Source organism: Cupressus sempervirens, chromosome 3 (assembly GCF_028749045.1).
Source record: "Cupressus sempervirens isolate cs-2001-9-10 chromosome 3, ASM2874904v1, whole genome shotgun sequence".
Classification (NCBI taxonomy): domain Eukaryota; kingdom Viridiplantae; phylum Streptophyta; class Pinopsida; order Cupressales; family Cupressaceae; genus Cupressus; species Cupressus sempervirens.
Genome location: NC_143120.1, coordinates 774,183,282 through 774,327,460, shown reverse-complemented (window position 1 = coordinate 774,327,460; position 144,179 = coordinate 774,183,282). Strand labels below are relative to the sequence as shown.

Sequence of the window (144,179 nt, the reverse complement as noted above, 5' to 3'; positions counted from 1 at the left end):
AATGCCTCTTGCAACTTTTTTTGTGTAAGCAAAAGTGAAAGCAACTGAGCTTGTTCAAGTGTTTCAGTATTATCAAATTGAGTCATAATTTCTCTTATCTTCTTCTTCATTGACGTTCTCTTAGACAAACTTAATGGTTGAACACTAGCTACAAGTTTTCTCAATTTATCTACATCCATTTTAAGTAAATGATCTAAATTCTTATGAGAAATACCATACTTTATAGATTGGACAATATTTAAGAGTTCATCCATACCAGTTCCTGCACCTAATCTTGACCCTTCTCTGATTTTTGTTACTAGAATTTTTACAAGGGCTGATCTTGAGCCTTCTCCAACATCCATTGTTTGAGATTCACCAGGGAAAGATTTTGACCCTTCTCCGACTTCTGTTATTTGAACCTCTATAGGAACTGATCTTGAACCTTCTTCAACATTCATTGTTTGAGATTCTGTAGGGAGTGTTCCTGACCTCTATACCATATGCACTACTTCTACTTTTGTTGAGCCTTCTTCAAAATTTCCTTCACCTTGTTTAATTCGATGATAACGTGCCATAGTCTTTTGAATATTTCTTTGTTTTGCTTCATCAGATATTTTTCTTGCATATTTGTTTTGCCTTCCTTTCTTGTTTCCCATTATAAAATTAATAATAATAATAATTTATCCCTTGCCTCAAGATAAATTTTGTGCAATAACTAGATAAAAAAACCACTATATAGATTTGTCTATCATTGTTGGTACTTTTAAATTATTTGACAGAAATCAATAGAATGCAGTCATCTGCAACAAAGCATAAATATTCTTCATTATAATATGATTAAAATCTGTGAGTCACAAACATTCTTAAAGAATAAACATTATAATAAATATTCTTCAAGAATAAATTGCTACATAATGTTAGAAATCCCCTCTTTCATTTGTTGCTCTCATGTCCTTCTTTCTTCTCCAAATGATGTGAGTCCTAAAATCAAGTCTTCACGTCCTTTTGGGATATTTAGGAATTGGTGGTATCTCATCAAACAAGGGATTAATATTGATGTGTTCAAATGCAACTTAGATGATTTTGATGGTTGATTCTTGATGAGAACTTATAGGTGCCATTATTGCATTTGATAACTCCAAAGGTTGTGTCCTAGTGAGTGCTGGCATGAATCCTCAGAATGTAGATGCAGTGGAGGGAAACTTAAATGAAATTTATACCTCTCAAGTGTATACCTAGACTACCAACTGCACACTTGAAGTGTGCAGTTGATAAAAAAAGGTTGCAGTTGGTAAAATAGAGTTGTAGGGTGCCTAAAATGCAAATTTTGAGTGTTTTGAATAATTTAGAGTGGTTCCTAAGGTCTTGGGATGCAATGCAAGGTGTGGAAGTGCATATTAGGGTTCTTGAACTTAGAATGAAACACCTAATTACCAAGTGTGTCCTAAAACTATTAACTACGCCCTGAAACTACCAACTTCACCCATGAAGTGTGCAGTTGGTAAAATAGGGCTGCAGTTGGTAAAAGAGGTCAAAACTTGATAATTAAGATGTGAGTATGAAAAATATGAGTGTTTTTGAGATTTTTAAGTTTTTAGAGATGTTATGAAATGTGAGGAAATGCTAAATGACATAGGGTTTTGATATGTAAAGTGAAAATGTCCTAGGGATGTTATGCAAGTGCAAATGCAAGGTGTTGTTTTGAACGTATGCAAGATGAAGAATAGAATATGAAAAATGAAAGTTAGAGATATGTTTTTAACTTCGTAAAGATGCTAAAGGTAGGTGTACGCAAAGTGGACTATGCAAAGGATGGTTTCCTAGGGTTGATAATGACAATTAGTCAATGTAAAATGAGGATAGGTGATCAAGAAGACAAGTTGGTTGATGGACAATTTGATAGGGTTTGATAGTGAAAATGATGCTAGGGTTTGCACAATGCAATATGAGGGAGAAAATACCACTAGGGTAAGTCAAAAATGACATTTAGGAATATGATTATGCTAATGATAGAGGTATACATAAGGTTTTTTAAACTTAGGTGAAATCTTGACAAGGTTTTGACAATGTTTGATGTTTTGACAAGGTTTTGCAAGTTTCCAAGGTGTAAATTTCAATGTTAGCTTTTATCTTGATTATGTTTGACACACATGCAAGACACATTAAGACAAGAATAGCTATTGTTAAAAGTGAACAATCACACCACAATCTAGGCGTTAGGACTGTATCCACTAAATTCTTACTTGAACTAAGGTTCAACTGCGCTTATCTAGAGTGGACAACTTAGGACCTTGGCACCATAGGCTCCCCCTTACAGTGCACTCACTTCTCAAGGCTACCAAGATCTATGTCTCAAGGGGCATGACTTCCCAATGGACTGTTGTCTCTACTAAGGATCGTGAGAATGTAGGATGTCTTCATGGGCATGCGTGACCCCTTGAGCCAGTGGATAGAAAAGATTTTGGCCACTAAAACATGGTTTTTAGTAAGGGAATTCCATTCAGCAAGTGAGTGATAAACTTCCTCAGAAGGTCTCCCAGCCTCGAGAACTGGGGTTTGATGCACCATAAGGGTACTGGAGGAGAGCTATCACTCAGCAATACCGCCAACATGACTTTCACCATAATTGAGTTTTATATAGCGGCTGGAACGTTGACCTGGCCTTTGGCTCGTTACCACTTTGAGGTCATCCCCTGGCATACCCAATATCGAGTATCTTGGTCCAAGGAAGGCCTCCTATAAAAGTTATATGGATTTCTCTTACACCCAAGATCCACAAATGGCGAGGGGACAGGATACATCCAATGCAACTCTTAGGGATTTAAACAATGTAGACACACCAGACAAAAAATAAAAAGTTCATTTTAAGCACCAAATGAACTATTATTTAATCTAATAAATCCACACACATGGTTTTGACAAACACACAATGGTCTTCGACAATGTCCTACAAAATAAGCATTAGTTGTTTGTTACGATCATGTCTTTATTCCACGATTGCCACATGCTGCAAGGAGACCATTAGTAACACAATAAGAATATACATTTTTTAACACTATTAATATGTTACTAATTTTTAATTTAACTTCAATGCATCTGTCAAACAACTTCACTAATGAAAGAAATAAATAAATAATTTAAATGTACAATATTTTTACCAAATTGATGCTTTTGATTTTGCAAATAAAATTCATGGCAAAGACAAACAATGCATGTAGGTCAGGTTGATGGCAAATAGTTATACAAATTGCAAATAAAAAGAAAAATGGCAACTTTTTCTATTTTTTTTGGGTGTTCGCACGAACACGTTGAATTACATATGTTTGGGCAAACATGTGTCCAAACTTTTTCGATGGCCACAAATTTTTATGGCGCACATTCACGCGAACATGCAAAATCACAAAAATTTTCACCTATTTTTCAAATATATATATATATATATATATATATATATTCTCTTTTGACTTCCATAATTGTAGGAGAATGATCTCCTGTAGTAATATAAAAAATGTCAAAACATGCTACTCGGAGCAAGCTTTCCAATGACTATAATTTTAATACATAATTTAATCATTAAGACTTTCAAATATGAGTTTAACTCATTATAGGTTCATTGCCGATTGAACATCAACCGACTTTGACACCTAGGGAAAATTAGTAAACTAGGTCAAAAAAATTTGAAAAATGTGGAGGAATTGGTTTATTGAGATACCTTTCTATTAAAAAAAAAAAGGTTTATGATAAATTGACTTCAAATTATCTGTGTCAAATGGAATGTATGTCTGAATTACGGTTCATGTCAATTCAAAACTTCATAAACTATAAAATATTCAACCAAAACAAATCAAACCAAATGCATCCTCTGGATATTGATGTTACAAATCTAACATCGAAATAATTACTTCATTATCATTTCTAGAAAAAAAGTCATGTGTGTCAAACGGACTGTCACTTTTTAAAATATTGAATTTTATTATGTACCACTTTTTGGAGGAGATAAAAAAATTGACATAAATTTTTCTTTTTAGATTAAAAAATATGGTTACAAAGTAGGAACAAAGTACTCAAAATCACTAGTTTATGTCATCTTGAAATTATTTATAGTTTTGGAGATATAGTCACTTGAACGTGACGTTTGTTGTAAAAATATTGATTTCAGTGTCAAAATTGGTCAAAAAGTGGAACCCATTATTGTGGGTTCACCCATACATATACATAAAGAGAAGTTTCTATATATATGCACACACACACACACACCTGTGTGTGCGTATGTATATATACACATATATATAAATAAAGAGAAGCTTCTCTAACCACCTACTAGGGGAAATATAAAGACATACATGTTTAGGAGGAAAAGAAAAGAAGATTTACATAGGTGCCTCTTCTTCACTTGAAGAAAATCACAAAGCAAGCGCACAAAGATCAAAAGGGAACAAAACAACAACAAAATCATAGATCAAGGGCACATAGATCAAAAAGGAACAAAAAAATAATGAAATCACATAGCAAGGGCATAGAGATTATGAGGGCATGGCAAGAAAATGCAAATATCGCAAGGGAACAACAATGAAATGCAACAATCACAAGGGCACTGCAATGAAATCCTAGATCTCCACTGATCTCCACCAAGGGCATGAAAATGAAATGTAGAGATCATAAGGGCACAGAAACAAAATTCAGCAATTACAAGGGAACGCAGTGAAATCTCCACCAACATTTAGAGCTCAAATCTATCCATCAACATTCAAAGCTCCCCACCCTCATTTGGAGCTCTCAATCCTCTTTCACGCATAACTATCCATAATTGATCAAAACAAATGGGGAATGATTTATGTCATTTTTTTATATACTCACGTGGGCATCACAATTATGACACAAACATCGATATTGTGAAGACGTCTAGGATAATTACAAAAAAATGAAAATAACCCACAAATTGTACTACCATTGCAAATTTCCATCACAATTTGACCCCAAAATGTTGTAGTGATCAGCTAACTAGCTCTTTTTACACATTCAATGCCATCAAAAACCTTTATATTTTTATCACCTTATTGCAATCAAATTCATGTGATTTTTGTTGCCAATAGACTTCCCCTCAAAGGAACAATTCCTCACACTGAGATTGTAAATCATCTTTCTTCGAATATGAATGTTAAGCCAAACCAAATTTGAAAATCTATACTTTAATCTTCTTTAAATCCCTCTCAACTTTAGCTTTCACTTCAAAAATATTTTTTAAAATAGTCTTATTCTAGTAAACAATATTATTTTTAAGATATCTCAATTTCATATGTAATTGATATATCCTAGAACCTTCAAAAAAGGTGTAGTCAACCACCATTATTTAAGCAATTGTAAAATTAAACCACATTTCTTCAAACTTAAAAGAAAAATATTTCACTTGAACAATAGGGTTATCAACAATATAATGTGATATGGTTTAAGATGAGCTAAGGCTAATAGCATTAAAAAAATTTAAGATATTGAATAATCTGAAAGAAATAAATCATGGGAAAGAAAAAACCAATCAAGCCTCACTACAATCCACATAAAATCCATGTAAAGTTCCCATTTAATGGAAGTAAATCAATTAGAGCATTTCTATCAAAAAAATTAATGAATTTTTCAATTGATTTTTTTGAAGGAGAAATGCCTTCTATTTTTAAAGAAGTATAGTTCAAATTAAAATCCCTAGCAAGAATGAATTTGTTGGTTTGAAGAGAAGAAACTATTTTTGATAGGGAATTACCTTAGAAAACATTATCATTTGTAGCCATGGGACCATATGTATTAGATAAATTAAATTTCAAACTGAATCTAGAAATGATCAATTGTTACTAATTTGGTTGATATTGAATTGGGCTAATTGAACAACATTTAGGATTTCATAAAATACATAAGTCACATGAAGCCCCATGTGCTTGAACATGAAAATATTGTCACCGATTCCATTTAGCTATTGAATTATGATATGATAGATTATATAGTTTCATTTCTTGTAATAAAACCACATCAACTCCACTTGTATCAACTTATATTTTGATATGAGTTATTTTATTAGAGGGATTTAGGCCTCTGACATTCCATCAAGTGATATTCATTGACCCCAAGGAGTACATGTCGCACTCCTCATCCTTTCTATTACAATGATGGTTTATGAAAAGTGGGTTGGATACCCTGATCAACATGGTCATTAATTTTCACTAAATTGGTTTGTCCACCACTTTTCTTTGGAGTCTTGACTTGATCCTTGTGATACATAGGGAATTTTTTCATAGAGTATACCTTGGAATAGTCAATTTTTTTTTTTAATCCTCTAATGTCAATTGACACCCATTCTCATTAACCTCTGCACCTTCTAGAATTAAAGGTTAAAACCCATTATCCTTACCATTTTCATTAACCAAAACATCTATAATAAAATATGGAACTTCATTCTATTTATCATCTGACTCAACCATAGCCATGTTACCATCTAAATTATAAATAACCTCATTATGAATTATTTTAAGTTTATTCATGGTCATTTTTAGAAATTCATCATCATCATTTGACTCTAAAAGATTGGATACCATTATGTTTTGACCATTGTTAGGGTAGTAATGTGGCCCCCCCAATAACTCCTCATGAAAATCACCAAACTAAGTAGTTAGCAACACAAAAGAAGTACAAATATTTTTCCATAGCTTGAAAAGATCCTTTGTTTGGAATTAGACTTGTAGCCAGAAATTATGTGTTCTAAGATGACATGGGATATAGTTGGAACTATATGAAAATATGAGATTTTCTAAAAAAATATTCCTCTTTCATAACAATTATAGTTTTTTTTTTACTAATTCAACTCTCATATTACCCTCTTGCATAGGCACAAGAGGAACTATCAACGGACTTTCTTCAAGGAATTTTATATATGAAAAAGTAGAGTTCATAGTCTTAATGATGGGCTTAAGAAATAGATTTAATTTTGAATTGTGTTCATAAATTCCCTTTTCAACATTCTTGTTATATTAAAATGGATACTAGCCATACACCCATGTCCAAATTTATTGAAGATAATATCCTAATTAAAATCCAAGTTTAAGGTTTGGCACCATTAATCTACTTAAATTCTATTATATTCTTTTCAAAATATTATAATTTAAATGTAATATATTGATTTAGGCATAAATAATTTAAATTTATACAAGTTCAATTTATATGAAATTTTACAACGCATTAATTAGTTAATTTAATATTTTAAATATTTTTCTAAATATTATAATTAACATATCCAAATTAGTATTTGAGTAAAACTATAAATGTTTTTTGCTGAATTTATTAATAGTTCTATTTCACAATTAAAATTACTTGTTATTTATATTAATAGCCTCCAAAAAAATGGGTTCAACCCTTAGTACATAATGATGGTTAAAATATTACCATGACAATTACAACAACCTACCTAGCCAATAACATTAAAATAAAATAAAAAGTATTACTACTACAGTACTAGTATGCCTAGCCAATCGATAGGCATACATATTCACATAACCATTGGTAGCAGTACCAAAACCACCAATGGAGGAAAGAGTCATCACATAAAAAAATTCTAACTATGCATCTACCAAAAAATATATTGTAGAGTTATAAATTTTAAAATAAATAGCCTTTAAGGCGCATCGAAATAAAAATAAAGGTAAAAGTAGGGCAAAAAAAGAAATAGAGTTTCATGAGTAGAAAAAAGAAAAAACACAAGGTCAAAACATTCACCTTGTTCTTCTCTTTCTTAGCCAACAAAACTTTGGCCTACTCATCTACCCTTAGGTTGTTCTCCTCATTCTCCTACTTTGACAAATTATGAGTGACAAGGAAGTATGGTTCACCTTGTAAGAAAATTTGGATAGAGTAGTGAAACCAGGGTATAATATAGTGGAAAATTTTCATATTTTGGCGAATTTGACATTTTTGCAATGTTATTTTTGGCGATTTCTGAGCCCTTCCATGGTTTCTTGGTCGCCAAGCTTTGTTGGGTTTACTTGGTTGCCTAGCATTGTAATCACCAAGGCAAATGTTACGTTTGAGTTTTTCCCTAGCAGTATCGCCTTTCACGTAGCCGACCAGGTAATGCTTATCATGGAATTTTTGTTGGGTTTCAAGTTTCTATTTCATGTAGTATGGGAGAATTTTCCATCCCTGTTTCATTTTACCATGGAGGAGTCAGCTCGTTTCACATTATGGGAAGTCAAGGAGTCGGCTTGTTTTGACAACACTCTTTCATTTTGTCATGGAGGAGTCGGCTCGTTTGGCATGGTAAATTGGTAATTGTATTGATTTGTAATATGTATAAATTCAAATTCACCCAAGCAATGAGACATTCACTAAATACTGCTGGTACTCCATCAAATTTTTGGCAGCGCAGGACACATCACGGGTACGACTCAGACTCCAAAGATTGCTTCCACAAGTGGTGGTACACTGGTATGTGCAGCTATGCTATAAAATACTCTCCTTGAGCTTATGTAGTTTAATTTAATCAGAGGCTTATCTACAGTTTCCTTTCTTATCTCATTTTCATTAGAATTTTTTTAAAAAGTGGATGCAATGTTGAAAGTTGCTGGTGACGTTAATGGTTTTCAAAGCTTGCATGCATGGATTTGTAAAAATGTGAAGTCTATTTCCGACCAACTTTCAAGTGAGATTCATGAAAGATTCCCTTGAAGTCTTTTCCCTTTAACCGCTGTGAACATGTGAAATCCTTGCCATCGCGATCTTGCGCCTGCTAGAAGTCTTTTCCCTTTAACCGTTGCGAACATGTGAAATCCTTGCCATCACAGTCTCATGGTTGTTGGAAGTCTTTCCTTTAAACTGCTATGAACATGCAAAATCCTTGCCATTGCAGTCTCGTGGTTGTTGGAAGTCTTTCCCTTTAACCACTATGAACATGCAAAATCTTTGCCATTGCAATCTCATGACTGCTGAAAGTCTTTTCCCTTTAACCACTGTGAACATGCAAAATCATTGTTGTCATGGTCTCACGGCTTCTGGAAGTCTTTTCCCTTTAACCGCTACGAAGTGTGAACATTCGATGGTGTGATCTCCCTTTTTCGTGACTTTACGACATAAAAGTTCACCATCATTTAAACCAGCGATGATGTGATCTCTACCCTCCTCGTAGTTTCACAACACACAAACTATTAACTTTCACTTTGACAGAAACATTGCGATAGACCTGTTAAAGCCTTTCTCATGGTTTTGCAACTGCCAAGTTGCCAACTTCAAACTGATAAAACTATCATACCACTCCTTTGTACCAATTCCCTAGCCCTTCCATGGTATGTTTTCTTTAACCTTGAATACAATGAAATGATTCACCCAAAAAATTAAAATTTTACTATGATTATTATTTTTTATTTGCCAATGTATAAATATTTTGTGGTTTTAAATGGATATTGAAAGTAATACTACTTATTCTTAGGGAAGTAAAGTTTAAACGGATTATCAGTGGATTGAGATGTCAAGGGAAGGTGAGTCTGTAACTAATATTGCTCAGTCTTAGGGAAGTGACAAGGGTAAGACGCCCAAGGGCAGTGAAGGGATTAATCTTACATCAAAATGCTGAAAACTTAGAGATACTACCATAAAGGCTTTCTTTGGAATTGACAATGTTTCTGGTCCACCAACTTTGGAAAGTACAAGTGCAGAAGGAAATCACAATACCTCACCACCACTAGAAGAGCAGGTTGTTATTCAATTAAATCAAAATGCATCAAACGAGGCTAACAATTTTCGAACAATAAAAGATGTTGTAATAGAAGATAATATTGATGTTAGTAGGAAGAAAAGAAAAAGGAATGTAAAAATGGGGCAGGAATGGGAAATGAAAAGGACTTTATAGGTTGATTGGGTAGCAAAGTATTGGTTTATTGAACCAGTCACAAACAATGATGAACCACCAATAGAAAGCAAGTGTACGATTTGTACCTGAAAAACTAAAAGAGAGAAAAATTTGCAGTTAAAGCTTGACACTATAGAAAAACATATTGGTAAGGTTTATGAAAAACAAATCATAGATGGAAAGAAAGTAGTGGCAATGAGATGGAAATTGAAGGAAGAATGCCTTCATTAAAGTATGCCATAGAATATGAAGAGCATTTCAAGAAAATAGCAGTAATTGGTAGTGGTAGTAGTGGCAATCCAATCAAGGATGGGCTTCAACATGCAGCCAATGATGCAAACTTGGCAAAGACTGTTCAGATGAGTGTTATTTTTCATATTCTGTCTAGAGGGCATCCTATGAGAGACTTTTCATAATATGGTAATTTATTATCTTTTTTGAGAGTTCCTCTCTATCCTATGTCACATTGGTCAATATACACTGGATGGGAAATGGCAAGCTATCTTGCTGAGGTGGAAAAGAAAAATGTACAGGAGAGAGTAAAAGAATCCAAGTTCATTTCATTATCCTTAGATGAAGTCACTGAGGTAGATAACACTGCTTGGGTCTGTATGCATGTATATACTATAAAAGATCATGTCTGTCAAGCTAATCTAATTTGTGTTCGTAAAATGAGGGCCAATTCAACTGCAGAAAATTTATATTTAGAAGTTAAGATAGCTTTCAATGAAATTGATAGTATGGATGACTTGACAATTACAAAGAAGTTAGTGTGTGTCGAAGCTGATGGAGCTGCAGTAGTGCAAGGGCAAAGGACTGGTCTTTGTGTAAGATTACAAACTAGTATTGCACCCTATATGCTTTGCATACACTGCATGGCCCATCAAATGAATTTAGCATATAAGATTGTAAGTACTTTTCCTACAGTGTCAAAAGTTGAAGATCCAATCCGTGAGCTCCACTCATACTTTTGCAGAAGTCCTAAACACTTTGCAAAATTTAAGATTTATTCTAAGGGAGGAACAACAGGAAATAAGATTCTCAAGGATCTTGAGACCAAATGGATATCTTTGCATGGACCACCAGAATGAGTTCTAGTAGAATATCAATCCTTGATTGGAGTTCTATATGAGCAACGCCTTACAGTGGACAGAGCTCCTGATTTGTTAAATAAGTTAAGTGATATAGAGAACCTATTAACTTTAGCCAGTCTTCTCCCCATGTTGGATTTAATGAACAAATTTTTTTTAAGAAAGCCCAAGACAGAACTATGTATACTCATGAGTATTCTGATTTACGTAAAATGACATGCATGGCTCTAGATTCTTTGCATTCAGATCTCTCAGGTCATGTAACACCCCGCCAAGGGACCCAAAAGAATTAACCTAAAGTTTTACTAAGTTTACTAAACATTTTTTTTTTAAAAGTAAGAATGTATAACATACACATCAAACACATAGTAGCGAAAGCAATAACATGTAATCATCAACAAACATACATCACAAGTTACATTCCTTAAGGATCCCAAGACGTGGAGTCATATTTACATTTAATTAATTCTAAGTCTAACAACTACCACATACATATGAAAGAATAATCAGAAAGTCCAATGTCCATAATATACATTTGTTCTGAATGCCTCTTGGCAAATTAATTCGGAATGCTCAATCATCCACTGTACATGTCACAGGGTATGAAAGGCTTAAAAGAATATTCATATATAAAGATAAAGATACATCATCCTCAATTCCATGATACAAAGTACAGTAAAATAAATGAAATTATATACCATACATGATACATCCATCCATCATAAAAAGATAAAACATCCACCATAAAATCTAACCATTCATCATAATAATCCATGAACAGAATGAAGGTATAAGCCAATAGTAATACTCCAACCACAGTGTCTCGGATGGATCTCAATGGTAAGAGTAAAAGCACTACCACCCGACCACATGGAACCTAGATGGTCCACTCCCACCACGCTGAGGAGATAGTCTCAAGTCCCAAACAAGGTATCAAAACACAAAACACAAGTACTCTCTAAGTATGGAAAATCCTAAAAGTATACTAACTCAAAGGTTCAACATAGATAGACATCTAGACCCAGAGGCACCACAAAGACACGTAGGAAACCTGCTATGCAAGCGGGAAAGTGTCATCACATGAATCACATTGGAAGTTACCCGAGCAATCCCTCAGGAATCTCGGGTACCCAGTAATCCTGTGGCCATTAGTATCCTCTCCTACTGACGAGGCATACTATGGAATGCAAGGTCACAACCAAGCGTTCTCTCTACCCCATCCTAGTCTGTAGTAGCACTCAAGGCATGAGAGAGAACATACAGTTATCTTATTAGGTTCATTTAAGTCAGTATTTAGGTGAGATGTTTTCACTTATTAAAACAAACAAATTACAATGAGTCATGCCCAGAGCCACTTTGGGTCTCTCGTCCCTCATTGCAAGCCACTTCCCGACACTACACATAGATAACCTACCCTAGGCTCATGAAATCAAAGAATCGTAATAAAATCACCTCAGTCCTATACAAGCAACTAAAAAACATCATAAATATAATTCACAATAATCACATCAGTTCTCCATGAGCAACTGATAAGCATCAAATAATAATCATGATGATCACAACGGTTCTCTATCAGCAACTGAAGGCATCAATGATAAATCACAATATCCCATGGTTCTCCAATGAGCAACCAGAAAGAATCCCAATGATAGAACACAAAACTGATCGAAGACTCCAAAATGGTTAAGTCAGGTAACTCAAATACATACACCATCAGCTTCACACAAGGAAACTAGAAGCAATAACAAACAGTAAACAAAACATCCATCAGAGAGCATATCATCACATCACGTTGGTTGGGTTTAGAAAGATTGAGAACAAATAATCATAACGTCACAATCGCATAACGGCCCAGCCTCTGGTAATGTCCTAAACTGGTCAACACTCTAGGACCATCCAAAACCCCACAAGCATTGACAGTATAACAAAACAATATAGTTCATATTCTCACTGCTAGATTGATCTGAACATATGTAATCAGGTTAAGTGTAATATTTTTGTTTCTAGTTTAATGTATGTTTTTACGAAAATAAGTTCACAGTTTAACCTACACGCTAACCCATTCATCTCATAATTAACATATAAATATAACCCATATAGATATTCGAATAAAATTGTACAATTACTTTACTTTTGATTCTAAGTCAATTAATCAATATGATTAGAAAGTAATTATTTATTTAATTATTGAAATAATGACCTATTATTTTAAATAAGAGATTTCAATTTAACTAAAAATCAATCCTATATAAATCTACAGTTCTATTAACAATTTTTATTATTAATTAAATTTAATTAAACTAATTTTAATTAAGTTAATCAATAATTACTGTTCTAATTACTTATTTTAATATCTTCATTAATTTACTAATTTATTAATATTTATCCAAAATTTATTAATAAATTAATACTTACCAAAAAAAATTATATTAAATGCATTAATATTTGATTATTAAATATTAATAAAGATTATTATTAAAACATTATTAAATAAAAACATATTAAAATTTATTAATAAAAATTTTAAATATTAATAAAACCTTTTTAAGAATAACCAAAATTTAATTAAAATTTGAATATATAAAAAAAAATGCGTATTTTTTTATAAGCCCGTCGGCTTAATGCAAAAAGGGCCGCCTGCGGCCGCCGGCAGTACTCTGTACTACCGCTGTCGCAGTACTCTGCGGGCAGGGACGAAAGAGCTACCGGAATGGTACAGGGGGGGGTGTGGGTATTCCCACCCCCTCCCATTAATATTAATTTTTTTTTTTTATATATATATATATATTTTTTTTTTTATATATATAGAAACTTATGAAATAAAATGCCCTTTCCCATTTTTAAAATAGTTTAGTTTATAAAAGAAAAACAACCCCCTCTCATTTTTAAGTTTAATAATGTATGTTAATTATTATATATATATATATATATATATATATATATATATATATATATATATATATATATATATATATATATATATATTATACATAATTAATTTTTAATTAATTAATTTTATTTTTATATAAACATTCACATGTGTAATCTAATAGAGAAAACAACATTAACCATTCGAATTTTCAATCTATAATTTTAATTTTTAAATTTAAAATTCAACCCTTCCCCGTTTAAATCTAGATTTCTTTAATCTATCGAACGAGGATTCCTGATCACTTTTTTAATCTCTACGTATGTCGAATATATTGACAAGCATTTAATAATTTACAATATTGAAATATTAAAGCTTTCATCATAGAGAATTCAAATGTACAATCCACAAACACGAAGAAGACAGGAAAGAGAAATTACGTATTTAATCAACAATCAAAGCACAAGACCCTACCTTGTCCTGATGCTAACATGAAATCCCCGAAAAACTGTGAGAGAATTTGCTCCTCTTCAATTACTTTCCTCTGGAAATCTTTCCTAGAATTCCTCTTCTGAAATTCGCTTCCAAAAGTTGTCTCTCCAAAATTCTCTGTCTCCCAAAATTTCCGGTCCAAATTCGTGTCCCCCCAAAAATGACCTCCCAAGTTGTGATAAGAAGTCTTCTCCTCAAATCGGGGCACTAATTGTGCGTTCACCCGAGAAGACTCTTTTCACAACTAAGTTAACTCTTATTATCTTTTATTTTATTTTGCATTCATCTTTTCATGCACATTAAGTTGAATTATTAAATAACTTTATTTAATATTCCACTTGACTTCTATTTTAAATTAATTAATTACTTTAATCTCATGTGCACTTTATGAAATTAAAATAACATTATAATTTTCTCTTATTTTATCTTTTTAATTTATTTCTTATATTTAATCTTATGCACAAGTCATGCGAACTAGAATCTTTTATTAAATAATTATATTTTCACTTTTTAAATTATTTTAGAAACTTAATTGATAAAATATTTATTAACTCAAATAATAATAATATTTAGCATTTATTTAAAAATGAACTCTAAATATATTATTATTAAATTAACTAAATATTATCACGTTCTAAATTTAGACTTAAAGCTTTTATCTCCAAATTTAATTCCTTATTATTTAATTAATTTCTCAATTAATTAAATGCCATTAAATATTAAAGTTTCATAATAATTCACATTAAATTAAATCATTAATTTAATCTTTTTAATTAAACTTAATTAATAGAAACTACACCAAGGACTCATAAAACAACATACTAAAACCCATCATAGAAAAACACATACTAAATCAAACAAAAGGGTTATAATCATGAAATTACATCATTTGATGCATTCAGAGGGTACTTAACTCAGATACTTGTCCTAATTATCAATTAGGACAATCGGCTAAAGGGTTTAGGATTTGGAGTTAAGAGTTTATCTCCACTCTCTTACCATTGAGATAATGCGATAGGGTACGCTCATCCTAGCAATTCAGGGAAGTCGATACCCGATACCTGCAACTTGCATAAAATTCACGCATGTACAAACACAATATTCTAAGCTAAACAGACAATGGCAGGAAGTGGTGCATCGTGTAGATCCCGACTAGCAGGTGACTACAACTCCCTTCCTTAACCACATCAGAAACACCATACATAAAGGAAAAAAACACGCACACCATACACATGTAGTATGGGGTAAGTATCCATAAGAAAGCACATGTGATAATAAACCATCTAACTAATCATCATCGATAATTAAAAACATTGAATAATCATCATACATGCATGAAATATAGAATACCAAGTAATCTCATCATATAATAAACTGAGTGTAAAACAACATCTAATAATCTCTAAAATAATAATACTAATCATCAAACATAAAATTGGCCTAAAAGAGTTTGGCAAGGATGACTGAAATGCGACTTAGGGGCAGACACTATAGGTCATAGCCCAATTTTTTCAAGGTGGGAGATAATTATAGATTTGAATCATGCTGAGAATTTTTTACAATTCAATGGGAAAAATGAGCTATGTGCGTTTGTGAAAGGATTTCAAATACCAATGCACCAATCTAAAATAACCAAGAGAGGCAGAGTATTACCAGTTAGAAAGGATGATTTTGACAAGATTGTTAAATCTATTAGTGAAAATGTGAAGTCTATTTCCTACCAACTTTCAAGTGAGATTTGTGAAAGATTCCCTCGAGAAGAAATTCTTGAAGCCATGAGTTGTGTTTCCTCAATTTTGGAAACACTTTGGACATAATCCAATTGATGCAAAGTTGTTTCATAATAAACTTAACGAATTGATAACACAGTTTTCAAAACATACAGATTGTAATGTACAACTAAAACAAGGAATCTTAGATTCAAATAATCTTAAAAATCAATGTAAACTTTTTGCATTGTGTATGAAAAACTAGATGGAAAACTTTTAGAATCCATTCGATCCTGGTGCAATAACAAGGCTTTGGAAAAGGATAAGTCAGAGTGAAGTATTACATACTTCAATATCAAAATATTTCAAACTTGCTGATTTATGTCAAACAATGATATTAGGGTCGGTGGAAGATGAGAGAATTTTCAGTGCATTGGGGTTTTTGAAATCAAATGTCAAAAACAAACTAGACAAAAATTTGGAAACTTGTTTGAGGTTGTTTGTTACTCAATACAATGTTAGAGATTTTCCTTATGATAGGTCATTGGCCATTTGGAATTCCACACATGAAAGACGAGGCCTTTGCAACACTTTAAAAGATGGTGGTTTGTATTGCTGACTCCAACATAAATGATGAATTTAGGTCTCAAAGTCAAAATGAAGATGAAGATTTTATGGATTTTGAATACCCGATTCAAAATGAAGAGGAACCTATTAGTACTAGTCAGAGTTCAGTTTCACATTTGAGATTGAGTCAATGAAGTGAATTGTGATTTAGTAATGCAGCATTTAGTTCTAAGGAATTTATAGGTCTACTTCAGTTCTTCCATATTCATTATTCAGTCATATTGCAATTACAATTTACAAAAATTGAGTTCAAGATTTTTGTTACTCTATTGTTGACATAATGTTATTTTTGTACCTTTCTCTTGATTGGAGTTCAAGATTTTTGTTACTTGTTACTCTATTCATATTGTTGACACAATGTTATTTTTGTATCTTTCTCTTGATTTAGTTGTTTGATAATAAAAAGAGAGAGATAATAGAGATATGTGCAAAGTCCATAACATCATAGAGAACTACTGACTACAAAACATAATGGAAAACTGAAATACATAGAATTGGAACAATATCTGCTCTTAAAGAAAAGTATACTTAAGTCTTAATCTGAAAAATAACAATAGATCAGACCATTTCTAAGCCTTGGGAACTCATATTTATATCACTTGAGTTGCAACAAGCTTCAGGCTTACAAAGGTTACATAATGATTCATTACAAAAGACAAAAGATAACAACAATTAAGATAATCATTACAATTTGTTGAAACCTTTTGTGATATATTTTAATAGAAAAAGGGGAAACAATTACAAAATGTGACAAGTGGGAAGTGATCATTAAGCCTATCTTCCAGTTCTAACCACAGCATTACCCACAGCGGATGTACCACAAAGGTAAGGTAATCTGTTATGATGAAAAACTTCTCTTTGATATTCTACTACAACACTTGTCCTCCAATTGATTCCCCGGGGCCACCATCTTTTGTGCTAATCATCTTCTACTGAAGGGATTGCTTTGATATCAGCTATAATGTTGAAACCTTTTGTGACATATTTTAACAGAAAAAGGGGAAACAATTACAAAATGTGACAAGTGGCAAGTGATCATTAAGCCTGTCTTCCAGTTCTAACTGCAACATTACCCACATCAGATGTACGACAAAGGTAATGTAATCTGTTATGATGAACAACTTCTCTTTGATATTCTTCTGCAACACTTGTCCTCCAATTGATTTCCTGGGGCCACCATCTTTTGTGCTAATCATCTTCTACTGAAGGGATTGCTTTGATATTTGCTATAACCTCCCAGATGGCAATATCCGTATCCACAATAGGCCATGCTATATTTCTAACTGCCTCTAATTCACTAATGTTTTTAGTCCATTTTGCATCTGTGATGACTTTACCCTCTCCAGTAATTTTTTTCATATCTACTTCAATTTTGTATGTCATATCAATCATATCATATACAACTTGTTCACTTGGTTCACCTCTTGAAAATGCTATAAATCTTGGATGGTCTAATATTAGATCAAAAGATTTAGACCACTCTTGCCAAGATTTGACATACCCTTCATTGTTCAAAATTGTTGGAATGAAATCTGGGGTACCTAATGCTATGCTTTTCAATTTTCCCCTTACTGCTTTGATCTTACCAATGAATAATGAATTCAATTCTTTAACTTGATGTATCATTTTCCTTATAGGAACAATGATCTCCTTAGGTAGTTCCTTTTTCTGTGTGAGTAAAGGAACTAACTTATCAAAGAATTGAATGTATGGCCCCCACTAGGAAAACAATGGAGATAATAGTGATAAAGCCTCAGAGCATTGGTATTCATTACTCTGTAGAGTAATGTACATACTATGTACATTTATAGAGGCTCTCTTTAAAGCAGTGATTCTATGAATCAAAAACTATTTCATTGTCTTGATCTTTGCATCATTGCTAATCTCAAACTCATCCACATCCATATGTGTTACTGGATGTGGTTCTTCTGCTATCTGGTCAGTTTGAATATTCTAGTCTTGTACCTCCCTTACTCTTAGTGACCTTTCTTCTCTTTTCAAATTTCCATTCTTCTTTTTTGATTCCTCCAAAGCGTATTGTAGAACATATGTTTTTCTCATTTCCTCTTCATACTTCTTCCTGGTGTCAAGGTACTTTTCATATGTCTGCACCAGTGGTTCTTGAAGAATATCAATCTTGTTCTTGCCTAGCATAGCATCCATGTTTTGGAGGTTGTAAATTTGATTTGAAGAAGTTGAATGTGCATTCTAGAAAATTGCATTACTTGTCGATGTCTCTTTAATTTCCATCAGGGTAGGCTTCTGTGATTCTGGAGCTACACTCCAAATAGCCATTGTCTTAGTATCTATATTAAATCCTACCCCCTGCAATTCACCAAATGGATTAATCTCCTCATAAGAGATTGATTTTTCTTGTCTCTTCATTTGATCAAGCAGGAATGATGAACTAATATCTCATACTAGGAAAACTATCATACCACTCCTTTGTACCAATTCCCTAGCCTCCTCTATAGTGAGGCTTTTACTGTTAGGATCATAGGCTTGGAGCTTCTGCACCATTTCAGTCACTTTTTCATCTGTGTCTCTAGGTTTTACATGCAAAGAAAGTTCATTCTTTTTGAGTTTATATAGAAAACTTTTGAATTCTTCACTCTTGATAAAATCATCATCCTTCATGAATTCTTGAGCCTGTATAATTCTGTCATCCAACATCATGGACTGCAGTTCTAAACTATTGGGTCTCCTCTCCTCTTCAGTAGCTTGATCAATTAAGAACTTTTTTCTAGCATCATCAAAATACCTAGTTCCTTTTGGAAGCACTTGTAAGGCTTTCTCTCTAGCCTTTTTTGGAACCTCAATCAATTTTTGTTTCTTCTTGCCCCCTTTATCAGAGTTTGAAGGGCCAGGCTGATCTTCTTCGTCACTAATTTCCAATACAACATCTGCCTCTGGAGAAGAAGGGTTTACCCTATCTCTAGAATTTTGAGGAACTTGAGCCATAATGTTATCAAACATCTCAATACACTTATCAATTTGTTTAAAATAGGGTAAATCAGAATAGAAGCCCTAGAAATTAGGATCTACTTTCTTCATTTCTTCCTCTACTGAGAGGATTTCTCTCCACTTCTGCATCCTATCAGTGCAGACATCTTCATACAATACATCCCTAATGACATCCTCTTCCCAAATTTTCCTTCCAATGATGACATTATAACCCCTCATTTGTTTAAGAGCACTTGTAACAATGTTATATGGGTCATAAACCCTAGTGGAGGCAGTGGGGAAATTTAACTCTCTTAGGAAGGCATCAACTTCCTCAATGGCCTCTTTACCAATTTCAAAATCCCCTACTTTGAAATTTCTACACACAAAAGACCCCTTTTTAATGGTTGGCCATAGATATTCTCTATTCATGGATAACAACTGCCAAAAAATTTCCACTACACCCACCCTCTCTGGTACATATCTTGGCAAGAAATGAGGGGGTTGGGAACAACCAAAAATTCTAATCACTGTATAGTTTTCTAACTAAAAGGCACTACCCCAATCATGATCAATTGGTCCCTCATCATCAAAACACAAAGTTGGTCTAACAATCTTCCTGATTAACCTAGGTAATCTTTCCAATTTTGAACAAAACATCCTATGAATAGTTGCAACAAAATCATTATAAAAAGAGAGGGAACTAGAAAAAGAGTAGAATCTCTACCATAATCTTGTCCATCTTTGAACAGGCAATGCCTCTCTGAAATTGTCCAAACCTTCAATGAAACTGGAATCCACATGGCCCACGTTGTAGAAGAGGATGAGATGCATAAGCACCAAGTAATGTAGAAATTTGAAATTGTCAAGATCACCTTGCTGAGCTGTCACCATCTGTTGATGAATACTATCAGCAATGAATGTTCCAAAATCATACCCCAGATTAGTATGTGGGTCCTGAATGTCTAGAGCTATCACATACAATGCTGGGGAGGCATCCATGGATCCATCTACTCCCAATAGTTTGTTCAATCTAAAAACTATTTTTTGAAAGTATGCACACAAATATGACGAGGGTATAAAATTAGTAACCATTTTCTAGAATTCTCCTTTCATCTTGTTTTGATTTTCCCTCGGGATATGTCACAACATTGCATGTGTTGTATAGAAATCTCTCTTTTTTTCAAATGTTGCTTCCAATTTTTCCAGGTTAATAGGAACTGACATGGGACACTACAAATCAAATGCTTCAACAAAAGCATCCTTACTTAACATACAAAGAATGCTCATATCCATTCTATGAAAGGATCGAGTGGTTGGATTATATGCATACAAGGTCGACATCCACGTATACCTCCAGCATTATCAACTTTCCCAAGTTCCTCATCCATGGATTTGAGACGGGAACCTTCTGCACCCTATTCTTGTAAAAGTACCAGAACAATTCAGTTCCATTGGTGTACGGTAATTAAGCATCTCTACAAAAGCTGTAAGCATCTCTAAATGCGTGGACATTAGCACTTTGAGCATTGGAAGATTTAGGGAGAATCTTCAACCATTCTTCTGCAAATTTGGCAAACAATGAAACGTTGCTGCCCTCTCTAGTGCCCTTCTTTACTGATGATTCTGCTTCTGTCATTTTGATCTTACTGCAAATTCTTGAATCTTTTTTCTCTGTTAGCTATAGATACTTGAGAATTCTAGTTTTCTACAACTTCATGATGGGCCACGACATTAAATTGTTAAATTTTAATGGCTTTAAAGTTTAAAAGCTTGCATGTGCATGGATATCTATTATCAATCACTACCAGTAGTAACTACTGCCTTTATTTAATTTGCCTTAGAATGTCAACTCATTAGCTGTCTAGAATCAGATAATAGATTTGAAAACCTGTTCTTTTGTACTTTCAAAGTTTCAAGCTTTAAAAATACATTATCATTGTACAATCTTATGAGTTGCGAAATGTTGTAAATAATCCAGACTAACAAGGTTATTGAGAGGGGAGGGGTGAATCAGTAACCCTAAAACTTTAATTCAATTCTATATAAAAACACATTCACCATTCATCCATCTAATCTACTGTATGCATGAAAACATTTATAACACATGAACATACTAATTTGGTGACCCAAAAACCTTCCAATTAGAAAGTAAAACTGGGGTGGGGATAATGTAGTATAAAGTTGGCCGATTAAGGCTTACAATGATCACTTCTGATGATCTGCCCTATTAGGAGCAAGTAGGATTGCTAGATCCACCTTGTTAGAGGATTTACAAACATACAATTAAGTATGCACTCTGTTAGGAGAATTTACAAAAGACTACTAAGTCTACCCTGTTAAAGGATTTACAAACTGCTTCACCTATTAGGATGAAGCAGTGGATCTGGTTACAACTGATTGTTGATAAGATCCCTTGTGCTCTGATCACCTGATGTGATGGATATAGCTTTTCTGCATCAATTATTGACCTTACTATATTCCTCTGTTCTGTTGGTGACTCACTTTTCCTCTTTTCAAATATTATAATATAACACCAACGATGATCAATATTTCATTATTTCAAATGATATATATCATTCCAATATTTACACTGGCAAGGTCGACCAATCACAAGTGAGCAAACATTATTGAGTCGGCCAGATAGTAGAAAACTCAAGTTCCTCAAATTGACTCGGTGACCTTCTGATACTCAGCATCCACTACAATACACTGCATTGTCATGCACTCGGTAAGATTAGAGGCACGGTCCATACTAATCATTCTAAGTAGCTTGAAACTCGGTAACCATTGGTGACTTGGTGAATATTGTGTCACTTGGTAAAAACTAAATCCATTGATAACCTTCTTCACTTGGTAAACACTAATTCCTTCATTTACCTTATTTACTCGATAAACACTGATTCCTTCATTTACCTTGTTTACACAGTAAACATTGATTCCTTTGATTGCCTTGATCACTCGGTAAACACTAAGTTCTTTGTTTAACTTGATCACTTAGTAAACACTAAGTTCTTTGTTTACCTTGATCACTCGGTAAACACTAAGTTCTACTAATGACTCGGTGAGCACTGACTGCTTGGTAAACACTGTGAAGCTTAGTAACCACTAACTACTTGGAGAACACTGTTCTACTCGATAACCATTATGAACTTGGTAAATACTGTTGAATTTCCCATATGCTCGATTTACAAAGGAATGCTCAGTATCAACTGTAGATTGAGTGATGAGCTCAGTAATCATTCAGAATCGAATAAGTGTTGTAACTAATGACAAATATATCATAATTCCAACAATCTCCCAATTTGGCATTAGTGACAAAAACACTTATGAGCCAAAACTTATATACAATATCTGACATACTGATGACTGATTCTACTGAATATACATGACTTCCTTACATATAACTCCCCCATACAATATACACAAGGTATTTACATGAGTTATATGACTTTTATTCATAGTATCTCTTTGTCCCTTTATACATTTATCTCATCAATATTTCTTCCTGAGTATCTCTTTCTCTCCCTTTTTGACAATAATGCCAAAGAATAAAATAATGTATTTACATAGAGACTCGAAAATGTGAGATAAACTCTGAATGTACCTGGAGAATGAGTTGCAAAGTCTTATCCCAGTTCTCTTGCAAGATTTTACATGTGGATAGAGCTATTTGAACTTATGTAGAGAGTTCAATCACATGGTCTGCAACGGAGAAATTGTTGTCATGGATCAATGTTTTTGAATGGGCAATGTGCTTCTACATTGTGTCCATGATGGGAAGGATCATATTTTGAATATCTAATAATGTAGATCGGATCCTTGACTCTTCTCTCAGCAATTCTGCTTACTTCTCTGACAAAAATTTGATCCTAAGGTGATGAGATGAGGTTGAACTGGGGTCAAGCTTCAGGTGTTGTGCGCTTGCCTTCAGATCCTCATCTATCTTATTCAATTTCTCTCTTATTTCCTTAGTATACTCAGTAACATTACAAAGCTTAGCCAAAAGAGATGTTACATTATTAAAAGAATTTTCAATGTTGGCCAAAACTGTGGTTAATTCAACCTGTTTTATTGCTATATGCTGAGCAATGTGCTCAAGCACCTTATTATCACTTTTCTGCCTTCTCTATCAACTTTTCTTGACCAGAGGTATCCTCATTGAATTTATTGATTGCCTCTTCTAATTGTAGAAAAATGTGTTGAGAAGTATCAACATCAACACCTATAGCCTCAGTAATTATATTTTTTGCTTCATCAATAATTTTAAACTCTCTATCTCTCTCATTCCTTAGTTGTTTCTGCTTTTCCTTCAGTTCTATGCGCTAACTAAGCAGTCTTAGTTCATCAACTGAAGCAGTATCTGTATCTATCTTGGGAATGACAATTTCAGTATCCAGGTCTACATCCTTTTCAATTATCTTGCCTATAAGCAGAAGTTTTAATGGAGTCTTTGGTTTTTCTGCTGTACTAACATCTTTGTCTTTGAAAACATAGACAATGGTTGATGAGGTTGGATTGGCTGTCAAAACTAGAATAGGACCAACTAAAGGAAGACTGAGAGAGGGGCTAAATGTATCCAAAATTGATATACTTCCCAGAATTGATGTGCATACCAGAATATTTACAATTGAAGAGCTTTCTAGTGCAAAAAATGGTGCTAATGTAGCTAAAGTTGACAAAATTGGAGAGAAAACTAGAAAACTTACTTTACATACTGTAGGAGGAATTGATACTTCTGATGTAGTGACTGCTGCAGTGGATGACTTGGTAACTAAAGGAGTTGCCTATAGCTCGGTAGATGAAGTACTTGGCACTTGCATTGGGAATACCTAGAGCTGGGAGGAGATTGGTGAAGATTGAGCAATTGATGTGGCAGTAGTGCTCACAATCTCACTAGTGGAAGCTGTCTCTATAGTAACAGATTTTGGTGGAGAGTGAGGAAGGGATGCAATAACTGTTGCTGCAATTTTCACCAGATCATCTTCCTCCTTATCTGCCTCTTCAGCTTCTTCCTCCTTGTCTTCTTCCTCTTTATTTTCCATCAGTGCATGCATTTCTCCTGGTGAGACTGTGATGGATGGAGTGCTATTAGGCTCATCATCATTGCTGCTGTCATCATCTTTAATTTCTACTAGGTCTTCACTGGGCTTATGTAGATGATAGATATTTTTCCACATGTTTGTAGCATCATTTACAACATCTTTAATGTCTTTAATCAAAATCAAATAGGTGTGGAATCTGATCATCATTTTACCTTCATGGCTTTTCATTTCAGTTTTTACTTCTGCTCCAGTGAGACTTGGTCGGAGATTATTTAGGGATTGCTCATGAATATCTTTTACCATTTGGGTGGCTAACTCCCATCTTGGTTGCAATCTCTCCAATAGTTCTTTTGAGATTTGAGGGGCAATCTGGTCTGGGGAGTATTTCCATTTACCCATTTTATTGAGTACCAGCTCCTCAATCTGCATTTTCTCAGCATTAGTTCTAGTTTCAAATTTCAATGCTTTGAAATTTGTAATGCCAGCTCCTTCCTCCAATTGTTTGAGCCTTTGCTCAAATGAGGATGCAAGCCTGACTAGTATAGGTTCCTGCTTACCTTTCTTGGTTCTTCTGGAAAACACTACAGTAGGATTCTTCTTAAGTTTGGTAATGATTACCTTACCTTTCTTCTTTGTTTGTTCTTCTGCAGATTCTTCTACTCCTTCTTCTCCTCCTTCTTCTTCTCCTCCTCCTTCTTCTTCACCTTCTTCATCTTCACCTTTTCCCTCGATGAGCATAAGAGGACCGGTAGAAGTTTTTAATTTGGCTATTTTCCTCTTGCCCTTGCTTATGGTCTGTGGTAGCTTGATTTCAAGCTCAATTTTGGCCTTAGCTTCATCATAGGTTCCAAAAAAATTTTGCCTTGGGTCTACTGGCTCATTTACTAGTTCTTCTATGATATCTCTGGTTTCATCAATATTTACCTCATAGGGAAGAGGTTTCATCCATGCAACTCGGGGTCTGACTACCTGAATGTATACCTTATCACAGTCAACCATGAAGCATACACCATCCTTATAATATTCAACAAGCTTTGGAGGAATTCTGAATCTATTATTCATTCTTTCCTTGAAGTCTTCAAAATAATTATCCATAATACTATCAAAATTTTCACCCATTTCTGCTACAAATTCATTTATTTGATACAAAACCAAAATATATTTTCTCCATACAACTGTACCTTTTGAAGGGAAAAAATTTTGTACATAAAAAAATAAACAAACTAACAAAGAACCAAATTTACAAGAGTTGGTTTTTGAGGTCCTTATACTGTCCATGTTCTTACTAAGTTGTTTCAACAACACATCTGCTAGGTCAAATTCCATGTTTTTCTTCACGACCTTATAGGCTAAGTCTACAGCCTCACAAGGCATGCTATTCAATCTGTTGGAACTATACATCTTATATGCAATTAAATAAATTCCAAATCTTAGCTCTACATTAGATACATTGTTAGGTTTCAATCCTCTACCATCCCATTCAGCTAGGGTTAACTTCTGAAGTTCATCTCGACTTAGGGTTTTAGTGGTTTTGGATTTGCTTAACATAGGTAAACCCGTGATCTTATGAGTCATCTTCTTTGTTATTAGGATGGGTTTCTCTAACCACATTTGACCATTATGCACACGACTTAAAATGTATCATATCCATTTCATTTGAAAGTTCCTTGGCAAGTGCAAGATATGGGTCAAACCTTTGCTTTCCAGATGTTTGAACTCGAGTTTGAGGGTTCAATCCATGCATAACTGGGCTAGGGCATTATCCATATCTAGTGTCCCTATTTATTGAACAGTGCATTTGAAATGAGTACGAATGTCATTTATAAGTAGTACCTTTGGTGGAATTTGCGATTGGGCTCCATGCGGGTCGAGCGATTCAACTATGGCAGGAATGAGCTTGAAGCTAGGTGCTTTCCATTCTACTCCCTTCACAAGCATTTCAGAGCCTCTCTTTGCCTTGCTCTTGCTGGTGCTTGCAAATGCCATTGCTGCTCAGTGAGTGAATGATTTGGTTAAACAAATTCTTCGCTGGAAAATCACTTCATATCGCTTGAACTCACTTTCATTCCCTTGGAGATCTCTTTGCTCTGTATATTCTAAATTCATGGTGAAAAATGAGATCAAATTCTGCCTTTTTGAAAAAAATAAAATCTTCCATTAATGCTTAGGTACGAAGGTAGATGAGATGACCTAGGGTTTGTCAAATAGTCACCGACTTACTCGGTAAACCTTGCAACTCGATGAACAAACAAAACTTTTCATATTCTTGACCTAGCTCGGTTAAGTCTAAAACCAACCTTGCTTGGTAGATGCACCACAGTGAACTATGTCATATATCTGAAATATTGATTTGTCTTTTGCACTCCTTTATTCTGGAACTACTTAGGATATTGCTTAAAGATGCAGTCCCTGATCCCTTTTGATGAGTCTAATTAGAAGTGGAGTCACCCACTTCTTGAGTGACATAGCCATTATTTGAATTTTTTGGATCAGTAGATTTTAGAATCCACTATTGTCTCATCTATTTTCGAACATTGTCAGCTCTGGCTTTCTTTTCATCTTCAATTCTTCCTATATTCATGTAATTCTTGGATATATGACCAAGTTCGGTACATGTATAACATCTTATAGTAGTATCCTTTTTTCTTAGGTGATGCCTTGCATAGTTTATTCCAATGTGTCCATATTCTCCACAATAGTGACGTCTGCACTAAGTATTGTAGTCCCAACCAAATATTGCTTTGATAACCTATTCTATTGGATTGAATGCTTTGGATCTACATTCAGATGCCTTGTGACCTTGTTTCTTGCATTTGTGACATTTTCCCTCAAACTTTGGTTTCTCTTTGCATTCATTTTCTTTGTGACCATGTTGATTGCAATTGTAGCATTTACCATTGAATTTTATTTTACCATTGCTCCAACATCTATTAGATGTATGACCTAACTTACCACAGTGATTGCAAGTAGGTCTTTGATTCTTTTGGGTACCCTGTTTGGAAGATTCACCTTCTTCATTGTATCCAAGGCCTGCTTTACCTTTTTGTCTATGAAAATTTTGCTCATTTTCCAAATTCAGTTGATCCATATCTGCTTGAGATTTTATCATCCTTTCATTGACTTGTTTTTCAACATTTAAGTCATTTTTCAAACTTTCATTGATTTGTCTTTCAGATCTCAGATCACTTTCTAAGCTTGCATTGATTTGTCTTTCAGTGATTAAATCATTTTTCAAACTTTCATTCTCAGATCTTAGATTCATAATTTCTTCATTTGCATTAGATAGTTTCCCTACAAGATCTTCATGCTGAAGGGATTGATTATTTCTTACCTCTAAGTCTTCATTTTCCTTGTTTCTCTATTCCAAAACTTCACATAGCCTAATGGATTGGATTTCTTGTTCTCTTTTGAGCTTTCTTACTTCTTCCTGCAGAGAACCATTCTTTGTTAGGAGTTCCTTGATTGCTTCATTAGCTTCATTTGTACTGCTTGATGGTAAAAGGTCTTCAATACTTTCTTCAATATACTAATGATCATTCATTTGTCTTGCAAGTTCCTTCCTTCTTTTCAGAGATTGAGAAAGATGTTCCTTTGCTTCATTGAGTTGAGTCATGGCCATTTCTAGATCTAGCCTTTCATTCTCAATAGATTTGTCAAGTTTGAATATCTCCATTGTCCTTGATCTTTGCTCAAGTTGTCAAACTTTATCCTAAGAACCACAAGGCTCTGATACCAATTGTTGGAAATAATCCAGACTAACAAGGTTACTGAGAGGGGAGGGGTGAATCAGTAACCCTAAAACTTTAATTCAATTCTATATAAAAACACATTCACCATTCATCCATCTAATCTACTGTATGCATGAAAACATTTATAACACATGAACACACTGATTTGGTGACCCAAAAACCTTCCAATTAGAAAGTAAAACTAGGGTGGGGATGATGCCCACAAAACTTCAATACTGTAGTATAAAGTTGGCCAATTAAGGCTTACAATGATCACTTCTGATGATCTGCCCTGTTAGGAGCAAGTAGGATTTCTAGATCCACCTTGTTAGAGGATTTACAAACATACAATGAAGTATGCACTCTGTTAGGAGAATTTACAAAAGACTGCTAAGTCTACCCTGTTAAAGGATTTACAAACTGGTTCACTTGTTAGGATGAAGCAATGGATCTAGTTACAACTGAATGCTAATAAGATCCCTTGTGCTCTAATCACCTGATGTGATGGATATAGCTTTTCTACATCAATTGTTGACCTTACTGTATTCCTCTATTCTGCTGGTGACTCTCTTTTTCTCTTTTCAAATATTGTAATATAACACCAACGATGATCAATATTTCATTATCTCAAATGATATATCATTCCAATATTTACACTAGCAAGGTCGACCAATCACAAGTGAGCAAACATTACTGAGTCGGCCAGATAGTAGAAAACTCGGGTTCCTCAAATTGACTCGGTGACCTTCCGATACTCAACATCCACTACAATACATTGCATTGTCATGCACTCGGTAAGAGTAGAGGCACAATCCATACTAATCATTCTAAGTAGCTTGGAACTCGGTAACCATTGGTGACTCGGTGAATATTGTGTCACTTGGTAAAAACTAAATCCATTGATAACCTTCTTCACTTGGTAAACATTGATTCCTTCATTTACCTTGTTTACTCGGTAAACACCGATTCCTTCATTTACCTTGTTTACATGGTAAACACTGATTCCTTTGATTTCCTTGATCACTCGGTAAACACTAAGTTCTTTGTTTACCTTGATCACTCGGTAAACACTAAGTTCTTTGTTTACCTTGATCACTCGATAAACACTAAGTTCTACTAATTACTTAGTGAGCACTGACTGCTTGGTAAACACTGCGAATCTTGGTAACCACTAACTGCTAGGAGAACATTGTTCTACTCGGTAACCATTATGAACTCGATAAATACTGTTGAACTGCCCATATGCTCGATTTCCAAAGGAATGCTCGGTATCAACTGTAGACTGAGTGATGAGCTCGGTAATCATTCAAAATTGAATAAGTGTTGTAACTAATGACAAATATATCATAATTCCAACAACGAAACCCTTCATTCTATGGTCTGTCACAATCAGTTCAACTTAACCTTGAAATCTTTTCACGAAATTGCAAAACCCTTATTTTTCTTTTCTCGGGCTATCGCAACTATTAAATCAAATATTTGCTTTATCCTTGCAAATCTGCGATAAGCCTTATATCCTCTTCTAATGAGATTCCCCTTCTATCGCAGCTTCAGAACTTAAACATTTCACATCACTTTGTCACAGTTGTGAAAAATTATTTCCTTCTAACTGGTGCGAAGTTGCGAACACTGCTTCATCTTAACCTTTTGCGACTTCGCAGGATGACATATCTTTCCCCTTTCACCACTGCGAATATGCGAAAAATACCCGAATTAACATTTTGCGATCTCACAACCAAAAGATTAACTGCCTGCATAAAACTTTCGATGATTCGATCTCCCTTTTTGCGACTTCTAGAAGTCCTTTCCCTTTAACCACTGCGAACATGCAAAAACTATCTGAATTAACATGCGAAAAATACCCGAATGAAATGATTCGCCCAAAAAATTAAAATTTTATTGTGATTATTATTTTTTGTTCGCCAATGTGTAAATTTTTTGTGGTTTTAAAATAACACAATTCACCTAGATTTTACACATTGTTTGAAAGACTATGAATGATTCACCAATGGAGATTATTATTTTTTCTTTGTAAACTATTTTTTTCACCACAAAAAAAATAAAATTTGTCAGGTGTTTTACACCTTTTACCAATTTTTTACACCTTTTCTAAAGGAGGGATTTCTTAAAGTATACCCTAAGTGAAACTCTCTTCCAAGGAGTGAAAGTATTAATGGAGGGTCATCAACTCTTGTTAAATGACCTTGATATTGGCAAACAACTTCTAGCAACTAGAAGAGTTACCATCACTAACCTCCTCACCCTTGACCTATAGCAACATGGGGTAAAAAGAAACCATTTTCTTAATGTTTAAATATTGTCACATGCAAAGGAAATCACTATCATTGGTGAGTCATCTTTATGCTTTTCTAGGACCATGCTAAAAGTGAAACCTATAGTATTTATTCTCAAGTTAGGAGACACATGGATTGTGTCTTGGTTAACCTTTTTCTTCTATTTCATAGTTCTTATCTCCTTTGATGCTGAACTAGCCTCTTCAGTTCTCAACCCTCCAATTCATTTTCAAAAATTTCTCTCACCTTTTGAACTAGTTTCAAACTCCCTTTTTTCATTATTCTCGAAGTCCCTACATGCTCTTTGTTTCATCCTTTCATCCTTACTTTACTTTAAGAAAGTCTCCCAAACTTCCTTTGACTTCCCTCATTATCTTCTTCTAAATCAACTAGGTCAATTTCCTATTTCTTTTCAACTTTCATCTTTTTCAAATTTCCTTACTCTTTGGGATTTCTTGAGGGTGCGGATGAGGGGGAAGGATTTGGTGTGTAGGTCATAGAACAAACCCCAACACTACCAGGTAGAAAATGTGAGCCCTAATTGTTAATTCTTTGTAGGGATGAGCTAGGGAAAGGTGGAAATTGTAAAGTTGAATTAAACCTTCGTGTAAAATAGTATAACTTTTTCCCTTCTTTTATGTATCCCAAACATTAGCTATAGTGACTTCAAGATAATACAAAAGCAATAAAAATTTCATCATGGTTCCTAAAGTGATTCAACAATGAGAAGTGATAAAAAATAGTAAACCCCTAACCTTTCCTCTATGGTATGATATTTCATGAGGAAAAAGTAAACCTCATTTAATGGGGAAGGGAGACTTTCTTCATTGAAACCACCACAAAATCTCATCAACTTCTCATTCTTCTTGAAAATTTTATTCATGTTGGTCTCATCTATTACCTTTGTAAACATTTTCCATTTTTACCCATTCATTAAAAGACCAATAGCCATGGCAATTAACTTTTCATTCAAATGAAAAGATACATTGTTAATCATAACTTTCCTTTCAATCAAACTATTTACATGTTGAGAAAAAATGTTGTCATCATACCCTATCCTTGCTTCCATGAATGGAACATAGTTTCCTGACATAATCTTAAATCCTAGAGGGATCAACATGAACCATATCCCCTCACATTTTTAATCATTTATAAGAGTTTTGTAAAACCTCAAGATTGCTAAGCATTCAAATACCCTAGTTGTTTCTTAAAATTATTTGGAAAAAAAAATGATCTTCAATTGCTTCAAAAGAAATTTGGAATCCCAACTATAGTAATAATTGCAAGGCATTCCTTTAAAACATCAATCCCTTTTAAAATTATTGACCATGCATGTACTTTCATCCTTCCATTTCTCTAATAGGCACCCAAGCCTCTAGAAATCGTACTTTGTAAGGCTATTTGAACAATTCATATTTAAGTAATAAATATCATAATTATACCATTGTACCATTTTTGGTAACCAAAAGTAAACATAAAATAAAAACATTGCCCATCCTTGTGTTTTGAAATAAAATTTGAAACCATGTCCCACCTTAGTAAAGTTTCCACCATAAAAACCAATAAAATTATATTATATTAATCACACTTATCTACTACTTTGTATAAAATTGTGTTCCTTCTCAATTAGAGTCCAAACATCAATAACAATAGCTTCTATTTTCCTCTAGCATCATAAGCTCTTGAATTGCAGCCCTAGCCTTGCCATAGAATCTACCACAACATTACCTTCCTTGTAATCATATTGTAGGTCATAATTATAAAGTTTTTTAAAGCCAAATTTCCTCCAAGACACCTCTCAATGACCACTCAATAGAATAATTGTTAGAAACTAAAGTTTGCGTAAATAATGAAGAGGGTGGCGGGTGAATTGGTTATCCAACTATAAAAACATTTATCAACCTTATTAATCCTTAAGAATTTGATCAATATAATCAAAGACAAAAAGACTTGAAGATAATTGTATATAAAAACACCAGATATGTTAACTAGGGAAATCCTTGATTAGAAGGAAAACCCCAGTGGAGATGATGTACTAATTTATAAAAGTTTCTTGTTAGAGGAAGGACCCTATTAAGAACCAATGAACTACATTTTTCCAAATTAATTATAATAGAACCTCTTTATGATATTATAATTATTTTGTAATTACACAACACTTTCATCTCATAGTATTTACATCTTCTCATATGTATGATTACTCACCTTGCACACTCATTGGCATCATCATCAGGTTATCTACTATTAGTGTCTAACCGAACATATCACCATTCTATCTTTGTTATGATATACAATCCAAACATTAGAAAATTATTCTTAGATAATCTATTTGAATATTGTTCACTATAAATCAGGAATATCTTCTACATGTTTTCGACTTTATTCATGTGCACTTAACCATGTCATCATCGCCCAAAGTAGAACACATCCTTAACTACACTTGACCTAATCATCTATACTTCATTTGTACGTCATTTTCATTGTCTTCTACTCTATTAGTTTTCACATAAAAAATGTTATGTTGACATCAATGAAAAATACAATCATGAATGCAACATGTCAATCATGCTAACAATCTCCCCAAGTGTTCTAGCAATTCTTACAATACTCCAAAGGATTATCATCAATATTCATACTAGCAATTTCCTCCTTTGGCATGGATGGAAACATAGATGAAAATCATCTAAGTTCCAAGATTGCCAAAACAAATTCTGTCATTTTTATTGTTCTCTTCTTTTCAAATCCTCTTCATCAAAAACTCTAAAATCCTTTGGAACATTGCTATATAAGAGTTTTCTCATTCTAATTAGGATCAGATTCAGTTGTTCACACTCCAACTCTTAGAAACAACTCTCATTTTTCCATGGATGGCCATCAATTTTCACAACTTCTACCTCATTTAGTAATACTTTTCCCCATCAACAATATTTCTCCCCTATACATAGGAGATTTTTGCAATACAATCTCGCCCCCATTCACCCATAGGAGATGTCTTTCGTGTACATGCTCTCTCCCCCATTAGAGGATGTTTTGATGTATACTTCTCCCCCATTAACATCAATGACAAAGGCTTCATTATGTCAATCATATGCTCAATTCTTCAATCAGCTCAAGTTTCCAAATACACTATTCTATACTAACTACCAAGAGTCCTTGATGACTCTACTCATCTAAAGTACTCCCTCAAACAAGAAAAATCAACATTTAGTCCAGTTAAATGATAGTGCTTTATACCACTAGACTAATTTAATCTCCGCATCATCTATTTAGACATAGGAAGGGGAATAATCCCAAGCATGGCTCCTAAATACTCAAACATATCTTTAGGCAAGGACTTTGAAAAGTTATATGCAATTTTCTCTTTTGTACTTACATACTCGATTCTGATCTCTTTCACTATAACTTTCTCTCTCAAAACATGATAATTAATATATGCTTAGTCTTAGAATGCAATACATGATTCGTAGACATACTTACTATACTTGTGTTATCACAATATATGATAAAAGGGTTCTAAAAACTATATTCCAATGTCCTTTACCATCTACTTCACCCACATGATCTGATTGCAATTATTTTTTGCTTCTACATACTCTTCTTCTGCTATAATATGTGAAATACCGTCTTGTTTCTTGCTTAGCCAAAAACCAATCTTTTTCTAAGGAAAAATGCTTCACTACTAGATTCTTTTTGGTTATCCATACTACTGCCCAATCTGCATCAATATAAGGATAAAAGGTGAAATCACTTGATCTATCATACCATAGTTCATAATCAAGTTTACCCTTTAGATATGCAAATATCCTCTTTACTATTGCATAATGTGGTTCCTTGGGATCAGCATGGAATCTTGTTACTATCCCAACTACACTTGTTATATCTAGTCTAGTGTGAGTAAAATATTAGAAACCTCTAATCATAGATCTATACTTCTTCTTCACAATCATAGGTGTCTCATCTTTGCTAGATAACTTGTGACTAGTTATCGTAGGTGTGGCAATAGGCGTACAATTTTGCAAGTCAATTTTTTTGAACAAGTCTTTCAAAAACTTATCTTGTGATATTAAAATACCATCAATTTTTTCCACAATCTATAAAAAAATTCATCTCTTCAATCATACTCATCTCAAATTCATTCTTCATTTCATTAGCAAACTTATCACTTGCTTCATCATTACCTCTAAAGATTAGGTCATCAACAAATATTACAACGATCAATAATCCATTGTAAATTTCTTTCAATTATAAGTTATTGTTTATCCTACCATTAGAAAATCCCAAATTTTTCAAATATTTGTCTAATCTGGCATACTCGATTCTAGATGATTTCTTTAGACCATATAATTTTTTTTTCAATTTTCATACCATGTCCTTTTCTCCTATCAAGGAAAATCCTTCAGGTTTCTCAATGTAGACCTCTTCTTCGAGTTCTCCATTCAAAAATGTTGAGTTTTCATCCATCTAATAGACTTAAAACTTCATATTTGTTGCATAAGCCACAAACATTCTTACTACGTCTATTTTGGCAATAGGGGAAAATGTCTCTTCATAATATATATATCTTCTTACTTTAAATATCTTTTGCATACCAATCTAACTTTATTCCTCACAAATTCACCGTGTTCATTCATCTTATTTCTAAATATCCATTTAGTTCCTATAAATATTCTTGTCTTTAGGCCAAGGAACCAATTCCCATGTCTCATTGTTCACAATCAGATCTAGTTCTTCCTTCATTTCTTGAATCCAATGATCATCCTTCATTGCCTTGTCTGCACTCTTTGGTTCAACTTGAGAAGTCAAACATAATTCCTCATGTACCATGTTTCTTTTCATTATTTCTTTGTCTTTAATGCCAATGATTTGTTCAGTGAGGTGATTCTTTGTCAAATTCCTATTTGGTGTGTGAGTATCTACCTCAACTCTTATCTCTTCTCTTGGTTTTGATCTATGTTCATCTCTTTGTCAAACAATTTAAACATCATTCTACAAATCATTGTTAGTCTCAAAGAAAACTTTAACATTTTCTTTATTACTCTTTCGATTAGCCTCTTCATTTTAATCATGAATAATAGTTACTAAAGTTGTTTATTCCATTACTACCTCTTTCTCAACCAATTGAAGCTCATTATCTTTATCATCACTTTCATTCAAGCATACTTGTTTTAAATTCTTCATCATCATTAGAAAGTGGATTATTTCTAGTTTTCCTTACCCTCTTAGGACACTTGGATGGAAAATGACCAAATTCATTACATGTAAGACACAATTTTTTTCACCTTTTGGCTCTTTTTTTACTAAGCAGATCAATTCCTCTTTGACCCTATTGTCTACTTCAGGTCTAGATTTGTCATTAAATGTGTTCCTATTCTTTTGTATGCAAACAAAATATTCTATGTCTAGAAACTCAACTGTCTAGTTGAGGCATAACTCTAATATCTCACCATGGAACTCTATTTTTTGAATATCAAAATTATATTCATAAGACTTTGGACTCTCTTTTCTAAACTGACCCATCATTGATCTCCCAAAGTTGTTAAGATTTATCATCAAGAACCTAATGCTTTGATCCCAATTGTTAGAAAGTAAAATCCACTAAGATAATAGACAGTGGGGTGGGCGGGGTGGGGCCAGGGGGAATCAGTTATCCAACTATTAAAACATTTATCAACCTTATAAATCCTTAAGTGTGTGATCAATAATCAACAACCATAAGAAGACACTCATACACAATAACACTAGATATGCTAACTAGGGAAGCCCTTGATCAGAGAGAAAACTCAGGTGGGGATGGTACCCACAAAATGATATAATAATATAAAATTTCCTTGTTTGAGGATGGACTCCATTAGGAGCCAATGAAATACATTCAGTAAATATCGGTCCCTATTAGGAGACTTTGAATCCTTGTTAGGATTTCCCAACCCTTTTAAAAATTGAGTCAATCTTGTTAGGAGATATAGAAGGAAGATAGATCCACTGTCCAAACACCTTTAGGGGCACAACCACTAGACTCATTATCAAAATTGGTCTCCATATTATTCCTTGCAGAATAATAGAAATATATAAATCCTTCTCTATCGTCTAAGTACAATTATCCTCTTGTGATCTTGTTACCAGATCACCAACCTCAAATCCAATAATCCCTTGAATGGCTTACTCATAATTACCAAATATTGCACATATCACACTTCAATACCATATAATTGCACACTTCACAAAAACAAAAGCAACCTTCCTATATAACATATCCTCAAAATTATCATTTGAGTTAGCCTTAATGCTTTCCTAATTAATTACAATAGGACCCCTTTAGGATCTTACAATTATTTTATAATTACACAAAAATTTTAGCTCACAATATTTACAACATCTCACATGTGTGACTACTAACCTTGTGCACTCATTGGCATCATGATTAGGTTGTCTAGTACTATTGTCTAACTTCACATATCATGATTCTATCTCTTTTGGGAGACACAATCAAAACATCAAAAATTGCTTCTCAGATACTTTGTTTGAATATTGTCCTCTATAAATCAGACATATCTTTTACATGTCTTCGACTTTCTTCATGTGCACTTAACCATGTTGTCAGGATATAGTTTAGAGAACATCTTTATCTTCACTTGACCTGATCATCAATACTTAGTTTGTACAACCTCATTCTCTATTTGCTACTGTGTTAGTCTTTATAGAATCAATCCTATGTTGAGATCAATAACAAACACAATCATGAATACAATATGTCAATCATGCTATCAATCTCCCCAAGTGTTCTAGAAATTCTTCGAAAACTCCCCCAAAGAAATATCATAAGCATTCATGCTAATAATGGTTTCCTTTCAGTGCCTCCACCCCCAGGATAGACTCACCCTTAATGTTGATATGCCTCTAACTTAAATTGATAACCAGCCTCGGGCCCCAAAAAGTGGCCATCACCTCAGAGACGTTGTTGGTTTTCTTTACCTAGGTTTCATTTTTATGCAAAAAGTTGTTGACTAGCAGAGTCACTGATAATTACTCTCCGAGCAGCTCCTCCACTCTTGGCAACTCAATCAAAGTTGAGCTTCACCTTTGGGATGTCTCAATGTTTCCATTTAGTGTTATTCCTTTTTAGTTTCTTAGTGTTATCAAACTTACTACCTCTAGGAGGTTCCTATTTGCATCAATCTTTTTCTCAGATAATTATGGGTGGTCCTGCGGATTTTTTCACTTTCTCATTTCCAGATTCTCTATAAGCAATGTAAGAATAATATTACTTACAATCTCCTCATTCCCCATGTCCCTAAAGATCCTATCATTCCTCCTTTTCCAAATTCCCTAGTAGATATTAGAAGGTACAATATTCTACATAAGCCTAAGTAAGAGATGTTAAAAGGGGCAATCATAGTTTACAATGAACTATTGTAAGTTGAGTAGAAAAACACATTCAACCTGAAACATCCCCATAATGCATTGCCAAATTCTTATAGAAAACATAAAGTGGATAAAAATTATTTGAATTCTATCCTCATTGGCCTTACATAGGTACCATCTATTAGGGATTTGAAATCCTCTTTTTATGAGATTGTCAATGATGATAATTTTCCCATGCAAGGTTGTCTACCAAAAGATATTGAACTTAGGAATAAGTTGATTATTCTAAACTTCTTTTGAATATGATTGGGTGATACCATATCAAACAACATACAATAGGAAAACTTCATAGAGAATGAACCATGTGAGTTTTTTCCTAAGGCAAACCTGTCATCCCTTGAGAAAAGAGTCACCTTGTAGGACTCAAATTGATCTTTGAGTTTACTAGCTAAAAGTCTTAAATTAATAGGCAAGTCTTCCATAATATTTTTTCCACCTCTTGTGTTCAAACAAGCAATCACTAGCCCTTTCCCCAATATTCCATATTAACAACCCCTCCAATTGAACAAATCTTGTTATAACTATACAATTTTATGAGTTTTCACTACTTATCTTGTTTTGTTAAGCGTTGAATGACTACAATGTTGCTCTCCAAACCTATATTTAATCTCTTCTTTGACATCAAAATCAAGTTAAAACACTTATCTCAATATAACATATTTAAAATCAAGTTAAAACACTTATCTCAATATAACATATTTATTATAATCCAAACCAAAATTAAAACTTGAATGAGATTAATTACAATTTCTGATAACTTATATAATTTTTTAAATTGAATAACTTTTGTAATTTTAATTAATCAATTATATATTTTTAATGATCTTGCCAAGAGGGTCTATGGGGTTGTAATTATTTTTATGATGTAATGATGTATCTATAACCTCTATAATAATTGTTCAAGAAGGTAGTTTAGATGATGTTGTTAGAATAAAGGTTTGAAGTTAAATGTTTTTTAAAGATAGTATAATTTCTTTATAAAATTGATGTAAAAAAGAAGATAATTGATATTTATTTAAAATCAGTAATAAATTATGTTTTTTGTTTTGTGTATTTCAAAGTAATACTAGTGTATATAGAAAAAGGCATGCGGAAGAAGATAGAGGATAGATGAATACAGCTCAAAATTGGGAATACACAAGTAGAATTGATTAGAGATAAGGTTTAAGGGACCCTAGAGATTATCTCACCACTCACCATGCTGGAACTCAAAATCGTTGTTGAATATCAAACAGGCTGGAAAAATCTTAGTGGCCCTCCACACTGAAAATTATGTTTCCTTCTCTCCGTTATGATGTTATTACTGTGCTCAGTAAGGTTTACTATCTCCCCTTTGAGATACATGGAAAAAGAATCTTCAATTAACTCCCTCTCTCTATTGTGAATGTCGAATGTGGTCATTAATTTCCACATATACCGGGCTTGCTTGATTTGGTTACACTATATTTCAGACCAAAAACCTGGGTTTAAGTAATTGCACTCTGACTCTAGTGGAGGGGAAGTTAAAATCCATTGTTCTTTGGCAAGAGTGAGGAGGATATATTGTTGAGAAGAGGACATAGAAAAATTAGAATTTGGCAGATGAGTTCCGAGAAAGGGAAGATGAAGAAGATGCTTTGGACTGTTGAGGAGGATATTCGTCTCTTACGGTACATGAATTACTGGAGCAATTTAGTCATGGTATCTGGTATGTGCTTTTTTGTTGTCATTTATCACTTTTGTTGTTGTAAGCTTTTAAGATTTTTTTTGATGGAAGGTTCAAATCTGTGAAACAGCCCAACAAAGCACAGCCTGCCAGATTTAAATTATTATTACTGCAACATTTTCATTCATTGTTCCCTTCTGAGACTAGACAGGTGAGTTTCACAGTGTCCCCATGAATGGACTCACTATCGTCTCTAATTATAGATCTTGATCTGGTCATTCACTGAGATTCTATTATCGAATTCTAGTACTTTTGAAATGTCTCGAAACTCCCCCAGATTAAGAGAATCCTAGAAGAGAAAGACTGTGTTCATCACATGTCAACTTTCTGTTAGGACAAAACTGGCTTGAATAATAATCATGGAATCACCTTCAATAATAATCATATGTAAGTTTAAAACCTTTGTGAAGAGCAGCTTTAAGACCTAACAGCAAAGTCATAGATTTAGAGTGGTTGTTTGTTGAAGATGGTAATGGAATCGAAGATCCTAGCAATAAATTAACTATGTGATATGTAAATTTAATCTTGAAAGAATGTAATTGTATCTAGAATTTTCATTTCTAAAATTAGAATTCAAATTATTGTTCTCATAGTTTTTGTTTTTATTTTTGACATATTATGATGTTTTCTAAATTTGAAAATATATATGTAAATCTTTAATATAATATTTAGAAAAAATAAATTATAAAATATTTATTTCAGTCATGATTATTTTGGTATAAGTACTTTTGAAGAATAGTTAAATGATTTGTTATTTTCTAAAGACGTGATTGCATTTATAAATTGCACTTAGGCACATCAAATGAGTGGGAAGTGTTTCATTTGTGAATCACTATTCATGAGATATGGGTCATAACAATATCAGAACTTGACTTGCTGTGGAAAATATCTCCTACTTATTATAATACAAAAATGAATAGCACTCTTAATAAATATAAGAAAATTAGGGAGAGAGACTAATATAAATAATAAATTATAATAAAAAGAGACAGTGCAAGCACAAGTCGATGCTTCTTTATTTGAAACCAGGCAAGCAGGAGGCGGCATGCAGAATGAATGGGTATGTTGGAATCTGACGCAGTTGAACTTTCTAGCATCATGTCCTCCTTAGTTGAGGGAATCCCAATAGAAAATTACCCACAACAGGTAATTGAGGCTCGCTGCTCTGTTTTTCCTGAGTTAATGGCTTCCACATGTGATTATGAATCTGATTTGGCCTCAGATGTAAACATTTGGAACGTCTGGTTTGGCCTCAGATGTAAACCTTTGGAACGTCTAGATAAACTATGTGGATGGAATGAAATTGTCTGAATTAAAAAACATGCACCACCAATCTGCCGGTGGTATGGTTTTATTCAGTACTCTTAAATGAGATTTTTAAATTTATTAATTGAATAACTTTAAAGTTTACAATGAATGTAGAAATCCATAACCGAGTTTTAATCCTGAGTTAATCAGCTTTCTATAGGTAGTACTATAGTAAAAAACTAAACAAAGAATCAATAGAAGCATTGTATATGATTTTTTTTTTTACCTATTTGTTGTAATTTTATTTTTTTTAATATGAAAATTTATTTAACTAAAAATAAAAGTCAGAAGGAGAGTATTAAGTTTTTTTTTTCAGTTTAGCTTATATCATAAAATAAACTTAATGAGAGCAAATGAAAGGTTTAAACAAATAATTAATTACAAAAAAATAATGCAAATCTGGACACAAAGATTTGGTCTTATGGAAAACCAACTTGAGTGAGAACCATGGTTGTTATAAGTACTCTCAAATTGTGCTCTCTTTTGATGTATGTCATGTTAGGAGCTTAACCCTATTATGAGTATACAAAGACATTGTTATGTGCCACAAGATTGTGTGATTTACCACTCGTCCTAGTAGGACCTTTATCCTGTTAAGAGTGCCCTTTTTAGAAGATGTAGAAAACTAATTAAAGTTTTACTTTATTAAATGATGTACAATAAATGATCCTTTAAAGTCCACTCAACTAAAAAAACTTAATTGTGCAACTATTGGGGAAAAATAAGTGGAATGATATGATAAAATAACAACTATTTTTCCTAATCAAATCCATTGTAGCACACACAATCACTTCACTCCATACTCAACCATCTCTTTGATTGATCACACCTCCACAATTTGATAAAGAGCAACCAGGGTTGTATGGTTACTAGGCCAAAACTTGTCAAATGTTCACAATGTTTCTTAAGGTAACTAATGATTCAAAGTGACAGAATGACAAACCCTACTTCCCCAAAAACTTTCAAGGTTTCTAGGAACCTTTCCACAATAAATGCAATGAGATAAACAAATTCTAATATTTCAAGTCTATTTCTCATAGGCAAATTCTATTTGCCCTACCTCTTAGGCATTGTAGTCAATGAGGCCTCCAATGGCAGTTTTTGACACTTTTCTCCAAAAACTTACAAATCTCCCTTAAAAATATTGCATATTATAGTACCCTTTTGGCAGTACTTCAACATATACAAGATCCAATATTAAAAAATTTGTTAAAGCCTATTTTTAGGAACAATTTAGCCCACTTTTACAAAGGAACCCCAAGAAAAATATTAGACTTGACTTCGTAACATTTTATATAATGGTCTTTTTACTCCAATTAAAGGATTATGCAATCAATTTGAATCTATGAGTTGGTCTCATATAAAAACCCCAAATCCCTATTCAAAACCCTCGAAAGACTAGGGTGTTGTCAATAATCATCTTTCAAACCCAATTTCAATAATAATAAAAAAGTTAATTCAGCATCTCCCTAACATATACCAAGAAATCAATCTTAAATAGGTACCATTATTAAGTAAGATTTCATATTGCAATACTCTAGCCATGGATCTAGTGTTCCATTAACCAACCTTGCATGATAATCACCAAACTTTAAGTTAGATCTCTACAAATATAGGTTAGCCTCATATACTCCTAGTAATTTCATACTCATTCCATGAGAATGAGATCATTACAACCAAGCAATGATCATGAATCCATGAATGAACTCAAAAATGTAAATGAACATGCAATATCCTTAACTTTGACATAAATAACCAAAGAAATATAATGACAATAATACATTGGATCCATTCACAGGGTTTTCACAGTGTCAAATCCTTATATTCAAACCATATCAATATGATTACTCAAACATGAAAACACACAAGGAAGTTCCAAAAAAGTATTATTTTATTGATCTGAGTATCTACAAATGATGTCACATTTTTACTCCTCGAAATCTTCTCAAAAAAACTTTTATCCATTCAATTTTGATTTTTTTTGAGAATTCTAGGGCACTTGTTAACCCTTTCCTCTCAACAATTTGAAATTTGATCTTCAAAATTCCTTCATTGCAGAGCTTCTCATAAGCTTCTCAGATTTCATAATCTCCCACTTCTCTAATTTTGCACATATAATAGCTTCTAACATCAGAGATCATAATAAATTTAGGTGGTATTGAAGATAGTGTATCAATAGAGTCTCCTTTCATAAAGATCTTTGGAATATCACAAAACTTAGGTTGATGGCAAGCATCTCTCTTCACTAGTTGGATACTACTTACATCTTGACTTATACCAATGGTTGTTGAAGCTGCCATGATCATAGTTAGGGTTCGAAGTTCTTTCTTCTTTGGATACTCGACATAGTTCATATCTTCACTCTTTCAAACTTCTTCATCCAAATTGTTCTGTGCTCTTAAAAATCTATGTGCAAGGTGTGTTATAATGTCTTCAAAATTTGTTATATACCTTATTTTGATCAATTTAGGGTCTTCATTAATGTTTTGTACTTGGGTGAGTGGAAGCCAGTTGTCTTAATCAATATGGATGTCTTTCAACTAGGTCTTTGTACTACATCTCAATCTCTTCAATGTCATTTTTAAAGTGCTTGCTCTATGCTACAGTGCTCGATCAACACAGAGAATTTTACTTACACTTGAAAACCTTTTACAAATTTGTTCTTATGCATCTTGTATTTGATGATATGAAATTTTGGCACAATTTCATGTAAGGAACTAATGTATGATATATCAATTAAGTAAATAGTTCCATACATAACTCTCTTGCTTAGTTTGAGATGCAATGATCACCTTCTCTATGTTGGAAATATTGAAGACTATGCTAAGTTATTATGAGGAGAGGGGTGAATCAATAACTTCTAAAACTTCTACCAATTCAATTTTAATCCAATAAACCAATTAGCACTTAATTCATCACATCTAATTTAATTCCATGCATGAGAAATTGAAAACATGAAACCATCCACAACACTTGAACACAACAATTTGGTGACCCAGAAACCTTCCAAATAGAAATTAAAAATGGGGTGGGGATGATACCCACAAACTTTATTTCTACAGCATAAAGTTGGCCTGTTAAGGCTTACATTGATCACTTCTGATGATTTGCCCTATTAGGAGCAAATAGGACTGCTAGGTCCATCTTGTGAGAAGATTTACAAACATATAATGAAGTATGCACTTGGTAAAGAGATTTAGAAAATACTGTTAGGTCTACCTTGTTAGAGGATTTTGACTGGTTCACCTATTAGGACGAAGCAATAGATCTTTGGTATGCAACTGAGTTTTTTGATAGAGAATCCTTAGTGTATTGATCACCTTGTTGTGCTAGATTTGTCATTCCTGCTCCTTGTACTGATATGGCCTTTACAATTCTTTATATGTTGTAGGGTAAAAGCAAAAACATGTGTCATCTTTTATAAAGAAACGAGATATCAAAATGCAACAGTTCAACATTAATAACAAAAAAAATGGTATTTGTGTTTAGAATATGAAGATGATGTAAACTAATGAAATGTGTAGAATTGGATGAATTTTATGCCTATAATTTTCATAATTTTTTTGAGAAAGAATTTATTCAATTTATTTTATTTTGAAGTCCCTTTTTTAACTATAAAAAATATAGGGTGTAGTTCCCATCAAGCAAGTATATGAAAATCATATTTTTTTGTTTTGATTTGAAAATATCTTATAGATGTCAATGTATAGCTAGGGAACAAGAAAATAAATAAGTATTTTTGATATATATTTTCTTTGTTATAAGTACTCAAGTTCGACCTTATCAGAATCCAACAATTTTTTTCCTCCGTCAAAACATTCCTATCAAATCTATACCTTCTTGAAAAAAATTACATATTCATGAAGAAGATTCTCTCCTCTATAGATAAATATGATTTTTTAATTTTTTTGATATGATTTACTATTTTTTTTCCTTTTTTTGAGGGAGCATCTTTAAAATGTTAAAATATCAACTTATACTATTTTGAGATTATAACATATTATAACTAAACAAAACACTCAAAAATTTATATAATGATGATATTGAATCTAAGATCTATAAAAGGTTATTTTTAGTTTTTGAAAAAAAATGAGTTTTGATACAAAAATGAGATTTGACCAAAACAGGTTTTGGTATCATAAATGGTGGCACAGATTTGTGCTTTTACCCTACATTCATAATACATATGCTTTCACATTTACATTCTTGCACTTGTATTACACATTCATTACATATTACATTGGATATGATACAATACATCACATATATATACCAATCCATTGACAAAATTACAAAGTTGGCCCACAGGAAGATACTAAGGTTCTGAAGACTGACTCGATGAGGTTCTAGTACTCGGCATCCACTATCACTGCTTGGCATCATCATGCTCTTAGTACATGTAGAAGCTCGGTCCACACTGATCACTTTCAAGTAGTCTTGAACTCAGTCGGCACTAGTGACTCAGTAGATATTGTGCAACTTGGCAAACACTGAATCACTTGGTTACCATGAAGTAGCTCAATTAACACTGGCTTCACATCACTTGAACTATGAACTCAGTAGATATTGTAAAGCTTGGTAAACATAGGCTTCATATCACATGAACTATGAACTCAGTAATCACTGATAAGCTTGGTATACACTGAAACACTTAATTTGAATTGCTAAACTTCACACTAACTGAATTTTCTTGGTAACCACTGGAATTAGTCCAAAGGACTTGGTAGCAATTGTAGAAGCTCGATAGTTACTGAATTACATGGAAAACACTGTAAACTATTCAATGAGCTTGATAGTTGTACAGAATCTGAATAAGTGTGTATCACTAATAAAAAACTTGATTGATATGTCAACAATCTCCCCATTTGGCATTAGTGACAAAAACACTTATTAGCCCAAAAATGAATACATTGTATTCATCACCATATTATACTAGCTTGGTCTTTTTTTTTGAGATTTTTCAAAATTGATCTTTGTAAGATATATATAGAGTATATCTACACCATAGCATATATCTCCCCCATACTATGTGATCTACTATGTATGTGTAACTTTTCTCTTATATACATAGTTCCCCCTATAAATTTTCTCTTCTCATATCTCATCTCTTCTCTATAACTCTTCCCTTCTCCCCCTTTTTGACACTAATGCCAAAGATTTATTCAATATATTTACATGGAGACACAAAAATGAGATAAGAATTTAGAGTGTACCTTGAGGGTAATTTCCAAAGTTTTGTCCCAATTTCTTGTAATACCTTGCATGTATGAATGGAAATTTACACTTCAGCTAATAGTTTAATCATGTGGTCAGCAAAAGAGAAGTTGTTATCTTGAATCAGGGTCTTTGAATATACAATGCATTTCTGCATAGAATCCATGGCATGAATGATCATGTTTTGTATACCAACTAATGTTGAGCATATCCTTGCTTCTTCTCTTAACAACTCTGCTTGCAAGTCTAAGAAAAATTTAATCTTCTTAAAATGTGCAAAGCTTGAACTAGGGTCAAGTTGCAACTATTGAGCACTTTCCTTAAGATCAGTATCAATTTTGGACAATTTGTCCTTAACTTACTTGGTATATTCAGTGATATCACATAGCTTTGCAAAACGTGATGACACATTTGAATAGGATGCATCAAGATTGACAGAAATTGTGGAAAGCTCAACTTGATGAATAGCTATTTGTTGAGCAATGTGCTCCAACACTTTATTATTGAACTTCTTTTCAGCCTTTTCAACCAATTTCTCTTGTCCTTCTATGTCCTCTTTGAACTTTTGGACTGCCTCTCCAAGCTGAAACAAAATAGGTTGAGAAGGATCAACCTCAATTCCAATAGCCTCAATCAAAATGTTCTTGGCATCATCTATAATTTTATATTCTCTATCCCTTTCCTCTTTCAATCTTTGCTGCTTGGCCTTTTTCTAGAAGAGTTCACCAAATATGTGCATTTGGTCTACAGAAAAATTGTAGATATCCCATTTGGGAATTTCTATTTTCTCATCCAAATCTATATTGTTTTCTATCTCCTTTCCATTCAATTTTTTTTTACTCAATTGAACCTTAGGTTCAACTGTCTTTGTACTTATTTCTTTACTACCCAGAATGGAAATAATAGTAGGCATACTCAGGCTTGAAGTAAAAACTCTTATAGCACTAACTAGTGGAATACTTATAGAGATGCTAGAAGAATCCAAAATTGTTGAAGCCAAAATTGTAGAATCTAGAACTAAAGTAGGAAAATTGGAGAGCTTACCATGGATTCACTCAAAACTAAAGAAGTCAAAATTGGAGAGGTGATGATTGAAGAACTTAACTCGGTAGATGAAGAGAGAGTCTATAGCTCAGTTGATGAAGTGGAAGTCACTTATGTCAATGATATGTTGAGTTGTGTTGGTGCAAAGAATGATTGGACATTTGATGCATCTGTATTAGTCACAACCAAACTTGTTGAAGTTGTCTCCATACTTAATGTTGTCAAAGGTTTTCTCAGGGACTAAGGAAATGAGGGAACGACTGTAGCTACTATCTCTACTGGGTCAGTCTCCTCATCATCTTGGTTGCCTTCCTTGGTAGCTTCTTTACCTTGATCTTCTTCATCTTCCTCATTGTCAAAATGAGTCACTTCTTCAAAAAATTATTCCTCATCTTTCTTCTTATCCTCTTCTTCATCAACATCCTTTACTTCAATTGGATATTCACTTGGTTTATGAAGACGATAAATATTTTTCCAAGTGTGTGTAGCATTCTTAACTACATGCTCTATATCCTTAATCAAAATTAAACAAGTATTAAACCTTAGAGTCATTTTATCGTCATTTTTCTTTAAAGACTCTTTTACCTCAACATTTGTTATGCTTGGTAGTAACTGCCTCAAGGTTTGTGGATATATGTCTTTTGCTGTTTGCATTGCAAAATCTCATCTTGGCTTTATTTTCTCCAGTAATTCATTAGAGATTTGAGAGGCAATTTGGTCTAGTGAGTACTTCCATTTTCCCATTTTACTCAGCACCAGTTCTTCAACTTGTTTCTACTCTACCTCTGTCCTTGTCTCATATTTCAAAGAATTGAAATTTTTTATTCCAACACCTTCTTCCATTTGCTTTAACTTTTCTTGAAAGGTAGGAGGAGGTCTACTAAGTACAATGTCACTTCCTTTCTTCTGAGACCTCCTTGTGAAGATTGTAGCGGATGCTTTTATAGGCTTGGTGATGATCACCTTGCCATTTTTCTTCAAAGGTTCTTCTTCTTCATCATCCTCTACCTACTCTTCATCTTCACCTTTACCCTCAGTTAACATGAGAGGTGCACTAGATTTCAGTTTGGCTTTCCTCCTCTTTCCTTTGTTAACCACTTGTGTGAGCTTTATTTTTAGCTCTATTCCTACCTTTGCCTCTTCATAAGTACTAAAATAAGGGGCCTTGGGATCCATAGGTTCATTTAAAATGGCTTCAATGATATCCTTGGTCTCATCAATGTTTACCTCATAACTAAGAGGCTCGACCCATGCATAATTCTAGGCTTGACTACCTAGATGTATACCTTGTCACAATCAACCATGAAGCACACATCATCCTTGTAGTCCTCAACTAATTTCTTAAGTATACTAAACCTATTATTCATTTTATCCTTGAACACATCAAAGTAGTTGTCCATGATGCTGCCATAATTATCTCCCATTTCCATAATATTTTCATTTATTTGGTATAGAATAGGCACATCTTTTCTCTATACTATAGTGCCTTTGGAAGGTAAGAAATTCTAAACATAGAAGAATAAACAGGTTAATAGAGAACCAAATTTGCATAGGTTATTCTTGGAGATTCTAATTCTTTCCATATTCTTATTGAATTGCCTCAATAATAACTCAGTAAGGTCATAAGATAAGTTATTCTTCACAACTTTATACGCCAAATCCATAGCTTCACATGATACATCATTAAGATGGCTTGAACTATATATCTTATGAGCTATAGTTACATGAATACCAAACTTCAATTTTGCATGTGTAACACTGCTTATTTTCATGCCTCTACCATCCCACTCTTTTAAGGTTTTCTTTTCCAATTCCACTCAACCTAGGGTTTTGGTTGTTTTTGCTTTGGCAGGCATGGGAAGGCTAGTGATTCGATGAATCATCTTCTTGGTTATCAATATTGGCTGCTCCAACCATAGTTGTCCATTGTGCACCTGGCTAAGAATATACCTAATCCATTTTATTTGAAACTCTCAGGGCATATAAGGAATTTGAATTAGTCCTTTTGTTTCCAAATATTGATGCTCAGGTTTTAGAGTTCTGTCATCACACAATTGAGCTTGGGCATCATCCATCTCAAGAGTACCAATTTCTTGAATTGCACATTTAAAATGAGTTCAAATGTCATTAACAAGAAGTATCTTGGGAGGGATTTTTGATTGAGCTCTGATGGGGTCTAGGGTTTCTGCAACCACAGGCACGAGCTTGAAGTCTGGTGCCTTCCATTCAACACCTCAAACCAACATGTAGGAACCTTTCTTCACCTTTCTATTATTGTTGGATGCTATTTTCACTCGGTAGCTTGAGAAAAAATTGAAAATGATTGTAGGAAATTCAGTCAAGTCACTTGATCACACAAAAAATAGCTTTTTTGCAATAGCACTTCAAAAATTCATGGTGAAAAATGAATTTGTTTCCATGCCTTTTGTTAAAATTTCACCATTAATGCTTGGTATAGTGGTAGATGAGTTACCATAATGCTTAACAGGCTGTCATCCACTACTCTATATTGATCACTTAGCGAAGTCTTTGTGACTCAGTAACCATAAGTGCCTTTGTTACTCTCAACCTTTCTTGGTAGGGTCTATGACCCAACCTCACTCAGTAGAGAAGGTAAATCAATAATAACTAATATATATCTTGCTTAGTGATCCCTTTGTATCTTGCATATGGATTTGGATCTTTGTTTTCTTTTCAATTGGAACTAATTTTGATGTTTTCTTTGATAGCCTAGTTCTAGTTCTTCCTTAAGAACTTAATTAGAAATGGTAGAGTCACCCAATTCTTGAGTGACTTGACCATCATTACTCATACTAGTATCCTTGGTAGACTTAGGAATCCATTGCTGTCTCATCTGCTTTCAAATTTTATCAGCCTTTTCCTTCTTCTCATCTTCAATCTTACCAGTATTCATACAATTCTTGGCAAGATGACCAAGTTTTGTACAAATGAAACATCTTATAGTGGTATCTCTTTTCCTCATATGATTTTTAACACAATTCATTCCAGTTTGTCCAAATTCTCCACAGTAATGACATCTACACTAGGTATTGTAATCCCAACCAAATATAGCTTTCGCAATTTGTTCTGTAGGATTCAATGTCTTTTTTTTGAATTCTGATGCCTTGTGTCCATGTTTCATACATTTATGATAGTTGCCTTCAAATTTTGGTTCCTCTTTGCATTCATTAGCCCTATGACCATGCTGATTGTAATTGTAGTATTTTCCATTGAATTTTGCTTCTCCATTACTTGAACATTTTTTTGATGTATGACCTATCTTACCACAATGATTGCAAGTAGGTATTTGATTCCTTTGAGTACCTTGTTTGGAGGATTCACCTTCTTCTTTGTATCCAATTCCTACTTTTCCTTTTTGCCTATAGAGGTTTTTGTCATTCAGTTGATTCATGTCCGCTTGAGATTTCATCATTCTTTCATTAATTTTCTTCTTAGTGTTTAGGTCATTTCTCAATCTTTCATTGATTTATCTTTGGGTCATGATTTCCTCATTTGCATTCGAGATTTGATCCATAAGGTCTGCATGCTAAAGGGATTGGTTCTGGATCTCATTGTTTCTTCCATCCATCTCTTTTTTAATCTTGTTTCTCTATTCTAAAACTTCACATAACCTTACTAACTGAATTTCTTGTTCTCTTTTTAGCTTTCTCAATTCTTCTTGTAGGGAACCATTCTTTTCTAGGAGTTCTTTGATTGCATGATTTGCTTCATTTAAAATACTTGAAGGGTGAATGTCTTCAATTCTTTCTTCAATGTAGAGATAATCATTCATTTGATTTGCAAGTTCTATTCTTCTTTTCAGAGATTGGGAATGTTGCTCCTTAGCTTTCTTGAGTTGGGCAATGGTCATTTCCAAATCTAGCTTTTCATTGTCAATAGCTTTCTCAAGTTTGAAAATCTCCATATCTTTGATCTTTGCTCAAGCTGTTAGACTTTCTCTTGAGAACCGCAAAGCTTTGATACCAATTGTTGGAAATATTCAAGACTATGCTAAGTTACTAAGAGGAGAGGGGCGAATCAGTAACTTCTAAAACTTCTACCAATTCAATCCTAAATTCAATAAACCAATTAGCACTTAATCATCACATTTGATCTAATTGCATGCATGTGAGACTAAGAACATGAAACCATCCACAACACTTGAACACAAAGTTTTGGTGACCCAGAAACCTTCCAAATAGAAAGTAAAATTGGGGTGGGAATGATACCCACAAGCTTTAGTACTACAGCATAAAGTTGGCCTGTTAAGGCTTACATTGATCACTTTTGATGATATGCCCTGTTAGGAGAAAATAGGATTTTAATGTCCACCTTGTGAGAGGATTTACAAATATACAATGAAGTATGCACTCGGTAAAGAAATTTAGAAAAGATTTTTAGGTCTACCTTGTTAGAGGATTTTGACTGGTTCACCTATTAGGGTGAAGCAATAGATCTCTGGGATGCAATTGAGTTTTCTAATAGAGAATCCTTAGTGTACTGATCACCTTGCTGTGATAGATTTGTCATTTTTTCTCCTTGTATTGATATGGCCTTTATAATTCTTTATCTATTGCACTCATAATACATATGCTTTCACATTCGCATTCTTGCACTTGTATTACATATTACATTAGATATGATACAATAAATCACATATATATACCAATCCAATTTACAAAATTACAAAGTCATCCATGACACTTGAGTTAACACAAAAATTACAAAGTTAGCCACATGAAGATACTCGGATTCTGAAGACTGGCTCGGTGAGGTTCTAATACTCGACATCCACTATCACTACTTGGCATGATCATGCTCTTGGTAGATGTAGAAGCTCAGTTCATATTGATCACTTTCAAGTATTCTTAAACTTAGTCTACACTAGTGACTCGATAGATATTGTGCAACTTGGAAAATACTGAATTACTTGGTTACCATGAAGTAGGTCATTTAACATTGGCTTCGCATCACCTGAACTGTGAACTCGGTAGATACTGTAAAGCTCAGTAAACATATGCTTCACATCACATGAACTATGAACTCGATAACCACTAATAAGCTTGGTATACACTGAAATACTTAGTTTGAACTACTTAACTTCACACTAACTGAATTTGCTCAGTAACCACTAGAATTATTCCAAAGGACTTGGTAGCAACTTTAGAAGCTCAGTGGCTACTGAATTACATGGAAAACACTGTAAATTGTTCAATGAGCTTGGTAGCTATACAAAATCTGAATAAGTGTGTGTCACTAATAATAAACTTGACTGATATGTCAACACTCTATTAGACCCAATGACCTTAGCTCCATTAGCTCCACTATTTCCATCTTATCTTTTCATTTTCCATTTCTAGTTAATTTCATTCATAATTTTCTCAATCTCTACTTTTCATTTTCCTTTGTCTTTTATTTGGTTTTTTGAATGTACTTGAGTCTTTTAATTCTTGCTTTGATATCAAAACTTGTGACATTTGGAACATAGATTGTTGGGTGCATAATTCTTTCTCTGATTTGTCTAGTAGGTTTTTTTCTTTGATCTTTTTTAGCCATAGTTTTTTCTTCTTCAACTTTTTTCTTTTGTTGAGGGTAAAAACACAAACCTTTGTCACCCTTTTGTAAAGGAAAAGGCTAACAAAAGTATAATTGTTCATCTTCAATGATATAAAACTGGTATTATTATTTGGAATTTGAAAATAAATTAAACTAATGAAATGTGTAAAAATGGTTGAAGTTTAAGATTATAATTAATAATAATTATTTGGAATAAGAAATGACATATTTTCCTAATTTTTATAGACAATTTTTAAGTTGTTGAAAAATGTTGAAAATAAGGATTTAGTTCCCACCACAAAACTATATGGAAATAAACTTATTTCCATTTGAACTCAAACTATGTTATAGATAACACATATATCTAGAACAATCAAAAATAAAAATTGACTTTAGACCTATATTTTCTCTTTTATAGTGATCCAAATTTCAACTCACCTAAAATTGATAGTTTTCATCGCCCACCACATTTTTTTAAAACAAATATATTCTAACCAGAAGAAAAAGTATACATTCCGAAAAAGGACTCTCTCCTCTAGAATGCAATACAATTTTTAAAAAAATTTGATATGATTTAATATTCTTTTGTTTCTCAAAATTCACATGTTTTTTAGTGTTAAAATATGAGCTTTTAGAAATTTTTAATTACAATATACTATATCTAATTAAAACAATATAAACTCTATATGAAAATATTTTTGACTTTGAGATCTCTAAAATGGTGTTTATATTTTACTAAACAATATCATATAAAATAGTAAGAGTTATTGAAATGCCAATTTTCAGAAATAATTTTATTTCTTTAGTAATTGGATACAAACTAGTATAAAACATGCATTTAATAGATATTTCCAATTAGAAAAGTGTGAGAACATATATAACTTAGATAGAATGAATTTATCTAGATCATATGTTTGAGAAAAATTGATTTTTAGATATAAATACTCAAATTTAGTCATTTTGATAAGTCATCCTGAAAGGTGGCATCGCTTTGTACTTTTACCCTTGAGTCATTTCACATAGTCTTACTAATTGGATTTCATGTTCACTTTTTAGTTCTCTTATTTCTTCATTCAAGAGTTTGTTCTTGTCAAGTAGATTAGCAGATGCTTTGTCATTTGGATTGATTGATTCAAAAACTCCTTTAGTCTTAACTTCTTCATATGAAAACTATTTTATTTGGAGGCAATTTCCTTTCTCCTTTTTAGCAAATCCTTCAAATCTTGTCTTACCTTCTCAAGTTTCTACACTATGATTTAGATGTCAATCACCTAATTGTCAATAACCTTATCCAGTTTGATTGCCTCCATCTCCAAGATCTTATCTCCATGGATTTAAGATTTTCTCAGAGAACCAATTCTTTGATACCAATTGTTGATTTATGGAGGAAAAAATAGGGTAAACTACATACTGATAGAGGGGAGAATCATAATCTATAACACTTTAAGCTTTTCACCAATTCATTTACACCTATAATTAACTTGTGCATTTAAAACTTGTAATGTAAATCTATTGTAACATATAAATATGATCAATCATATGCATGAAAGTAAAACACATAACACAATATTTGTTACCCAGAAACCCTCCAAGACATAGGTAAAAATAAAGTGGGTATGGCACCCATAAATCTTCACTACTGTAGTAATAAAGTTAGCCATTTAAGCTTACAATGTTTGAGCATAAAATAACATCTACCGTATGATGATTTTCCCCAATAAAGGCTTAAGAGATTGCTAGGTCTCACCTTGTTAGAGGATTTAACACTTACAACAAAGTAAGGACTTTATTAGGAGATTTAAAAAGATCTATTAAGACCACTTTGTTAAGATATATACCTTGATTCAAGTTGATTAAAACTAATTTAGTACCTAACTCCCGATTTTCTCTATAAGCTAAATTTGAGTCCTCCCCTTGCTAAATGTTCCTCTCCTTTGGTATGATATTCTTATCTTTCTCTTTCACTTCACTACCATGACTAGGTGACTTGCTCTATTAGATAATAGCAGCACCCTTTACTAATTATTTCTAATCTACTCTAAATCCTTCTCTTGCATAATACTTCTAGTTTGCATGCATCGACCTCTCTTTCTTTGCTCTTACTCTACATGCTTGTGAACTAGGTTAAGATCATCAACTTTTAAAGATTTTTGTAAAGGATTTTCTAGATGATTCCATGTTTTTCCTCTTCATCTTTTTCATTGAACACATAACATAGGGATCTATGATCCATGTCATGTAAATGTTCTATAACAACCTTGAAAAAGTTTAAATATTCCTTCCAAGTTGGCTTGATAATCATTTTTCCTCAAATTTTTTTCCATTCCTAACTTTTATGTAAACTCTACATTGCTCGATCTTTACTATTTCCTAATGCTTGACATTGTTATTGCTCATTTTGTATTACCCTGTTGATGCTCACCATGTGTTGTGCTCAACACACACTATATAACTTGACACTTGTATACATGGAATATTCTTAGTTGCTAATGAACTCAGATCATATAGAAAATTACTCTATGAACAAAAACTTATTTGGCTTCTATAGAGCTTGGTACATACTTTCTTGTGTACATGACTTAGCCTATATAGAGTAGTTCGGTCACAATGATGGCTGTCTAACTCTACCTTGTAAATGAATAAGTGCTTGACACTAATAGACAGAAATGGATAGAGATACCAACAATACTAAAGGATGAGGTTGAATCTAAAATTGAAGAAGCCATGGTGGACATTATAGAAAGTTAGAAATTGATTGCTTTTGAATTGGAGAACTAAATTCAAATGGATCTATATAGAAGACTTGATAGAAGGTGGTAGCATGCAACTCAAGTAGAGAAAGACATTAAAGGTGGTGCATTAGAAAAATGTTATGGTTGATCTATCACATGAATAGGAGGAGATATTTTTTGAGAAATACAGGAACCAATTTGTTCCTAAGTTTAGAATTTTTATGATTTTGCAAAATAAGATTGAAGTTGTAATTTAGCACAATAAGTTTCTTTGGAAAAGAATTTTTGACCTCGTAACTAAAGAAGCGATAGAAGAAAAATACATTGAGACAATGACCATACAGAAAAATGAGAGTGATGAAATTAGATGAGGTGTATTGAGTTGGCAATGAACAATCTCACCCATTCATGCTAACATCCCTAACACTACAGTTACTCAACAAGAGAAGCCCTCAGATGTAGATAAGGAGGATCATGAGACAAAGGAAATAAATAAAGACAATAGTGTAGACATTTCTACCAAAGGTCAATAAGGACCAAATATGTCAAGACCTCACATTGAGGAGAATAAAGATGAAAATAAAATAGCTATGATACACATTCACCATCCTATAAATTAGTATTCAGTAGCAACACTTCATCCCTAAGTAAAGGAAAATAAATAAAAGATTATTCTCCAAATATTCAAGTTAGTCTAAATGAATTTATTGAGATGCCAAATGGGGTTCGGCAAATCTCACTCTTGAAAAAAGTATCATGTTGCAAGAGATTTTGGTGAAAAAGAAGAAACAAGAAGAGCTAAGAAGAGAACATCAATAGAGGCAAGTACTACATGATGTAAATGAATTTTTTATAGAAGCATTTGATATACAATGTTTTGATGGGAAAGCCCCAATAATTTCCCAACTTGTACATGTTATTGAATAAATAAATGGTGGAGATATTGAAGCAAATAAGAAATTGATGGCTTGGTCAGCCAAGAAATTCTAGAATAAGGTTGTGGAGAAACTATCAACAACCATTGCCAAGTCAAAGGTTCAATTACAAGAACATGTATAGAATACCACGAAACTTATAAAGAAAGCACAACATTTATACAATAATTTTTTATGTGCCAAGATTTACTAGCAATCTTTAGGAAAACATCCAGAATATTCAAGGTGATATGCAGAGAACAAGTAACATCATTTCAGAGTCAATTGAATCCAACTCGATCCATTATAATTTAAAGTTATTAAATTCTTAAGAAAAATTGGCCAAGCTTTAGATAGCTGATAGAAACATGAGGTCAAAATTGATCTCCATCTAATCCATGTTGATACCTCATTCAATGGTTATGCAATAAGAAGCAAAGTCAACACAAGATCTTATTCATGTAGATCACAATCTTTTAGTTGCTGATAGTTTGATTGATTTGGCAACTAGATTGGAGTTACAAAATCATATTTTGGAATCCAAAAGAACCACTTGGGATCATGCACTTGCTATCATCAACCAAATTCACAAACCATTCATTGAAAAATATGGTTTGATTCCACCCATTCCACCTCAATTGAAGATATAAGTGACAAAACGAAGGGGGAAATATGAAAAGAGATGATGGAAAGAGGGAATGTAATGATGATTACATATTTTTAATGAAATAATGATCACAAAGGGAATGCTAGATCAGAAGATTCAGAGTCAAAGAATCTAGAGATTAGAGTTCAAAAGGAAAACATGGTATGACACTAAAACAATCAGACTAGTTAGAGTCATGTACATATTATATTGTTTACTTTTCATTTTTTATTTCACATAAGTCAAAATTTTTGTAGTTCTCTATGAACTAAGTAATAGGCTTAGGGGGAGTACTCATATTATCATTGTAACAATATAATCACAAAAAATTGTTTCTGCCAGTAATGTTAAAGGAGAAAATTGTTGTTATCTCTAACTATTATTGTCTATTAGTGTCAAATACTAAGTCATATACTAGGAAGAGTTAGAAGGTCATCACTACAACTAAACTACTCTATATAGGTTGAGTAATGTAAAGACTTATGTATAAAAGATGTAAATACCAAGCTTGATAGGAGTCGAGAAAGTGTTTGATCACCAAGTATTTTCAATGTACACTAAGTCTAATGATTACTATGTAGTTTGAGTATATTGATGTCATGTTACACAAAAGGTGTCAAGCATAATAAAGATTGAGATTCAGTAGAATGTATAGTGAATGTCAATTATTAGAGAGAGTAAGTGTCCAGGAATGTAGAATTGACATTCAAGTTAGCAACAATATAAACTTTGAGGTAAATCATTTCATGCTAACATGGAAAAGATATTTAATACTTTTATAGGCTTTTAAAATGCTTATTATGCATTTTATAATGTGCATCACAAATCTCTATGTTATGTGATGAACCAATCAAATGAAGAGGTTAAATAAGAAAGCATCTAGAAAACTCTTTACAAAATCTTTAAATAGAGATACTAACCTAGTTTTGTGTATGATGATGAGCATCAACATAATGTGATGTGAAGGAGTGAAAAAGTTATTTGTGTGGTCATAGAGAAACTCAAGTGTGAATGTATAAACATTGCAAAGAAGGAAAAAGATTTTAAGTTTCTTTATTGTAGAGAAAGCAACCTTGTCTATGTAGTGAAGGATAGCAAAGCTATATCTGATAAGAGATCAAATTAGATTGAAGAGAGGAGGTCAAAAATCATCTTATCAAAGCAAACCAAGGATCGGGTATTGAATCTATTTTAATAGATCAAGAGTCATGGATAATCTCTTAACAGAGTGGTCTTAATAGATGTTTGTAAATATTTTAACCAAGTCCTTACTTTTTTGTAAGTGTAAAATCCTTTCAAAAAGTAAGACCAAACAATCTCAAACACCTTTAACATGGTAGACCACTCATAGAGCATATCATTAGATATGATCAAATACTGTAACCCTAATAGGTTTACTTTATTACTGTAGTAGTGAATATTTGTGGGTGTCAACCCACCCTATTTTACCTTCACTTTGGAGGGTTTCTAGGGAACCAAATCTTTGTGTTATGTGATTACATTTCATGCATATGATAGACTAGATCTACAATAGTTTGATTTTATAAGTTATGCATGCATTAGATATGTGATGTTAAATGCGGTGAATACATTATAGTACTATGAAAAGAAAAAGTGTTAAAGATCTTGATTCACCCTCCCCCTCTTAGTATCTTGGTTTCCAATTAAGAGTTCAAACAATAAGTAGTATCCAGTCAAACTTGGATGAGGCTTTTTCATTGTCTTCTATTGGACAAAGTAAATCACACCCCTTGAAGTTCTAGGTCCATCAAACCAATAACCATAAAGCATTCACCTAGGTCCACAATACTATTTGAGAAATCTTCATTACCCCATTATTTCCCCAAAGGATGGAGAGGGTATTGAAATGTCTAGCTAAGATCCATCTAACATTCGAGGAATTACCCATAATATTCTCTAGGCAGTCTTGTTTTTGTTTCCTTTTCCATCTAGAGTTCAAAGCATAAACATTCACCACATTCCAGTACCATCCAATAATAATATCATGATAAGCTAAAATTAGAGTTCTTATTATAAAATACAAGAGTACCTATTATTTTATTCACATTCCACACAATGGCTAGCTATCAAGAAGCACCATGGAACCCCTATGAAACCCATGAGGAACCCAGCCAAATGTGGGTCATTGCCTTGTCAAAAATTTCTTTACTCATCTTGGTTTCTTGAATGAGTTCCATATTAAGTTTAGATTGAAGTAATTTATATTTTAGCATATGTTTCTTGAGGAGAATATTAAGGCTTCTAACATTCCAAGAGAGGATTCTAACCATAATAAAAGGAAGGGAAACTTCTCTAGTTTTAGTCAATACTATGAACCTTAGTGAGGGGAACCAGCCTACTATCGTAGTCATCCACTGACACTTTCCAAAATCTTTTGAGGGCCCCCCTTTTCCTTATATCCTCATGAAACCCCTAAGGGTTTTGCCACTTTTATGTCCCTCCTAGAGTCTATTTTATTCTTTTTCTTAATTTTCTTGTCTACTACCATCCATTCAACCTCTTTGAACAAATTAAAATCAGAATCCCCCACTAACCGCAAGCCTAAATAAGGGGGAGGAAACCTACTAGCACATGGTTTCAATAGACCAGGTCCCTTAGTGGGTCCACCAAGAGAAGAAGTTAGCTTAGGAATAACCACATAAATACACAAGTTTTCTCCAAGTATTTGATTTAGGGATGAGAGGATAATAACCCCTACACATCTATAAGAGGACGAATAGGAAGCACCAACTGACTCATCAAGAATTTTTTGTTGAGTAAGGGTCAACAAAGATTCACTACCTCCATTTGGAGGACTTGTAAATATCTTGGGATTTCCCTAAATCTTAGTAACCCTTGTCTCACTATTAGAGTGACTTGGTGACTTTAAGGAGGGAAGGAAAATCGCCTAACCCTTGGAAGCCAAGGCCTTAGAAATTTCAATCTATTCTTCCACCAAAGGACTATCACTTGGGGACTTTGCCTATTTCATAGAGATCGGATCTTGATTCCCATCCATGTTCTCTAGGACATTATTGAGAGCCAATTTCTTAATCAAAGGGAGAGAACAAGGAAACTCCACATGCCCAAACTTTTTATGTCTAATATAGAATAGGTCTTATTTTTCATAGTACAAAGGTTGAACATATGACCCCAGTTTAGGATCTAGAGTAACCTCCATTGAGATAAATTTATTCACTATCACAGTGACACAAATCCTTCCAAACAAGGGGAGGTATTTTGTTTGGGTGACCTTATCAATAGCCAATAGAGAGCCAAAAGAGTCAGCAATACCCTTCAATGTTTCATTATTCCTAAACTCAAAAGGTAACTTAGGTAGCCTAACCTAGGTAGGAGTTTGACAACCCAATTAAACTACTAGATCAAAATTAGGCTTGCACTTACGAATGTTAAGGATATTTCTTCAGTTTCATCCCAATGAGCAAGGTCCATTAATCAGAAAATTTGAGAGGACATCTTTGTAGACAAAGAAGAACACAAAAAAATTATTTATTATGGCATTAATTTTAAAGCTACCTTTTAAAGAACATTAAGATGTTTCCCAACTCCTTATCTCTTCAACATAAAGTCTAAACAGGTGGAATATTCTCACAAGTTGGAGCTCTATATTATTAACCATTTCATCAATAATCTCATCTTAGATAGAGATATGATGACATAAAGAGCACAAGTGGTGGAGCTTTCTTTCTAGAAAAGAGAATAGTTTCATGGATAAGAAAGAAGAAAAATTGCATTTCCCAATCTATGGATGAAACTGAATATGTAGCTGTAATAATTAATTGTTCTAAGATAGTACTGTGCATAAAGAAATTTTTGAAAGGAATGAAGGAATAGATCACTAATGTTGTTGTTATATTCTATGATACCACAATTTCTATAAACATATTTAAAAAACTTGTGATGTATACTAAGACAAAGTATACATCTATCAAGTATCATTACTTGAGAGAGTTGGTGCAAGAGAAAGAAGCTAAATTAGAGTATATGAGTACAAAGGAATAGATATATGATATATTCACAAAAAAAAATTAGCTAAGGATGCACATTATTATATATAGCTACTAAAGCTGAGATGGTGCTTTACATCAAATATTTGATTAGAATATCTTACAAGTTGATGCAGAAGGTCATAATTTAGTACTTTCTAAAGCTATGAAATGATAAGTACAACATGTTGAAGTATATTGTTGATACTTCAGTATGGAAGGTTTTTTGGCATTATTTCAAAGAGGGAGATATGAGAACAACTACCATCAAAATAGCTATAGTGGAAACAAGAGTAAAGAGGGATAAGTTTATGTAGAGTACCATCCATATAGTGCAAAGAAGGAGATCATGCAATAGTTGTGTAGGAAGTTATAAGAAAAGATAGAGCAATCGTTAAGAGGTGTTTCCATTTAGAGATAGTGGAAAAGTTCAAAAGATATCTATTTATATTCTAATATTAGAGGGAGTCTTTAAGCTATTATAACTAGAGGTTTTGCATATCAGAGATGCATAGATGAGAATCAAAATGAAACTAGAAAAGGAGATAGTTGGACACAGCGATGAGAATAAGAATGAAACTAAGAATATTAATGAATATCTAATACTAAACATAAAGGAGTTGTCTTGAAGAAAGTACATATCTTTGGATTGCATAGAAATTAGAGGTGTTGCTATCAATTTCAAAGAGGGAGATTATTGGAAGTATAATTGGAACAATTGTTATGTTGTCATTAATATCAAATCTTATCGATGAGATGGTTTCTACCTAAGTAGTGTGTCATATCAAGACGAATGATGAAGAGGATTTGATAAGAAGAGATAAAAAAAGAACCAAATGAAAAGGTCGAGTTATGTGGAATTACAATGGGCACTTGGTTAGTTAGACTTTGGCAAGATAATGTGATTTTTAATCATAATACTAAGTGGAGAAGATAGTTGTGTTAAAGCTTAGATGAGATGATTAATTAAGAAAAAATGCTTAGGCTTAATCGAGCTTCAAAGAAGGATATTAAGGAAATTATAGTAGAATTTGAGCTATGCTAGTGTTGATAGAGTGAACAGTAGAAGACAAGAAAATTTAGTGTCCATTGAGTGTCAATAAAAGATAGAGTAACAAAGAAGTGGGACTAAGCACGAGTAAAATGGGTTGAGTGAGAGAAGATAGTATTGACTGAGTTATCTAGTGACGACTGAGGCCAATGAACACAATGTTGGTCAAGTGATAATATTTTGCAATTTGTGAAGGAATCTCAATTCTTGGCCAGCATATTTGAATTCTTGAAATATGGAAATCATGTTGAAGATAAGAATTGATGATCTAGAAATATTCATTCAAGGGAAACCTTGTTTGAATATTTCTATACATGGACTCAAAGAGAAGTTTTGAGAAGTTTCTATAACAAGGTGGAAATGAAAAGATGGAAAGAGTTGATGACTCTAACCTAATCCTACAATCAACAATGATGTTTAAGTGGAAAAATATCAAGCTATATATTTAAGGAGATATAAGGGCTGATCTAAAGGGTTGGCAAAAGTTGATAGACCTAAAAAGGATGGAGCAATTGTTGATTCTACTAATTGGAAAACTTTAGTAGAAGGTTGAATGCTGAAGTGTTGAGGTGGAGATTGAATTCTTGAAGGGTTGCCAAGTGAATTGGTGATGGATATGATAATGGAGGTCATTCAACAAGTTAGTTGTTGAACCTATTTGTGATTTGTATTTTAATTATTGGGATAGTGGAGTGCAAGTTTTGTGTTGTTGATATATAGCTATAGAGATCAAGCTACTTAATGATTAGATCTAAGTTGGTTAAAATGTTTAAAAGTTGGATTGGTACATCTAGACCTTAGGACAATTGATCCACCCCCCACACCCCTCTCAATTATTCAAAATCATGATTACCTTGGAGATGACCATGAATACATAATGCATAATCAAAAGTAACCTTGAGAAACCTCAACATTCATTTAATTGGTCCTCAACGAAGCTATCTAGGATTTCCAATGAACCTACTCACAACTCCCACCACATGCACAATATTACAAAGAGTGAAAACCATGACATATATTATGCTAGCAACTATAGATTTATAAGGAATTATATACATAAATTCAATTTCCTCTTTTGTTTTAGGACACAAATCAAAAGTTCAACAAAAATGAGAAGCAAGAGGAATGGAGACAAGTTTTTCATTAGCTATAGCAAACCTCTCTAGAACTTGTTCAATGTATAATTTTTTCGATATTGTAAGCACCTTATTTTTTCTATCTTTATTGATAGTCATTGCAAGAATCTTCTTGCATCCCCCTAAATTTTTCATATCAAATTGAGCAACTAGTTCTTTCTCCAACCTGCCAACTATTCGTGGAGAAGAAATATCAACCAATGTATCATTGACATAAAGTGTAAGAATAGAAAACTTGCTACTGGGAAGCTTCTTGTAATAGATGCAAGGGTCTGATTCACATAAAGTGAAGTTACGTTTAGCCATGAAATTATCTAATTAAATGTACCATGGTCTTGGGACTTTCTTAAATCCATACACTCAATGCTTCAACTGATCATAGAGACATTCCTTTATTTTGTTAAGAAATCATTCAAGTTGTTCCATGTATAATTCTTAATTGATGTCACTATGTTGAAAGATTATAGTGCAATCAAGTTGGTCTAATTCTAGTTCCCACATGTATATTAATCCCAATACAACTTCGATTGTTGTAGTTCACATAACTAGTGATAAAATTTAAAATCAAAATCTAGTCCCATTTGTTGAGAATATCCTTTTACAACCAAAGGAGCACAATGCCTCTTCCTACCTCCATCCACCCCATTTCAATTTGTACACATAATAGTTTTTATGAGCTCAACAATTGGGTTGAAGTGATACCAAATACAAAGTTTCATCTCTTCTTTTCTATTTCAATCATCCATTGATTCTTGTCAACACTTCTACAAGTGTCTTTAAAACTAATAGGTTCAATTTGATCAGAGATTAGAATCTAAGGCTCTACCTCCTTAGAATAAAATAATTCATAATTGGAATATTTTTTCAAAAGTCGTCTTTCCCTAGTAGACCTCTTCGATCCCTAAATATTAGCTATTTGGTCCCCTCATTCATTAGTTGAAAAATACATTTTATCACATATTTTAATAGACTTAGTGACATAATATAATTCATGTGCACTTCCTTCTAAGAGAATTCCTTGATTCTTCAATAAAATAACTATGTTAACATTATGGTTTTCTTAATTGATTAGAGGTACATTAGTACTTGTACAAATAGAACGGTTTTTTTTTGTTATAGGTTCCTTCTTTCAAAGTGGTCAGTAGCCAACTAGTCGTATTGCTCAATTTCATGGTATGTGATGTTATTTTTCTATGTATCAAATTAGTTTGTGTATAGTTCAACACCCACATGGTTCTATTTGGATCCCATTCATGAATTACATAGGAAGGGAAGAGAGATTTGTCAATGACAGTACTTGGTATGTAGGGTGTATTCATACCCTTTTTGCACATGTAAAGACTGCCCCTGCAAAACCAATGCCACATTATGAATCTCCATTAAATACAAATATTCAACAAGGGTCAAAGTCATTTTAATGTTGACCAGTTAACATTAGTTGATTAACTATCATTAACTTTAACAAAAAGTATATATGTATATAAATATATGCTCAAATATAAAAGAAATTATATTTCTGTTACCAAGATACCAAGATGTACCAATTATGTCAGCCATTTTGGCAAAAGCTCCAGAAATTGTCTAAGAACAAAAGGGTGGGATATTGTAGGAGTTTTTTACCACCCTACCAAGAAGTTGTTAAGCTTCCCCAAAATCTTTCCTGGCATAAAAGATACCCATCCTGACATGAAGGAAGTCTAAAAAAGTAAAACTTTTAGGAGTAATGGAATTGTGTACATATTTTATATAATATAATCAAAAAATTTCCATTAAGAGATTAGCACGACAACTAACACAACCTTTTAAAACCAATGCAAGTTAACAAAATCAATCGTTTACATAAGCAAAGAATTTTTTACTCAATAATTTCCTTCTCCTATGTCCATCAAGAAACATACCACAGGATTAGAAAAACTCATTCCAATATAAGAACTTCATCAAGTAGTTCATTCACTCTCACAATGACTCATAGTTCAAATATATCTAATTATGTCACAATAGAGCTAAATGATGACCACACTATCAAGAAGCTTTACAAGACTAAATTTTGTATGCAATATGTTCATCATTTACATAAAGAAGGTCTTATATCTATGAAAGAGAATCTACATCTCCTTTTACAATTTCTTATCTAGTTGTTTCCAATAAATACCACTATGAATCATTGCATCATATCCAAGAGTTCAATACCATTCATCTATATAGGAAAGAAAAGCCTTCAACATAGCTTAGCTTATACTACTATTTCACTCATGGCCTTAAGTAATAAATACATTCAATTATCATTGTATAACCACTTCCATCAGAGTATGTACACAAGAATTAGTCATTATCATTCGATTAAAAGAAGAGAAAATAATGAGTATTTTAATACATTCTGGTCATATTCAGGTTCTAAGCAAAAATCTAAAGGGACCCTAGGTAATAGGGTAAATGTACAAAGTTGGGATGCAATTCCACGAAAGTCAATTCTATAGAATGAGACCTCTTTAGAAATGGGTACCCAATTTTTAAAAATGGGCATCTGTATTCAGCTTTGGTACCCAATCGTAAATTTAAAAAATGGGCACCTATTTTTTTAAAAATTGGGTACCCATTTTTTTTTTTTTTCAAAAAATAGGTACCCATGTTTGAAAAAAAAAAAAATCTGAATATTTTAAAATTAAAAAATTGGTACTCATTTCTAAAAAATTTCAATTTTAAAATTTTTTGGAGAGATTTTTAATTCCGCTTTTAATTTTTCAAAATGGTTACCAATTTTTTAAATTTCAAATAATAGGTGCTTGTTTCTTAAAACATGGAGGAAGATTTATTTTTTCCTACCACGGATTTTGGTTTAGGATAGGCTTGGTGAGACCAAACCTATGCCTTGACCTCTCAAGATTCTGCTAAGGCATTGAACTGATAAATTGATGCCTTGTCATAATGTTTAGAGGGTCTTCTTAATCAATTTTTTTTATCAAATAAAAACCCATTAGAACTCTCACTATCCTTATTTCATAAATAAATATTTTATAGTGTTATGATTTTACTTTCTATTTTTCTATTATTATTTTAATCAAAATTGGTACCTAATGTAAAATAGTAATATTCACTAAAACTTTAATAACTTTTTTATTTTATGATTTTTCTTAAATTAATTTATATGTCATCAATCTACATTCAATTTTTTTGAAGTTTAAAATTTTTTTATTTTTTTTTTAAAAGTGAAATCTTGATCAAATTATGGTGTTCGTACACGAGAGGGTTTTAAATTTTGCTTTATAGCCAGTTAAAAATTAATAATAAAAAATTATTTAATAAAAAATTAAAGAAAAATATTATCATCAATCTTTGGTATATTAGGTAACTTTGTTTCAAATGATTTACAAAAAATCATTTATTTGTGTCAAATTGTGGTGTTCGTACATGACTATGGTATGGTCTTGAAACAAGCATTTTGAAAAAGTGGTTTTTAAAGATACATACCAAAACAAAATATCATATGGGTACACAAATAAATTACATATTCAAAAATTATATTATGAACACTACAACTTTTATTCTTGAAGTTTTTGAATATTCAATCTTTAAATGAATCAAATTTTGACATCAATTGACAAGAAATTTCAAAAATAGGAAAAACACTTCCACTTTTTGCCCAAAAGAGAGATCCAACTTCTTGCACTTATGCAATACATTTAGTCATACCCACTCATAATATTATGACTTTATTAAAAGTACATCACTCCTATGTTTCAAATGTAGCGTTGCATTTCTATGTTGACGAACAGTCATTTATTGCTATATAATTTTGCATCATTCATTCTAATGGTCATGGCTCAACTAAATTATTTAAGCTTTCAAGGCTTATTTATTTCAAGAAATCATACACATCTTTAGCTTAATTCAATGACTTCCTATTCCCACCACTATCATTTTAGAGAACAAAGATGTCATGATAGGATAAAGGTTTCAATAAGATGGATGATTGTTTTCTAGGATTGTTTAGATCACTCAAATAATTACTAAGAGGTGGTTAAAGAAGATGTAATGAAATCATAATATGGGAATTGATGCACACTCCACAAGTTACATCAATGATTTTAGAGATTTGACATACAATAATTATAATAGTGAATCTACAATAAGAATACTAATCTAGTGTATTTATGAACATCGAGTAAATATAAGGAATCTACAACTTCTATACAAGCAGTTAAGAACTATGTATAGTAATATTAACTACAACCACATGAAAAAATACATTATCCTTTAATATAACAAGAACAAATACATTCTTTGTGAACTAATTGAAAAAATACATTCTCCTTTAATATAACAAGAACAAATACATTCATTGCAAACTAATTGATTCGCACAAGCTAGTTGTTAGTGAGATAAACATGCCAAGTCTATGTTTATAAAGGGAACATTCTAGTGATGTTATGCACTACTAATGTCATTAAGATGAGATTCTTGCCTTAACTACCATATCTACATTGGTTAATACTAGCTACAGGCGTGATTCCTTAAGTATTTTTTCCTTTAAAAAAGAAAAAAGTAACTCGTCTTATTCATAAACCATCTTAACCTTTTAATATCAGAATTACATTTGTAGAATGATACCATTCTTTTCTCTAGTAAGGAGTGCAGTTTGACTAGAAAATAACACAGAAAAGCAATCATATTGGGAGATTAGCATGCATATCAGGAACTATGTTCTTGAATGCCAAGTTTGGCAATGAATCATCACTATTCTTGCATTAATATAGGAGGGATTTATTGTTTACGAGTTTACCACCACAAGAAAAGGCATGTCACTAGCCCATAAGCCAAGATTTATTACATGAATCTAGTCGCCCACATAGCAAGGTGAGGATTAAGGTGTCACTATTGAAGACAAACAGTTGATTAATAATACCATATCTGATAACTAAGGGATTCTTCTTATCATCTTTAGTTTAGAGCCATTTCCCATGATATTTATAAACTGTGGAATGATAAACCATCATATCATTCACATAGTAATAGGTGAATAGTTTTTGTTGATGTAAATTTTTTAGCTCAACAAGTTCTTCTTAATACGTAGATGTACATATGCTTTTATAGTATCCTAAGTATTCAACCAAGACCACAAGAAAACAAAAGTAAACAAATGGTTTCATGTTTTTGAGTTCAAGAATTCATCTAGAAGGAATTAATGCTATCAAAATTGAGGAACCTAATATGATGTTGTGGTTACTAAACCTTTCTCCGCTCACCCTTCCAGAAGCTTCCTCCTTTCAGCCATTATTTTTCAACTTTTCCCTCCCTCACTATACTGGCAACATTCAGGTAGAAATAAATCAGTCTTGCATTCATCCATGGTGTGAGTAAGTGTTAACAGAATGGAGAACCATCTATGATAATCATGTAGAGAAGCGTAATGAGCATAACGAAGCCTAGTGTTGCTACCACCATTCTCATCATCACAACTGCGAATACCCATGATTCCATTTTCTTCCCTTGCAATTCTGCCTAGATTCTCCTCACCACTACAATGAGAGACAAAAACTACCAAACCCATGTCACTACATCTCCTCCCTCTTTAGTGCGAAGACCAATAGATATGTTAGTTTTAGAGTTCCTTCCAACAAAATTTGTAACTATTTTCATTTTAAAACTCTCATAATCGCTTATAATGAATTCATTATTAATGTTGTTCCATTATAATATAAGAAATCAATTTATTACCTTAATCTACGAAATATTTTAATACCAAACTATTCAGTGTCTCATTAAGTGGGTTGTGACATCCTCCCCACTAAATAATGCATCGTCCTTATGCATAAATGTTTAAACTTACAATTATATCCATAACATTCAATAAAATTACAAGATCAAAATATAACTTTTGTTTCTCACAATAAGACATGATTATGTTAAATTCTATCAACAATATTGACTTCCATCTACATAACAAGGTCAATGTAGTTTCTTAAATAAGGCCAAATCTCAAAGTGTAGTCCATTTAAGAGGATATTTGCACACTCTCATGGAACCAATCTTCTTAATGATAAGACATATTTGAAGTAAACACATTCCAAAGAAATAACATACATCAAGTATATAAACACATATATGTACATAATAATTTCAAAAACATATTCTATGTGTGAGTGTGTGAATTCCATTACCATCCTTCAATTTTACAAGGGTAGACTTACCTCTCTTTGACAATATTCCCCCATTCTTATGTGTGGTTACCTTTGTTACATTACAAAAACAACACCAAATGTCAATCTACCATATATCATAGATCAAATCAATTTTCCTATGAAATATCAAATAAAATACTTTATTATTTGAATCATTCTCAAAATTAAGTAACATGTTACCTTAAAATCACATGATATCAGACACATACCTGTGCTTACTTATCATATCTTGGCATTACATTGGTTTGACCCCACTAGGAAGTACTTCATATCCATATCCTTCCATACATATACACATACACTTATAATACTTTTTAGCTCATTTCTAATGTCAATAGCTCAAAAAGATAATTATTCAATATAAATATCGATAGTAAATGTTTTCCTTTAAACTCATCACTAATCACATCTTGATTATCAATAACAAAAATAATCAACCATACGTACCATCTAACATGTGGTTCTCACTATGTGAGTAAGTGTCCACATCAATAGGTTAATATCCAAAAAGAACTTATTTCATCATCCTTTGATTCATCATGAGATATAATGGCACATGCATATAACATCATCAATATACTCATTAACATATAATCCTCATTATGGATCTACATGCTTGCAAAATTTACAATTTTACATCAAATTACATCATTTAGTTCAAAATTAATAGCATATATTTCACCAATATAATAGAAAGTCATAGAACCAAATGTGTCAAGTAACATCAATGCAAGTTCTACATCAATAGATAATTCAGCCAAATCCCAAACACACATGTTGACCAAAGAGTCTAAGTTGGGTGCATAATAGCTAAGTCTATGTCAAACAACATATCAACTAGGAGCCAAACAAAATCGTTGATTGCAATTCATATACCAAGTTGACTAAATAAAATGAGTCAACAAATTTCTATAAAGTAGAAACTTCACATGCATTGTGGATCATCACATATACATAACACCAATGCAAAAATATTATCAAAAGTAGATAAAAGAGGGATTTATACATACCCTTTTACATTCTTATATGAAGATTGAATTTTCAAACACTTGCCACATAGGCCAAAAAATCAAGTCAAGTTAGTCAAAAGTCAACTAAACATAGTTGAATCAACAAGTAGATAATATATCTTCCAATTAATTATGCAACTTCATTCTAGTTTTCAACTTACATGTTGAAATGATAGATACATTAAAAATTGCATTTCATAAGCCAATTATTGAACAAATTGTTGAACAAAACATATCATCACATGAATATGCCATAAATGAATATACTCAAGAAGTTGACTAACATGTCAAACTTTATTTCATTGTATGTAAGAACCATGCCCTACTAAGCAATTTCTACATCATCAATTGCAAGAATACATAAATGTGCAAGCAAAATCCAATGGAATAGTCAACAACTATTTCATTCTCCATAATCAAAGAGTAGAAAATGATTATCTATTTAAGTAGGTAACACATGAAATTATCTAGGGATGTTGACCTACATGTCATTCATCCATCAAAATTCATGTTTTAAGAAATACATGAAGTATAATTAAAGCTATCATACCTCAGTGGGAATCATAGAAAATTTTGACCTACACATCAGACATGGAACAACAAGCACATCATATAAGTGCAATGTCATCTACCATATGGTCTTCACCATTAAGTAAATCATCTAGGTATGCTAACCAATCATCTACAAGGATCAATAAATCCAATTTTTATCCATTTAATGACCTTAGGCCCTCAAGCCCATCTCATCACCTTTGTGTGCTTAACCAACATATAAGCACAATTGTGATGTATGGTCTTCACAACATTCAATCATCACATAAAATATGGTTGAGGTGCTTTCCTACCCAACCATGAAGCCTTACACTTCCTTGGGATCCTACCTAACTCATAGAATACCCAAACCTGTAATGCCCAAATATTACCAATAAGAATTTCCTTGGGATCCTACCTAACTCATAGAATTACCCAACCCAAAAATTCCCTAGTAATGAAAAAGGGTACTTTCTTCGAATCCTACTTAAAATGTAGAATTCCCAACTATGGAATGCCCATTCAATACCAAAGACGAGAGGTATCTAGTGCAACCATGAAACATACTACCTCACACATATGTCTAACCCCACATATGCCCATATAGTCATAAACATGGATGTGGTAGGGAGATGAAACAAGGGCAACATAGTTTTGGCTAAATAATTTTGTACTGCCAGTATTACACTGGTAGGTAGAGTGGAAAATGAAAGCATCACTTCTACCCCTCCCTATCTACATGTATTTGGAACCCACATCAGAAGGTAAGCTTTCTAGAATAAAATAAATAAAATAATAATAGAAAAGGAAGAATGGCATATTCTTCACAATCTACTCCCTTATACATCCTACCATTGCCCCATATTGAACATGATAGATGACATTACATCAAAATACAAGATTAACATCATAAAACTACACACCCTAGCCACCTCATGATCAAAGAAATCTTGAAATCAAGATTCCCAATTCTCAAATCAAAGTCCAAGAAGGAAGAATAAAACTAATAAAATAAAAGTGAATAAGAGTCGTAGAAGATAGGTCACATAAAAAATTAGTGGCTAGGTGGTCACAAGAAAAGAATTTCAAGCTAGCTCCTCATCACATCAAAGTTCATGAAAACTGAACATAATAAAATGAAAACCCAATTCACATAAAGCACAATGACTCTCACTAGTCACCAAGAGGGAGTAGATGTTTAATGACACCTTGTATCCAAGATTCATTAAGAACATAACCAAAATTCACATGCATCACATGGAATTTATCTTGATAATCAAATATTTCTAAATGCACAAAAGAAACATGCAATACTTTTTCAAATGAAATCCATGTTCTTCCTATTTATCATACCAGGTTACTCAATGAATAGCATAAATCAGGCATAAACATAATTCTTGCACCACATGTGCATCACATGCTATTTATAGAATTAAAGGCATTGTTCTTCTCTATCACAAGCCATGTCTTCATTTGGTAGGCTCTCATAGCCTAGTGCAAAAGTCAACCATCCTTTGACTATCTCAATAGTTCAAGTTTAGTATACCAATATGCAAATTATACCATCAAATAATTTAAATCAAATATAATCATAAACATATGAGGTACTCAATTTACCAATCATTCCAAAAACTTTTCATTTTGACAATCTTTAAAGGAATGCAATTTAAACTCAAAATCGTGACATGCATAATGAGAGTCATATCCTTCTATGTCAAAACTAATCATAGTTGAGAGACATAACATGCAACCCATATCATCAACTCATAAAACATAAACTAAACCAGTTGACTTACAATTGTGTGTCTAGCATAGTAAACTCAAGGCTCGAGTATGGAACCAAGAGCTCTGATACCGTATGTAAAGAGTGCCCCTACAAAACCAATGCCACATCAGCAATCTCCATAATATATGGAAACTTCAATCAAGGTTAAAGTCATTTGAATATTGACCAGTCAAAATTAGTTGATTAACTATCATTAACTTTATCAAAAATGATAAATATACATATATGCTCAAATCTAAAACACACCATAATTCTGTTACCAGGATACCAAGATGTACCAATTATGTCAAACATTTTGGTAGAAGCTCTTGACCTTATCTAATAACACAAGGGTGAGAATATTGTAGGATTGTTTTACCACCCTACTACGAAGTTTTTAAGCTTCCCCAAAATATTTCCTAACATGAAAGATACCTAGCCCAACATCAAGGAAGTCTAAACAAGTAAAACTTAGATGAGTAATGGAATTGTGTACACATTTTCTATAATATAATAGGAAAATTATATTCATAGATTTAGAAAAAAGCATTCAAATATCCAAACTTCATCAAGTAGTTCATTCACTCTCACAATGACTCATAGTTCAAATCAATGTAATTATGTCACAATAGACCTAAATGATGACCACAATATCAAGAATCTTTACAAGACTAAATTTTGTGTGTAGTATGTTCATCATTTACATAAAGAAATTCTTATATCTATGAAAGAGAATCTACATCTCCTTTTAAGATTTCTTATCTAGTTGTTTCCAATAAATACCACTGTGAATCATTACATCATATCCAAGAGTTCAATACCATTCATCTATATAGGAAAGAAAATCCTTCAACATAGCTTAGCTTATACTACTCTTTCACTCATGGCCTTAAGTAATAAATACATTCAATTATCATTGTACAACCACTTCCATTGAAGTATATACACAAGAATTAGTCATTGTCATTCAATTCAAAGAAGAGGAAAGAATGAGTATTTAAATACATTCTATTCATATTTAGGTTCTAAGCAAAAATATAAAGGGATCCCATGTAATATATCCAATCATAGCCACTCATAATCTTATGACTTTATTAAAAGTACATCATCCCTATGTTGGATAAGGAGAGTTCCATTTCTATGTTGATGAACAATCCTTTATTGGTATCTAGTTTTGCATCATTCATTCTATTGGTCATGGTTCAACTAAGTTATTTAATCTTTCAAGGATTATTTATTTCAATAAATCATACACATCTTTAGCTTAATTCGATGACTTCTTATTCCCACCACTTCCATTTTAAGAGCACAAAGGCACCACGATAGGATAAAGGTTTCAATAAGATGGATGATTGTTAGGTAGGATTGTATAGACCACCCAAATATTTACTAAGATGTGGTTAAAGAAGATGTAATAAAATCACAATGTAGTGTATTTATGAACACTAATCTAGTGTAAGAACACTAATCTAGTGTATTTATGGACATCTAGTAAATATAGGGAATCTACAACTTCTATATAGGAAGTTGAGAACTCTGTACAATAATATTCACTACAACCACATAAAAAAATACATTATCCTTTAATATAACAAGAATAAATACATTCTCTTTGACCTAATTTATTTGCACAAGCTATTCATTGGTGAGAGAAAAATGCCAAGTCTATGTTTAAAAAGGGAACATTATAGTGATGTTATGCTCTACTAGCATCTTCAAGATGAGATTCTTGCATTAACTACCATATCTATCTTGGGTAATACTACTACAGGCATGATTACTCAAGTTCTTTTGCCTAAAAAAAAAGAAAAGTGTAACTCATCTTATTCATAACCCATCTTGACCTTTTAATATTAGAATTACATTTGTAGAATGATTCCATTATTTTCTCTAGTAAGGAGTGCATTTTGATTGGAAAATGACACAAAAAATAATAGATATTAGGAGACTAGCATGTATATCAGGAACTATGTTTTCGAGTGACAAGTTTGTTAATGAATCATTCACTATTTATGCATTAATATAGAAGGGATTGAAAGTGTTTAAGACATTATCATCACAAGAAATGGCATGTAACTAGCCCATAAGCCAAGATTTATTACATGAATCCAACCACCCACATAGAAAGGTGAGGATTAAGGCATAATTATTGAAGACAATATAGTTGATTGATAATACCATGTATGATAACTTAGGGTTTCTTCTTATCATCATTAGTTTAGACCCATTCAGAAAGATAGTATGATAAACCCTTGTATCATTTTCATAGTAATAGGTAAAGAGTTTTTGTTGATGTAAATTGTTTAGCTCGGTAAGTTCTTAATATGTAGATGTACATATGCTTTTATAGTATCTGAAGTATTCAACCAAGCTCACAAGGAAACAAGAGTAAACAACTGGTTTTATGTTTTTGAGTTCAAGAATTCATCTGAAAGAAAATAATGCTATGAAAATAGAGGAACCTAAGAAGATGTGGTTGCTAAACCTTTCTTTTCTTTCCCTTCCAAAAGCTTCCTCAGTCTAGCCATCATTCTTCATATTTTCCCTCCCTTGCTATAGTGGAAACATTTAGGTAGAAATAAATTAGCGTTGCATTCATCCATGGTGTGAGGAGGTCTTTACAAAATGGAGAATCATCTATGATAATCATGTAGAGAAGGGTGATGAGTATAATGAAGCCCAATGTCATTAATGCCACTCTCACCATCACAACTGTGGATACCCATGATTCCATTTTCTTTCCTTCCAATTTTTTGTAGATTCTCCTCACCAACCTTCTACAATGAGAGAGAAAAACTACCAAGCTCATGTTGCTACATCTCCTCCCTCTCAAACTGTGTGAAGACCAATAGATATATTAGTTTTAGAGTTCTTTCCAACAAAATTTGCAACTATTTTCTTTTCAAAACTCTTATCATAGCTTATAACGAATTCATTATTAATGTTTTGATTAAGTAAAAATAGGTTTTAAAGGACCTGAAACCTTTACAAAATAACAAAAGTCTAGAGATAACCAAGAGAAGTAAACATCAAAGAAAAGAAACACAAGACAACATGAAACAAACCTCGAAAAAGAATAGCCATGAACTCACCCAAGACAAAGCTAGAAAAGACAGAAAAAGAATAGTAAAAGAATAGCAACCAACCAGCTAAGAATTCTTTATCTAGTCAACAGCCTGATCTGCTAGAATATGCATATTTTCAGCAATGGCCTTCACCTCATCCTTTTTAGTCACATCCTCATTCTTCTTAGAATGAGTTTGGGTGTATATGTTTGGTCCCTGAGTCTCTGCCACTGAAGGGGAGTCCTGCCCTTTGTCATTCTCAATCTGTTTGAAGAGGTTACCCACATTATCAACCATCTGTTTAAACAACTTTTCCAAATTTCCCAACTTAGCATCCATTTTAGACACCTTCAGCTAAATACCACTAATCTTTTTATCCATCACCCTTTGTTTGGCCTCGAACAATGGTATCTTATGCATGAGGTTTTTAACTTCTTCTGTATTCCCAATAACCTTCGAAAGTTTTTCTATGTGTTGGCCCAATGCACACTCACCTCTAGCAGTTTTGCTTCCTTGCTCCATTTCCTTGCCCAGCAATTGCATTTATTGCTTAAGGAAACCAATCTCCTTCAAGATTGTACTAGGGTTACCAAAAAGACCCTTGGATGACTCGATCCCACCATCAATATTATCACCCAAATCTGGAAGATGCCCCTATTCCCCAATATCCTCATTATCTAAATCCACATTCTTCATAGACTGTAACCTCTCCTCCTGCCACCTTAAAGATTTTATTTTCCTTTCCAGCCGGTGAGCCAGAGGCTCATCATCAGAAGGGGGAGAGGCTTAGTCATCATGAAAGCCCTTAATACCCTTTCATTTACCTCCACTCCTCTTATTATATTGATCTCTCACTAATTCCTCCAATGAAATCGCTTTCCAGGTCAAAATCACCTTCAACAACTATCTTTTTCTTCTTTTTAGAACTACAACCAGAGCCCTTTTTGAAACTCCCCATACCCCCTTCAACTTCATCTTAGGTATCTAAATCATAACCCTTATCTGGGAGACTCCCTTCCATATCCTAGTCTGCCCCTTTCAAACTGCCCCTAGGTTTCACAATCTTCTTGGATTTTAACACATTCATTATCAGGACCATAAGATCATCATGGAAAATATGCTCACCATTCGAGTCTTTTTGAACATCTTGAGTGGAAATACCAAGAGACTGCATTAAATAAAATGGGAAATTGATCCTAACATCATGCTTGAATTGATTTGCCAACATGAAATGGTACCCATATAGCTTAGTGAATCTCCCATCTAAAGTTAGATATTCCATAATCATAAAAAGCACAAATCACCATGGTCGAGAAATAGAGGTTGGGTTGAAATATGAATTACCTATTTTTACCAAGTGACTTTTCTCCTGCTCTGTCTCCATAAAATCATCGATGACCCTATTCGAGAGCTTCCTCTCCTAATAAAAATCAATCTTGTCCATGTCCAACCTTGTGGCCTCCACAATTACTTCTTCGGTAACATCCATTTTCTAGTTACCAACCATAATAGAGCCATCCTTCCAAGATTAGATAAATTGGTGCATAATAGCAAGATTGTTACCTCTAAGCCTTTCCATGTACCCTGTGAAATTTTTAAACCATGAAGAGGATGTTCGAATATGGAAAACTGAACCTCGTGATATGCACTCTATTGCCTCTGCCTATGCTAATTCAAAGTGTTCCCTATTATTTTTATCAACCCAAATATTCTTCCATTCCCCCTCTTCCTTATGCCATCTCCATAATAATTTGGCCAATAAGAATTCATTCGTTGTAGTAATCCTTTGCATGCCAAGCTCTCCCTTCCCCCAGGGCATAAAAACATTTTCCCAAGCAACCAGAGGGAGTCTTTTTTTTATCTTCATTCTAGTCCAAGAGAATGTCTTTTGAATTTTCTCAATAGAAAGAGAAAACTTTCTTAGAATTTTAAAACACTCAAAGCATAAAGAAAGACACTTTGTAGGATGGACTTCAAAACAATAACCTAACTAGCCTGATTGAGGAGAGAACCTTTCCAACCAGCAAGTTTTGAGTGGATTTTATCAATCAACAAGTTCCAAAAGTTATCGGGAGGGGCTAAACCCAAAGGTAAACCCAGATAGGTTCCAAGCAGAGTACCAATCTCATAGCCAATTATCTTTTTGATCTTATTTTGTCTTGCCTCACTAACATTAATAAAATAGATCAAACTTTTTCTCTAGTTAATGATTTGACCAGTGGCCATCCCATAGTCAACCAAAGCCTTCTTAATATTCCTAGCATTTCTCACCAAAGCCTCCCCCATAACAATAGAATCATCAAAAAATTATTGATGAGAGAAAACTAATGCAAAAGATGAGGGATTAAGGCCCACAAAGTCCCCTTTCACCACCATATTATTGACAAATCTCCCCAAACATTCAGCCAAAATAATAAAAAGAATAGGAGAGATCAATTCCCCTTGTCTAAGACCCCTAGAAGCCTTAAAGAAGGAGGTAGGGGAACCATTAACAAGCACCAAGAAGGAGGTTGACAAAATTAACATGAAGATAAGATCCTAAAATCTCTTATTAAAGCCAAATGCTTCCAAACCATGGAGAAGGAAATTCCATTCCACTCTGTCATAAGCTTTAGATAGATCAAGATTAAGAAGAAACCCTTCCTTCTTAGACACCAAAAGAGAATGAATATTTTCATGAACTGAAATAATGGAATCCAAGATCTATCTACTAGGAACAAACCCATTTTGCTACCTTGAGATGATAGCCAGAAGAAGGGATAAAATTCTGAGAGTATGAACCTTAAGGATAATCTTATAAAAAGAATTACACAAGCTAATAGGCCTAAATTGATCCAATCTATTTGTGCTTGACTTCTTTGAAATAAGGGCAATGAAGATGCCATTTAACTCTTTAAGGATGTTTTTGGTACAAAAAAATTTCTTCACACCATTGCAAATATCAGTACCAATGATATTCCAATACTTATGAAAGAACAAAAAAGGAAACCCATCAGGACTAGGGGCTTTGTCACCCCCAAAAGAGAACACAGCCTTAGAAATCTCATTCGTGTAAGGAATAGAAGTGAGGGACAGATGCTGAACCTTAGAGAACAAGTTAGAATGCATTCCAAAAACATATTCTTCTTATCTAAATCCAAATTAGGTTCACCTTGAAGTAGTCTGCTAAAAACTCCATAGCCTCCCTTTTGATAATCTCTTCATTATCAGTCAAACCTTCATCCATATTAAGTATGGAAATTCTATTAGCCATCCTATGCTTTAAAGTAGTCAAATGAAAGAACTAAGTATTTTAGTCAGCTTCCTTCAAAAAGACCTTTCTAGAACGTTGTCTCTAGAACATCTCCTCCTTGGTAATAAGGTCATGTAGTTCAACCAATTTGCTACTTTCCTCCTCCCTTGAGACCACCTCATAACCATTATTCTAAATCCTATCTTCTATATGTTTAAATTCCTCTAGAATCTTTTTATTGTTCTCAAAGATGTTGCCAAAGGTATGTTTATTCCATTTCTTAATATTCTTCTTGACAGTTTTCAATTTAGCTACCACTCTAAACATTGTTGTACCTTCCACTTTGATACCCCACTACTCCTTGATGAGAGTCTCCAAGTCCGGATGAAGAGTCCACATTTTCTCAAATCTGAAGGGGAAATTCTTATGAAATTTGAGCTTATCGGCAACAAGGAAAGTAGGGTAATGATCCGATCCCACATGAACTTGAGCATTAAGTGCATACTTATAATTCAAGAACCAATCATTACTGATAAGAGCACAATCCAACCTGGCCTGAATAAGAGCATTTCCAAATCTTCTATTAGTCCAGGTGTACTCAATCCCATAAATGATGATCAATAAAGTTCATTAAATCTAATCTATTATCTAGATTGGTCTGGCTGCCTCCCCATTTTTTAGATTCTTTTAAAGGGGTATTGAAGTCCCCCATCACCATCTAGTTCTCCTCAGCAAACAACTTTCTCTAATTAGAATTTTTTTCCCACAAGGCCTTCCTTCCCCATTTGGAGTTGGAGGCATAGACAAATTTATTATTAATGTTGTTCTGTTCTAATTAAGAAATTAATTTATTACTTTAATAAATACAATAGTTGAATACCAAATTATTTGGTGTCTCATTAACTAGGTTGTAATAGCATGTCTCCCCTTGACTATCCATTAATAAGTCTTGTATCCCATGCTCTTCCTTCATATCATGGAGTCAATTGAGATTTTAATTGGAACTACCCAACTCAGTATTGCACTACCCAATGTATGTAAAGTTTCTAATGTTTGTCATTATTGTTGGAGAATAATAGCAAACTGCAATCTAGGACATGATCCAAATCAGTGATATTGTGTCTATTATATGCTAACATAAGAGTCATTTTCATATCATGTAGCATGTTTTTTCTTCCCACATAATGATATCCCTCTATATTTCAAAACTTCTCACTATCTGTTGAGCGATTAGTATGAGAAATAGGCTACATTTGTGGTGACGACAAAAGTATGGGAAGAATGTTAAACATTAACATTTCCTTATCTTTAACTAGGAATTCCATGCATTATAGACTATGTATAATTGGGATTTCTCTCTCTATGTAGAGAGAAATCTAAACATCTACAAGAAAATGGATTTTGACAATCCTTATCATAATTATAAGGCTTTGTGTTATTTTTCAATGAATCACTTCTCATACTATATAATGATAGAGTAGGAAATAGAGCTAAAACTATGAGAGGAGTAGAAAGTGTAGGTTGAGGGCGAGGATTGGTTGACAAACCATTTTTATTATTTGTAAAAATGGATAAAGGAATTAACTCTTTGGTGCATTTTTCCTCTGAAAATTTTGAAACTTCATTTCATTAAAGAGTACATCTCGACTCCTCACAATTTTCTTTGCAGTGGGATTCTGTAATCAAAAACCAAATTCATGATCACAATATCTCATAAAGATACATTGTTGTGATTTGATATCGATTTTACCCCTTTTCTCTTTAGGAATATGTACAAATTCTTGACAACCAAAAAATATGAAGATATGAATAGGAAGTCCTTTTTTCCCCAACATCTATCTTTTGAAATTCTAAAGTCCTGATGAGATGAAGCATTGTGACTAGACAAATATATTATTGTATTACAAGATTGTGCCCAAAATTCTTTGCCTAAACCAACATTAGAAATCATGCACCAAGATTTCTAAAGAATGGTCTGATTGAGTCTTCCACCCCATTTTTTAGAGAGGTGAATGCAACAATTTTAACCCTTTGAATACAATGATCTTCACAAAATTTATCAAACTCCAACAAAAACAATTCACATTTGTTATTATTTTCTTAACATTTAATTTTGTGACCACTCTGATTTTCATAAAAGATTTTTGAAAAATTTAAAATTTTGAGAAAACTTTGGATTTTCTAGAAATTATATAAATCCAAACTTTTCTTTTACAATCATCAAGTAAAGAAAGAAATAGTTTTCTCCTCCATAAGAGGTTACCTTTGTTGGACACAAGACATTTGAGTGCACTAACTCCAACGGTGTTGTCTTCTATTCATGACAATTCTTCAACAAATAGACCCACATTTGCTTTCCATGTAGGCAATACTCACAGAATTTTAAATTTTCTAGTAAAGACCCAGAAGATGATCTTAATTGAGCATAACTTCTAGCCTTTTTTTTTCTCATTGGCCTAGCATTTGGTGACACATTGATGCCTATAATAGTCATAGAAAGCTCTCACCTCATTATTACTTCAAGCAATGTATAGAGTACCAACTTTATTTCCCTTGGCAATAACCAAGGAACCTTTACTAACTTTCCATGTGTTCGTGAGAGTTGTAAGAAAACCTTGAGTGTACAACACGCATGGGCAAATTATATTCCTTTATAATTTGGGAATATGGAAAATATATTTAAGAAACCATATAAGACCCATTTTTAATGATAATAGAATATCATAGTTCCCAATAATTTTACAAGCATTGTTGTCACTAAGATATACATTCAAAAGCTTACCTTCTTGATAATTTTTGAATGCATTTATGCAATTAGACACATGAAAAGAGGCCCTAGAATCGATTACCCATGACCTTGAGCTTGTGTCACTTTTCGAAAGAATAAAAATATTATTATCCTTATCATGAATGATGTTTTATTTTTTGTCCAAAAGATTTTCTTGTGCCTTCTTTTTCTTTTTTTAGTCCTTGTTGATGTGGCCATCCTTTCCAGAAAACCAACAAGTTCCTTGTCAACCCCAAAACTAGAATCTTCTAGCTTATTGTGATCTACAACCTCTTATTATTTATGACTTTACAATGGCTTCTACCTCTATTTCTTATGTCAAACATCACTAGAGAATCGCCAAATGAATGCTCTTGTTGTTTCCTTCTAATATCTTCACCAAGAAGAATATTTTCTACATTAAAATTTACCTTTAATTTGGGTGTTACTTATGTGCTTATCACCTTCAAAACTCCACCCAACTATTTGGTAATGAACAAAACAAATGAGTAGTCTTTATTTTATCATCCAATGGGACTCCAACCAAATTTGATTGAGTAGAAAGCTTGTTGAATTCATTTAATTGGTTTGATACCATTCCACCTTCTCTACTTTTTTAGATTACATAATCTTTTCATGAGAAAAGCCTTCTTAAATTCCTAGACTATTTCATACATGTAAGATAATTTGACCCATAAATCTTTTGAAATTTTTTCAGATTGAACATTGAAGACTACATTGTTCCACAACAATAGAACGATAAATGATTATGAATTCCTATCATTCTTTTCCCAATCTTTATATATCAATATAGCTGGCTTCTTCAATCTTCCTTCTAATGAAATAAAAAAAGACTTTCTTAACTAGAAAAGCTTCCATTTTCACCTTCCATGTACTAATATTCTTCCCTAAAATATTATTTACCTAAGCTTCCTCCATCTTCAAGGAATTTTAATTACCAAATTCCAACTAAAAATTCTAACTTGCTCCTAAACCAATTGTAAATGCAAAAATAAAATAGAGGAAACCAAATGAACAACATACACTAATAGAGAGGGAAAAGAATCTATCATTGTTCACCACAACTCATGGCTACATCAACTTTGAGAGTATAGGAATAATATTAATGATCAAAAGATTTTTTTTGAGGCAATGTTGGAGGGGAACAAAGCTCACCTCCCTGCTAAGAGTTACACCTGAAATTCACCAAATTGGAGAAAGCATAAGAAATTATATAGAGAACAATGCAACAATGATGAAATAATACTAATAAAATATGTTTTCCATAAGGCGTACATTTTAACAGCTATATACATTAAATTAATAGTATTCAAGCTCAAGTTCTTGGTCTTATAGAGCTAAAATTTAGTGTTTTTTGTTCTATCTAACTTCATTCTACTTTCCCTACTACTATACCTCTTCATTTATAGTCAACACATCGAAAAGGTTGGTTTTCAAGTAATTTATTACAAATTATAGGTCCATCCCCAAAGGAGAAATTAGTGAGCTTTCAAACAATAAAATAAAATACCATTGGGGCAATGATAGGTCCATACTATTGATATAAGATTGTTTTGAAGTGAGGAACTTGTACTAGAATAATCATTATTTTGTCAATGATGTCAAACTTGCTACCTGCTAGTGAGACAATTGCTTTCTAATCTGAAAGCTATCCTTTAGTTGATTGATGAAGAGGATTTGAAAAGAGGAGATAACAATAGCACCTAGAAATAGGTTGAGTTATTTGGTATGTAAAAGAGGCACTAAGACCATGTAACACATTGATATTATAGTCTATTGTTTATCTACTTAAAGTCTAAAATGAAAAAATAATCAAGTTGAGACTAGAAGGAGATCAAGTAAGAAAATTTTTTGTCAAGCCTTGCTGAGAAGTCTATGCAAGTTGAGCAAAAATTAGTTGAAGTTGAGTAAAAAATAAGAGGTGCCAAGAAAAGATAAAAAATAGTGTAAGTCGAGTGATTATTAGAATATACTGAGTAAACTATAGTTGGTTCCGAGCATAATTAAACTTTAACATTTGCAGAGTGAACTAGTGTTGGCCAAATGACATAATAGTATAGATGTCAAGTGATAGAAAATAGTGTTAAATCAAATATTTGATGAGTCTAAGAAAACAATTTTGATTTCTTGAATTATGTGAAGTGTGTAGAAGATAACTATGATGAGCTGGTGGTACAGAATTCAAGGTAAACCATTTTGAGGCAATTCAAGGAAGATTGTAGAAGAATTTTTGAGAGGAACCAAATGGAAAATGGTTAGATTCATTATATCCTACCTAATCCTAAAATGGATGATTGTGATTAAGCAACAAAAGATCTAAATTCTCTATTTATGGAGATAGATGGTTAGAAGCAAAGGTTTCTGTGTGTGAGAACCTAAGGAAGATAAGGAGTCTAGGGTGTTGCTTCATTCAGTGGTTGAACAAAGGTGACTATAGTTGGCATGCAAATAAAGAAGGCTTAAGAGTATGAATTCTTGAAAGGTGAAAAAGATATCAAAGTTGAAGTGTGTCAAAGCCAAACAAAATGGAGTACTGAAAAAGAGATTTGTAATCTATGAGTTGTAATTTTTTATCAAATCAAGCCTTACTATTACTTTCTAATCATTGTATCAGTCTAGGGTAAATCGTATTGATTAAAGTTAAACTAATAGTCATTTTTAAATTCTTTAAATGCATAATATTCTAATAGACTGGTCTAAAGTTCTCTAACAAGGCTCACTCCTAATAGGGTTATTAAAATCCTTTAACCAGGTCACATTTAACAGTGTGTATTGTAACCTTTAATAGGGTTGGCCTTTCATAGGACATCACTTGGAGATCATCCATAATCTACCATCACCACTAAGCATGTTGAGCCTATTGGAGCCCTAATAGCCAAGGATCTAAAAAATAAAAAAGAACACAATGTTGATAATAGATTGAAAAGATCATTGTTGAGAGAGATTGTTGAACTAGATTGAAAGAGGGAGATTGTTGAAGAAGACTATGTGTTTCAATCATTGTTTTGTTGCCAATGTCAAACCTGCTATTTGGTGGTAAGATAACTACTTATAGGATTGAAGTACTATCACTTATTTGATTGATAAAGAGGATTTAATCAAAAGATGTAACAATAGCACAGGTTAGAGGAAAGGTTGAGTTATGATTATGTAATTAAGTACAAGAATCAGTTAAGACAGTGATGACATGATGTATTGATAATCTACTTAAGGTTACAAAGATTGGTTACACTAAGAAAGATTAGAAGAACAAGTTACACAAAGTTTGTCTGCCAAGCTTGACTGAGTGGATAGTAGGTGCTATGAAAAGTTAGTACAAGCCAAGCAAAATATTAGTTAGAGCCAAGTAAAAGTTCATTCTAGTGTATGTCGAGCAAAAAAGTGGATGCCGACTAAAGTTTAGTTGATGTCGAGCACTAGTAAACTTTAGTTCATGTTGAGTGATTTCAAAGAGGATGCCGAGCAACGCAATATGTGCCAAGCATTAAAAGGTTGATATTGCTGAGCTACTACATTATTTAGATGATCGTAGATTTGATGAATTCGAGCCAACAAGTTTGTTTCCTTAGATTATGTGAACTAGATGGAAGATAAGGTTGATGAGCTGGTGGCACAGAATTCAAGGTAAACCATTTTTAGGAAAATTTAAAGTGGATTCTAGGAGAAGTTTCTAGAAGAAATATGAGATATGGGGTAGATACATTGTATCCTACCTAATGAATCCAAACCCTAAATTGGCCAATGGAGAATGAGCAGTAAAAGATCTTAATTTCCTATTTGTAGGAATAGCTAGTCATGAAGCAAGTTTTTCATGCACGAGAATCTAAGGGAGACAAGGATTCAAGGGTTTTGCTTCATCAAGTGACCTAAGAGAAGAGTTTGCAATGGCATGTTAAGCAAGAAGGCTTAAGGAGATGAATGCTTGAAGGGTGAACAAGCTATCGGAGCTACAAAGTATGAAGGCCAAGTAGAATTGAAGCCTAAAAAGAGCTCTGTAATTTGTAAATGATGTTGTAAGTTGTATCAGATAAAAGCCTTATAGTATTCCAACACACAACGAAGCTATGTTAGAGATTGTTTTTTCCCTAAGGGTATGTGCAAGATCATGTTGGGCCAGAAAATGACAACCATAAAATTATGTAGTTCTAAAACGCCTCAACACATTTCAAAAACTATTCCAACACTTTTCCCACCCATCTTGATACCAAACCCAAAAACTAATACCTTTATAAGGCCTTTTATATTTTTTGATAGAAACCCTATATGGTCAACTTAAAAAATTTCCCAAAAATATGTTTTTTGCCTATTCTTCTATATTTTTTTTGCCTATTCTTCTATAGTTTTTTATTTCAAACATGTAGCTGACAACTTTTTTTTCACCCAAATTTGATGAAATGAAAAGGATTTATTAAGAATGTCCTTAGCTTTCCATAAATGTAATGTTTGTCAAATTACGAGTTTAGTAAGTAATTATTACTTATTTTCTAATGGAGTTACATATAAAGTGTTAATTGAGACACTTATTTAAAACAACTATAACTTTAAAATGGTACAACATTTTTAAAATCCAAAAGTTGTACCACATTCCATACTTCCTCTACTGTAAGGAAAAAGGAAAAGAAAAATTAAATTTTGCAGAGTTCTGAATCAATTAAGGTGGTTAGACACAAGAGTTCTTTTATTCAAAAAATACTATAGCAGAAAATTAATAATTATTTATTTATTTAGAGTAAAAATTACCAAAAAATATGTGTCCAATCTATGAATGGGCCTAATTCTTATATCTAGAATTTTATTAAAAGATATTATCATTTGATTTTTCTTAAGGTGGTCAAACATACACCCGCTTCTTATTTTTGTCCTAAAATTTTTGTACTACTGCATTAAAATTAAAAATTTAACCAATCATTTTTTTTTCTTTTTCCAGATAAGGCCTAATAGTTTATTAACTAATTTCAATTTCCTAAAGATTCTTTTCAATTAACTTTTTCATAGAAAGTTCATAACATGTTGAAAATTTCTCATCAAGTTGACATAACCCTGATTTGTTGTTTTTCCATTGCCACTTAAGGGTATAGTTTGGTTGACCATGATCTTGCACATACCCCTAAGCTACACTAAGTTTGATGACATCAAGGAAAGTGATATTGGTAAGAATATGTGGGATGCTATAAAAAAAGATCTATGGAGGAGACAAAAATGTGCTAAGAGCCAAATCCAAAAGACTCAGAGGTAAGTTGGATGATATGAGAATGAAAGAAGGTGAGCATATAGTTCAATATTGTGCCAGAGAAAAAGAAGTAGTTAATGCTATTAGAGGAGCAACTAGTAAGATTGAAGATGAGATTGTGATCAACAAAGTACTCAAAATGATGTTGCCTATCTTTGCTATTAAAGTCTCTACCATACAAGACCTAAGGTGCACACCTGGTAATGATCTATCCCTTAAAGGATTGATAGGTAGACTCATTACCCTTGAACTCTCTAATTTTGATAACTTCAAATCTGGGAATTTTTTATCTTCTTTCAAAGCTAAATTGTCATCAAAAGAACCTAAAGAGAAGAAGAAAAAGGTCAGATATATTTCTAGTGATAGTGATACAGTTCAGGAGGTTGTAGAATAGCTTAAAGCATTGGTGGCAAGGAGATTTCATAGAAACAAAGGATAATTCAAAGGTAAGTTACCCATCACATGCTTTAATTGCAATCAGGTTGGTTATATTGCCACTAAATGTCCTGAGAAGAAAAATGATAGAAGTAGAGACAAATACAAAAGTAAAAGAGATGAGGACATAAAAGATTGCAAATATAAAGGAAATAAGTCTTGCTACATTGTTGAGGAGGAAACCAAAGATGGATCTGACAACCATGATAATGAAGTGATGTATGTTACAATGAAGGATGATTCTAATAAGGATGAGGCAACTGCACTAGCATCTTATGTGAACAACAATGGTAGATGGATCATTGATAGTGGTTGTTCACATCACATGACTTGAGATAAAAGTGAGTTCATTACCCTTGATTATTATGACAGAAATAGTGTAAGGTTTGGTAATGATGCACGCTATCTAATAAAAGGAAAATGATCAATCAAACTCATAAAAAAGATCATGTTTTACAATGCTTATTATGTAGAAGGACTTAACTATAACTTGTTGAGTGTGTCACAACTGAATAGTTCCAGTTACAAAGTTGAGTTTGAGAACAAGATAGAAAAGATTTATGACACTAATGGGAAACTAATTAGGAAAGGTGATCAGACTAGAGGTAATCTATTTTATCTTGATATTAATGATTCTACTTGTCTTATTGTAGAATTTGATGATTTGTGGCTATGCCACAAGAGGTTAGGTCAAGTTAACTTTGACAACTTAGTGAGTATCAATAGCATGAAAAGAGTTAGAGGTTTGCCTAAATTGAAGAAACATGACAATATGATTTGCAAAAAACTATCAATTAGGAAAGATGACAACACATAGTTTTAAAATTAAGACTCACACCTCTAAAGAAATTTTGGAACTAGTTCATGTTGATTTGTGTGGACCAATTAATGTGAAAAGCTACAAAGGTGACAAGTACATTATCATATTCATTGATACTTAGCTAGAGTTGAAAAGGAAACAGGAAAAAGCTTGAAATGTCTGAGATCTGACAATGGTCGTGAATTTACATCAAATGAGTTTGAGATGTTCTATAATGATTGAGGAATCAATAGAGAGACTTCTACACCCAGGAACCCTTCACAAAATGGGATTGTTGAAAAGAGGAATAGATATTTAATGGACTGTGCTAGAACACTCACGATGGAGAAGAATGTTGCTTTGAAATAATGGAGAGAATTTTTAAGTACAATTGTTTATATCTTGAACCGTGTACAAGTCAAGAAAGGTACTCATTCAACACCTTTTGAATTATGGTACGGAGACTCACCCAATGTAAAATATTTTAAGGTATTTGGAAGCAAGTGCTACATTCTTAAGGATTTCAGGAATGGTAGATTAGATGCTAAAGGTGAGGAAGGTATATTCCTTGGCTATTCCACAAGAAGTAAAGCTTATAAGTTTTTTTATACTAGCACTAACAAAGTTGTGAAAAGTGGAAATGTGAAGTTTGATTAATATAGAGAAACACATGAAGCTAAACCTATGAAGGAACATGAAGAATAAAAATCCTTTGTATACTTTTATGAAGGTATTCCTACTAATGAAGATGTTGTAAACCAAGTTGAAAATCAATAGCAAGTTTTAGTGACTACCAAGTCACATACACTAAATGTCGAGTTGCATTCAGAAGCTGAGTTATAGTCAGGGGTTGAGTTATAGATAGAAGCTAAGGAAGATTTTGATTCTAAGACAAATGTACATATGAAAGGAATGTTAATCTACTGATAGAAAAGTACATAGTGATTTTAAAGTTAACAAATCCATTCAAGAAAGAAGAGAAGAACCAAGATTGTCAAAGTATGTCAAAAGAAATCACCCTACTAAACAAAATATTGGAGACAAAGATGCTAGACCAATGATGAGGAACATGTTGAAAAGTGATAAATGTTTTTTGAGCATGTGAGTCTAAGATAGTTAAAGATACCTTAGAGAATGAGGACTAGAGTAAATCCATTAGAGTAGAGATTTCTCAAATTGAGAAGAACAAGACATGGAATCTAGTTCCTAGACAACTTTTTCTATTTTACCCTTCCATTCCATATGTAACACCCCTCTAGAACAATCTTTTCATATGAAATATAAAGAGAAACACAAACCATTTCAATAAGCTACTATTCTAATGCTTAGCATTTCCTAAACTTCCAAATCTTATCCATTTAGTTTCATAAAATGGAGAATTAAGATAGTATGCAATTCTCTAATAATTATCAGTAATTTGGTAGTTCTTCCTTAATTCTTAACATAGAAAACACAATAAAGATGCATGCTATATTTTCTTCCTACCTCAGCACAATAATTAATTTATTTTCACATCATTTATATTTTACAAATTGTGGATTTAGATTTCCTACAATATTGCTTATAGTTTTTAATAATTTATCTCTAATATTTTCTAGTTAGTTAACAAGATAATTATGTGCAGTTTTATATTCAATGTATGAAGTCCAAACAATGAAATTAGATATTCTTTTTAGGGAAATATTTACACAAATTGTATCTATAGATTATATAATATGTTAGGAGAAGACATTATTTGAAATCCAAATTATCAAACATGTTAAAGGAAGGAATAGGAGATTGGCATGAATAGCTTTTAATGAAGATCTATAATTCAACAGTGTAAGTCTCTAGTCACAAGATCATGTTACAATATCCACAGTTGAATAAGAATGAGAGGCTCAACTACATCTTCTTGAATTTCAAAACAATTAAAAATGAAAGTAATTTTGATGTTTTATAACAATAAGCATAGTATACGAATATAAAAGAGATGGGTGTAGGATGCCTAGTGTTAATTATTACCAAAATAAAATGTTTAGAAAGCATCTATTGCTCATGACATGAAAATATGGAAACCTTTTCAAACTAAAATTTAAAAATAGGCTCATTACAAGACAACATTAGCACACTTAAACCAAATTTCAAATGGCATAAAAATCTTGCATCTTTGTTGGATTTTACTAATTTCATAAATAAGATTTTTCCCAGATCTTTCAGAGGCTTTCTGCACCAGCTAATGGATGTCAACAGTATGGTAAAAGTAAAAAATTTGTGTCACCTGTTGGCATTATGTTATATTTATCATTAGTGACAACAGTTACTTGATTCTAAATGCTTACCGAGCTCATCACTTAGTCTACAGTTTATACCGAGCATTCAGTGGTTACCTTGTAAGCTTAGCAGTTAAGCAGTTTACATCGAGCATTCCTAAAGCTGCCAAGTAAATATAGGCAATGTGAAGAACAGTAGTGTTTATCGAGCTTCTCAATATGTACCGTACTTCACATTATCTACCGAGCAGTAAGTTTGTGTCATGAAGTTCAATGTAAACCAAGCATTGGAAGAAGTAGTGTTTACTGAGTGAAGCAAGGTAAACTCGGTATGTAGTATCTACTAAGTGACACTACATCTACCAAGTCACCAGTGGTTACTGAGTTCATAACTACATTAAGCGATTAGTATGGACCGAGCTTTCACTTCTATCGAGTGCATGATGATGTCGAGTAATGCAATGGATGTCGTGTATCAAAAGGTAACTGAGTTAGTTCAGTGAAGCCGAGTTATTTACTATTGGGATGAATTTGTAATGTATTTGTTCACTTGTATTTTGGCCGACCTTGTAGTTTTGAAAATTTGAAAGGTATATATGTAAGGTGTATTGCAAGATATCATCTGTATGAAGAAATAGCAAAGTAATGAAAAGGATATGCCAAAGTTTTTCAGTAGCAGTTCAAGGAATACATCATGGTCAATATAGAGGCAAAAAAGTTATATCCATCACATAAGGTGATCAGTGCATAAAGGATCTCATCAACAATCAATTGTAAGTAGATCCACTACTTCATCTTAACAGGTGAATCAATTTTCTAAATCTCCTAATAGGGCAGATCACCAGAAGTGGTCAATGTAAGCCTTAATAGGCCAACTTTATGCTGCAATATTGAAGTTTTGTGAGTATCATCCCCACCCCAATTTTACTTTCTATTTGGAAGGTTTCTGGGTCACCAAAATATTGTGTTCTTTTGTGTGATGAATGATTTACCTTTCAATACTAATGTATATAGTAGTATAGATGGATGTGTGGTAAATTTAAAAGAAAGTTTTAAAGTTACTGATTCACCCCTCCCCTTACAGTAACTTGCAATATCTTGAATATTTCCAACATCACCTTCCAAGATGACTATCAGAAAGACTGAATTTGAGTATTCTTGCCTAAAAATCAATTTTGTTTAAACATATGATCTAGAAAAAATCATTCTAGCTAAGTTATATACATTCTTAGACTTTTTCTAATTGCAAATGTCTATTAAATGCATGTTTTATACTAGTGTCCAATTACTAAAGAAATAAAATTATTTTAGAAAATTGACTTTCCAATAACTCTTACTCTTTTTTTGTGATATTTTTTTAATCACATATAAACATGATTTTATATAGTTGAAAGTCAAGAATATACTTGTATAGATTTTATAGTGTTTAAATTAGATATAGTATATTGTATTAAAAATAAAGCAAGTGCATATTTTAACACTAGAGAAGATGTTGATTTTGAGAAAAAAAAAATCATTTAAGAAATATTAAAAAGTATGACATTATAGAGGAGAGAGTACTCTTCAAAAACGTATAATATTTCTTTTGGTTAGAATAGATTTGTTTTGAAAAATGTGGTGGGAGATGAAAATTAGCGATTTTAGGTGATTTAAAATTTGAATTGTTATAAAGCCAAAAGCATAGTTCAAAAGATTATTTTTTATTTTTTATTGATCTAGCTATACATTTAATCTATAAAATAATCCAAGATCAAAGTGAAACGGGTTTATTTTTGTGTAGTTTTGTGGTGGGAACTAGACACATAATTTTAAGCATTTTTAGCAACTAGAAAATGAACCTTAAAAATTAAGAAAATACATCAATTCTTATTATAAATAATCATTAGAAATGATAATCCTAATTTCATCTATTTCTACACAGTTCATTAGGCTACTTCAATTTCAAATTCTAAATAATAACACCTATTTTATGTCATTGAAGTTGAATAGTTATACTTTAGTCAGCCTTTTTCTTTATAAAAGGGTGACATGGGTTTCTACTTTTACCCTTACATGGTTGTTGAGAAATCATATTTTTTGGCTCCTTCATAACTAAGCCATGAAGTTTTTTGAAGCAAGTCAAGTTTACTTAGCTACCAAGTTTCCTAACTTATAAATAAGAAGGTATATTTTCAATTGGTAGTGAGAGAAGGTGCAAGAATACACTTCTAAGACAAAGCTCATAACTTAATATAATCTTTTGCATACTCAAGAACTTTAATTATCTCCATTTCATTTGTGTTCCACTACATGGTTGGATACAGAGCAACCATCTTTGTGCATCCACCACTTTGCCCTATTTGGGTGAAAATATATTTGGTTTTGGAAGCATTATTTTTGGTATTTTTTGTTTGGTTTTTTCTTCTAAAAGCTCCACATGAAATCATAGCTATTGAGCCCTTCATCATTGTGAATATGGGCATTTGAGTTCATTTGGTTTTGGAAGCATAATTTTTGGTATTTTTTGTTTGGTTTTTTCTTCTAAAAGCTCCACATGAAATCATAGTTATTGAGCCCTTCATCATTGTGAGTTTGACAACAAGCACCATCCTTTAATGTTAGAGTAAATAATTAATAATTATTTATTTATTCTATTTACTTAAGCTTACTTAGGTTAATGCATTTATTTAATATTTAGCAGTTGTTAGTTGTAATGATGAGTTGTTGACAACACGCGCGTTTGTTCCCTTCTAGCATGTTCCACCTTTTTATGGATGCTTAGTTGTCAACCTTATTTTCTACCACTTTCCAGCTTGTTCTATAAGCTTCTATGAGGGCCTTTTATTCGGGTTCTCTGATTGTATTTTCTTATCGTATTTTCATTGTAAATACATTTTTATTATTTTGCAATATATTCTTTCGCATATTTGTTTAGAGTTTTTCCAAGCTCCACCTCTTCCTTCTTGGTTTCCTTTCGACAGGTTATTTGCATGCAGGCGATCTTGGTGAGCTATGGAGCTCGATTTCATCAACTCCTACATGGTATCAGAGCCTCCCTGTTGTTGCTTTGTTGAAGGTTTTTTGAAGCCGTGATTTGGAGACACAAACCCTAGTTTGTTTGTGCTTCTTTCTTCAATCTAGGGGAATAATATTTTTTTGGAGCACTTTAGGCCTAAACAGACGCTACCATTGAATCTAGAAGGTCATTTGTAGTCAAGATTCATATAAAAAAAAATGATTTTGGAGACAGAGCTCTGGGAGGCAAAAACTTTTTGTTTCAGGCCCTATTGTATGGACTATACAGATGATTTGGCATTTAAAAAATTTATTTAAAAAAAAAAAAAGCATAAAGCGCACCACCGCAGGGCCACTCACATCCCACCATAGTTTAGTAGTGCCACACTTTCACCTCTTGGCCACTGCCTTAGCCCACCCAATGGCACCCAGGTTTCTTCGTTGGCGGCACAACCTGCTATCGCTGCTCTACCTGCAGTTCTTTGCCTGCTCTTTTCTCTAGGTCTACCTACCTGGTCATGTGCCTATGTCAATGTTTTGAGCATAATGAACACTAGTTCATAGGTGCCATGTGGCACTGGTGCCATGTTAGCACTGCCACATGGCCCTGCCACATCACTTGCAGACATGTCAACATGTGTCATGTGGCTACCACGTGGACTACCATGTGGAGTGCCATGTGGCACCTTTTTTTATGGTGACAACCTCTAGGCTGTAAATTTTTTTCCAATAAAATACTGACATCAACATGATGTCAGTACTGCATCAACAAACCTCTTGCACCTCTCTAGGGTCATTTTGGACCTACTTGCATTTTTTGGCCATATCTTGAGCATACAGAGGTATTTTTTTGATTTGAAATAAATGTTGAAAAGCTAGTTCCAAGATGGAGACATTGGTGCATGTATTTTAAGGTTTTGATGTAGTTTTGTTACTCATTTTTGTAGTTCAATTCTAAAGTTCTATTTTTGACTCTGGTATGCATATCTTTTGTGTCCCATGTCAATTTTTTGAAAATGTTATATTTTTGGAAAGCTCGTTTTGTCATCTTTTTAGAAATGTTGTCTTTTTCTTTAAATTATGGCATATGCTCTTTCTATCATATTTTTGGCATTTTTTCTCTATGGTGGATATCTTGGGTGTTTCAGGTTTGAGGATCATTTTCTTGACATGGTTTCTTTTGTTTTGGGTTGCACTATCTTTTATGTCATCCTTTTTCCTATTCTAATCATTGTAGACATCATTTGTAAGAACTTTTATGTATACGCATTGAGATAAAGTGCCACTTTTGCATTTCAGGTTCATGAATGTCGTTTTGAGATAGTTGTACTTATACTATTTTTATAAAATAGCATGGGGGGATAGTTGTTTGCTATTTTTGGCCTTCTTCCTTTTGTTTTCCCATGCAGCATCGGTGTGACCTTGTCTTTATAGGGGTTTGTACCTCTTCCTCTCTTGTCATTCTTTATTTTTTCTGCAGAGGGTTTCGGCCCACCTTCCTAGTTGCCTATCATCTCACCCCATCTACATTAAGGGCAGGTTATGTTGTTATTCTAATGTATCCTTGGTTCAATGGTTTGATAGTGTGAGCTATGTATTCAATTGTTGATCTTATATATGAGGTGATTGTAGTGGCTAGCTATCTATGCATTTAATTGAGATGGATCATCTACCATATAGACACGCTTGATTCGTGCCCTCTTCTTCCATGGAGGTTCTTCATATCAGTAGTTTCTTTTAGATTGTAGATTTTGTGGCTTCTTCATGCTTCAGTGATGCTCTTCATGATCACTCTTTGTTCTTGTTTTAGGGGACATTCCCTTAGTTGGAGGCTTCTTTAGTTCTTCACTAGGTTCTTACCTCTTTTGAGGGGAGGGTTTTTCCCATGTGGTTTTCTCTCTTTCCCTGTTTACAGAGGTTGTAGTTTCTTGCATTGTACATGGGTACCTAACATGGCTTCGTTGTCGGGACCCATTCTACATTTCATCTTAGTTTTGTGAGCTTAAGGCATTCCCCTAAGTTTCACTTAACAGGGGGTGTTAGAGTAAATAATTAATAATTATTTATTATTCTATTTACTTAAGCTTACTTAGGTTAATGCATTTATTTAGCATTTAGTAGTTATTAGTTGTAGTGATGAGTTGTTGACAACACGGGAGTTTGGTCCCCTCTACCATGTTCCATGTTTTTGTGGATGCTTAGTTGTCAACCTTATCTTCTACCACTTTCCAGCTTGTTCTACAAGTTCCATGAGGCCTTTATATTCAGGCTCTTTCATTGTATTTTCTCATCGCATTTTCATTGTTTTGCAATATATTCTCTCTCATGTTCGTTTAAGGTTTTTCCAAGCTCCACCTCTTCCTTCTTGGTTTCCCTTTGATAGGTTATTTGCATGCATGTGGTCTTGGTGAGTTGTGGAGTTGGATTTCATACATTTAATGGATAGAACTATCATGATTGGGTAAGAAATATGAAGACCATCACAATAGAAAATGACTTATGGGATCTTGTGAAGAATGGCTTCATAGACACTACATACCCTTCTTTTTGTTGCCCTCACAAACAACCAGAAGGATTAGTTGAAAGACACAACAAGCAAAGATGTTAAGGCAATGAGCATGATTGAAGTAGGCTTGACAATGGCTTTATTTCCAAGAATAGTAGCATCTAGTTATTCCAAAGAAGCTTAGGATATTTTTGAGACTACATTCAAAGGGGCTGATCAAGTCCATGTTGTGAAGTTGCAAATGCTTCAAAGAGAGATTGAGCCCCTTCTTATGAAATAGAATAAATTTATTTCAAAGTCAAGACCTCGAGTCATAAATCAATTAAAAGCTAATGGAGAAGAGAATGAAGTAAAAAGAGTTATGGAGAAAATCTTGAGGAGCTTACCTTAAAAATTTGATACACTTGTGATTCCCATTGAAGAGTCAAAAGACTTATCTAAGTTTATTGTTCATGAGTTGATGAGATCTATCCATACTCATGAGCATTGTATTAATAGATCATAAAATTCTTCTCAAGATCTCACTTTTAGAGCTTAAGCCAATGCAAGAGGTAGGGGGAGAGGAAGAAACAACTCTAGACATGGTTCTAGAGAGGAAGACGATGTGGCAGCTCTAGTCAAAGAAATCTTGAAGGAGAAATCTCAACAAGTAGCTCTCATAAAAGCCCTCAAGGAGGAAGAAACATAACAACTCTAATAAGAGAAATATTGAATGTTGTTACTGCCAGAAGTTTGGGCATTATGCAAATAAATGTTGGAAAAAATAGAGTGACCATCCACAACAACATCGACAACACTATGTAACTGTTGGAGAAAGAAATGATTATCCAGCCTTCATCATGTACAATATTGGTGAAGAAGGAAGCCTTGTAGTTTTGTATTTTGATGGTGGCTTTAGTAACCACATGACTAGTAACAAAAATCCTTTTAATTTCTTTGATAAGATTTATAAATCTGAATTAGGATGGGAACAATGGAACTATTTCTATTGTGGGAAAATGATCTGATATAATCCGTACCAAGCAAGGAGAAAAAAAAGAAATTCATAATGTTTACTTTGCCCCTAGTATTAAATACAATCTAATGAGTGTTGGAAAACTCATTTAGAATGGATACAAAGTACTATTAGGAAATGACAAGTGTGTCAATCATGAGAAGAATGGGAGCAAGAAAGTTGTTGTGGAAATTCAAATGACAAAGAAACATATATTTCCATTAAAGAATGGGACATCTTGAACACCTCTCAATCTGGTGCTACACTTCTCCAGAAAGTATGTATAATAGTACAAAAGAAATCAAATTTTATAAGAGTGCCTAAATAACCATCCAAGTTAAAGCATTTTAGGTATGGACATATTGGTTATGATTGTTTGAATTTATTATTAAAGAAAAGAATGTTGGATGGTTTGCCAAGTGTTGTAGAGTCAAGTAGCGAGTGTGAGGCTTGCATTTTGGGTAAGAAATGTAGGCTTTCATTTTATTTTTATAATCCCACAAGGACTAGAGCACAATTAAAGTTGGTGCATACTGATTTCATAGGCCCTATGCAAGTTAAATAAATAGAAGAGTACTTTTTTTAATGACCTTTATTGATGATTTTAGCTATAGAATATGGGTATATTTTCTGAAAAATAAATCTGAAGCTTTCATAAGTTGTAAGAGTTTAAAGACCATGATGAAAAAGAAAGTGGACATTATATAGAACTCATAAGGTCCAATAGATGAGGATAGTATACTTGTAAGATGAAAAAATATGGATGAATAGGGTTTCAAATAATGATCATGAAAGAAACCCTAAACCCATATTTTACACATACATTTGAATTGAAAGGGGAGGAAATGTAAATTTGGAAATGCTTGAAATTAGATAAGATAAGATACATACCTCATGATGGAATTAATTTGGAAATACCTGATTTCTTATTGCTTGTGTATATTTTCGAGAGATTCTATAATCTATTCCACAATGGAAATGTTGAGATAGAGAAAACCAAGAAATCTTTTTCTTTTATGAGGGTAGGTCAACCTTGACCTAGATAGCAAGGCATAATATTACCCTAGGGTAAAATCATACCCATCATTGAAGGTTGTCTATGACCCAAAAGGTTGACCTTGACCTGCACTATTCTAACAAAAATTCTATTCACAAATCCTGAAAGTTCAGCCAAAAGGGTATCCAAATCTGCATTGATAATCATTGTCTTGTACTTGTACCTACAAGAAAAAGGTGTTGTTCTTTAGATGAGGAGTTTTCCTTGGTCAAACACTGGTTTGGAATCAACCTTAATAATAAAATTGAAATAAAGAATGCTAGCAAGTGGTAGAAGTATATCTAGTTCAATGATGCTATAAAATTTAATAGATGTGCATTTGCATTTGAAATGTAAACAAGTATGTTGATATGGAAGCTTGGAATTAATAATGTAAATCAAAACCATAAATGTAAATTAGAACTATAAATGTAAATCAAAACCTCCATGATTGTATCCAACTCCACAATTGCCAAGATCACCTACATGCAAATAGCTTGCTGAAGAGAAACTGAAGGAACAAGAGCTTGAAGAAAATAAAGCAAGAGAAAATATTTCACAACAGGAAAAATGAAATTGCTATGTGAATTGATGAATTTACAATGAGAGAGAGACCGCTTATAAAGCCCTCAAGGAAGCTTGTAGAACAAGCTGGAAGGAGGTAGAAGATAAGGTTGACAACCAAGCATCCACAAAAAAGTGGAACATGCTAGAAGGGAACAAACTCCCGTGTTGTCAAAAACTAACCACTACAACTATTAAATACTAAATATTAAATAAATGCATTAACCTAAGTAAGCTTAAGTAGATTGAATAAATAATTAATAATTAATTATTTACTCTAACACCCCCCTTAAGTGCAACTTAGGGAAATGCCTTAAGCTCACAAAACTAAGATGAAATGCAGAATGGGTCCCAGCAACAATTCCATGTTAGGTACCCATGTACAATGCAAGAAGACGCAACCTCTATAAATGGGCAAAGAGAGAAAACCACATGGGAAAAACCCTCCCCCAAAAAGAGGTAAGAACAAACATGCTAAAAAATAAAGGAAGGAAGGAAGGAAGGAAGGCCTCAACAAGACCCCCCAAGGACAACTTCCATCTGAAATGTTTCAAGAGACTCTCTCAAAACCATAAGTACAACCAGCACCCCCATGAGAGATACTAAAGCCTCCCCAAAATAAAGGAGCCCCTAAAGGAGGGATCGAACCAATGCAACTCCAATGTGGAAGAAACAAGGGTACATAACAAGGGAATCCCTGAATGAGAGGCAAAAATGGAAAGCTTAGTTGATGCCCAAAGGAGAATGTATGAGGATCTGGAAATGGAATCCCCAAGGCAGGTGTGATGATACTGTCATGAATGTCCACTGTAGTATCTGCAAAAAGTGTACTTGGAGTCTCAATAAATGAAGCTTGAAGATTAGGTAGAGCAGAAGGACAATCTTGCAGAGAAGAAAAGCCCTCAACTAGATGTGGTGTGGCAGTCAAAATAGGGATCTCAGGAACAATACAAAGGTTCAAGTATCTTGACTGCACCACATGATGCTCCTGTGAAAGAGAAGTAGTGTGCTCCAACAATGGAGATGGTGGACCAAAGTGTGAGAAGGTGTAGAGATGAGTGGAAGGATCAACTACCCCTGTAGCAATAAGACCTCCTATTACACGATCCCGAATGAAGACTAAATCAGTAGTGAACTCAACTGTCTTCCCTGATCCACTGCGTGTAATATGAGAAATCAAGAGAAGGTTGGTAGACAAAGATGGAACATACAATACATCATTGAATATACCATCTTGGATGTGAACTGAACCTTTCCCGCAAACTGGTAGTTCAGTGTTATTCCCTATGAGAATATGAGGAATAGGAGAAGCCTCAAAAGTAGAGAAGACACCTTGAGAAGATGTCATATGGTGAGAAGCACCAGAATCCAGTATCCAAGGAACCTATGAAGAAGATGCAATGGTAGCCTATAATGCATGACCCTTTCCAAGATCCAATGTAGATGGAAAAGATGTGGAAGAAGACTGAAAGGTAGATCCTTGTGAGGTAGAAGAGGATGGAGAAGAAATGGTGTTCTTCTGAAGAAGAGCTTGCAAATCTGCAATTTGTTTCTCATAGCCATCAAATCTCTTCTGAAAACAATGTGCCTCATCATGAGATCATTTTCCACAATAGGAACAGGTAGGAGTCTCAATCTTCTTTTTCTCCTTCTTCTTAGAAGATGATGAACCAGTAGAAGAGGGATATAATATCTGCTTCAAATTTTGCTCCTATGTAAGCAATGCCTGTGATTGTGAACCTGAAAGTGAATCCATCTTGGACTATTCACGAGTTAACCAATCACAAAATGTCTCAAACGAAGGCATCCTATGTCTATCACCCAAGGCATCCATAATGGAGTAGAAAGTTGAAGAGAAGATATGATACTTTCCTCTCAACTTTGAGAGTATCAAAAGGATACACTCATCATCTATCTTGGTTTTCCCACATCCCTACAAAAGTGTACGTAGAGATTTGAACTTCACCAAGAAGTCCTCAATGGTGGGAAAGTTGTTAGGTTTCAAAGAAGTCAACTCTACATCTAGCTAAAGTGCCCGGAACTCATTCACTTGGCCAAACAAAGTTTGAAATTTGAGCCAATAAGCCCATGGAGTAGTCAAACCATCCAAGTGAAATAGTAGATTGTCTGAAATGTTCAGTGCAATCAATCCCATGGCCTCATCCATTTTGTTCCTATGCTGAAGAACCTAAAAAGATCATGTAAGAAAAGGTTGATTCTCATCCAAACATGACCATAAACCCCTTGACATGAGAAGTCGTGTCAGTTGTGCCTTCCAAGTGTGATAGTTGTGTGGTGTGAGACAAGTCACAGATGGATCCGCCATTGAGAGAAAGAAGAAGATAGAAGTAAAAGGGTCTTATTCTAAATTAAATTACAAAAAAGAAAATGCTCCCCGCCACAATGTATAAATTGGGTACTCTTTACTTAGTGCAATTATAATAGCCAATTTAGGGCCTATTTCTAAAAGTAATATTTCTGTCCATAGAACTTATAATCTAATTGTAGATCTGAAAAGTAGACAAAAAAAAATACACTTTCAAAAAAAATAGAACCTGATTATGTGTCCAGAAGAGCCCATACTAAGCATTTGAAGTGGTAAAAAATGAGAATTGCGAGTTACAGAAAAAAATAGGAACAGAGATCTCAAACCACCTGCACCAATGTGTAGATCACGAAATCCTACCCCAAAACCAAAAAAATTGCTCAAAAAAATGAGTCTGTATGAGGGAGATATTGATGTTTGAAAATCACCGCTGTAGTTATTTTTTCTGAATCGCCACAGTCGCACCTCAAAAAAATAAAGAAAAAAGCCCAAAAAATGTCAAATCTGTTATGCCAAACCCTCTTTCTCCTTTTTTTCTAAATACTGAAAAAATGCTCTTCCTCCCGATTGAAGAAAAAATCACAAACAAACTAGGGTTTGTATCTCTGAATTGTGGCTTCAAAAAATCCCTTCAAACAAGAAGCAACAGGGAGGCTCTGATACCATGTAGGATTTGATGAAATCCAACTCCACAGTTGCCAAGATCACCTAGATGCAAATAGCTTGCTGAAGAGAAACCGAAGGAACAAGAGCTTGAAGAAAATAAAGCAAGAGAAAAAATTTCATAATAGGAAAAATGAAATTGCTATGTGAATTGATGAATTTACAATGAGAGAGACACAACTTATAAAGACCTCAAGGAAGCTTGTAGAACAAGCTAGAAGGAGGTAGAAGATAAGGTTGACAACCAAGCATCCACAAAAAAGTGGAACATGCTAGAAGGGAACAAACTCCCGTGTTGTCAACAACTAACCACTACAACTATTAAATACTAAATATTAAATAAATGCATTAACCTAAGTAAGCTTAAGTAAATAGAATAAATAATTAATAATTAATTATTTACTCTAACAAAGTCCACCTTGAGGGAAGAATGAATAGATCTTGAAGATGAACAAAGGATCTTGAAGGAAGATCATACCACAATGGTGGTTAGATCTAGGGTTTTGAATGATGAATCTTGAATGCTTCAACCAAATCCCTTCAAAGGCTTGAATTCTTATGTCCTTGATCTTCAATAGAGAATTTGAATGGAGAAAATGACTTGGATACTTCCTTAAAAAATCTTGATGGAATGCTTGCTCGATTTTTCTTGATTGTGGAAATAATAGATCACCTAATATATCATTTTGTAGAAAATGAGAGAGGCTTCCTGATATAGTGATCTAGGGCACAAACTTCTAGAGAGGCTAACATTGGAGAATTAAATACCAATTAATCTTAACCCCTAGAAATGGACCTAGATTAAATGTAATTAAAGAGTTTACCATTTTAGAGACCAAAATAGCTGACTTGGAAGTGGGAAAAAAATTCTTTCTGAAACCCAACATTTGAAAATCATGGAACCTTGAAATTTAGAACTTGGGTCAAGGTCAAGGTTGACCTTGACCTAGGTTAGGGATGAGGTCATCCTTGACCTAGGTCAAGGTTGAGGTCGACCTTGACCTAAAGGGCCAACCTTGACCTTGAGGTCACACATCTCAAGATCTTAGTCTAGAATGCTAGAAAAATGCAAAAAAAAGTGGAAAAGGAGCTGGAAACAAGGCAAGAAAAGATTAATAGGGAGAAATAGCCAGATCCATGCAAATACCTAATCAAGGTTCTTGACATGACCCCAGACCACTTACTCAAAGGGTTAAATACTCTTAACATGGAAGTGCTTCCATTTTAAGATGATACATTAAGCCCCCACTTTAGCAAGAGTATGAATTTAATGCAAAATCTTGGTAAAGAAGAAGAAAAAGAGATCCAAGTGGATTCGCAACAAGATAAAATAATAATTAGATAAGAACATAAGCCCCTAGGCTAAGGATGTTGAGAGATTGTTGGAAGCATGAATGTTGATGATATTCCTATCGGGGAGTATCGTAGATATGTTACTATGATGATATGTTACATTCATGACTGAGTTTGTCATTGATGTCAACATAACAGTTTTTTTGTGGTATCTGATAGAAGAACAATGGAAAGATCAAGTTGGTATGGATGGCTAGTTGATTATTCTCACTATCCCAAGTTATGGGAGATGCTTTGAAGAATCTAGTATATGTAGTCAATGTGGGATGAAGAAATGATAAGTTTGGAAGAAGTTATGTAAGTTTTGATGATGTATACTCTGAGAGTTTATAGAGGCACATTCTGGTAAACTTGTTATATCTCTTTGCAGAATTGTTATCCTAGGAATTGATGTTGAGGATATGTAGAAGACATGTTGGTGATGACGTGACTAAGGATGCTCATCATAATATTTTATGTAGAAAAAATTATTCAAGTTGCAAGACAAAAGATTGATATTGTCGCTAAGTGTAACATGTTTTTAATGTGGTCCTATAATGATCAATTCAAAAGGTCTAATAGTCAAATTAGGGAATTGTTTTATGGACTCAGTATAAAGGAAGGAAATTTTCCTTTATCATGACATGGATATGGATGGATGTAGATGATATTTGTAAGCAACACAAGATGGAATGAGAAGTTGAGTAGAGAAAAGTAGAAGTGAAGGAAGCTTCATTGCCAAGGTTTTGCTGAGTAATCTGAGGTTTGATATTTGGATCTGAGGGTTGTGACCTAGTCTATAAGGTCTGACAATGTTTGGTTTGCTTGAAAGATTAAAGGAATGAAGAACATAATAGTAAATTGCATGTTTGAGTAGTAAAATCTTCTTGTAGTTGAAATTGTATGTTTGGGCAGTGGGCTCTTCTTGCATACATTGTGCTACAACTCCTAATAGGGTTGGAATCTCCTAATAGGAATTCAAAGTCTCCTAATAGGGACTGTATGTACTAAATGTTGTAATAGGCTCCTAATAGGGTCCATCCTCTAACAAGGAATATTTATATTAGTACATCATCTTGTGGGCATCATTCCCATGAGGGTTTTCCCTCTGATCAAGGGTTTGCCTAGTTAACATATCTAGTGTAATTGTCTTTGTGCATCTTATTATCATTTCTTTTTACTTTGGTTGAATAGTTAAGTTTGTTTAAGAAAGATAAATGTATTAATTGTTAGAAATTTATTCCCCCCCAGTTATCTTGGTGGACTATTGTTTCTAACAAAGTATTATAACTCAACATACATGCACAAGGGTCCAAAAACAAATCAAAAACACACAAAAAGAGGGGTCAGTACTAAAACAAACCCAAATCAATTAGCACAAGAAACCTTGCTAAGAAATGCTTCATATAAGTGGACAATATTGTTGGAAATACAAATGAGAAATGTATACTTCTGAGAGGCGAGGGTGAATCAGAAGTACTAAACTCTAACCAATAAAACTTTCAACTTTAAAAAATTGCATGCATAAACATATAGAAGTAACATGAAAAGCAAAAGCATCCACATAAACACTTGACACCAGATATGATTACCTAAAAACGCTCCAATGAGAAGGTAAAATTGGGGTAGGGATGACACCCACAATTCTTCACTGCAGCAATAAAGTTCAACTATTAAGGTTACATATTTTGACCATTCTCATAGTCTACCCTATGAAAGGTCTGCCCTATTATAGGCTTACAAAGGATTGGTAGATCCTAAGCTATTAAAGGATTTTAAAAACCTATTAGAAGTGTGCCTGGCTAAAGGACTTTAGAAAACTCATTTGGAATGTCACCCTGTTAAAGGCTTTATACAATGGTTGTTAAACCAACTTAAGTCCATAGGATTTCATTCTGCTATAACAATTGTTAGTGCAATACAATGTTTGATTTGATACGCTTACAATATGATATTGTTGATTTCAGATCCCTATTCAGTCCTTTTTGCTTCTTGATCCTTCTAATATGGTATGAAATTATTGTAACCTCAATCCTCTATTTTATTAATTGATTATGCAATTTTATTCTTCTTCTAAGTCACCTTCAACTTGATCAATTCACCACTTTCACTTCCCTCAAATCTTTGCTAGCATTACCTCCTCGTGTGCATTCTCTCTTACACTTTGTCTATGAAATATGGGGCTTCATCTCTCTTTAAAAAGACTTTGGTAGCTTAGGGCTAGGTATGAATCTACAATGACGATTCATCCAACTTTCCCACTCAATTCCCTCCATTTTTCTAATTGATTGCATGTAAATTGAAAAGGGAACCCAAATATATTCGATCTTATCTTCAAAGCTTTGAGATCTATCTACAGGTTGGCTCAAAAATGGTTTACATAGTTTTTTGTGCCATCACAAACAACTACGTCAATTATGTGTTACTCGGCACTTTTTTGATACTGATGGTCGGCACATACTATAATTTTGCCTGGCTCAACACTTGAACTTGCTTGACATCTACTATTCACTCGGCACTTGAAACTTGCTTGGCTTTGTCTATCTGCTTGGCACTTACTATTTACTTGGCACATGAGTGACTCGGCACTCATTGCAACTCGGCATCTATATTATACTCGGCATGAACTTAGGAAATTTCTTATGTGTGTTGATGCTCAATTGTCAAAACCAATCTAAGATCAACAAATATCATATTTGGAAAGCTATCATAAAAGCATAAATCATTACATAAGAAAGACAAGAGAAACACTATAAATCACAAGATAAAAAGAGAAAGTGATTGCCTCACCCAATAATATGACCACCTTACTATAAATCATAAAGGGAGGGAAAGCCAAACAAGTGGCCAAACCTAATAGTTCACCCATAAATTGTGCTTGCAATTGTAATGGATCACCTGAAGGCTTCTGGAATACCCATAGATCCACCTTCTTGTATCACTATAAATATGAAATGTGTGTCTCTTTGGGATTTAGCAACTTATGTGTGTTACCTTTGGAAAATTTGGCATGTTGAAAATTGAAAACTGTGTGTCTCTTTAGGATTTAACAACATATGTGTGTTACCTTCAGAGGGTTTAGCATATTGAAAATTTGAAAAATGTGTCTCTTTAGGATTTAGCAACTTATGTGTGTTACCTTCCAAGATTTAGCATGTAAACTAGGAAAAAATCAATACAAGGGAGATGCTATTTATGCCCCCCTCCTTATTGTGGCCATCTACTAGACATGATAAGGAAGAGAAAGAGGATACCTACTTGACAATATAAGGAGATATCCTATTAACAATAATGTATACCATATTCTTAGTGAGGGATATATACCCCTACATCCAAGAGTATAGATAATTGTGAATAGGATATGTCAGTTACGGAAAAAAGATCCCCAAAGAGATAGAGATCTTATCAACAAGACCCCCAAAATAGAGGAACGCTTTAGATAAAATATCATCTTTCAAAGAAAATCCAAGTGGGAACAAAGATTCAATCATCAAGCCCCCTACAAACAAGAGGAAGAGAAATATTTGATTGACGAAAATAACTTTAACATCAAAGCAAGGGTAAGATTTTATAGAGAACATCATCTTCAAAATACAGAAGAGGTGATGACCTAGGACAACAACTTCTCATAGAAAAGGATATCCATAGTTAAAACATTAGCCATTATAATGAAATAATATTGCAATATTTTAAAAATAAAAAAAGACACTAAGCTAAGGAAAGAAGTGTTAGTGTAGTTTTATATTTTTCCTATTTTGATAGGTTTTTCCTACACTTTTAATAATCTCACTTAGGTTAATAAAGCATGTCTTATTAGGTGAATGGTTGTGAGGTGTCACCTTCCTACATGTGAGCATCTATTAGCTATCTTGGAAAGATACTTTGCTATCTTTAGTCTGATAGATGGTTGCTCCTCATTGGTTGGTGTTGTCACCTCCTCCCTCTTCCTAGCCTATATAAGCATGCTACCTGGCTTGTATTTGCATATCTTGTTTTTGCGTCCTCTTAATGCTATTTTGCTTCCAGCATTTGCATTACTCTCTTGGAGACTAACTCTATGATGCTATTTTGATTTTGTATCATTTGCATTCATAGTTTAGATATTTATTCTTTGCATTAGTTTTCTGGGTTATTAATCTTATCAGATTCTAACATGGTATCAGAGTTTTTCTATGTGCAAGAGTAGATTTTAGTTTCCTTATTTGAGAGATTCAGGGGGGGCAAATAAACTTTACTGTAGTTTTTGGAAAAATGAAGTATGCCCTTCTCTTGCATCTTTGGATGATCCTGAGAATCAGAAAAGTTTTAACAAAAATGGTTTTTCTCTGGGGTTTCAATCTCAAATCTAACAACCAACTTGCATATTTGGAGTTTTCAATTAGTTTTGCAGGTTCCAGCCTACCATTGATGGACTTAGGAAGCTAATCCAGCATTTGCATGTCATATTCTAGTTGCTGGGGTCATTTTTTGATTTTTGGAGCCGTTTTTTATTGTTAAAGGTGTCTAATTTACACTATAGCAACATCTTCTGTACATGAGCAAGAAAAATGCTTTCTAAGTTTTGTTCACAGCCCCGAAAAACCATCTGGGTATCTTTTAGATTTTGCATGCAAGCTGTATATTTTGCAGAATCGAGCATGCAAAGCTACAGCCATACCCCTCTCCATTGGCAGTCACAGATTTGAACACAATTTTCAAATGTCTCATTCTTGCTCATACGGACCCCAATTTTGACGATTCTTATTATGAACTTGGCTATTTTTTTGTGCTCTATCCACTAGTGGAATTGTTTTTTGATTTTCATGCATGAATTCTTAAGAAATTGCAGATTCTCAGTTGTGACTATGCACAGTTCTCATTTTGGAAACTTCAGAGGATCATAACTTTCTCATACGACCTCGTATCAAGGTGATTCTATTTTTGAAAGTGCATGATTTTTTAAGTAGATCGCAGTGGTGCTATTTGTTTTCTTGATTATTGTGCCCAAGTTTCACTTTTAGCATATGCTCTTCACGAGGGTTTGTAATGCATTGAAATCAAGACCACTAAGTATTTCTTTCTAGTGGTAGTTGTAAACGCACTAAAATAAAGTGCTAAATCATATTTCTTTAGGGGGGGGGGGGTGTTCTTTGATTGAGTAAAAAGTGGGGGTAATTGTCATGGCTGGGTTCTCTTCTTTTTAGCATTTCTTCTCTGCATTTCTTCATCATGGATCAAACAAATATGCCCATCCTAACTCCATACAATTACTTTGAGTGGAAATCACGCATCACAATTCACTTAAGGAAAGCTGGATTAAATAGGATAACTATGGGACTTGAAACTGAACCTGCTAAAGATGAAGATAAGCCTAAGTGGTTTAACAAATGTGATGAGACATTTGGAACATTGTGTTTGTCTATTTCTCCTGACTTGCTATTTCACATTGAGTCTTTGGATACACCAAATGAAGTATTGACAAAGCTAGAAACACTATTTGGCACACAAGATTCAATGAGGGGTCATATGTTGGAAAATGAATTAATTAGTTTGAGTCCAGGCAATTTTAACACAATCCAAGATTTTTTCACCAAATTAAAATAACTAAGGCTGCAGTTAAAACAATGTGGAATTGAAAAGAAAGATGAACAATTGATTCTTAGTATTCTCTCTAAGCTAAGTTCAGAATATTCTGTGTTTGTCTCTACCTTCTATGCTACTAAAGGTGCACTTGGTACTCAATTCACCATGCCATCTTTAGATGATTTTGTTGTCAATCTCACTCGAGAACAGGACAAGCTAATCTAGATGGGCACTCTTAAGTCCTCTAAGTCACATGCCTTGGCTGCCAACCAAAGCACAAAAGAACAAAAAGGATAAAGTAGTAACAACAATAGTAAGGAAAAGAAACAAAAGAATAGCAAGGAGAAGAAGGATCAGATACCGGTTGCTTCAAAAGAAACTATTGATACACCATATTCCAAGGGCGATAAGCCTAAGAAAGAAAAGGTCAAATGTGCCTATTGTGAAAGACTTGGTCATGATGAACATAAATGTTTGCAGAAACAACTTGATCACTTGACATACATTCTTGAGAAGAATAATATCAGTGTTCCTGAGTCTATCAAACAAAGTTCTAATGAAGGGTCTAACAAGGAAAAAAAAAACAAGGGGAAAGGAAAGGGCAAGGCCCTTTTTGCAGTTGCTTCCTCACCATCCACTTGGGTTCTTGATTTGGGTACTTCACACCACATGGCTTCATCTAAGGAAGAAATTGTATCCTTGGAGCCATGTACTATGCCTTCTATGTTGATGGGTGATAACACTCCTGTTGAGGTGTGTGGGAGAGGGTCTGTTGATGTGGGGGATGGGACATTCCATGATGTTCCTTGTGTACCCTCATTGTCAACTAATCTCCTATCGGTATACCAAATCACTCACACAAGTTTAAGCAAGCGGGTTGAGTTCACTCATGATTCAGTGGAGATACATGAGTTGCACAATGATTCTATAGTTGCAGTTGGGAGAGCAAATCATCAGTCACAACTCTATATGTTTTCTCACTTTGTTCCTGATCCTCCTTTGACTATTTCACTCACTCACTCTAATGATGTGAGTAGATTATGGCATGATCAGTTTGGCCATCTTAACTTCCACTACTTGCATCAGCTTAACCATCAGAGCATGGTCACAGGGTTGCCTTCTACTTTGACATTTGAGTCACTTGGAATACATGATAAATCTTCTAATGGGTCAGATTCACTTGAGCAGTCTTCTACCTCCACTTTTGATGCAGAGAGTGACTCAGAGGACTCACCTCCTTCCTCTCCTAGTCATCATTCACAGGTTGATGATTCTCCTCTAGATTCTCCATCTTCTGGTCCACTTTGGGCTAGACAGACCTTGCAGTTTGCAGGTGATTGGGTTGGGGATCCATCAGACACCAAGCAGCCTCATTCACAATTCCAGGATGATCTACATATCTTCATTGCTACTGTCTCAAATCCACAGTCCTTTCATGAGGCTTCTGGCATTTCTGAGTGGGATACAGATATGCAGGAAGAGTATAGTTCCTTGATGAGGAACCACACTTGGGATCTTGTCCCTTTTCCTAAGGGAAGAAAACTTGTTCGATGTAAGTGGATCTACCGGACAAAATTTGCAAGCTTTGCTAGAGGTGTGGGATGCTTCATCTTTTGGGGGGGCCTCTTCCTCTCACTTGGAGTCCCAATTTTCTTTGGGGAGTCTCTTTTCTCTCTCTTTTGGGAGAATTTTATGTACATGGGTACCTCATCAGGCTTGACTTGTCGGGACCCATTTCTACATCCACCTAAGCTTTGCTTATGGGGGGCTGTTAGTGTAGTTTTTTATTTTTCCTATTTTGATAAGTTTTTCCTACACTTTTAATAATCTCGCTTAGGTTAATAAAGCATGTCTTATTAGGTGAATGGTTGTGAGGTGTCACCTTCCTACATGTGAGCATCCATTAGCTATCTCGGGAAGATACTTTGCTATCTTTAGTTCGATAGATGGTTGCTCCTCATTGGTTGGTGTTGCCACCTCCTCCCTCTTCCTAGCCTATATAAGCATGCTACTTGGCTTGTATTTGCGTCTCTTGTTTTTGCGTCCTCTTAATGCTATTTTGCTTCCAGCATTTGCATTACTCTCTTGGAGACTAACTCTATGATGTTATTTTGATTTTGTATCATTTGCATTCATAGTTTAGATATTTATTCTTTGCACTAGTTTTCTAGGTTATTAATCTTATCAGATTCTAACAAGAAGATCCCTATACAAAGAGAAAGAAGGAAGAACCTTGCCCCCTAGGGATGAAGACAATGGATACCTTTGTAAAAAAAATGTTTTTAGAAAAAGATATCTAGAATAATAAAAGAAACACTAGTAGAACACTAGTAGGCAGATATGAAACCACTATAGGAGGAGTCCAGGTAGGAATTCTAGGTAAAAGAATGGAAGAAGGTTCCACACTAGTGACAGGAGGAGTGATTCCCAAATCTTGAACTTCTTGACATAAAGGTTTGATAACACACAAGATATTAACACCTTGATCACTATCACAAAGGACTTTCTTAGAGGCTTCTATACCTTGAATAGAATTTTGAGGATATAACATTCTAGGTGCATCAATGTTGTAAATAGTGGAACATGAAGATAACCATGCACATACCCTATGGTAAAGATCAATTTAATAAGTTGCAAAGGAAGATGAAATAGGAATAGGATCAATGGAGATCTCATTTGAAAAAAATTCATCCTCACCATGTACCTCGTTAAGAGATTTATCCTTGTTTGTAGTCATACATTTTGAATGCAAAGTAACATTAAAACCATGAAAAATGTAAACATTTTTGTATTTTTAAAGAAATTTTACAAAAAAAAAAAAATTATTATTATTTTAATATAGATGCAAGAAATCTAATTAGCATGTAGGATTTAACATAAAAGAAAAATATAACAAAAATAAGATAATAGAAAAGGAAATCTAACACCACAAAATACAATAGGGCATTTAATTTTACAAAAGAAAAAAGGGTAAGTGTGTCGAGTTCACCAAAATGTAAGATGAGAAAATATGGATGAATAAGGTTTAGAATAACTCACATGAAAGAGACCATAAACCCATATTTTACACATCAATTTCAATAGTAAGGGAATGGAATGTAAATTTGGAAATTCTTGAAATTAGATAAGGTAAGATGCATACCTCATAATGGAATTAATCTAGAAATACCTACTTTATGATGCCTATGTATAATTTTGGCAGATTTTGCAACCTATTTCGAGCTGGAAATGTCAAGACAGAGAAAACCTAGAAATCATTTTTTCTTTTTTGAGGGTAGATCAACCTTGACCTACATAGCAGGGCACAATCTTAGCCTAGGGCACAATTGTACCCCTCACTGGAGATCATCTCTAACCCAAAAAGTTGACCTTGACTTGCACTGCTCCGACATAAATTATGTTCACAGATCTTGAACGTTCAGTGAAAAGGGTATCCAAATTTGCATTGATATCCGTTGTCCTATACCTATACCTATAAGAAAAATGATTTTCTTATTTGGATGAGTGGTTTTCCTTGGTCAAACCTTGATTTGGAATCAACCTTAATAATGAAATTGAAATAAAGAATGCTAGCAAGTAGTAGAAGTAGATCTAACAATGAAGCTATGATATTCAATAGATATGCAATTATACTTGAAATGTAAACAACTATGTTGGTATAAAGCTTCAACTCAATGATGTAAATCAAAACCATAAATGTCAATCAAAACCTCCATGATTGTATTCTTGGAATCCACCTTAAGGGAAAAATGAATAGATCTTGAAGATGAGAAAAGGATCTTGAAGGAAGATCACACCACCATGATGGTTAGATCTAGGATTTTGAATGATGAATCTTGAATTCTTGAACCAATTCCTTTCAAAAGATTGAATGCTTGAATCCTTGATCTTCCATAGAGAACTTGAATGGAGACAATGGCTTGGATACTTCCATGCAAATGCTTGATGGAATTCTTGCTTGATCTTGCTTGATTATAGAAATAATAGACTAATAAGTAGGAGATAATTTCCACAGCAAGTCAAATTATGATATTGCTATCAGGATTTAACTGTGTGATTTTTGAGTCAAACGCATTGACCCATATTTCATGAGTAGTGATTCAACATGAATCCATCTCTCATGAGAATAAAATCCATCTCTCATGAGAATAAATGGAACACTTAGCACTCATTGGATCTAGGTGATGCTCATTGGGGTGAAGCACTGGGACTTCCCAGGAGGTCACCCATCCTAGTACTACTCCAGCCTGAGCGTACTTAACTACAGAGTTTCCTCCATAGTTAAACCCAAAGCTTGCAACCCCATTTGCAAAACCTTCACCAAGTGTTGTGCATTATGAACCATTCATTAGAAAGCCCCTTGAGCTCATCAATTGATAAGTAGGAGATAATTTCCACAGCAAGTCAAATTATGATATTGCTATCAAGATTTAACTGTGTGATTTTTGAGTCAAACTCATTGACCCATATTTCATGAGTAGTGATTCAACATGAATCCATCTCTCATCAGAATAAATGGAACACTTAGCACTCATTGGATCTAGGTGATGCTCACAAGGGTGAAGCACTGGGACTTCCCAAGAGGTCACCCATCCCAGTACTACTCCAGCCTGAGTGCACTTAACTATAGAGTTTCCTCCATAGTTAAACCCAAAGCTTGCAACCCCATTTGCAAAACCTTCACCAAGTGTTGTGCCTTATGAACCATTCATTAGAAAGCCCCTTAAGCTCATCAATTGATAAGTAGGAGATAACACTGGGACTTCCTGGGAGATCACCCATCCCAATACTACTCTAGCCTGAGTGTGCTTAACTACAAAGTTTCCTCCATAGTTAAACCCAAAGCTTACAACCCCATTTGTAAAACCTTCACCAAGTGTTGTGCCTTATGAACCATTCATTAGAAAGCCCCTGTGAGCATCACCTAGATCCAATGAGTAATAAGTGTTCCATTTATTCTCATGAGAGATGGATTCATGTTGAATCACTACTCATGAAATATGGGTCAATGAGTTTGACTCAAAAATCACACAGTTAAATCCTGATAGCAATATCATAATTTGACTTGCTGTGGAAATTATCTCCTACTTATCAATTGATGAGCTTAAGGGGCTTTATAATGAATGGTTCATAAGGTACAACACTTGGTGAAGGTTTTGCAAATGGGGTTGCAAGCTTTGGGTTTAACTATGGAGGAAACTTTGTAGTTAAGCGCCCCGAAGCTGGAGTAGTACTGAGATGGGTGACCTCCCGGGAAGTCCCAGTGCTTCACCCTTGTGAGCATCACCTAGATCCAATGAGTGCTAAGTGTTCCATTTATTCTCATGAGAAATGGATTCATGTTGAATCACTACTCATGAAATATGGGTCAATGAGTTTGACTCAAAAATCACACAGTTAAATCTTGATAGCAATATCATAATTTGACTTGTTGTGGAAATTATCTCCTACTTATCAATTGATGAGCTTAAGGGGCTTTCTAATGAATGGTTCATAAGGCACAACACTTGGTGAAGGTTTTGCAAATGGGGTTGCAAGCTTTGGGTTTAACTATGGAGGACCCTCTGTAGTTAAGCGCACTTAGGATGGAGTAGTACTAGGATTGGTGACCTCCCGAGAAGTCCCAGTGCTTCACCCTTGTGAGCATCACCTAGATTCAATGAGTGCTAAGTGTTCCATTTATTCTCACGAGAGATCGATTCATGTTGAATCACTACTCATGAAATATGGGTCAATGAGTTTGACTCAAAAATTACACAGTTAAATCTTGATAGCAATATCATAATAATAGACTGTCTGACATATCATGTTGTAGAAAATGAGAGGAGAAGGCTTCCTTATATAGTGATCTAGGGCACAAATTTATAGAGAGGTAGACATTGGAGAATTAAATCCCAATTAATCTTAACCCCTAGAAATGGACAGATTAAATGCAATTTAAGAGTTTACCATTTTGGAAACCAAAACAGTTGACCTAGAAGCGAGAAAACAATTCTTACCAAAACCCAACATCCAAAAATCATGGAACCTTGAAATGTGGACCTTAGGTTAGGGGTGAAGTCAAGGTCAATTATAACCTAGATTAGGATTGATGTTGTCCCTAACCTAGGTCAGTGTCAAGGTTGACCTTGAACTAAAAGCTTGACCTTGAACTCAAGGTCACACGTCTCAAGATTTCACTCTAGAATGCTAGAAAAATGCAAAAAAAAAGTGGAAAAGGAACTATAAACTAAGGGAGGAAAGAAGAATAGGTGGAAAATAGCTAAATCTATGAAAAGACCTAATCAAGGAGCTTGACATGACCCCAAACCACTTATTTAGAGGGTTAAATGCTCTTAACATGGAAGTGCTCCCAGTTTTAAGATAATACAATACCTCGAATAGTTTTGTAAATTTTTGTAGACAAAATGGTTAAAGGAAGGAGCTAATAGTTAGTTATAATCCACAACAAAATGGAGTGGCTGAAAGAAAGAATAAAACTATAGTTGAGAAGGAAAAATATGATAAAAGAAAAAGGTCTTTGAATTGAATATTGGGGAGAGGCTCTAATAAGAGAAGTTTACTTGATTAATAGAAGTCTTGCAAAGGTAGTCCATGATAAAATACCTCTTGAGGCCTGGGCAAGGCATAGATTGATAGTTGAACACTTGAGAATGTTTAGATATGTAGCATATGCACATGCACTAAAGGAGATATGATAAAAATTTGATGATAAAGGTGAGAAGTGTGTTTTCATGGGTTATAGTTGAGAATCTAAGGCATATGGATTGTATAAACCTGTCACCAAGAAGATCAACATTTTAAGAGATGTTGAGATTTAGAAAACAAGTCATGAGATAGCATGTTGGATGCATCATCTAAAACTTCAAGTAAATTGCCTATTATTAATGAAGATAATAAGTTGGATGATCAACAAGATGAAATAATACTATAAATTGATGGCACTAGAGAGCTTTGAATTACTCGTCATAGAAACAAGCATAAAGGAATGTAACCAAAGAAAGTTTGATGCTTTGAATAGTTCTAGACAGCTCTGTATTCAACCTACACAAAAGAATAGTAAGAGTGAGAGTTATGTTCCTATCTCGCCTCCCTTCTACCAATCTAAAGGAGATATACCAAGATGAAATGTATGATGATTTTTATGAGAAGGTCAATTTTACATTATTTTCTCATAGTGAGCCAGTTTACTTTGAAGAAATTACAGTGAAAGAAGAAACATAATGTGAGGTCATGGATGAGGGAATAGATGCTATTGAAAGAAATGAAACTTTTGAGTTAACTAATTTTCCTCCCAACAAGCAAGTTATTGGTGGGAAATGTGTGTATAAGACCAATTGTAATGTGAAAGGGAAAATAGATAAGCATAAAGCACGTTTGGTGATCAAAGTATACAAACAACAATTTGGTAGACAGTGAGATGAAACCTATGCACCTATTGTAAGGAGGTGAACAATGTGTATTGTCATAGCAATTATAGCCTAGGACAACTGGAAGGTATAAAAATTCAAATCGATGTGAAGTCTATCATCCTTAACGATGTGTTGAAAGAAGAAGTTTATGGATCATCCACCTAGTTATGAAGTTTTGTGTGAAGAAGATAAAGCATATAGGATGAATAGAGCTCTTTATTGGCTAAAACAACTGTTGAGAGCATGGTATAACTAGATTGATTCATATTTGGGCATGTGTAGGATCATAGTCAACCAAACTCTACTCTTAAGTGATAATAAAAATTTAGAAAATCAGAGTTATGTCAACTCGACATGCAATTTTCTACTTCTTATAAACTTTATATCAAGAATTTTAGAGAAAAGAATCTCTATGAAATTAAATTTAGTTTCTCAACTACTAGGCCTTATCTCGAAAAAAATAAAAATTCATTCATCAAAATTTTGAATTTGAATTAAATAGTACAAAAATTTCAAGACAAAAATAAGAAGTAGACATATGTCTGACCACCTTAATCAAAATCAAATAATAATATTGTAGATAGAAGTAAACTCATGCCTCAATGCGACACATAATTTTGAGTATTTTTTTTCTAAATAAGTTATTAATTATTAATTTTCTACTTTAGTATTTTTGCAATAAAAAAACTCTTGTGTTTGACCACCTTAACTAATTTAAAAGTCTACAAAATTTAAATTTGTTTTTTCCACTTATAGTAGAAGAAGCATAGAATGTGATGGATCTTTTGGATCTCAAAAATGTTGTACCATTTGAAAGTTATAGTTATTTTTCAAGCAGTATGGCAATCAACACTTTATATGTGACTCCATTATAAAATAAGTAATAATTACTTACTAAACTTATAATTTGACAAACCTTACATTTATGAAAAGCTAAGAACACTATTAAAAAAGAAATTTTCATTTTATCAAATTTTGGGGAACAAAAAGTCATCAGCAAGATGTTTGAAGTAAAAAGCACACAAGCATAGGTCACAAATACATTTTTAGGACATTTTTATTTAAGTTAACTATATAGGGTTGGTATCAAAAGATATAGTAGGCATTATAAAGGTAATAATTGTTTTCGTTTAGTATCAAAATAGGTGGAAAAAAGTTGGAATAGATTTTGAAATGCTTTGAGGCATTTCAGAAGTACATATTTTTTAGACCGCCACTTTTTGAGCACACCATGATCTTACACACACCCATTTGTTGATTAATGGTTCGGCAAAAGAGATGGTGAGCCTACTCTTTACATTAAGGCAGGAGATGGTAATATTTTAATTGTTGTTTTATATGTTGATGGTCTTGTTTTTTTTACTAGGGATGTTGATTGTCTTATTGTTTATTTCAAATAAGCTATCAATGATGAGTTTGAGATGATAGATTTTAGGAATCTTGAGGTACTTTCTAGGCATAGAAGTTAAACAAATGAATGATGATATATTTATTTCTCAAAAAAAGTATGCAAATAAGATTTTTGAAAGGTTTAAAATGTTGAAAAGCAATGAAGCCCCAACAAAAATAGTGGTAGGTCTGAAACTGAGTAAAAAAAATTGCAACAGTAATGTGAATCTAAGTGTGTTTAAGAGTTTGGTTGGAAGTTTAGTATATTTAACAACAACTAGGCCTATTCTTATGCATGCAGTGAGTTTGATTTCCAAGTTTATGAAAACTACAAAAGACACTCATTGGCAAGTAGCTAATAGAATCCTAAGGTATGTGAAAGGTACCAAATGGTATGTTATTTTATAATCTTCTAAAAATGATTCTAGTTTGGTTAGTTATATAGATAATGATTGGGCTTGAAGTCTAGATGATAGAAATACTACTTTTGGTTATGTTTTTCATATGGGTTCTTGTGTGATTTCTTCGGATTCCAAGAAGCAACCCATAGTTTCCCAATCTACAACTGAGGTTCAGTATATAACAAATGTAGCAATGTGTCAGACAATTTGGCTAAGAAGGATCTTGTTTGATTTGAAGGAAGAATAAGTGGAAGCAACAATCATATTTTGTGATAATATTTCTTCCCTTGCCTTAAAAAAAACATCATGTTTTTCATGTTGGAAGAAAACATATAGAAATTAGTTACCACTTTATTCAAGATCACATTGAAAATGGTGAAATACATATGGAGTTCTATAGGTTTGAGTAATAGTTAGCAAAAAAATTTCACCAAACTTTTAAGCATTGAAAATTTTTAGCGATTAAGAAAGAATTAGACATAGTTTATTTGGATGAAGCATGATGTTTTGTATTTTTTTTTTATGGTTCAAGAGAAAGGGGGATTGTTGAAATTAATTGATTTTATAAATGAGATTTTTCCCTTTCAAAGTAGTTTACTTACCTTATAGGAAGTTGAGGAGCTTGAGTAGCTGATGTCAGTAGGTGAAACTTTATGATTATTTAGAAATATTATTTTATGCTAGTTTCATAACACAAAGTTTTTTTGAAGAAGGTTAAGTTTACTTAGGTACTAAGTTTTCTAATTTATAAATAGGAAGGGATGTTTTCCATATGCATCTAAGACAAATCTCATAATATAGCATGCAAAAATAAGAAAATATCAAATTGTACCTGTAGCTTGAATTGGTTTATCTTGTACTCTATTTCAGCCCAAAGATTTTAGTCTTAAGTCTATGATTGCTCCAAGCATAAAAACTTTGTATTCAGCTCAGTAGTGTTGTAGTGTTTTGTTTTGTAAATAGCAGACTTAGGAATTTTTTTTGTAGCTGTTTACCAATTGTATTAGTTAGTTTCTAAATCAAATATAAAGCAATATAATCTTTTACATACTCCAAAATTTTTATTGTTTCCATTTAATTTGTGTTCCACTGAGTGGTTGGATATAGAGTAATCTCTCTACATCTGCATCCACCACTCTACCCTATTTGAATGAAAATATATTTGATTTTGGAAGCGTTACTTTTTGTATCTTATGTTTAGGTTTTTCTTCTAAGCTCTCCACAATCTTCAAAAAAATCTCCTATAGAGTTCTTTGAGATGTTGATAAGGTGACCATTATGACATACATTTTTGCTTGACTAGTAAAGAAAGAGTTGGTGAATGAACACCATCTTAGATACATTCATGTAGTGTCATAACCCATTTCCTTTTAACCTAATAAATCGCTATTGTTATTGCCACTTGGAATTTTTTATTTTTTTTAAATTATCTTTTATTAAACTGAAATGAAATCATTCTGTTATTGGTTCTGTTAAGAGTAATAGTTGTCAGTAATTTAACAAGATTTTAGAGAATTGGTAATATCAACGATGTTTTGAATTCAAAAATTAGTTGGTTGTTATAACTAACTCAAGATGGCATATTTTTGTGCTTTAATGGATTCACACATCAACATATGTTTGGGGTGTCACCTGACTTATAAAAAACAAGAGCTGCAAGGTAGCATAGTTCCTGCCTAGACTAATCAAGATAGGTTGATTTAGAGATTAGAATAATGAGGGCCTAACTTCAAGTTAAAAATAAGAAAGGTACTTGTATTTGTAACATGAATCAAGTTGAAGACATTTGTAAATGGATTTATTCTACTAAGATATTAATGGAGTCATGTTGATCCTATCGATGTAATCACAAAGAAATGATAGCCCATCAGAGTACACTTTCATAGGCCCAATTCAAAAGTTTGTACAATGAAGAAAAAAACACATTATTCTGCTGGTAGCTGGGCCCTCCGAATATAGTGCATTTCCACTAAACTCTTCAGATAAATCACACAGACAATAACAAAGTTTCTAAGTTCATAGTCATATAAATGTCATCACAGAAAATGGAGATAGAAAGAAGCAAATGAAGGAGACTGAATCTACAAATGTCACTTACTGTTCTATGTTGAGGCTAAGAGAGATTTTGTTGTGCCAGATGTAAGAACGAGTCCAAGTTTCATGCTAAGAGCTCAGACATACAATCAAAAATGAATTCATAAAGGTGCTTTCCAATGGAATTTCATGGATCCAATATGTGTAGGAAAGCAAACAAATTCATAAATCACAACTTTTAAAATGAAAATAAACTATTAAAGAGTTTGAGATTAGCTGAACTAAAATTCCATGATTAGAAATTGATGGGAGGGGTAGTATCAAGCTACCTTTGATTCTAGACTATCTTTTTGTTGTTATCTCCACCTCCTTAGAAATTTAAGCTTTAATAAATCTAAAGATCATTAAAGTCTGATCAAACTTATCAATCAAACTTTAATTGTTGACCAACCAAAAATTTGAATCATTCTAATCTAATCTAAATTTGGCTGGGAATCCACAACCAAAAATTTGAATCATTCTAATCTAATCTGAATTTGGCTGGGAACCCACAACTAGTGCATAAAAAGTAGACAAGATTCAACCGAATAAAAGAAAATCCTCAATGTGAAGGCCCTCTTTGGCAAAAATTATTAAAAGAAGGTAACAGCACAGCATTTCAAGTATAAGTTGGTGTTTGTTAAGCAAAGTCAATGGCTTCAAAATTAGAAATACCCATCTCTTTGTTCAAAATATACAAAGTGACATCAATGAAAAAAGGATGAACACTCAGTCAAGTAGCAAAGCAAAATAGTAAAATTAAAGAGAAGAAGGCACCAGTCACAATGTAGTCTAGGAAAATCCCAATAGCCCAACTTTTACTAGAATCATGGCATCTGAAAGGAACGTGATATTAGGTGAAAGAATAGGCCACAGATTTTGTGCTCTTACGAAAGCCACAACTGCATGGAAAAACCAATAATTATAGACACATGATGAAATGGCTGTTGGATAATGGACATGAATAGTTTATTATTATACTTGTTAAAGAGTTGTGGCTCATGGTTGTCATATAGGCAGTTTGTGGTATAATCTAAAAATGCATTTTGCATTTTAGATTTTTGAACCAGAACACAAAATTTTCAGAATCATAAGGACAGAGAAGAATTGTGAGCATTTGAGCTTGGAGAGCATTTAAAAGGTTAGACCATGGAAAGAGAGTGAAACCCCAAAGCCCCAAATACATATGAGGATCTGCGACAATAGTAACATTACCTCATCTGGCAATGGTTGAAAGCGTGCTATAACTCTGAAAACAATGGTAGCATTCCATGCAATGCCACTTTCATGTTTTAGTACAGAGAATCTCCTCCTCACGTTGCCTCTTGCCGTAAGTTTCGAGGATTAAATATCCGCACCAAAAGAAGAACCCTATTTTGTGTAAATTATAGTGCATCCATAAACAACATCTGATAAAAAAAATCGTTGTCACCAAAAAAGTAAGTTATTTCTGGCACATAAATGACAACGACGGAATTTTTTTTAGGGCAGCAGGAGGCAAGAGTTGTAGAGTGCCCGGAGAGGAAAGCCTCGTCAAAGTTACAAAACTAGGAAAAGAAACTCAGGCGACAACATAAAAGTAAAGATCATACCTCCCGGCATCACAAATCTGATGCGTTTTGGATGTCTGTAAACTGTATGCTCTCGTTACCGTCAAAGATAGGTTTGTGTAAATACATCTCTTCTTTAAAATAATCTTGGTGGTCGAGATATACCTCTCTTCTTTGGTACTAATCTCTCTGGTAGAACAATTTTTGCACGAGCTGGGCTGGATATTGATGGAATGATTATCAACATTGCCATGCCTGAAATCATTTAGACTAGCTTAATCATCTTCTATCCTTGCCTGAGCCGCTCGATGTTTTTCTATCTATATAACTAGTGTGTCTATACCAATTCTTCGACCATTCTTCAGTCCATATACCGCTTCTTCCGTGGGTGCATTGAAATTTGAATTTTGTTTGATTTTGAAGTCCACAACATGGTGTTTTTGGAGTCCATCGTGGTTATATAAAGAACTTATGTAGAAAATTGTGTTCACGCTTTCGAAATCAGTTTTACTTAGCAACACTTTTGCACAAGGTTTAGAGCCATGGCAACTTCCAAGCTGTTATTGTTTGCCATGATCACATGTGTGTTGAATGTGATGGTATTGGGTAACTCTGATATGGATGCCCTTGTGGCATTCAGGGGAGCTCTCGAAAACTCCGACGGACTTGCAGACTGGAAAATGGAGAGTTTATCTGCTTGTGACTTGACTGGTGTGAGCTGCAAGGGTGGCATTGTCATCTCTCTCGTTCTACCAGATATGAATCTACAAGGTCACATTTCTTCAAAGCTTGGGAATCTTAAGGCCTCAGGAATTTTTGAATCTTACTAATAATGTTCTAGTTGGTAGCATTCCGAGGAAAATCTGGGGGCTTAATAAGCTTAGAATCTTAGACTTGAGAGGCAACTGTTTGCGTAGTGATATTGATGGTAGCATAGCATAGGAGGTCTTGCTGAGATTAGATAGCTTGCTGTAGGTAGCAACGCTCTTTCAGGTACATTGCTCTGGGAAGCGGTTTCAGCCTGCTTGGGTAGATTGGTACTAACGAGTAAAGCAGAGAGGACACAGAGCTTAATACATGGGAAACGCGTCTCAAGTGCATAATATATTAACCACGCGTCTCACGTGCATTTGGTCTCATCATGCCAAAAGATGTCAGCTATCCATACAAAACTAAAAATACAATGTTTCCCCAAATACAACGCTAAATCCAACATAGTTTCCTCGATCTTCGCCTCTTCTCTCGCCTTGATTATCGTAAATGCATTACTCTCGGGATAAGAAATGAGCCAGCATGTACATTGGACAGTCTGCCCTTAACATTCAAGCATCTTTTTTATTTAAAAAGGGAAAATGATTGAAAGTAGTTATCGGTGAAGAACAAGAAAGCAATCTGATCGGTCCTGAAACATAAGATTAATCAGTGATTATTTTTAACCCTTGGCAATAGTTTGGAACTAAAAATTGAATGAGCCCTTCATGTTCACCGCCTTGCACTCCCCTACCTCTAAACAGGCAGAAGCGAAAGACATTTTCAAAGGGAATGCTTAGACTCTTCACGGGGTTTTTCCTCAAATAATTTTGATTTAAATGCATTTGTTACATATTTGTTGGGGGAAAGATATCATTGTTTGCCTACCATGTCTCAGGGAGAAGCTGAAATTCTGGATTTCCTTTAAGTCTAATGCTTTACAGAATAAATGCATGCAGTGCACATTATTGAGAAAGATGAGTGATGATTTCTCCTTGGTTCTTCGTTTCCAGCAGTACAAAGCAAATGAGATAAATTCCCTTAAAAAAAACCTACAATATCTATCAAGTCGCCTGACTCAATCCATTATTTTCAGCTTTTGCGAGCGCTAATCTTGAAATAGGTCATTTTGCTCACCATTTTGTCTTCTGATATTTGTCTGGTTATTACAAATTTCTTTAAACGGATAAGCGTAGACTAGATTGTTGAACTTGCGTTTGAACTGGAGGATCATCGATGGACTCTCAACTGCCAAAATCGGTTATATGGAAAATTTTATTTCCCCCTCATGCCCTGCACAATCATGCCTTCTCAGGATGCATTCTACATGCTTTCTAATTGCCTTCTCTCTTTCACACTGACAAAAATTCCAATAAAAGATGTTGCCAAGTGTTCCATTATGTCAAGGTAGAGATTTCTCCACACCCACATGTTGCTCTCATCTTCTCTCCGGATGATTTCCATATGTCAAAAGCTACGAATATTACTACCAGCATCTTGCTTCTTCATTCAAGTGAATTGGAGGTGGCTGGAAAGAAGCGCAACATATCTGAACTAGATGGAGCTTTTATACACCCAGGTTCTTTCTCCATTTTGCAGCTTTGCGTAACCATGTGTATAGATTTTTTTTGACTGTAAATTTTGTGGACTTGTAGAAGTAATCTATGAAATGTGCCTAAAGGGATCATGGCTATGTCGTTGCTTCTATAGGGTAAAGAAATTGTGTATTGAGCTCTTAAATAGATGATTCAAGACTTTTTTTTCACTTGGTTGTGTTAGCTTAGAGGAGATTTTACTGTAATCAGTCAACCAAATTTGCAAATTTAAAAGTCCACTATGCTATTTTTATGAACCATAACTAAGTGACATTTTTTTGATAGCTATTAGCTTCAGAATAAAATGCATACTTGAGCCAGTGGGGGATTAGGAGCTGGGAACATAGTGCAAGTATTATCAACTTTGGACGGTTAGAAAAACCAACTACATATGCTTGCTGAAAAGAACATCTTGTTATGAATTCATAATGGTTGACTTAAAGTGGCTATGGAAATGATATTGTTATTGTTGGCTTAATAGACTAGACTGATACATTTTATTTTTTTAAAGATTTGGTGTTCTTATTCTACCTACGTTTCCAAATCCCAGCCTTGATAGTGTCATGTTCCCAATTTTCTATTAAATACTTTTATAACATATAGTTCTAAACCAGTAAACCAATGTTTGGCTATCAACCAAGGTCTTAATTGGGAATCTATCTAGTTTTTAGGTCAGCACCATCGTGGCTATGACCTTGACCTAGTTAGAGAATAGCCATTTAGTAAACAGTAAGACCTAATGATTTTTTTTTTAAAATAATGAGACGAGGAATTATTATTGGAACTTTCAAATAATTGACTTTTATTTTGTGTTGGTTACTATGAGAAGGTTGTGAATTTGGGAGGGAATTACATTGTTATTATACTTACCAATATCAATGTTACATTTATACTTCAAGTTGTATAAGAAAAGAATTGACTTCATGTTAATGTAGAATCTATCACATTGTTTAATGAATGGTCACACTTACCTAAGGATAATGGGTGTGTCAAACCAGATAAGAATAGAAAGGTATCTTGAAATGTAAATTAAATTTCTTTTAATTATCCTACTACATCATCTACATCTTTCATTCTATAGGAGTATCTTGTGGCCAACAGAGTATGTATTTTGTTTTGTTATTAATCTTGACTCTAGTATCTCATATTGACCAACAAGTGTATGTTTTAAATCACATATTGATAGGAATTTCATGGAATGCAATAAGGTGTGTCCTAAGTGTTGCCAAAAACAACTATATATTGAAGTGCTTGAAGTCAATCCTATGTTTAAATGGATATCAAATTTTATTTGCATAGAAGAAATGTGTATTATGGTTGTGTTCCTATCTCCATATGAATAATGAGACTCCTTGAGAACATGGAAATAGCTTATGTTTTCGTGCTTATTAGTTCACATAGAATATTGTCTACTGAAAATACATTCTTTTGTTTCTTCCATTGCATGAGTGGGTTTCCATGTTGATATCATAACAATGCTAGATGTAAAGGAGTTCTAGTTAAATGATTTGATTGATTGATGTAAGTTAACGATTATTAGGTTTCTTATCCATTATATGGTAATGGGGATGCATACATAATATCATGAAACTCCTCATTTGAATAAGTCATGTATATTTTTAAGTGCTTGAACATGAAGAGAGGATGCTAATTAAGGAAAATATATTCATGTTATATTTTCAAAGTATGTTTTCTAACACTTGTGCAATCTAACACTTATTGCCACACATTCCATTACTCTTCTCCTAGTTTTACTTGTTTAGAATTTTCTCGATGTTGGGTTGGGTATCTTTCATGTTAGGAAAGATTCTGAGGAAGCTTAATAGCTTCATGGTAAGGTGGTAAAGCACTCCTACAATATTCTTGCCCTTTGTGTTCTTAAACAGGTTCTTGAGCTTCTGTCAACATGGTCGACATAATTGGTACATCTCGATATTTTGGTAATGAAATTATGGTTTCTTTTAGATTTGAGCATATATGTATGTGTATCATTTTTGTTAAAGTTAATGATAGTTAATCAACTAATTCTTTTGTTGAATTTTCCGCATTTTATAGAGATTGTTAATGTGGCATTGATTTTGTAGAGACAATCTTTACATGTAGGCGGTTAATAGGGAAGAAAACACAAGTGCAAAAAGAACACACATATTCGAGACTCATAGATGCTACAATGAGAATTGGCGAAGAAGACTAGACTCAAGGTTTTGTAAAATTGCTGAAGTTTGGGCTCTGTGTTTGCGCTGGAAGGTTTGCATGACTATAGCAGATTATTGGTTTGTAATTTATGGATTTAAATCCATAAACAATGCTCACATTCCCTCTACGTTACAAAATATTTAACCTTCCACCTCAGAAACATGAATGGTACCTAAGTTCTAGAATCTCTTTTGAAACTATTAGTAATTTATTTTAATATTTACTCATTTCTCACCAACGACCGCCTGAATTAAGAGAGACGTATTATAGATTAAACAAAAACTCTCGTGATAACATTAAGAAAAATTAAAAATAAACAGAATAAAATACTACTGAGTTGACAGTATTAAAGGTACCTGATATAGAGCTTATTTTACAGCCCATCCTTTGTAAAATGTAATACAAGAGTGGCTAAGGCTTTTCTATGTCAACCGATTGTTCCAAATTTCTTGAAATAAATAATCTCTCATTTTGTAAAGTCACAGCTCATTATTTCCAAGCAATGACTAATTGGCCACTCTTTTAAGGATTCTGTATGAGCTAAAGTCTTCAGAAAATCATTTTCTAATTAATTAGAAAACGACATCATTTGACAACCACGCATAACCATAAATCATTCAATGAAAGTGCAAGGATAGTTACAGGTTTGAAATAGTCATACACATTTTAAGGATTAGCTTCAAATCATTCAAAATACCAACATTCAAAAATAGTGGTCCTACCTTTGTCTCCTCACGTAGATGACAAAATTGCTACCTGACAAACTCCAAATTCTAGCACTGGTTTTATATAGGAGAAACTCACCCATAACACCCACTCACTCATATGAGATCATTCATACTCATCACTGCTGGGTAGGTAGCTTCTTCTATCTCAACTACATTCTGTCCTTGGACCTGCAACCATCCAGTCATACTCACAACAATAGAAAATAGATCAACCATGATCAACGAAATCATATAAAGTTAGATCCTCACAACAATAACAATATATAACATAGTCAGAGTATTCACACAATATATAATAATTATTGTGCATAAATTCAGAGTGATCAACATTAAATTATAATAACCTCCTAAGGCATCAATAAGTATAAGATCATCATGTATTAATGGCATATGAAGGAAATAAAATAAACATGGCTGCATAGTTGAATGGATCAAAATATAAAATAGACTAGGATCAAAATATAAAATATACTAAGATAAAAAATTATAACATTTAGAATCACGACACAAAAGTCAAGATCACGTTGATTAAGTTGTCTAACTTTAAGAGACTCATGAAGACAAAAACATGGTTGCATAGTAGAACACCATATTAATGAAAGTCTAAGTCAAACACCATATCCACCTAGAGTTGGACTCAAATTATACACACCAGTCATGGTCCACTTACAAAATTGGAGTCATGACAAGGGGGTCATGACAAACATGGTCTTTAATCCTCTTAAAAGTATCAAGGGTTTCATTAACAATCTTCATAAGATACATCCAGCAAATTTGTAAGTAATCACAATAAATCTGAAAAAATATGATGACATACACAAAAAAATTGTTTGCATAAGACTACATATATCTAAATGAATAAGCTAAAGTTGGTGATCACCTCTCCATGAATTTCCCTTTGCAAATGATTCCCTTTCATACTTCCCTTTGCACATCTATCACAAACACTTTTATGCTCTTAAACCTTAGGCAATCCAAGAAAAAAGAATTGATGTAATACGCTTCAAACTATTAAATTCAAATGACCATACCTAAGATGCCACAACTTTATTTTATCCGCATAAGCCATATTTACAAGCTAATGGCTATTTCAACAAAAATTACTAGGGAACATTCTATTCTTCATTATAGGAACAAATGAAATCACTATAGTGCATTTCATATTTTCAAATAGGTCAGTCTATAATTCTTCTCACATAACTACCCAACACTTCATAAATTGTACAATTAAGTTGAGGAAGGATCTTCATTCTATTGAGCACAATTGGTGTTATTATTACTACCTAATTTCAATCTACATTGTTTCTCAAAATATCCATACATGAAAGATGAAAAGGAGGATTATATGGGAAATGTGCTCTGCTAGGGTTTGTATAGCTTCTGTATGAGCCCTTTCTTGTTTTCTACTTGTCATACCGCATTTACTATGGTAATAGTTTTCATTTATAATGGCATCAGCCTTCTTTGGCTCAATAGTTAATGTTGGTGTTTGAATTTTTGTTGTTGGAGAGAATGGTGCCATTAAAAAAATGACCACACAAGTTCATTCCCAAGGTGTTCCATGAGGTAATTTCTATCCTGATATTGTTTTGAATATCAAGGAGTTTGATAGTACATGCACTTGGTTAGAACAACAAACCCTAATTGGGTATTTTCTAGGTCACACTCCTTCTAAAAGCATGTTGTGGGAATGGGTTTCCAAGGTTTGGACACCTCAAGGTATTCTCCTTGAAAGTGTTCAAATCCTTACCAAAAGTTTTTCCCTTTTTCACTTTGGCACCTCGGGCTAAGATGAACGTGTGTTTGTTCAAGGTCCTTGGACTGTTAGGTCCTCCCTCTTGGTTTTTCAATGTTGGTCACACATTTTTTCTATTTCTAATCATAACATGCTTAAGGTGCTTATTTGGGTGGAGTTCACTAGACTACCTATCCCATGCTGGTCCTTCTTGTCAACAACTGTGCAAATCGTCAACAAGGTTGTTTGCCTTGAACTAGACAAGTTTTTCAACACTTGGCCCTAGCATAGGGTATGTTTTGAGGTCAACCTATCTAGTGACCTCAAAGGCTATGAATATTCAGATTGCTAGTATCTTCTTCCGTTACAAGGTGCTTTACCTAAACCTTTTGAATACTTTTTGTTAGTGCCAATTTGTTGTGTACAAGATTAGGGATTGTCCTCTATTGGACCGCAACTGCCCACCTATTCTACAAAACAAGCTAGGTACGACCACCCAGAAAGATGAATGGACTATGGTGATGACAAAAGGTAAGGGTTCAGCTATGGCCAAGGCAACCTCTTTGCCTATGGATAATAATAAACCTAGCTCAAGTATGATACCAACTGAGTCTACAGTCTCATTGCTCCATTGCCTACTATTTCAAACCCTGAAGTTTAGGGGACATTGAGCATGCATACCCCCAATCCTTTTCCTTTATGGACTTGAGCACTATAAGTGACATTGATGATTGCATAGAAAAGCCTCCATCAGTCTTTCACCCAAATGGCCATGATGAGTTTCATGACAATGGGGAGAAGATTTAGAGAGTCATATCTCTTGATAACTCCTCATTTGAAGGTCCCACATTTTTTGCACAACAACTTATCCTATCATGGAGAGGAGGATGACATGCAAGCTGGTTTTCAATGAATTGCCTCTCATGGAATGTGCAGGGGTTAACAAACCTCCCTAAAAAATATTATGTTAGTGACACCAAGTGTTGGCTTGATAACCTAGATATGCTTTTTTTTCCACAAGTTAAAATTGTTGGGTTTCTTCTCACCTCAGCTTGTCATGTGATTTGGATACATAGTTCCTATTTTGGTTTCCAGCATGAGGTTGAATGAGGTGGTGTTGTTACTTTTCTCTCCCCTCATTTACTTTCTTCTATTATTTTGCATGGCTCTAAATCTTTGCATAGGGTGGTTTGGATTTTGTTGTCTTTTTAGAATCATTATTTTGGTATTGTTAACATTTATTCCCTTAATAATGTTGTTGAACATTCACACCTATGGCATTGGTTGGTGGATCATTTGCCACCAATGACCTTGGTTTTTTGTGGGGATTTCGACATGGTTGAGCTGGCCATTGACAAGGAAGGACTTTTGCCTTTTCAGTGGGCACCTGGCAAAAGGGGAGCCTAGTTTTACATGCCAAAAAACCTAGGTCTTTTTTATCCCAATGCTAGTTGTTGACAACCTGTTGGGGTTTGGTATGCTTGGTCCAATTTTTGAGCTCCGTCTGGCAAAGTCTTAAAGAGACTTGATAGGGCTATGATTTTTGCATAGTCCTTTTTTCCCTTTTCACACAAGTATTCCCTACCTATCATTCCTTTTCCATATGTGACTTTATATGATCATTCCCCCATTCTCTTTTCTATCACCTAGCAATTAGCTCAACCCTATCCTTGCAAAACCTATTTTTATCTCAATACTTCCTTTCTATCCCATCCTCTGACTATTGCTAACATTCTTCAAGTCTAGAATCTTGAGCCTAGGCCTCACACCCAAGGTGAATGGATTCAATGATGGAATGATAATATTCTTTGTACTACAAGATTTCTTCGCATTTATGGTAGACAATTGGCTATGTACCATAGAAGATCTTATGAAGCCACAACTAAAGATTTGTGTATAGCCTCTGATGTCCTCACCATGAATCCATTTGATACGGATCTCCAAGTTTGGCTTGCCAATATTTGGCATCAGAAACAAGTTGTAGACAATTATGTGGCTCAGGGAGCTTAGATCAAAGCTCATCTCCATTGGTTGGAGGTTCATGATCAGGCTTTGAAATAATTTTTTAATGTAGTGTGGTCATGCCATTCTATGGTGGTCATCAAACACATCAAAGAAGAGAAACATGTTCTTTATGATCTACCTAGAATTCTTCAAACCTTTGTGTGACATGATGTGCAAGTCTTCATGGCTCAGGGGTCCACTATAATGCATGACCAAGCCTTGTGAACCTACCTTTTAATTACTCCCAATAGGCTTGCTCCTAAGCAACATGCCTTCTGTGAGAAAAAGCTTATGCTTGCGGACTTGAAGGAAGTTGTTCTTTCCATGGCCAATGACAAGGCTCCTAGTTGAGATGGCTTCCTATGTGAATTTTATAAGATCATTTGGGATGATATCAGCCCTAATTTGCATAAGGTGTATCATGAACTTACAATTCTAAATCTCTAGGAAACATCATTAACAAGGGTAATATTAAATTCATACCTAAAGTCAGTGATCTTGAGGAAATCTACAACTGGAGAACCACCACTTTATTGAATGTCTCCTACAATATCATTGCCAAACTCCTCTCTCTTAAAATTTAGTATTGTTTCCCTCAAATTGTTCATCCTGAACAAATTGGTTTTATCAAGTCTAGATATATCTTGGACAACATTATTGTTGTTTAGGAAGCTATGGAATGGATGTAGCAATCCAAGCAATGGGCACTATTTCTCAAGATTGATTTTCCAAAGCTTATGACCAGATTAAATGGCCCTTCATTTTGGCTATGCTCCAAGCTCTAGGTTTCGGTCTAGTCTTTCTACAGTCAATGCAAATGCTTTTCGGTGATACCACTGCTTGCATCACCATTAATGGGTGACAGTCTGAAGCTTTTAGGCTCTACTAATCTATTTGTCAAGGCTTCCCTCTTGCACCTTCTCTCCATGTGTTGGCAGTTGAAGGTTTTGGCTATCTTCTTGCCAACACCATCTCCTAGGGTTTGGTGCATGGTTCCAGAATCCACCACGCAACTTTTTAATAGTCATTTTGCAGATGATTCCTTCCTTAGTCTATTTGGAAGATGAGGATAACATTGCTAATACCTTGCCATGGTTGAATACTTTTTTCCTTGCCTCTCAGTTGGCTATTCAATGACACAAAACCCTTTGTTACAAACAATCCTTCTTGTCAATACCTTAGTGGTTGTAGTAGTATGGGTGAAAATTGGCATGGAGAAATTTTTTAATTCTTGGGCATTCCTTTTGATTTTCAATCCTCCCCCATGGATTTTTGGAATGTTGTTCTTGCACAAATTGAGAACAAGATAGAGTATTGGATCACCAAGCCTCTCTTCCTTGCGGGAAATTTCAAATCTGTTCTAAAGTGCTTGTTGCTATGCATATTTACTATTCTTCCTATTGGGCCCATTCCAAAACCTCTTACCTCAAGCTCGAGCATCTCCTCCAGGACTTTCTCTAGGCCTCTGATGCTATGCATCACAACTTTCATAGAGTTTCTTGGGAGTTTTTTTTGTCTTCCTAAAGACTTTAGTGTGCTTGGGCTTCTTTCCACCTGTAAGAAGGGGATTTCTCTATGTGCCAAATGGGTCATTCGAGCGCTCAATGGCAATGAGGCCTAGAAAATTTTGTTATAGCATTTTATTTCTTTAGGTTTTCCAATTAGCCATTGGCCTGGAAGGGGATTGGCTTTCAAACACTTCTTGTGACTCCTAAGCTTGTTTAAATTTAGGGAACTTTGTTTGCTAGTAATGGATTTAGAGATGGGCTCACAATGAACCAACAAAACTTTTGGTGGTCTCCCTTGTTTTCTATTCAAGGTGTTCCCTTAGCTAAGATTCAAGGAGCTAGTGCTCTGTGCTTATTCAAAGGGATAACAAGAGTCCCAAAGATTTGTTCCGCCAAGTCACTATGAGCCTTAAGTTATGGAAGGACCTACAAGTGTAGTTCAAGCTTATCCATCTAGATCGACAGATAATAGATCTTCTAGTTTCTATAGTGCCTCCTAATTTGTTATGCAAGCTTGGCATTCACTCATCTTGCCCATGGTGGAAGAATTAGAAGTGGTATCTTACTAGTCCTATGACTAGTTATAAACCCAAGTTGGGGTATCAATTGCTGGTACCCCATCTTCTAATGGTTGATACTCTCAGTTAGCATTGACATTTTCATTTCTCTCATAAGACTTGGGTCCTTAAATTTGGTACTATATGGTATACCATTATGAAGCCCAAGATTCCTCACTTTTCTTGGTGTCTCCTTTTCCAGGGTTTCTCTTTGGGCCCTTAGCTTCAACATCTAGAGATGCCCTTTTTATGGTCAGCCCGAAAGCTTCCTGCATATTTTTTGGTTTTGCAAGAGAGCATAGAATTATTGGCTCTACATTCATGATTTCTTCAAGCCTTTGCATCTAGAGGCTTTTACTTGGAACATGCTTGTTATGGGAGATTCACCTAGACTTCCTTTCAGATATGCCCAAATTTGGCATGCTTTCAAAATGGCAATTTTTTTTTCTATATGGAAGGACAGCAATGTTGTTTTATTCTTTCACAACTTTTTAGATATTCATATTGCTATGTACTCTAAAGCATGTACCTATAATAATGGCATGTTGTAGATTCAAGTACAAACTAACAAGGTCATGCTAGAGGTGGCTCACCTGTAGGAGTTATTAGCTCATTAGGGAAATTCCCCTTGCACGATTGCTCGTGTGCCTTTGGATGCTTTATCCAATGACTCCTAATGGTCACTGGAGAGGCTGGAGTTGATTTTCTCACCATTTGCACACACCCTGGTCCTAGTAGTAGTTTTGGTGGTTTTCGTCACTCGGCCTCACCTCCATGGAGGTTGGGTTCAAGCTCATCCCTATGGCTCCTCCTACTACCCCTGACGCAAGTTGGTCATCTACTCCTCATGACCCCAAGTGGGCTTTCCCTTGACTAGACTTAGCCATCTTTCTGTCTAGGTTAGAGGGAGATAAAGATATTGATGCTAATGGTTGGGCTCCCCCTAAGCCAACCACTAACCCTTAGGATTTTTGGAATTCAATAATAAAGAACCTCCTTCGGCTAGCATTGCACTTGTAGCATAAGGGCTTTCTGTTTATTGCTTTATATGATTTTTGATGAATAGTTGTTTCTCTACCCCTATGCCATTTAAACTCGTGAGGCGATCTTGTATCCCCCAACCCCTTTTTTTGTGAATATCTATCTTTAAATTTTAATTAATGGAAAAGGTCTATTCATCAAAAAAATCCATACCTCTTGCAACAATCTAACTAAATGTTCCTTTTATCAAATTTAGATATGCCTCTACCTATCCCTCTATGTTTCCTCTTGAATAATTCCAATTTCAACCCCTTCCTTGGCCTCTAGTGGTGTTAGAGTTTTTGGTGGAGCGATCATTCATGTGATATGAGAGATTTAATCATCTAGAAAAATCTTATCTCTTTATGAATTCATTGTTCCCTCTTAGAGTTAAAGATTTCAACATTTTCTATATCACAAGTTCGTTGCTCGCACTTTCACCTAAAATGACCATTGTACTAATCACTTCCTTGACTCCTACACAAATCTCTCTCACAATCTCAATTTCATTCATTTTTAAAGTCTCAAACTCCTTCAAGATTTGTAGATTCACAACCTTAATTCGATCATTACCTTAGTGAGAATAATATTTATCTTTTCAGATTCCTTCTTAATTCTTCTTTTTTTAGCTTGAATATCATCCCCGATTATCTCCCACCTCATCAATATCCAAAATGTTTTTTTGCTGTCAAAGAGGTCTTCATTTCACCCAATATTGATAATCAATGCCATTATATTCTTAAATTGGCAAAGTGTTTTCAATTATAAAAACTTGAAACAAGTGATGTCCATTATAGATTAAAGATGAAACCTCATACTGATAGGCAAACAATAAACTCAATCCTAAAGAAAATGAAAAACAAAAATAGATAAAATAAAAGAATACATATCTTGTTACTCTCACAATGAAATACAAAGGCCTGAATATAACACATTCACAGCCTTAAGAAAAACAATTAATAACCAGAATAAAGTTATTCACTAAAAATAGATGTATGCATCTAATCTTTTTGAAAATAAAAATAAAATAAAATAAAGCTAATTAAAATATTAAGTAAAGTCACTTCATTTTTAAGAGCTATATCAAGACTGCATCTAATCTTTTTTTAGATGAAAATAAAATAAAATAAAGCTAATTAAAATATTCAGTAAAGTCACCTCGTTTTTAAGAGCTATATCAAGACAACATCACTTATCCACAATATCTCCAAGTCCTTTAGTAACCTTCACCTTGTTCTCCATAAATTTTGTTGTTGGCTATTGCTCATATTTTAATATCGGGTATGCGTAACGTCTCCCAAATGTAACTGTGGTGATTAAAGAATGTCTCATACAATAATTATTTACCAGAGTTGCTTTTGGGACTTTTCATGCAGCATGCGTCTTTGGTTATTTTTAATTATAGAAATACTAAAAATGATAGATACACAAGAATGGTGGCTCTAAAAGATTAAAATATTGCAGTAGACGGAACCATTAGAATATTTGCAAAATTGAATTCAAACCACAAAATATGCGCGCCAAAAAAAAATCAATTAAATTTGAATGTTAAAAGTGGGAAGGGTGAATATGTTCATAAGTAGGCACATTTTGACTATTTAATACTTTTACCATAAGAATGAGGTCTTAGTGTATGTTGTTTATGCCATCCAGTATAGTTGAAAGATGATTGATATTTAGAAACTATTAAAACAAAATATTGTCAATAAATAAAATTTGTTATAGTTTGATTTTCAAGCACTCATTGTGCTTGGCATGAAATTGTTTCATATTATGTATGTAGAGTCATAAAAGTGTGATATATGCAGCACGCTTGAGTTTGTATTTTTAGATATTTATAAATAATATTTCTTCATGGACATGTTTCAGAAAAGGAGTGAAATACATAGAATAAGTTTTTGTACATTTTTCATCTTCTGAATTCAATAGGGGTAGGTTAAATTTGGTCTTTCTCTAATATTTTTTTATGCAACTAGGATAGTGAAAATAAACACCCATAAGTTCGACATCTACGAACCATCCACCATCATAAGGTCTATATTCTATATGAGTTTTTTTGATGAGCAAATCTATAAGTTGGAAATATACCCCTAAGATTTGTGGAGCTTTAAGTGAAGAAAGTTGCTCAGATCCTATATTGTTGGCACTGGTTAATCTCTAGATAAAATGTACTAAAGACAAAAAAAATCAAACAGATTCTTTTTTAGATTCAAGAAAATATAGTGATATTTTTTCAAAAATTTTGTTGTTTTTGATATCAAATGCTGAAAATTTCAAAAAAAATCATTATGTTTTTTGTTTTTTAAAAATTTAGTTGACAGTGCAATTTGTAAGAAGGATAGCAGCATCCAGAATCCTATATTGTTAATCTCATTCACATTGATAGACAAATAGAACTAACATCCATGTAGATGGTTCATGGAGTTTCCTAAGATAAGAGAAAATAGAGGTTGATCTAGTTAAATAATGTTGCCTTAGTATAAATCATCTTAGATGATATTCCTCGCAAAATAACTTTGGTGTTTTTCCTGAAAGTCTTGCTAAACATGTAGCAAAACTATGATGATATTTTGTTATCGTATGATGACATTTAGTTACTGTGTAAAAACAAATTTATGTGCCAAAACTGCTTTTGGGAAAATTGGCTATGGAATTGAAAATAAGTAAATGTGCAATTGAAGGTAAGAGCCTACAAATAATAATAATTAATCTACCCTTCAACCCATTACCCATTACTAAAAATTAATGAAGAGCAACTGCAATTAATGCTCTCAAGGAAATCTAATTGAAGTAATCAAATAAGCTTAGATAATATATATGAAGAGCAATTGCAATTAATGCTCTCAAGGAAATCTAATTGAAGTAATCAAATAAGCTCAAATAATATATAAAGTTATATAAAGTTTTCAAAAGCGCTGCCATCCTTCCCAATCAAAGTAAATGTAGCAATTTTGCTTAATTAAGTTGCGAAAGCAAAAAACCGACAAAAAGGAGGAAAACCCACCTAAGATCTCGCACATGAAACAATTAAATAATGGTAAAAGGCTAGTCAAAAGCACTAATCAAGTCAATGAACCCTTGGTTTATTGGTGAAGTTTAATGCTTCACAAAGAACTCATTAGCCATCAAATTTGCTGAGTGACTCGAACATCATAAGAAATGAGGCTGATTTTGTCCTATTCTTATTCTAATGATGTTTTAAAATCATAATTTTTTTCTTTTATATTTAATATTATTCTTTGAACTATTACCTAAAAATTATAATGTTTGATTAAGTTGCATCAACTAATATATATAAAACAAAGTATGATAAAATAAAATTGATGGTAAAAATATATCTATAATTAAATCTTTGACTTTCATAAAGTTCAAATATAGTTTAGTTATTTCCTCTCATTTTTTTTTGACTAAGTAATAAATTTTAATTTTAATAAAATTCTTAAACAAACCATATCATTGAATATATATAATTCTTTTTAAAAAGCTATTAATTTAACAATAAAGTAGATAAATTCAAGCTATATTTAGAGTAAAAGTAAATTTTTTTTAATTAATAAAATGATTATTGATAAAAATTAAGAAACATGCATATTAATACCTTATTAAAATATAGACATGTAGATAATTGTAATATAATGAATATATTAATCTAAAATTAATATATTTCACACCGGTGTAAATCCCACATGCAATGATATATAAAGTTAGGGAACATAGAATTCAACATGTGATCTCTATGCACAATTAAACATCCTTTTACATACATAGGCACAACAAAGACAAAATTCCTATGAGCTTTTACAATTGCCTTAATCATTTGTTTCAATATGAGTTACTTGAAAAGTAGCACCTTACTATTCTTGAATTAATCTATTCTCCACATGTGTGAATCTAATATGAAATGTCACAAGATAAACATGATTCATTTGAGCTTTCTCAAATGCCTTATTCATTCTTTTGAAGAATTGTAATGAAAATGGAGTCAACAACAATTACTTAAAGCTTACCACCATACTATTATTGAGTTAATCTATTCTACACAAGTGTGAATCTAAAAATTTGTCAAATATTAGGGTTTATAAATCCAAGCTAAATTATACTTATAAATGAATTATATATGTGTGTGTGTACACACACACACACACACATATGGCAAAATCTTGCTCTTGATCTAGTAATTACTATGTTTTCTATGATACAAATTTTTATAATAGCATAAAGTTAAACTAATTATTTAATTTTCTCTATGTTAAATTTCATCTATTTAGAAATAAACATAATAGACATTTATTTCTATTATTTCTAATAATATTGATTTTCATTATATATGTTAAAAATAAATAATTAAAAAACTTAAAATTCTACCAATATTTCTACAATCAAATTTCATCATCTTATTATTTAACTTACACTTTTTAATAGTGTGGTTATTTTAAGAATCTATCAAACCAAAATATAAATGATGTAGAGTGTACAAAGTAAATTTTAAGCCAATAATATTCAGTTTTTATTTTTATTTTTGTACATTATTAGTAATTTATTACAAACGTCTTCCAATAAATTTTATTTCGGGAAAGAGACTCAGCCTAGTAGGTGCATAAAGAGCTTAAGCCTAAGATTTAGATGCTTTTACACTTATGTAGCTCTTGCTAGAAGTGTTTTTCTAAATTTATTTTTTTAACCAGAAGGCCACAGGGCCTATATAATTTTATAATAATATAAAAAGTTTTTACATCAGAGTCATAAAAAATTGAAAAACTATCTCCGTAGAAGTCTTAGATTACAAAGTTATCAGCTATTAGTACACATGTTATCATTTTTCAGACATTTATTAAAAAATCTGTACCGATATCATTAGACCCCCGGAGGCTACTGGTCCGTAACTCCTATGTAACTTGGTTGGTAGGGTTTGAGAGTATTTTGTTAATTCTAAGAATTTGAAAAGATCATTGGTAAGGCCATTTTGGGAATATCCCATTATCACGATCTTCTACGAGAGCATTCTCTTCTCAGCCAACTCACGAACCACTGATGGGAGATAACACATTCATGATAGTTTGTAGCCCGCAGAACATTTATGTTAAATATAAGAGTTGGTAACCAACACGTCTTTTGATAAGAGATTGAATAATCTGCTGAAAAGTCTTCATCTAACAAAATAACCCAGTAATGAAATGTCTATTATATCAACGGCGGGTCTGACAAAATAAATATAAAGTACTATTGGGGTCTGACAAAATAAATATAAAGTAGTACTGGGATGGGCGATTTCAGGGGAAGTTCATCTTGTGAGCATCACTTAGATTCAATGAATGCTAAGTATTCCATTTATTCTTATGAGAGATGGATTCAGGTTGAATCACTACTCATGAAACATGAGTCAATGAGTTTGACTCAAAATCACAGAGTTAAATCCTCCTGATAGCAATATCACAATTTGACTTGCTGTGGAAATTATCTCCCACTTATGAATATAAAATATATCAATTGTCACTGGCGATTTCATTTAGGGTTATCATACAAATAATTTCATGAAGGCTCTGGCTATCTTGGTTTCCGTGGAACAATGTTGTAAGGGCGGTGTGGCCAACTGCTTAGCCAAATGGGCTTCCAAGCATATGAAGTTTTGGAATATTGCTGAACAGAGGATTCTCCCTCCTGATTTATCTCATGAGCTGGACCAACTTGTGGCTCAAGATAAAGCTCATTAGAGCTCTTTGTATCTTCTGTTGTTAGTCTTGTATGGTTTCAATAAATTCTTACACCTTTTTAAACAATTACACTTAACCCGTTTGGTTGTATGCATAAGAATGGAGAATACGAATGCATACTGGGAATAGGAATGGCTATTCCAATAACAGCTAGTTTTTGGAATGGGTATAAGATCATTTTAGAGGCAGAATGGGAATATGTATTCCTATTCCCTATTCTAATTGATGAACGAAAAAAATAGAAAAGGTATTCCAAATTTTTTATTCCTATTCTAGCAACCAAAAATGAGAATGCCCTAAAATAAGACTAAATGTATAGACTTTACCTAGCTTTTTATTCAATAAAACAAAATTATACAAATCAATTTGTTATACATAAAAAAGAATTAAATCCACGAGCAAGCGCTTTATTTCGTTCTGACAGCTAGAAAATAAATTGCAGTAGGTTAAAACGCTTTCCAGTAAGAGAAAACGAAAGAGAGAAAGGGAAAGAAAGTGGATCTGTCAGCTGCAATATAAACATAAGCACATTGGTATTTTAAGCAACCACATATTGTAGAGCTGAAATCTCTGCCAGTTTTAACTCATCCTGATATAAACGTGAAAGCATCTAAAAGAAGCGAAGTAGAAAGCTTAATTATGAAATGAATGAGAATCAGAGGCAACGCAAAATACCGGATTTGTCTGCATATCGCAGGTGCTGAAGGACTGGGTCTTAGCTTTTCGTTCAACTCATGGCTCTCCACAAGGTCTAAGTTGTGAAGACGAAAATGAATGATCAAAACGCCAAGGTAATAAAGATATCAGACGAGGCATCCATTGCTCTTTCTGCGTCTACATTGTACATGGATCTATGTACGCATGTCCTTCCCTGACCAGTCTCATATTGCATAATTGAGTTCTCCTGTGGACCACTCTGAGCTAAAGTGGAGTATAGGAGGGAAAGTGTGGGGACATATAGGGTGGCTAGGAAATGAGTGATTGACATCGCATAAAAAGTTGGGGAGTGAAAGGACGAGGATAAGCACATCGACACCGCATTGAAGACATTACATGAGCTGCTTGCTTAGAAACAAAGCCAGTCAACATTACTAAATACCGACTCCTTTCATTGGATGTTTTACTTTGATCTCTCTAGGCATGTTCACTCCCGGGCGGTTCCTTAGGTCTCGTTTGATTTACACAACATCACACTCATTTCATATTTTGATTCGCGTAGGGGAAGATAGGGTAGGTATAGTTAATTTTTCTCATTCAATTAAAAGTAGATGTCCAAATCTTCAAAGGTAGGGGAATCTTCAAAGGAGATGTCCAAACTCTCAGTCACAATCACACCGCAGAAATACAACAATAATGCAAGATCTGATGTCAATTCAATATTATTTATTCATAGATAACTAATTACATCCAATATGGCCAGCTATAAGGCCTTCTAGGTTAGGGCCAAATACAAATAGCAATTACAAAATGAGTTCTACAAGATCCAACTTACAAACCCAATCCCAGCTAGTTCAAATATACAACTAGATAAGAACACCAAGAAGAATTTGTGCTTGTATCTTTAGGTCCACCAAACAATCCTTTGGTTTCTAACTCGCAACCCTAGCTCTTCAAAATTTGCATCTACACTTCATCCCCTTCTCCAAGTTGGAATGAACAAGTTCCACTGCCTAAGACTCCACAAAACCCCTTATTTATACCCAACTAAGCCACAAGTTGACCTAGCTCATTACAAACTAAATTAAATCCCTTACATTAAATATAGGTCGACCAACAAGTCGGCTACAACACTAAATTAAATACCCATACATAAATTAAATGCCAAAAGTCGGCTTCACAGACAATTTGACATGAATAGAACCAAGACCAATATTGGCTCTTGGCACATACAGGAACACAGGACACCCACTAGGTGGTACAGTAACTTGACATCCACTAGGAGCTACAGTAACTTGGCATCCACTAGTAGCTATAATAGCTCGACATCCGCTAGAGCTATGATAACTCAGCATACACTAACCAACATAGTAGCAACAAAAAATTGGAAACCACTGGTACTTGGCTTCAACATGCAAGATTGCAAGAAAGCCTAGGATGCTCTTGCATCAAATACCCTCTCTTTGAAAAGGTGTTCTAGTAACTAGAAGAACATCTTTTGGGATTCAACACAAAACCCAAACAAGTTCTTCACATACATATCCTCCAAATCTTCAACTTGTAAACTCTTTCCCTTGTTCTTCTTATGCTTCTTCACATCCATCTTAGGTGTGCTACAAGTCTATTTTCTACACTAATCTTTAACCTTCTCAGAATCTGCCAACTCAACTCGGCTGCAAATACTCAAGTTCCTCCTATTGAGCTCTTCATCCTACAAAGGAATCAGGGAAAACTTCCTACTACCTTTCTCAACAGTAAACAAATTATTGACATAGTCATGCACAACCCTGCAATCATACTGCCAAGGTCTACCAAGAAGCACATCACAATTGTTCATGTCCACAACATCACACAACACTTGATCATTATACTGTCCAATCTAGAAATCAACAAGGCATTGCTTGTAGTGCCTGCCCCTAGTTTACATTTTTTTTTTTATTGCCAAACTCGTTTAGGCTTGTTTTATGCTTGATGATTAGTAGCATTAGTTTTGAGATTATCAGATATTGTTTCATATTCAATTGATTTTATGATGAGATTACTTAGTGCTCTATACTTTATGTATGTATGATGATTATTACAGTAATTTTAATTATTGATGATGATTAGTTAGATGGATTATCATGTGTTTTCTTATAGATACTTACCCCATACTGAATGTGTATGGTGTGCGTATTTATTTTCTTTATGTATGACATTTTTGATGTGGTAAAGGAAGGGAGTCATGGTCACCTGCTAGTCAAGATCTACACAATGCACCACTTCCTGCCATTGCCTATTTAGCTTAGTATATATGTGTTTGTACATGCATGAATTTTATGTAGATTGCAAGTATCAAGTATCAACTTTCCTGAATTGCTAGGATGAGTGTACCCTGTCGTATTATCTCAATGGTAAGACAGGGGAGATAAATTTTTAAGTCCAAATCCTAACCTTTAAACCATTTGTCCTAGAAAATTAAGACAAGTATCTGAGTTGATTACCTCCTGAATGTGTCCTATGAGTAAGTTCATGATTATAACCTTTAGTTTGATCTTGTATGTGTTTTTCTATGATGGGTTTTTGTATTTCGTCCTATAAGTCTTTGGTGATTTTTCTATTAATTAAGTCAAATTAAATGATTAAATTAATGATTTAATTTAATAAAAAATTGTTATGATATTTAATTACATTTAATTAATTTAGAAATTAATTAAATAAAAAGAATTAAATTTAAAGATAAAAGTTTAAGTTTAATTTTCGAGCATGATAATATTTATTTAATTTAATAATAATATATTTAAGAGTCCATTTTTAAATAAATGCTAAATATTATTATTACTTAAGCCAATAAATATTTTATCAATTAATGTTTTGAAAATAAATTAAAGCATGGAAAAGATATTAATTTATTAAAGAATTTTAAAATTGCATAAAGTATGCATGAGAATAAAATTTAATAAATTATTTAAAAAGAGAAGTCAAGTGAATTTAATTAAGATATTTTATATTGCAATAAAGGTGCATTAAAACATTAAAAGAAAGACAAAAAAGAGTTAAAGACTAGTGAGCAAGGAGTCCTCTCGGGTGATCGCACAATTACTGCCCCGAATTTAGGAGAGAACTCTTAATCAACAATTGAGGGTTCATTTTTTAGAGACCGCTAATTTTAGAAGAAGGAATTTTTGAAGAGTGAAGGTTTTGAGAGAAGAAATTTCTCTCACAAATTTTTTTGGGTGTTTGTGATTTTGCATCAGAATCTAGGTAGATTCTTGTGTTTTAATTCGTACAGAAAATTACATTCTTTAATTATTCATGTCTTCTTCGTGACTGTGAATTGTTTATCTAGATTTCTTTGTGATGAATATTTCATTATTGTAATTTGAATTTTTTGGTATGCATGTTAATTTCTTTTGTATACGTAAAGATTGAAATTTCATAGAACCCTCGTTTTGTAATTTTACAAATTAGAATTTGATCCAGGAAGAGTTTTGAATTAAAAAGGAAATTTAAGATTGAAAATTTGACCAATTGGCTATACTCTCCCTATTAGATTAATGCTAGAACTTTTTATCATATATATAATGATTTAAGGTGGGGTACGGGGGGTGGTATGTCTAGTTTTGTTTTAAATAACAAAATTTATTAAAAAAATTAAATAATATATAAAATATGAAGGGGGGGGGGGGGGGGGTGTGTTTGACCCCACCTCTCCCCTTACCTTTATTTAAGCAGCTTAACTACCACTGACGTAGGGTATTGCGATAGCAACAGTACATAGTACTATCGCGGCCACAAGCCCTTGTGGTAGTTGCAATGGCCATGAGCCATTTGAGGCCGGCGAGCTTCTATAAAACACACCTTTTTTATTATAATTATTAATAATTAAATTAAACATAAATTAATTAAGTTTAATTAATAATGGAAGTTGTTCAATAAAGTTTTAAAATTTATTTAATTATTATTAATAATTTTGATTTTAATAAAATTGCAAATTATTTTATTTAAAATCAATGAGTATTATTTTTTATAGTTTAAATAAATAATTACCCTTAAGTCATTTGGAAAAATGGACTTAAAATTGAATTAGGGTAATTGTGCAATTATTCAAATATAAGAATGGGGTAAATAGTAAGGGTTAATTGGTAAATTGTAGGTATTTAAAAACTTAAACTGAAGAAAACTAAAACTTTACTGTTAACTCAACTATATGTTTTCAAAATCAAACCAAACTATTAAACGACTATGTTATTTGTATG

General features: G+C 33.5%; 1 long non-coding RNA gene across 2 annotated transcripts; it reads right to left on the bottom strand.

Moving 5' to 3' along the window:
- Window positions 1-82,705: 82,705 nt before the first annotated feature.
- On the bottom strand, window positions 82,706-140,117 carry LOC149569086 (uncharacterized). 2 transcript variants are annotated; one of them, XR_016361716.1, is made up of 3 exons: window positions 139,960-140,117; window positions 126,744-126,917; window positions 82,706-83,137 (listed from the first exon to the last, which is right to left on the bottom strand). It is a non-coding gene; the product is annotated as an uncharacterized LOC149569086 (long non-coding RNA). The 2 variants fall into 2 exon arrangements; XR_016361715.1 differs by lacking the exon at window positions 82,706-83,137 and having other exon boundaries at window positions 126,625-126,917.
- Between the last annotated feature and the right edge of the window lie 4,062 nt (window positions 140,118-144,179).